General features: G+C 37.7%; 1 protein-coding gene across 1 annotated transcript; it reads left to right on the top strand.

Annotated features, from left to right (window-relative positions):
• The first annotated feature begins 34,773 nt into the window (after positions 1-34,773).
• HHIP (hedgehog interacting protein) lies at positions 34,774-122,411 on the top strand. Its single transcript, XM_028102318.2, has 13 exons — positions 34,774-35,052; positions 40,774-40,966; positions 46,865-47,021; positions 47,709-47,910; positions 90,703-90,854; positions 91,230-91,403; positions 92,242-92,385; positions 95,822-95,943; positions 98,463-98,586; positions 99,557-99,687; positions 103,582-103,663; positions 118,888-119,036; positions 122,218-122,411. The coding sequence occupies exons 1-13, from the start codon at positions 34,774-34,776 to the stop codon at positions 122,409-122,411; spliced, it is 2,103 nt and encodes a 700-aa protein (XP_027958119.1).
• Positions 122,412-144,179: the final 21,768 nt, after the last annotated feature.

Raw genomic sequence — 144,179 nt, 5'->3', positions numbered from 1 at the left:
AGTAGTTGGTCTAAAAAAGGAAGTGCCTACCTTCATTAGGTAGATATTTTTACCTTCTTTCAAAAACACAACAAATGAAGCACATGTCTGATGCTTCTGAAATGAATTAAGGTTTATATTGTAATTTTCATGGAAAATCAATGTCAAGAAGTTTGAAGGCTGAGATTTTGCCCTACTTGCAAGTTAACAGGATGTCCTGCCATGGTTGTTAGCAGAGACATGACACTCCTGGGTCAGAAACAAAGAAGAGTTTGTTACTCACATCAATACCAGTAGCTGCAATACCAGCATTTTATTTATTTATTTATTTTTCAGATTCCCCAAGCCCCAGGTCCCACAGAGTAAATTGACCCTGACACATACACTGGATGTGTTACAGAAGACAAAGGAACAGAAATCTTTTATAATGGATAGTAAGCCTGCCTGAACTTTGCCCCAAAAAGAGATACCATCTTTATTTTACAGATAGTAAACAAATTCACCCTTTGCTGCAGAGAGAGATACTATATCTTCCAAGCCTGTTCACTACAAACATCCTTGACAAGATACTCTGAAATAAAGGTACTCAGTGTCTCTGCTCTCAAAACCTATAGTAATATAAGAGACCCATGGAGAGCAATGGCTCAATAATCAGTAGAGCAAGAAGCATTAGATATTTATTGGGCAGGTACCTTTTGTCTGCTATGAAGAATTTTATATTTCCCTTTTTAAACTTTTATAGTAAAGCAGGGGATTGTTGATATAACATTTTTAAGACTGATTATTTAGGAATACAGTTCATATGACTGTGACCACTTTTATTTCCAGAGAACAAATAGGATATTATCCTTCAAGGACATACCACTCCTGTAACAGATATACTGGTAATAAAGGATGGAATTAAAAAAAAAAAAAAGAGTCCATCTCAGCTAGATATTGAAAAGAGACCAATCTTATTATGTAAGGGATTCACAAAAAGACATCAAAACTGATAGTGCCAAGATAGTACATTTCAAGATGATTTATAAGCCCAAATAAGCTTCTAATTGTTGAAACTGGGGGAAAATTTTTTCTAAGGTAGAGGCATAGGGTGGGTAAAGATGGGAGGGAGGATTTCCATTGTTCTGTGTCACAATCTTCCTTTCAATCTGGCCTTCTCTCTCTGTTTGCATCACCAGAATATTAGAAAAAAAAAATGTTTAAAGCAGAAAAAGCAGAGCTGTCAGGCTTTGCAATGACTTCTACATTTAACTCAAAGTATAACCAAAAAGCCTTACAATGGCCTTCAGAGAGCTTCATGATCCACACCTACTCAACCCCTAGCTCTCTGACTTCATTCTAGTCCAGCACCCCCCACGTCTTTGTTTTTCCTTGAACACACAAGGCACATTCTTGCCTTGAAGACTTGGCACTGTTTTTACTTGTGCCTGAATTGCTGTTTCCCCAGACACCTACATGGGCAACTCCCACTTCTCTAAATCTTTGAGCAAATGTTACTTTCTTGTTGAAACATACTCTGACAACCCAATTTAAGAATGGCCACTCACAGGGGTGCCTGGGTGGCTCAGTCGGTTAAGCATCTGCCTTCGGCTCAGGTCATGATCCCAGGGTCCTGGGATCGAGCCCTGCATTGGGCTCCCTGGTCAGTGGGGAACCTACTTCTCCCTCTCCCTTGCCTGCCACTCCCCCTGCTTGTGCTTTCTCTCTGTCAAATAAATAAATAAAATCTTTAAAAATAATAATAATAATGGTTGCTCACATTCCTACCACCTTCACTCTCTCGATCCTCTTTACTTACTATGGTTTGTTTTTTTTTTTTCTTTTTCCATAGCACTTCTCACCTTCTAATATGCCTTATAATTTATAATATATCTATTGTTTGTTTTATGTCTACTCTCATTAAAATATAAGCTACATAAGGACAGAGATCTTTTTTGTCTTGTTCATTAATGTATTCAAGTATCAACTATAAACTATGTCTACTACATCATGGGCACTCAAATTTGCTGAATGATGAAAAGATGAATACAGTATCATTCACTTAGCTTTAACAATTTGTGTCTCTTAACACAGACAAACCATGGAAACTCACACAAGTTGATTAACCTTTCTGAATAAAATAGGGATAGTTGCATCTGATTCACTGGATAGTTCCATGAATTAAATGAGACTATGTATTGAAGGCATTTAGCCCACAGCCTGGCATAGAATTAGAATGAACTATTAGCTTCTAACATAAAAAAAAAAAATAAGCAAATTTGAACCCCAACTTAGAAGAGTGCCAAATTCCACTGAAGACCAAATATTTCTAGATCTCTTTCCTGAGTTGTAACTGAGAGCTCAGAGCCTCAGAATGGAAAAAGATGTCTTTTCTCAGATGTATTACCATGCTGACTTACAGACCTGAAGTTTGCAATGTTCCAACTTGTATACTTCTTGTCTAGAACAATTTTGTTTCATCTAAAAACGTGGAGGTCTCCTCATTTAATTTTATTCCACATTATTAAAAGAAAAAAAATTAAATAATCCCAACACTAATTCATGGGATCTGATTATTTGCACTTATCCTTACAAAAAATAATCATTTAACACTTCTTCTAGTTCAGTTCACGGATAGACAAACAGGATTTAATCCTGCCAAGGACTGACCCTGACTATGGACTTTCTTGGGAAAAGAGCGGGTTTGGGACAAGATTCTAAACTCATCTCTGCTTCAGGATTCTCATAAGCCTGAGTTTCTAACAGATAACAGGAGACCTCAAAGTAGCAGCAGCAGTAGACTCCAGCCCCCTGGGGTAGTTAATGAGCTTGTAATGAACTTTAAGAACTTGAACAGTGTACTAGTCACACAACGCTCTAGAAAATACCAGGGTAACCGAAAGTGGTTTGAAAAGTTATGGATACAATAAACGCAAAACGGCAGTCCGTGAATTGACTATATGAATGCCAAATTAATGTAGAATAAAGAATTGAAAGAAAACAAAAACTAGGGTGGCTCAGTCACTTGAGCGCGCAATTCTTGGTTTCACTTGGGTCACGATCTCCTGGGTTGTGGGATCGAGCTCTGTGTCTGGCTCTGCTCAGCAGGGAGTCTTCTTGGAGATTCTCTCCCTCTGCCCCCCCCCCCGACTTGTGCGTGTGTGTGCACGCGCGTGTGCCCACAGGCACGCTTTCTCTCTCTCTGTCTTAAAGGAACAAATAAATCTTAAAAAGAAAAAGGAAACAAAAACTATAAGGAAGGATCAAGTTGCAGTCGTTCAGTTCTGAGAGGTTCTGTAGGGATCTGAATGCTTCTTAGTCAAAACACCAGCTAAAAATAGCATAAGCCAAAAGAGACAATTTACTGAAATGAGAGACCTATCTTATGGAACCCAAGGGTAATTGGGCTTCTTAAAGGGCTGAAACTGGGAAATGGAAAATATTCAGAATCCAAGAAAGTATTTGTTCTCTCAGGCTCTCAACTCTCTTCACAAACTCATTAATTTTTCCCTCCATGCCTACATGCTGTCTCTGCTTCTCAATATGCAGAAGATGGCTGTCCCAGAGCTCCCTAGTGTACATCACCCCTCTTCCAGCCCCTGCAGAGACTAACATTGCTGCCTCTGAATCCACATGCCAGACTCCTGTGATAGAGAAATGAATTGGTCCAGCTTGGGTTAGATATATTCCTGTTCCTTTCCTTCCCCTCACCTGCCTCCTCCAATTAACTGTAGCCCAATCAAACATGGCTGACTTGAAGGAGCATGACAGCCTACTTCTGTGAGTGTGTGATCATGCTGAATTCTAAGGCAATAGGGTTATTGTAATCTGTGCAAGTATTCAAGAACTTTTTACTCCTCCATCCTCACCCCATACCTGTGAAACTCTGTGGTCCTTTGAACTCTTTCCCTACGAACTCTCTGAGTGCCTAACCATGGGGTGGAGGGACAATAGCTTTCAAGTCCTGAGTTAGGATTTCCACAGCTCCTTCTTCTGAATTCTTTCCTACAGTCTGCCCATATTATAGCAGGATCTTGATCAAACCCTGAACCTCCTGCCTCAAGTTCAGGCATTGAAGGGAGTTGGTATTTTCCTTCCCTCTAGCTTGTTACAGAGGGTTCAGATGAAAAGTGACAGAAACTCTACCAGCCACTGCTTATGTAAGAAGAATAAAATATGATCACTCCCCTTCATTAGTAGAGGAATGACAAAAAAATGAAAAATTGCAAAACACTGTTAGAAACACAATCATGTAGGAAAAGTGACAGCACAGAGGAGAAAATCACCAACTCGTGTTAATACCCCTTTTTTAAAAAAAAAAAAAGCCATTATCCTTAGAAAACAGCAAAGGGAAAGCAGCAGTTGTTGGTATTTTGTGGGTAAATATTAAAAAGTTCAAGCAAGCAAAATTAAACAATTAAATAACATGGCTTCTCTAGAATATTACTTGTGACTGCAAGACTGAATTTTCTCTTTGTATAATAAAGAACCCTATGGAAAAGAAAACAATTAAGATTTAGCCTTGGTAAAGCACATGAGTGTTAGTATTCTTTCCAAGTTTAAATTAATAGATGATTTTTGGTACATTTAGTTAAAAAATTAACAACATGTCTTTTGAATGAGTTATGTGTAAATTAACCAGAAATACGCTTGGCAATAATTTCGTTCATAAAGTAATTTAGTTTTGTCAGGGTGTTGCTAATTTAAACAAGATGACCTACCCCAAACATGACATTCTTGCATTAGGAGGAGATTCTTGGCTAATAGCATCATAATTTCCAACGGATATTCCAGAAGACACACACAGAGCAGTGACGTTATCATAACAGGCCCCATGGCCATCACTCACCCAAACTATCCTGGTACCTCCACCTTTTCATTCAGAAAACAGCTTCTGTAAGGAAAACAATATGAGTAACCAGGCTGAGGGAGTACTTGAAATCAATTGTGAAAGAGTGAACATCTATGTTTCTCAGAATCGTCACTTTTCCTTGGTAGTTTTAGCAGAAGTCTCAGTTTATTCTATTATCTTTGCTTTTATGTTGCCTTGAGTGAAACTCATTTCCATCTCTCCCTTTGAGTCATGTGGAGTGGCTGCTAATGGGAATGATGACAGCACAGGATTGAGTCATATAGTCAAGAAGGAAAGAAAAGCTGCTAAGGCAGATTATCATTTCTCCAGATGCCCCAGCACAGTTCAAATAGCAGTGGTTACAAATTATAAGTGCAGGTCCTTTCCTAATAGCAATGGCAAAGTTAATCAGAGAAAGCAATTGGACAACTATGTGCCAAATATTTATTGTGTGTGGCACAAAGTGCAGGGTCAAAAAATATCTGTCTTCAACAAACCCGCAAACCAGTTCCAAAGACAAGCCATAGACATATAAAAATTTGCAAAACAAAACCTTGGTTCAGTTTTCCAGCAATAGTAAGGAAAGCATTTATTTACAAGATGATAGAGATTTATATAAGCACAATATATCAGCCTGGCATAGTCTCATTTAATCTTGATTATCAATCTGAGAAATTGGTGTTGTCTCTCTTTTATAGATGAGGATCCAATGGCTCAGCAATTTCAAATATCACTTTCTCACAGCCCCAGTAATGAGGCAGTTTTCCTGATATTTTCGTTCTTACGGTCATTGGGTTATGCTGTGTTTAGATAGAGCTAAGTTACTGAAGACCAGAGAAGACCATGGACTGCTGTGATCTCCCTTGATGGGCATGGGCATTGCTAGAGTTGAACAACTGGGAAAGAAGCAGGTCCCCAAACAAGAACCCAAAACTTTGACTTTCAGCCTGCAAAAGATGGAACTTTTATTTCTTTGGGCCTCTTGATTCTATTCTTCAAAGAAGGTGGAGACTCCTGATAATTGGTATAGAACATGCCCACCACAAAGTGGCTGGTCAGGAGCTCAGAGAAGACAGGACTGACCAGCACTGGAGGACAAAAAACATTTTGTAACACTTACTGTTTCAATTCGTGGTATTCCCTGGGTATGTTTGTTTATTTTCCCTTTTGTCTTCACTCAACCCCAACCTTCAACATCTTAGCTAAATATGTTGTTCTTCCTCAGTGCTGAGTTGCAAAGAGCAAAGAGAATCATGTGTAAACCTCTGTACTCCTGAGACATTTGTGGCGGTAAAGGTGGTGGTTCTTTAAGTAAAAGTGAGTCTTAGGTCTACCTACTATTCTCAAAGTGAGAATTTTTCTATTAATAACTATGGAGTGGTTGAGGTAATTTTACCGTAGGGAAGGCAGCAGTTTCCTGTTTGTCAGACAGGTTAGCAAGTCAAGTGGGAGTATTGATCTTCAGTCCTCTGTCCTTAACATCACTGCTCTTCCTATTGCCACGCCCACCTGACACAGAAGAGGAACAACACGGAACAGTGCTTTTCATGAGGTGAAATGACTAATTAGTTAACACTCTTCAGGAAAACTGGTAGAGGATTCTTGATCCATGGAATAAAATCTATTTGTGTGTAGTTAGAGAAATAAGAAAAGAATTTGAATGTAATGATCCCACAAACACCCAAGAAGGTAACTTTCAGGATGGCAGTCATCAGAAGTTTGAAATGCTGAATTTACTCAAGACTTCTTTTTTCAAAGTCCTCTTTTTTTTTTTTTTAAAGATTTTATTTATTTATTTGAGAGAGAGAGCACGCGCACGAGTAGGAGGAGAGGGAGAAGCCTGACCTGGGGCTCTATCCAGAACCCGGGGGTCATGACCTGAGCCATAGGCAGCCGCTTAACCAACTGAGGCACCCAGATGACCCTTTTCAAAGTGCTCTTAAGCCTCTTTTGTATCTCCCAGCTCTTTCTCTTCCATTAAAAGGTAACTTTGGAGTTTAAAACTCCCCACTACCCAACCACCATATCCATTGGTCAGTTAGTACATAGTGTGATTATAGACAGCTTCTACAATTCACCCATACATAACAAGTCTTTTTACCTCATAGCCACAGCTATATGCCATCATGGTTGTTAATTAAGACATGCTAATGCAGTCTCCTGTGTCCTCAGTCTTTTCCGGAAGTCTTGCAACCTCTCTATTTGAAATGACTAAGCTCTAAAGGAGTTTGAGTTTGCTTCCATCGGTATATCACTGAAAACCAAATTTTAAATTTGTCAGTGTTGTGACTGCTGAACTGCTTTTTAGCAAATGTAACAGGAACAGATACGTTGCACAGTTTGAAACTAGTGACTAATATGAAATCTTGGAGTATTTATGTAAGATGTCACTTCACATTAGCCAAAACTTTTGAGGCTGAACCTACCTTAAATACACATAAAAACTGTAATAATTTACTCAAAGACATTTGTTTCCCCCAAATGATCTACAAGTAACTCTGCTTTGCTTCTCCAGATAAAGACAACCTGAAAAATAAAACAAACAAAAAAAGAAAAAGAACAGCTTTTAAAGAAGCACTTAGCTTATAAAGTTACAAGATGATTTTGTCTTATGGTTCATAAATTGGTTCTGAAGGCAACTCTGAGAACGTGATGTTAAAATGCCAGAGCTAAGGAACCATCAGTAGATTTAAGTGTCTAGATCACAAGGTGAGAGTTTTCAAGGGTACAATGCTGCCTTCTCTTTACCTTGCTTTCTCTTTTTGAGGCATCTGTTGAAAAAAGTTGATCTTGCTATTTAACGGTTTTATATATATATATATATCCATCATTCAGATAAAATATACTCACATTTTTCCATAATAATATGTGCTAACTTTATTAGCTTTAAAGCAATACAATTTTTAAAAAATATACCAAAATATATCAGTTTTTATCTCAGGCTAGGGGATAGAGTGCGATTATTATGATTTTTGTTTCCTTTGTGGTTTTCTGTATTTTCCACATTTTCTACATTGAGAATATATTTCTTTTATAATCAGAAAAAAATTAAGAATTATTTATAAAGTAAACATTCACAGTACCATTATTCTTTCTGAGAAAAACCAAAATTTCCTTTCATAAGAAAAAAATAAGGTTTATATAAGAATTATATAACCAGACTCTGGCTGGCACCCTATTGAAAGAATTTTCTTTGAGTGGGTTTTATGACCCAAAATATTAATTCAGCACATTTCAATGTTTTCTGCTCTGGGTGGCACATTAATTTCCCCTCATTGACTTCCAAGGAGTTCTGTGTATGAACAAGCTATCTGGGGAATGGAACTGAAACCTGGCTCAGCATGCACTCAGCATCTTCTGTCATGGTTCTCTTCATTGTTTGCATAGCACAGAATTCTTTTGGACCAGGAAAGCATTTGTTTATTAAATTTTCCTTAAAATGCCAGTAGGTTTAAATTAAGGAGGACTTCATTTAGAGAAAAAGATGCAGGGGGTTTTATTAACACAAAGCATTTGAGAAAATAGAAAGGTTTTACCCGTTCATTCGCTCTTTTCATTTAGAGTCATGTTACTTGCCCAACTTGGACATGGGCAAGCCTCTTCTTTTTTTGTAAGGTTCTTTTTAAATTAAAAATTATTCTGTGGTGTAATTAAAATCCCAACTTTTTAATTGCCTTAAGGACTTTCCTCTTTATTTCTATTGACATTGACTCAGCTGGTTCAGGTAATAATATAAAACCTGATTTAACTGTCATATATTAATGAATGAAAGTTAAAAGTTAGATTCTTCTGGTTTCTATAGCTTTCTCCCAATTCCATAAGGAACTGTTATTAGGAAATCAATGAGCCCTATTCCTCTAAAGATAGACCTTATATTTTGCCCTCTGATATATATTGTTATTCCCAGCATGACACTAGACTAGATATGATAATCTGATTTTGCCAGTGGATACTAATTCAGTAATAAAGCAAAAGTAAAACAAAATTTTCCCTGTGGTTTTGGGTTAGACAATAGCTACTGAGCTTTACTTGACTGTATGTTTTGAGAACTCAAGTCCATTTTATTTTCTTTATGTACATGGACATCAACCTCCATCTAAACAGCAAGTGTGAAATGGTATCAGTTAAGAACATATTAGCAGCCAGGGGCATCTTTTATTATGCAAAAAAATTTAAGCTCATCTTACTTCCCTAGATTTCTATTCATCGATATTGTTACCTCAATGTAAATATCCCTATGCAAAATATGAAGAGAAGGTAAATTATAGCCACTGGGGTACCATTTCTTCATGAAAGAGTTGATGCAAGTTAAGAAGACACAATTCCTAGAAATCGTTCCTTTGGTTTAGTTGGAGTCCTCAAGGTTCTGATGGGTTTTTTGTTGTTGTTAATTCATAGCATGACTGATTTTAGAAACAAGTCCCTAGTCACCAAGAGAAAAAGGATCCAAAAGACTTACATAAGCCATTAGAAGCCTCATGCTTCTCTGGGTGAGCTACACACACTGACAGCAGACTGCCTTGTGGTAGGAGTCTATGAGAAGGGTCTTGTCTTGTCCTCCAGGCCAACACAGAAACATAGAAAATGCTCCACTTGGCCCTGAAGAGGCTGTCCAGTTCCTACTAAGTTCAGGCCAATCTGTTTATAAAGGGATTACCAGAAAGCATGTTAACATTCTAAGGGTTTGTAACTTACCTCCCACACCCCAATCTACCTCTCTGCCTTAAGGGAAGTCTTGTCCCTGGAGTTACAGGGGACTTCTTCCAGGCAGATGACATTACCCATAAACATATTGGAGCTAATTTAACAGCAAGTTATCAGGGAATATGAAACTGTTGCCATTTCACAACATATATTAAAAACAGTATTTTTATGTTCACTTTCCTCTGGATCTTTATCAGGGGATCCCAAATATTTCTTTCTTTCCCTTCATATATATATTTTTTAAAGATTTTATTTATTTATTTGAGAGAGAGAGAATGAGAGATAGAGAGCACGAGAGGGAAGAGGGTCAGAGGGAGAAGCAGACTCCCTGCCTAGCAGGGAGCCCGATGTGGGACTCGATCTCGGGACTCCAGGATCATGACCTGAGCCGAAGGCAGTCGCTTAACGAACTGAGCCACCCAGGCGCCCAATAATTTATCATTATTATAGTACTACTTTGAAGGAATAACAGAAGAAAGGAATGTATATAGAGTTACAAGTCTCTTTGTTCCTCAAATAAAAGTACGTTTTTTAAAAAAGGAAAGAAAACTTCCAAAGCATTTTAAATTTAAATTCCAGTGTAGTTAACATACAGTGTAATATTAGTTTCAGGTGTACAATATAGTGATTCACCACTTCCATACAACACCCAGCGCTCATCACAAGTGGACTCCTTAATCCCCATCACTTATTTCACCCATCCCCCACCCACCTCCCCTCTGGTAACCATCGGTTTGTGCCCTATAGTTAAGACTCTGTTTTCTGCTCTGTCTCTCTTTTTTTCCTTTGTTCATTTCTTTGGTTTCTTAAATTCCACATATGAGTGAAATCATAGGGTATTTGTCTTTCTCTGTCTTATTTCACTTAGCATTATACTCTCTAGATCCATCCATGTTGTTCCAAATGGCAATATTTCATTCTTTTTTATGGCTGAATAATATCCCACTGTGTGTGTGTGTGTGTGTGTGTGTGTGTGTGTGTGTGTGTGTGTGTGTGTGTATAACCTCTTCTTTATCCATTCATCTATCAATGAACACTTGGGCTGCTTGCATAGTGTGACTATTGTAAATAATGCTGCTGCAATAAACATAAGGGTGCATATATCCCTTTGAATTACTGTTTTTGTATTTTTGGAGTAAATACCCAATAATACAATTACTGGATGATAGGGTAGTTTTAAATTTTTTGAGGAACCTCCATACTGTCTTCCATAGTGGCTGCACCAGTTTGCATTCCCACCAACAATGCACAAGGGTTCCTTTTTCTCCATATCCTCACCAGCACTTACTGTTTCTTGAGTTTTTTATTTTAACCATCTGACAGGTGTCAGGTGATACCTCATTGTGGTTTTGATTTGCATTTCCCTGATGATGAGTGATGTTGAATATCTTCTCATGTGTCTATTGGCCATCTGTATGTCTGCTTTGGAGACATGTCTGCTCATGTCTTCTATCCACTTTTTAACTGGATTGTTTTTTTTCACGTTGACTTATATAAGTTCTCTATATATTTTATATATTAACCCCCATCTGATATACCATTTGCAAATATCCTCTCCCATTCAGTAGGTTGCCTTTTTGTTTTGTTAACAAAAGTGTTGTTGCTATACAAACACTTTTTATTTTGGTGTAGCCCCAACAGTTTATTTTTGTTTTTGTTTCTCTTGCCTGAGGAGACATATCCAGAAAAATGTCACTAAGGCCAATGTCCAAGAGATTATTGACTATGTTATCTTTCAGGAGTTTTGTGGTTTCAGATCTCACATTTAGGTCTTTAATCCATTTTGAGTTTATTTTTGCATATGATGCAAAAAGTGGTCCAGTTTTATTCTTTTGCATGTATTTTTCCAGTTTTCCCAACACCATTTGTTAAAGAGACTGTCTTTGCCCCATTGTATATTCTTGCCTCCTTTGTCATAGATTAATTGACCATGTAAGTGTGGGTTTATTTCTGGGCTCTCTATCCTAGTTTATTAACCTAGGTGCCTATTTTTTGTGCCAATAGCCTTCTATTTTGATTACAACAGCTTTGTAATATAATGTGAAGTCTGTAATTGTGATACCTCCAGTTTTAGTTTTCTTTCTTTTTTTTATTTCTTTATTTTTCTTTATTTCTTCAAGATAGCTTTGTCTATCTGAGGTCTTCAGTGGGTCCATACAAATTTTGGGATTATTTGTTCTAGTTCTGCGAAATTGCTGTTGGCATTTTGATAGGGAATGCATTAAATCTGAAGATTGCTTTGGGTAATACAGACATTTTAACAATATTTGTTCTTCCAGTCCAAGAGCATGCAAGGTCTTTCCATTTCTGTGTTATCTTCAATTTTCATCAATGTTTTACAGTTTTCAGAGTGCAGGTCTTTCACTTCTTTGGTTAAGTTTATGCTCAGGTATTTTATTATTTTTGGTGCAATTGTAAATGGGATTGTTTTCTTAATTTCTCTTTCTGCTACTTCATTATTAGTGTATAGAAATGCAATGGATTTCTGTACATTGATTTTGTATCCTGTGACTTTACTGCATTCATTTATCAGTTCTAGTAGATTTTTGGTGGAGTCTTTAGGGTTTTCTATATAGAATATAATGTCATCTGCAAATACTGAAAGTTTTATTTCTTCCTTACCAATTTGGATGCATTTTATTTCTTTTTGTTGTCTGATTGCTGTGGCTAGGGACTTCCAGTACCATGTTGAATAAAAGTGATGAGAGTGGACATCCTTGTCTTATTCCTGACCTTACGAGAAAAGCTTTCAGTTTTTCCCCATTGAGTATAATGTTCACTGTGGGTTTTTCATATAAGGCTTTTACTATGTTGGGGTATGTTCCTTCTAAACCTACTTCATTGGTGGTTTTATCATGAATGGATGCTGTACTTTGTTAAATGCTTTTTCTGCATCGACTGAAATGATCATATGGTTTTTATCCTTTCTCTTATTGATGTGATGTGTCACATTGATTGATTTGTAAATATTGAACCATCCTTTCATCCCAGGAATAAACCCCACTTGATCATAGCGAATGATTATTTTAATGTATTGTTGGATTCAGTTTGTTAATATTTTGTTGAGGATTTTTGCATCTATATTCATCAGAGGTATTGGCCTGTCGTTTTCTTTTTTTCTGGTGTCCTCATCTGGTTTTGGTATTAGGGTAATGCTGGCCTCATAAAATGAATTTGGAAGTTTTCCTTCCTCTTCCATTTTTTGGAAAAGTTTGAGAGCAACAGTTATTAACTCTTCTTTAAATGTTTGATAGAATTCCCCTGTGAAGCCATCTGGTCCTAGACTTTTGTTTGTTGGGAGTTTTTTGATTACTGATTCCATTTCATTGCTGGTAATTGGTCTGTTCAAATTTTCTATTTCTTCCTGCTTCAGTTTTGGTAGTTTATATGTATGTTTCAGCATTATTTTTTTGAGAGGGAGAGACAGAGGGGGAGTGGGCAGAGGGAAAGGGAGAGAGAGAATCTTAAGCAGGCTCCATGCCCAGTGCAGAGCCCAATGCAGAGCTCAGTCTCACAACTCTGAGATCATGACCTAATCTGAAATCAAGAGTCCAAATGCTTAACCAACTGAGCCACCCAGGTGCCTCGTTTCAGCATTTTAAAATATTGTAGAAATTTACAGTTGAATGAGTGGTATAATAATCATTTTATTGAGAATATCTACAATGTTAAGAATTTGCTTTTAATTTTATGGATAAAAATACCTATTACATTATGAAATTGCTTCCAAAAGATGTAGGAATTGGATTTGTACAGACTTACTCTGCAGCTTAGAGGTTATCTCTACTTCATACATTTTATGAAAATTGTTTGAAAATGGGTTGTTTTTTGGGGGGATAGTGTGTACTTGCCAGTGGGGGGTGGAGGGTGGGGAGGAGGGGCAGAGGGAGAGGGAGAGAGAGAATCCTAAGCAGACTCCATGCCCAACATGGAGCCCGATACAGGGCTCCATCTCACAAACCTGAGATCATGACCTGAGCCAAAATCAAGAGTCAGAGCTGTATGCTTAACTGACTGAGCCACTCAGGCGCACCCTACAAGAATTGCTTTTAATTATACCTAATCAGGGTGGTGTACCAATTACTTGCAACAACTTCTTACTTGCTGTTAACCAAATCTTGATTTTCAGTTCATGTTTTAATGTTATTTTTGGTTCATTTAAATTTTAGAAAATTAAGGTGGACAATAAAATTATAAAAGCAACCAGCTTTCCTTTCTCCTAGAACTGTCTGTAATTGGTTTGGCCCTGGCCACAATTATTCTACAACCAACATCCATCAATTGCCTACAATGTGCCAAACACTATGCTTAGTATTAAGTAAATAATGGTATGAGTAAGAAGAATATTATCTCTAATCTGCCTATGATCTAACAGGAATAACTGCTACTCAACCAATAATAACCACCACTACCAACAACAAAAACAACAACAACAACAACAAAAACGCAAACAAAGCAGATTCTATGAAGAAGTGCAAAATACTATGAAATCCCATAAATGAGAATTAATATTGACTAGGGTTTTAGAAAAGTTTCTCTGGAGGAAATTATATTTAAGCTGAGACCTAATGGTAGTTGTCTCCCAATATTTGTTTTTTCCTTACTCCACTGTAATAGGGCTTTACCTGGATACATATAGATTCGGAATAAAGACTCCTTACTTTCTTTGCAGCTAAATGAGTCAAATGACTAATTTCTGGCAAAGGAAATATGAATAGAAACAACGTATGGAACTTTTGTTTTCTACCCTCAGAGGGAAAGTATATGATCTTACTTCTCTTTTCCTCATTTTCTACTGTCTGGAATATGAGAATGGGGACAAGGCATTCTGGAGAATGTGAGTAAGGGTAATTCTATGGGGTTAGTAAAATAATAAGAAAAGAGTATGGGCCTCTAATGACATTCAGAGTATAGCAGCCATACCAACTTAGAAATAAACTTCAGTTTTATTTAAACCACTGTTATTTTTGTTCTCTGTTATACACAGTTGGACATAATATGTTAATACTGTCTTGAAGGAACAGGCTAAGTAAACCAGAAGAAGACAGCATTCTAGACAAATGGATAATTATGCAGAACCCATTCAAGAAACTAAACTTATGTTCAATATGTCTGATATAGAAATAGAAAGGGGTAGACTTATCAAGATGAAGCTGCAAAAGTGCTACAGCAGATTGTTGTTGAAATAACCACCAATTTGTTCATGCCTCCAGGTATTCATCTAAGCCTGACCATGTGATTTGCCTTGGATAACTGGACAGCACTAAAGAATGTTAACAAAGCCTTGAAAAGTGCTTAGGCATGAAGTTTTCTCTCTCACATAGCTCTTTTGAACCCTGAGACCACCACGTGTGAACAAGCCTGGGCTAACCTGTTAGAAGATGAGAGGTCATGTGGAGCAGAAATGTACGGCTCAGCTGAGCCCCCTTAAATGAACCAACCTGTAATGGTGAGACATATAAGTGAGGTCGTATCTAACCTCCAGCAAAGCTGCAAAATGACCTCAGGGATCTGCCAAAATAGCTCAGATGAGAAATGCCTAGCTGACCTACAAAAGTATAAGCAAAAAAATTGTTTTAAGCTGCTATGTTTGGAGATGGTTTGTTACACAGCAAAGCTAACTGATATAAGTAGAGCACAGAATATATGGGCTCTTATGGTTATTATTCATTTATCCCATATTTATTAAGCACTAACTATGTATAAGGCACTGTGCTAAGTAGGCACTGGAGTTGTACCAGCATACAAGACGCAAAGTCTCTGCCCTCATGGAGCTTATGTTCTTATTGGCCATACCGAGGAATCTGATTTGTCAAAAGGAAAATTAAAAAAAAAAACAAAACTATTACACGTCTTTAAAGCAAGGGCTAATTAATTCAATTTGCATTTTTAAAAGATTGTTCTAGTTACAATGTGGAGAATGGACTGGAAAGGGTAAGTATATACACTGAAAGATGAGTTAGGAGGCTAACACAATAGTCCAGGTGAGGGATAATTGTGACTTAGACTAAGATGATACCAGTAGACATAAAGAAGATAGGTTAGTTAAGATATAGAAAGGACTGGATTTGGTAACTGATTAAAACTATGGAATGAGGAAAAAGGATGATCTAGGATAATTCACAGGTTTCTAGCTGTTCATCAGTAAATAATAGTGCCATTCACTGGAGTAAAGAACATGAAAAGTAGGGAAGGTCTATATAATAAAGATTGTGAATTTGGATTTGAAATTCTCATGAAATATTAAAGTAGAATATCAAAAAGGCAGATATGTAATCCTGGAGCTACATGGGACACCTGATCTACATATATAAATTTGGAATTATTTGGCATAGTAATGGAAATTAACCCACGGGAGTAGTTGAGATTGCTCAAAGAGTGGACAGTGAAAAGGAGGAGAATGGAAGACTTTGGACAAAATTTGGAGGAATGACAACATTTAATGATTTAACAGAGAAGGAGAATCTAGCTAAAAAAATTGAGAAGAAATAGCCAGAATGGGAACCTGGGCTGTGTCTTCATGTGGGGGGAAAAAAAAAGGGAAAAGAATATTTTAAGAAAAAAATGGTCAACTCTATTGAGTGTTGTTGAGTGGCTAAATTAACTGAGGACTGAAATATCTTATTTGGATATAGTAACTGGGAGGCCATGGATGAAATTAGCAGAAATCACTACAGAGAAGGACTGATGTTGGAAACTGGAATGGAATGGAGTGGAAAATAAGGTAAAAGAGACAGTGTACACAACACTGTCAAGAAGTCAGGCTGTGAAGGGGCGCCTGGGTGGCTCAGTCGGTTAAGCTTCTGACTCTTGATTTCAGCTCAGGTCACGATCTCAGGGTCATGGGATCGAGTCCGGCAACTGGCTCTACACTCAGTGTGAAGCCTGCTTCAGATTCTCTCCCTCTCCCTCTGCCCCTCCCTTTGCTCACACTCTTTCTCTCTAAATAAATAAAATCTTAAAAAAACAAAAAGATGTCAGGCTGTGAAGAGAAGAAAGATGAGAATGTGGCTGCATAGGGAAACATGGGTTTCAAGGAATGGCTTAAATATTTACCTATTTAAATATTTATGAGAAGAAGCCAGTAAAGATGAAGAAGTTGAAGCTATATGTTAAAGTAGGAATGAGATTCAGGTGGAGGATATGACTTTTTACAGGAAACAGAGCAGTCTATCCAGTGAGAGTGGGGATAAAGGAAGAGATAGCAGCAGATGCAGGAAGATTTATAAATTTGGTGGCAGGAAGTCAAGGGAAATCCCATATGATGGTTTCTCTTTTTATGTGCATAATACAGGAGGTAACTTGTCATGCTGATAATAAGGAGGTGGAGGGAGTGGGGCTTGGAGATTTGAAGAGTGTGAAGAAAGTTTGGAATAGTTGTGGCAAGTGGGAAAGCAAACTGAGTTGGGAGACCTGGTAAAATTGCTGAGCACAGTTGTGAGCTGAGTTGAATTTGTGAGCATGAATTTATAGTAGTGCCATCTGAGTTTAGACTCAGAGGAGAGGGATTATTGGGATCACCTAGAGTTAAAGGCTTTTCAGGTGGATGTGGCCAACAGGCAAACGGTCAAGGGAGTCATTAGCAAGAAACAGTAGTTGAACTATTACAGGAGCAAGGAATCTAATCTAAGGAGGATAATGAGAGGTAAAAATAGGAGGAAACTCTTTCTCTTCATAAAGATAAAGAAGAGAGATCAATGGCCTAGAGCACCAAATGAGGTAGAACAAAGAGGGCAGAAATAGCTAAGCAGGAAGCCTTGAAGACAGGGGGACAGGCAGACATTAGGTGACCCCCAGGATGTCCACCTCCCAGTGCTCACACTTTTGTGTGATTCTCTTCCCTTGAGAGTGAGCAGGACCTATGCCTTGCTTCTAACCAACAGAACACAGCAAAGGTGACAAGATGTACATGATTACATTACACAAGATTTTAATGGCCATCTTAAGAGGACACCCTCTCTTCTTTGCTAGCATTGAAGAAGCAAGCTGCCATGTTGTGAGCTGAACCACATACCCACGTCAAGAGCCCTGTGATAAGTGAAAATGTCCTCTGGCCCACAGTCAACAAGAAACTAAGGCTTTCAGTCCAACAGCCTGTAAGAAACTGAAATCTGCCAACAACCACATGAACTTGAAAACAGATCCTTCCCCAGTCTTGCCTCAGTTGAGTCTGGAGCCCCAGTCAACACCTTTATAGCAGCACAGAGAGGCCCTAAAGCTGAGCCTGTACTCCTAACACATAGAAACTATGAGATAATAAGCATCTTTTGGGGGTTTTTTTGTTTTTTTTTTTAAAGATTTTATTTATTTATTTGAAAGAGAGAGAGAGAATGAGAGAGAGCACATGAGAGGGGGGAGGGTCAGAGGGAGAAGCAGACTCCCTGCCGAGCAGGGAGCCCGATGCGGGACTCGATCCCAGGACTCCAGGATCATGACCTGAGCCGGAGGCAGTCGCTTAACCGACTGAGCCACCCAGGTGCCCGCATCTTTTGTTTTAAGCTGCCAAGTTTATAATGATATTGTTACAAAGCATATACAATTAATAGGGAGAATGTAGTCAAATGGAGAAATATCAAACCAGAGGTGATGACAAAGCACAGAGTGTTATCTCCAGAGGAGGTAGAGGAGATGAAGTGAAGGAAAGGGTCAGTGGAAATAAGGAGAATTAGAGAAAGAGGTAGTGTTATTTGTTTCACAACAACCAAGAACTTATATATGCAATGAGCTTCAGACTTTAGAAACACATGATGAAAGCAAGTACCAAGAACTCTCAGCAGTACATATACAGAAAGATGTGATCTCACATTAATAATGAGAAGATAAGCACGATACTGGGACATCTGTGTTTAGTATAAAATGATAACCACAGGGGCCAGCTCTTTTGGAAGCACCATAGTGAACTGATTGAATATGGTCTTTTCCTCAGCTCCCTGCGTTGTGTTTCTTTTATGCAAAATGTATTTCAGTGTAGAGTTGCTACAATGTTTAAATGAGGTGATAGATGCCAAACACTTACTGCTGCGCCTAGCATAAATACCACTCAACAATAGCTCTTCCATTCAAGAAATATTCATTTCACAAGAGTAATTGATCAAATGGATTCAAAGACTAGACAGCAATGTCACCTGGGTGGTTAAAGAGAGAAAGCTCTTAGAAGAACCAATATGAAAAAAATAGCCACTCATCTGTATAAATAGAATAGCACAAAAAGAATGGAGAAATTCATTAAGTCCCACCAGAGATGAAAAAAGAGAAAATCCTAGTTTTGAGATATGCCTGGATTAAATGATTAAATTAAATGAGATAAGCCTGGATTAAAAATGTACAGAAGGCAACACTGCTTCAGAAATATGATCTAAGTTTTTCCTAAGGAGACACCAAATCAATATCCGTACTTCACAAGATCAACACACCTTTAAAATGTTCTTTTCCTGTGAGTGAAGACTTCATTTTAGGACTATCTCCATGTCTAGTGCTGGGCTTTGGGTTGGTTTCACATGCAGAGCTTCTCACTTTTTCAGGATGAAAATAAAATTATTCTTCCTCAGGTGCATATCAATCCTGTTAAGCTATTCTTTAAAAGCAATAAACAATGTACATTTGGTAATTAAAATAGAATTATTTTTCAAAGGAAAATAAGGGCTAGCTCAGTATGTTTTAAACTCATGCTCCCAAGAATAAACCCACAATTCTCCATTCCTTTTCCAAAAAAGGGAAAAAAAATCATCTGTTTTAAATGATATGAAATCCTGACATTTGGGTTAATTTACACTTAAACTATCCAAACATATTTCAAAAACTAGTTGATATTTGAGAATATATATTTCAGACATTTTAAATACAAAAATCACATTTTATGTAAGGTAAACAAACCAAAACACCAAAAGATTGAATCTTGCGGAACCTATGGTCTTATGAAATACAAATAGATTTTAAAGCTAGAAAGCTTTCTTTCTTACCCAACATTTATTCTAAATTTGTGCATGTAAAAATATCTGTAATGTCTACAAAATGCCCAGGTGTTTATAATTATTAATAAATGAAAATGTTTGCAGAACTTCATGCCCTTGGCCAGGACGTAAAATTTAGACACATTTCCAACAAAAAACTGAAGAATTTCTTTGATGAGTAAACCACTCATTTTGAAAATAAAAGGATATGTGCAATTCATGAATTTTAGAATAAGGTCAAATTTGTGGTCTCAAACCACCTCACACAAATAATTTTTTAACTATATCACATTCTATCAAATTTTGATATATTGTTGCCTTAGATGTAATGATTTCTTTGGCCCTAAAATAGCAGGTTTTTTTTAGTCAGAACATTCTTTTACAGATGTATCTGTCCCCATCCAGACCAATAACCACAACACTACTGCAAATCCACATTTTAAACTACACGATAAAGGTTTCTAGAACATAAATTTTCTCCAGGACAATTATTTATAAGATAAATAATGTTTTAAATGTTTATTTGAAAATGTTTAAATGATCATATATTTACATTTGATTTAATTAGATTCATATTGGACCTTTCATATTTCCAAAGAAATGTTTTGCCAGATTGTCAAATTGACAAAATTGTATACAGCTTGGTATCTTTGAAGATTAGTTCATCATCTTGATTGAGGTAGCCTGTTTTGAATAAATAAGTCTTAGTATTTTTATATTACTCTTGAATTAAACACATCTAGAAATAGAGCATGTTTTCATTCAATCATTAGTAAATGTTCATTTGCATATGTTGTTTTGGTGGCTTAGTTGCCAAACATTTAGCTAAATGATAAATAGATACTCATTGAGGAATTAAATTTTGCTACAGGGTGGTCTTGATATGAGTCAAAGACAGAAAATTAATGCTCAGTTTCCAAAACACCTAGTACACACAAAAATAATTAATTCCATAGCTGTGTGGGCTTTCAATTCTGTGAATTTATAATGTCTTCCATATTTTATTAATTGTCTACATAGTTAAGGTATTATACTCTCTCACATCATTTACGTAGGGCTGAGATACAAATGAGTTAATTTACTTGATGTAATCATTAATTACTGAATCATCTCAGTTGTAATCATTCTGTTTATGAGTAATTTCATGATGTAGACTATTTTCCAAATATTTTATAGTAAAGTACCATTTCTGAACATCGTCTGGTCCCATTAGCTCATCCTTCCAATTCCACTGAAGTAAAATATATTAGCAAATTATACCACTGCAGCTGATTCAGGTATTATAAGAAATTGACATTTACTAAAAGAAAAAAAAAAAAACCCTAGCATATACTATAAAAATAACAGTTTAAGTCACTACCATTAAATTAAGCTACTTTTTAAAAATAAGTTTGAATCAATAACACTCAATTCCAAGAGACACAACTGCTAGCCATCATGACAAATCCACACGAGAAACTCCTGTTGCAGGCACCCCAGGATCTCCACTCTAATTTAGTCTCTCTCACTGAGACCTACTCCAGTCAATGAGCAGAGAGCAAATCAGTGAATCAAGGGTTTTCAAAGGCACATCAGCAAAGTCTTTGGAGACTCAAAAGCACATATTAGATGTGGAGCTGGCTATATAAAAGAGACTAGGTGATAATGGCAGGTCACAGTCCCTGCAGCTGTGGCCAAATGCAGTGAATGCTGCAGATAGAATCCATCTGATTCACACATGATTCCATCATTCCATCAGTGATTCAGACATGATTAAGGACCAATTGTACATATTTAGTAAAGGTCAGCTATCTGTAAAGAAACTCACGTAAATGCCATCTGCTAATTGGTGTTTCTGCTCTTAGGGAATTTATATATAGCAATAAAATTTTATTCAGTTGAATAAGCAAATATAATATGTAATGTATAAAGAATAAGACCTAATTAATATGTGGTTTTTAAAAGTTGTTTTATAATGAATTATATGTTACAAAATAACTATTATGAATAAATTAAATATAAATGGAATATAAATGGAGCAGGGACCAGAGGTAAAGGCTTTTGTATATCTTACTACAGATTTTAGATTCTAATCTGAATTGGCTAAAAATCTACTGAAGAATTTTATCGAGGGGAATCATATGAAATTATTTGTAGTATACAAAAGTCCGTTTAAGGCAGTGGATATAATGAGGTCAAGTTAGGGAAAGAAATTATAGGTGTGGAAACCTTAAGAAATTGTTGCAGTAAATCTGGTAAGAAATGATAGGCTTCTAATAAAAAATGGACCTAGGCAATACTCAATAGTTTTAAAACCACTAGATGAAAGGTTATAGGGATTTTTTTTAATGGATGGGTTAGTATGATAACATACTAAGCCACTGAAAATTTCTATATTATATGCCCCTGAAATGATGAAATAGGAACCATCTATAGAGCATTCTTATAAAAATTCTAATCAAGCTTCTAGATCTAAATATGAGTTTATAGAAAACACAGAGACAGAGAAAAAGCTTTAAAGATACCATGAAGATAAAACCAGAAAAATCCACAATGTGGGAAATTCCATAGGATAAATGACCTGTTTCATTCAGCAAACTAATGGAAAGTAAAAACAAAAAGGAGGAAGAACCTCTAAACTAAATGAGGCTCAATAAAGAAATATCAACCAAATACAATGTGTGGTTCTTGCTTAGTTCCAGATTTGAACCAATTTACTGTAAAAACAAGAAATTATGAGACAACCAAGGAAATATAAACACTTACTGGATATATAAATATGTTATTAAGGTATTGTTATTATTTTATGATAGTAGAGTTGTTGTGCCCATGTCTTAAAAAGTCTTTTCCTTTTAGAAATGAACACTGGAGTTTTTACTGATGAATGATATAACACCTGGAACTTGTTTTAACATAATCCAGTGAAAGGACAAAATAAGAAGGGAATAGAGATGAAACAAGATTAGCCAAATATTGGTAATTGTTGAAAATGAGTGATAGGTACGTTTTACTATGCTTAAATTTTCCTGTAATAAAAACTTAAGAATAATAGAAATAAAAGAAGCTGAGAGGACAGAAAGAAGCAAATACTTCAGAGATGTTACAGGCAGGACATGACAGCCAGTTATATCTGAAAGGGGGAGGACAGATGGCTTCTAAATTTCTGGCTTGGTGATTAGAGGTATGGAAGTACTGTTCATCAAAGCAGGAGATATAGGTGAGGAGCAGATTTAGAAGTGAAATTGACAAAGTCTGGTTTGGGGTGTGCTGAGTTTGAAATACCAGGCAGGTATCAAAGTGCAAGTGTTCAATAGGTATACTGCAGAGAAGAAGGTCAAGAATATAAGTCTAGGGTATAAAAACATGTAAAGAGATGTAGAAAGAAAGTGAAGACTAAGCAGCAGTATCCAGATAAATAAGAGGAAAATCAGTTGAGATTGGAGTTACTAAAATAAGGAAAGACACAGCTTTGGGGAAAGGAATTGGTCAGTAGTGTGAATTAAAGAATTAAATGTAAGTTACAGAAATTAATTCTTAGCTTTAGTAACTAAATAGCAATCCATCCCAGTTCAAGATTACAAACTGAGCATATGAATCAATTTCCCCTCATTCCTCAGACCCCATTAAAATAAGAATATATCGGTTTAAAAGGGAAGGGGTAAACAGAGCAGGGAGAAGGACATGAGGCAGTTTATCAATGGGTGAACTATTTCAACACAGTTCTGTGAGGTGAAGCAGGCTAAGAAAAGACACAGCCCAGAATAAATATGAAGAGGCTGCAGCCAAGGACTGAGGCATTCTGCCTTTCAGAACTTGGGAGGGGTTATTGACTCAAGGACTCCAGGTGTGATGGGCAGCAGAGTACAACAGAGGGCTGAAAACAGAAGCATGTATTGAAAATCTGCTGCTAGTTCCCCATCCTTATATTCAGAATACCCAGCAGCCAGGTGTTACCCTCTAGGCAAAAAAAAAAAAAGTAGAAGAAAGTTTTTTTGTGTGTTTTCTAAATAAATTTAACACACTGTTTAACATAAACAAAATAAGTAACTGTTACTGTTGGAGCATGAGGGAAAAACATTCTGAGAGTCAGGTTTCCCCAGGGTAATAGCAGAGTCAGGAAGAAGGTCTGACATGGGTCTGAAAACAAAAGGTGGTAGACAGAGATAAAAGGACATGATAGAAGGCGCCTGGGTGGCTCAGTTGGTTAAGCGACTGCCTTCGGCTCAGGTCATGATCCTGGAGTCCCGGGATGGAGTCCCACGTCGGGCTCCCTGCTCGGCAGGGAGTCTGCTTCTCCCTCTGACCCTCTTCCCTCTCGTGCTCTCTATCTCTCATTCTCTCTCAAATAAATAAATAAAATCTTTAAAAAAAAAAAAGGACATGATAGAAGAAGGGGAAATGTAGTTAGGATCATTACCTATAATGAAGAGCCAAAATGGAAAAAGACTGAAATAAACTCTTGCCAACTACTTCATGAGGGTACAGATTATGTGAAGCTATAGGTCTAAGGAGGCAGGAAGACATGAACATAGGCTGGCAATAAGAAACTGGAATGAATCCCCCATTGACTTGGTTACCATTATTTCCTAAATCCTTTTTTTTTTTAAGATTTTATTTATTTATTTGACAGAGAGACAGCGAGCGAGGGAACACAAGCAGGGAGAGTGGGGGAGGGAGAAGCAGGCTTCCTGCTGAGCAGGGAGCCCGATGCGGGGCTCGATCCCAGGACCCTGAGATCATGACCTGAGCCGAAGGCAGACGCTTAACGACTGAGCCACCCAGGTACCCCTATTTCCTAAATCCTTAAAGAAATTGACTTTGTCATCGAAAACTTTCTCACCAAAAAAAAAAAAAAAAAGGTACTGTGGGATGCCTGCTTCTAGCCAAGATGGAGTAACAGGGACCAGATTCACCACACCACCTGAAACAACTGAACAGTTAATATTATAATGTTATAACCATGAAAACAAAACACTGGACAAGATATTCAGGCATTGTATATCAGCTAAGTAAGCAGAGAATGTTGATCCCGAGAGAGGGAAAACAAGCAAGGTAAGCCCTATGACTGTCCCAGCATACTGCCCAGACAGATTTTCCAGGCTGTGGTGCAGGGAGGGGAATCCAAACAGAACCAGGCAGTAACCTTGAGTTGAGAGAAGAGACACATGGAGTCCAGAGAGGCCGAGAGGAGGAGTTCAAAAAGCCAAGTCCCAGAGAGGAGACAGCTGCACAGAAAAGGAGCTGTGGAGATCCGCAGAGGATACCCCTCAAGTTTTCAGCTGAGTTTTTAGTAGCATATGACTATGGAGAACATGCCTGAGGAAAGGGAAAGAACCCTTGAAAGGAGCAGATACATAGAACTCAGGTTCAAGAATAGTTCATGTTCCAAAGAGTCACAGAGGAAAACCTCAAAATGAAAAGAAAGTCAGGAAGAGCATTTACAATGATATTACTTCAGTAGTGGAGAAAATTAGCCTTAGATTAAAGGTAATTCTGGTTTTACCTAACAATGTTTAAAAGCAAATAAAAGATCAGACGATTACCAAGTCATTTAACTGTACTTCAGAACAAGGCTCAAGAATATTTATAGGAATATTAAGCATCTAACAAGGTAAAAATCACAATGTTTGGAATTAAATAAAACATTATCAGGCATGCAAAGAAGTTGGGTAATATAAACCATAATAAAGACAAAAATCAGTAAATAAACACAGTCCCAGAACTGGCACAGATGATAGAACTGTCAAACAAGGACATCAAAACAGTTACTACAACTATATCCCATATGCTCAAGAATGTAGAGGAAGGATTGAACAGGTAAAATACAAACTTGAAAGATTTTAAAAAGGCCCAAATCAAACTTTTGGAGATGAAAAATATAATGCTTGAAATAAAAAAAAATTACCTGAGATGGGATAAACAGCAATTTAGACATTGCAGAATTAAAGACTAGGACACTTAACTATATAGAATCTATCTAAAGTACAGAGAAAATAAAGACTATAAAATAAAATGAAGAGAGCTTCAGTAAACTGTAGAACACAACTGGCATAATATACATGTAATTAGGATCCTCAAAGAGGGGGTTGGATATTGGAAGACATAATGGACAAAAATTTTTCCAAATTTGAGGAGATCTATAGACCCACAAATCCAAGAATCTCAACAAACCCCAAACACAAGAACCCTGAGGAAAACTACACCAAGGTATATTAGAATTAAAGGGCTTAAACCCACTAAAGAAGGGAAAATGTGACAAGTAACCAGAGAAAAAAGACACATAAATGACAACAAAAACAAAAACGAAATAAGAATGAGAACAAGTTCTTGTTGGGAAAATATAATTAAGACAGTAGAGCAACATCTTTAAAGTACTGGCAGTGGGAGGTAAAACTGTCCACCTAAAATTCTATATCCAGCAAAAATATCTCTCAAAAACCAAGGCACAAGAAAGAGTTTTCCAGACATCCCAAAACTAAAAATAAAATCACAATCAGACCCTTACTACAAAAACTGTTAACACATGTTCTTCAGGCACAAGGAAAATCATACCAGATAAAAATCTGGATCTATGCTAAGGAAAGAAGAGCATCAGAAATGGTATGTGTATGGAAATAAAAAACTCTTATTCTTATTTTCAAATCTCCCTAAAAAAATAGGTATCTGTCTAAACAAAAATAATAATATATACTGTAATTGATAACATATATACAGTATATATACAAAGACTGAGAAGAGGAAATTAACGTATACTGTTAAGGTTTTTATACTATACATAAAGTGGTATAATATTTTTTTAAATATTTTATTTATTTATTTGACAGAGAGAGAGAGCGAGAGAGGGAACACAAGCAGGGGGAGTGGGAGAGGGAGAGAGAGAAACAGACTCCCCGCCGAGCAGGGAGCCCGATGCGGGACTCGATCCCAGGACCCTGGGATCATGACCTGAGCCGAAGGCAGATGCTTAACGACTGAGCCACCCAGGCGTCCCCTAAAGTGGTATAATATTAACTGAAAACACACTATGATAAACTAAAGATATTCCAAACACTATAGTAAACACACACAAAAAAGAAAGTTATAGCTAATCAGCCATTAACAGAGATAAAATTGAATAAAAATATTCAATCTAAAAAAAGGAGAAAAAGAATAACAAGCAAATAAAGAATAGAAAAAAACAAATAAAAAGCAAATAGTAAGGTAAAGGATTTTAAACCAAACTGGATCAGTACTTACACCAAATGTAAAGGGACTAAATACTTCAGTTAAAAGTAACAGCTTGTCATAGTGGCAAAAATAAATAAAACCCAACTAACTATATGCTGCCTACAATAAATGCACTTCAAATACAGAGACAGAAATAAATTAAAAATAGCATGGAAAAAAAATCTGTTAACACTAATCAAAAGGAAAAAAGAGTAGTTGTATTAGTAACAAAGTAGATTTTAGAGCAAAGATCATACCCAAGGATAAAGAAGGACATTTACTTTTTTTCAAAGATTTTATTTATTTATTTGACACAGAGAGAGAGAGACAGTGAGAGAGGGAACACAAGCAGGGGGAGTGGGAGAGGGAGAAGCAGGCTTCCCGCTGAATAGTGAGTCCGATGTGGGGCTCGATCCCAGGACCCTGGGATCATGACCTGACGCTTAACAACTGAGCCACCCAGGCGCCCCAAAGAAGGACATTTCATAATGACAGAGGAGACAATTTATCAGGAAGACATAACAATCCCAAATGTTTACACAGCCAATTAACAGAAGTTGAAAATACATGAAACAAAGACCAATAGGACTGTAAGAAGAAACAAAAATCCTCCCCATAGTCAAAGATGTCATTATTTCTGTCTCTCAATAACTGACAGAACAAGTAGACAGAAAATTAGTAAGGAGACAGAAGACTGAACAATACTATCTACCAAATGAACCTGATCAACATTTATGGACCACCCCACCCAAAATATACATTGTTTCAATTTTACACAGAATGTTTACCAAGATGGACCATTTCCTACCTATAAAAAGTCTCAAAAATTTTTTTTAAAAATCAGTTCATGCACATTATACTCTCTGACTGTAATGTAATTGAATTAGAATCAACAACAGAAAGGCCTCAAAAATATCCCCAAGTATTTGAAAACTAAATAGAACACTTTAAATAACCTCTGAGTCAAAGAACTCAAAGGAAAAATTAGAAAGTATTTTGAACTGATTGAAACTGAAAATACAGCATTTCAAAATTTCTAGCATGTGGCTCAAGTACAAAAGGGAAAATGTACAGGGCTAAGTGTCTACATTAGAGAAAGGGTAGCAAAATCAGAGCAAATGAAACCCAAAGTAAGCAAAACAGAGTAAACAATAAAGATCAAAGGGGAAGTCAATTAAATAAAAAACAAAAACAATAGAGAAAATCAATGAAACCAAAATCTGGTTCTTTGAGAAAATCAGTAAAATTGATAAACTTTCAGCCACATTGATCAGGAAGCAGGACAGAAGACACAAAATATCAGTATCAGAAATGAGAGAGGTGACATTACTACAGATTCTATAGAATAAAAGGGTAACAAGGCAATGCAGTCAACCATTGAACAACATGGGTTGAAACTGTGCAGGTCCACTTACATGCAGATTTTCTTCAATAAAAATAGTACAGCATTGTATTTTTTCTTGCTTATGATTTTCTTAATAACATTTTCCTTTCTCTAGCTTAATTTACCATAGGAATACAGCATATAATACATACGACACAAAATATGTGCTAACTGAATGTTTATGTTATAGGTAAGGCTTCCAGTCAACAATAGGCTATATTAGTAAAGTTTGGGGGCAGCCAGAAGTTACACACTGCTATTCGAATGCATGTGAGGATGGAAGGCAAAAGGATGGCAGAAGAGAATTCTTCCTTCTTTTTATCTTTCTGTTCCTGTCTGCATAACCCGGGCAATGATTCCTTATCTTGTGTTATGCATTAAATTGTGTCCCACCAAAAGATTATTAAAGTCCTAATCCCCAGTACCTATGAATGTGACCTTATCTGAAAATAAAGTCTTTGCAGACGATCAAGATGAGATGGACCTTAATCCAAGGATTGGTGTCTTTATATAAAGGCAAAATATGGACACGTAGACAGATCAGGACATAGGGATATGATATGAAGACATAAAGGGAAGTCCATCTACAAACCAAAAGAACCCCTGAGCCTACCAGAACTAGGAGACACACAGAACAGATCCTTCCTCATATCTCTCAGAAGGAATCAACCCTGCTGACACTTTGATTTCAGACTCACAGCCTCCAGAGTTGTGAGGGAATACATTTCTGTTGTTTTTTTTTTATTAATTAATTTATTTATTTATTTATTTAATTTAAAGATTTTATTTATCAGAGAGAGAGAGAGAGAGAGGACAAGCAGAGAGAGTGGCAGGCAGAGGGAGAAGTAGGCTTCCTGCTGAACAGGGAGCCCGATGCGGGGCTCGATCCCAGGACGCTGGGATCATGACCCAAGCCGAAGGCAGCTGCTTAACCGACTGAGCCACCCAGGCATCACCATTTCTGTTGTTTTAAACTGCCTCGTTTGCGGTACTTTGTAATGGCAGCCTTAGAAAACAAACACATCCTGTCAGTGGCACGTGGTTCCAGTCTCCAGCTTTCTTCTAACACTCCCATAATCAACTACACTTCACCATCTTGGAGAATCCCCACCTGGGCTCCTATCTCCGAGGTGCCCTCCGGGCTCTCAGTCAGCTTCTAGGTTCTGGTAATACCAATTCCTCTTTTGTTCCTCAGTCCCTAAGGATGGGAGCTGCTCCCGTTTTTCTTCAGTGTTCCCTTTTTGCTTTTTTCAGTTTCCTGACACCCATTTAACCAATGCCTTATATTTAATTCACTCTGTGGATATGGGAAATGAGTAGTTTCTTTACTTCTGATAAGAACCCCCAGCGATAATCATTCATTCAGAGTGAAAGCCAAAATCTGAAACCTAGCTTACAAAATCCTAGGCAATCTTTGCCCTGCCCCTGGCTACTTCTCTGGCTACATTTCTCGTCATTTCCTCTGTCACCCACTCTGTTCCAGCCACACTGGTCTCTTCGCTAATCCTTAGACATACCAAGCATGCTGGCTTCGTGGCCTTTGACCTGCTGTTCCCTATGCCTGTAGACATCTGCATGCATGTGGCTCACTACTTCAAGTCTCTGCCCATACCTCTGGAGACATCTTTCCTGACAATGTATACAAATGTATTATTTCTCATAACTCCTGCCTTCTCGATCCGCATAATCCCTTTCCTCTATAGCACACATCACCTCCTGGAGTACTTTATATCCATTTGTTATCTACTGCCTTCTCCAGTAGCATGCAAGCTCCGTGAGAGAATCATTGTGCACTGCTGTGCCAACTTTTGAAAGGAAGACTGAGTAACTGTAGAAAAACCCTTACCAGCAGCCCTACCACTGCGTCAGTGTGCTTGAACTATAATGAATCTTTAATTTTAAAAAAGATGTGTGATTCTTCTTTGGCTTTGTTGGCTGCCTTTCCTCCATGGAGCCACACTTTGTAGCAGCATGTCCTGAAATTCCTTCATGATGGTGCACTTTAAGTTGTGTGTTCCCTTCTGTTTAACAATTTAGATTTTTTTATAAGGCAAATATTTCCTCCATTTTAAACCTTTAAAGGTATTTAGTTGAGCAAGACTGGTCAGTCAGCAGAATTTATGAAGGGAATGGTCATTGCATGATGAGACTGGTGTATGACACTGTATGAGAGGGATGAGGAGTATGAAATGTATGACAGTATTATTAAGACTCCTTGCTGGGGGAGCCAAACGAGAAGGAAATGTAATTCCTACCCTCACAGAGTTTAAAATCTTATGAATATTTAACTCCCACGAATGAAAAAGTCTCAACAGTTACCAACAATGCACAAATGAAAACAAAAACATAACACCTAAGTGCTGGTTAGGTAAGACACTATGGCCATTACCATGTCCATTCAAACTACAACAATCCTTAGAAGTTGAGTAAAAACCCAGGATTTAAAGAGACAAAGATCAATGAGGATTAGGTACTTGCAAAAGGAAACGACAAATACATGAATATAACTTCATTAGTTACCTAGAGTTTATAAACTACACTATGAATTTAACCTCTCTCCTTTCTTATTTACCTCTTTATTCTGTGCTTTCCCTTAAATGTTTCATATTCTATTCTGAATTCAAATGCTTCTGTACTTTAAACGTCAGGGTGGAGTTACACCATAAACTCGTTACAACTCACCTCAGGTCTCAAACTGAAGTGTCATTTTCACAGACTTTTTCCAGTCACTTAATCTGAAATAAGTGTGCCTTGTTATTCTCCATCCTGTCATGTCTCTCACAGGCCTTAGCACAACTGATAAAATCATAAATTATTCTGTGACCTTATGATTTGTCCTCCTTGCTAGATAATAAACTACCCAGAAGCAGGGTGTATTATTTTTCATTACTGTATACACGTTGCTCAGCACAGTGCCTGGCACTTAATATATTCTTTGTTGAAAGGTAATAAATAGTATGTATTTCTGTGAAGACCAGAAATTCATATATAAAACTGATTCCAATGCCCAAAATAGTTTTATTTTCAACATTTACTAAGCTTAGGTTGTGCTAATTTCTGATACATAGAAATGTGTATCCACGTAACTATATATACATATAAATACATACAAACATAATTCACATCCATAGTAATATTTTGAGCTTTATCTATGAAATTAATTTCAGTTTGGGTCAAATATTTCATCTTTTACAACAAACCTAATCTGCTCATGAGAATCGTCATTCCATCTGAGGTCAGGAATCCTGGGTAGAACCGGGATATGGTACTGGGATGGTCAGAACTGCCCCTTGCCCATACAGGGTGCCTTGGTACAACTTAGAAAAGCCACATAGTCTGAGTAGACACAACCACACACCCATAAACCTGGCTTGGTGAGTGGAGCCTGGCAGGATTTCAGCTCTCACTGGCTGTCCCAGCCAGGTGCCCTTGTACAAGGCACAACCTGCATGTAGGTGGCCATCCTAGAGGGGGCTGCTCTGTGGTGATGCAAGCCAAAAGGGGTGATCAGGCCACTCTTGTACAGCTTTACTCCTTGCTCAAAAAGACTGATTTAATTTGTCTGGCTGAGTTTGGTCAGATAGGGGGTCTCTTCTTCTTGGAACCACTTCCGTTGATTTAGCTGAAGAGAGAGATCTCCTTAAGTGAAGATCATTTTCATGTTCAAGTGTGCACATGGTGTGCCATGTCGAAGTGGACTTTCAAGACTTAATCTTAAGAAATAACCCAATATTGATTCTTGATTTCTTGATTCTTAAAGATTATGCTGTCAAGCTGGCTCTAGGTGAACTATGCAATTTCCCTCTGCAAAAAGAAAGAAAGACAGAAAGAATCAGAAGTTGGTTCACTTCTACAGCACTGCTTAGTGACTTTTTGGAAACTATATCAGTGGCACTGAGAAGAAGCTCAGCTATCTCATCAGCGATCTGATTACTGACTGTCATGACTAACAACATATGGGATCAATTCTAGCTCCCGTGTATCAAGAAAAAACATGTTTGTCTCATTTCAGTAATCTTTTATAAATTCTAATTCTTAAAACGTAGGGCCACAGGTTTTAAGAGCCACATAAGTTTTTAAAACCAAAATTTATTTACCTTTTCAATGTCCTTAGTCTCGAAGTACAAACCATAAGGAAGGCCTGTTCCAAAACTACTAAGATGAATTCATCACTTGGAGTGAGAGTTCAAACCACTGAAATATAATTTTAAAAGGATTTTTATTTTGGAAATTCAACATAAAACTGGTTATTTGGGAATAAAGGATTGGATAGTGGAAAACAACCTAGATTGGATCCCTGAGTCCTGGTTTTTAGGCTACCTAATTACATGAGATTGTGCAAGTGACTTAATCTTGATGGAATGTCTGTCTTCTCCTGTTTATTAAATGAGAGTTTAAAGTCTTAAGTCCTTATAGCTCTAAGATTTATTTTATATTAAAAGTTCTCAATGCAGGAAGAATGTCAGATAAAGCAGTCTGTGGGATCAGAAGTTGCATTTGTGATCACACACATAAAGAAGTCATGTGTACACAACAGTCCCTGAGAGAAATGGTAAATTTGCCATCTCGGACCTACACTGAGCTCAGTACTGGACCAAATATTGCAGCAGATTTTTTTTCAGTTATTCTAATCGGTCACCTCTTCAGGGAAAATCCTCGCTCCACTAGTAAATCAGGGTCCAGAAATCGAAAGGGGCAGAAGTCTTATCTAGCCACTGCGGCCACTTTAACAGTAATTCGTTTAATCCGCGGTCCACCTCCACCATCACCAACTTTCACGTTAGCTTGGCGAAGTTTATGTCTGAGAAGTGAAGCAAATCCAAATATGGGGAACATTCTTCCATTGCCAAAATGGGAAATCTGCCTTATCTCCTCTTCAAAATCCTATCTACCAGAAAATCTGCTCCCCTGGTAAAAATACTCAAATGGGAAGAAAGCACATTTTGTGTGCAATCCCGTGTAGGTTCATCCTCATGCCAACTTGCGGGGATCCCGTAAACGTCAAGTCACCACTCCTGATAACGTACAGATCTTTTTAGAAACACTTTCACACAGACTTTGTCTGGCTGGGGGAAAGGTTAGTATCTAGGTACATGGGATGCGTTGGGCCCGCAAACCTGCTACTAATTCTCCCTCCAGAACCAACGCCTCCGTAGCCTCTGTATTTACACCCCCCGGGGAAATCGCCCCAGGATACCCCCCCCCCCGCCCCATTTAAAATGGAACGCTGATTTCACGGCCAGTTTCTTCTCTCCTCCATCTGACAGGGAGGAACCTGCGCTCCTGCGTTCCGGGGAGCTGCGGGCCGGGCCCAGATGAGTTCCAGGGCACAGGTGGGTCCCTAGGAAGGGGCGTCCGGGGCCAGCCTGCCAGGCTGGGGGCCCCGACACCCCAGCCCACGCATGCACACGCGATTGTGCCACTTCAGGAGCGCGTACCACCTTAAGCAAGGATGGGTACTTCTTCTCAGTCTTCAAACCGTCTTAACCTACTCAGCGGCTCTCAGCATTTGGGTTGTCCCCCCGCCTCTAAATCAGACCCCAAGGAAGAGCTTTACCGACTCGAGCTTCACGTTGAAAATCACCGGGGAACAGGGGGAGTCCGTGCGGCCAGGAGACGGGAAAGGGACCGAAAACCTCCCTCCCGCCAACTCCAGCCCACTCGGTGCATCCTCCCCCCGCCCAGGGCGAGGGGCGGGCCGGGGGTGGGGGGGAGGCCCTGCAAGGGGCCCCTCCCTTCTCACCTCCCGCGGCCCACTTTTACTCACTTGCTCTCCGAGGCTCGGCTTGGCCGCCTTTACCCAGAGGTAGTGCGGAGGGGCTGAGGGGAGGAGAGAGGAGCCAGCGAGCAATCTCCGCGCCGCGCCCTCGCCCCGGGCCCGCGGGCCGAAGGACCAGGGCCTTGGACGCCCCCGAGCCGCGCGCCTCGAGGAGGCAAGCGCGCTCGGTTCCGCGCCCTCGACGCTGGCTCCGAGGGCTCCACCGGGCCCTCCCCCTCCGTCCGCCGCCGCGGCCCGCGGCTCCTCCCCGCCGCAGCCGCGAGGCCGTCCGGCCAGGGGGACGCGCTCGCGCCGGGGCCGCCCCCTCCCCTCCCCTCCCCCCCACCTCGGCCCGGCCCGGGCGGGGGCGCGCGAGGAGCGGTGACGTCAAGGGGCGCGCGGTGGCAGCACCTCCCCGCGCGCTAGTTAAAAAGAAGAAGAAAAGAGGGAGCGAAACATGAGAGGCTGTGTGAGAAGCTGCAGCCGCCGGCAGAGGAGACCTCAGCATCATCTAGAGCCCAGCGCTGGCCCTGCCTGCGCCTGCCCCGCCGCCGCCGCCGCCGCCGTTTCTGTTCCTGCTACTGTCTCACCTAAACAACTCCCGTTACACGGACAAGTGAACCTCTGTGGCCGTCTTCTCCTCCTCTTCTTCCTCCTCCTTTTCCAACTCCTTCTCCTCCTCCCACTTCCCAGCCGCAGCAGGAAGCCCCTAACCCAACTGACACTGGCACAACTGCAAACGGTGTCATCCGCACAACTTTATCTTGCTCCTCGGACTCCCCTAAGGCATTGGACCCATCGCCTTGTCTTTTATTTTTTGCAAAGTTGCATCGCTCTACATAGTTTCCCCCCCCGCCACCACTCTCTGCCTCTCGAGTGTCCCCCGCAGCCTCCTCCTGGAGCTGCGCCCTAGTGCCCCTGCTGGGCAGTGGCGTTCCCCCCCCATCCTCCCGCGCCGAGCCCCTGCCGCTCGGGGCAGACGATGCTGAAGATGCTCTCCTTTAAGCTGCTGCTGCTGGCCGTGGCTCTGGGCTTCTTTGAAGGAGATGCTAAGTTTGGGGAAAGAAGCGAAGGGAGCGGAGCGAGGAGGAGAAGGTGCCTAAATGGGAATCCCCCGAAGCGTCTGAAAAGGAGAGATAGGCGGATGATGTCCCAGCTGGAGCTGCTGAGTGGGGGAGAGATGCTGTGCGGTGGCTTCTACCCTCGGCTGTCCTGCTGCCTGCGGAGTGACAGCCCAGGGTTGGGGCGCCTGGATAACAAGGTAAGCACGCACCCGCCTCACGGATGCGAGATTGACGTACTGGCGAGGTGGGGGTTCCCTGTGGCTCCAGAAATGCTGGTGGCTGTGAGAAGGTGCGAAACTTGTTTGGAGAGTTCTTTTTGATAACTTTCCTGAATTGCTAGTGTGATTCGGTTGTGGTGTTTCTCTGGGGTGCGCAGATAGCTCTCCCGCCCCCAAGAGTCCGCGGTCGGGATGCTGTGCAAAACTGCCTGTCTCAGAAAAGAGAAGCTTCTGTGGTACCCGCATTCTGGGCTGGGTAAATATTTTAAAAGAATCGCGATTAACAGTGTGTTTTGGATCGAATCGGGCATTGGCTGCGGTGAAACTGTAAATTAAGGTGGCTGTGGTTTCCGGTTTATTTTTCTAGGGTAACAAGATTTGTGCAGTTTTCTCCACGTGCTCGGTTAGGGAGAGGATTGAATCGTAAAGGATGTTGAAGCATGGTTGGTTTAGGAGCCCCAGCCCCGTCAGAGGGGGTTGTCTCGCATTACAATAGTTAAACTGCGACAAGGAACTCCTGGTACTCCAATTGAGAACCCGAAGGACGGGCGAAAGATTTTGCTGGGGCATATTTGTCACATAAAACTGAGACTCTTCTCTCCGCCTCAGTTTGCAGTGTTTTGAAACATTATAAATTCGGGCTTTCAATGGCAGTTAGTTGTCTAGGAAGAGCCTCTCCTGAAATTGGTTTGAGGAGTAATGGCATTTACACTTTCCTTGTGTTCTTAAGTTTTAAACAAATATGAAATAGTGTTGGTTGAGTGTAAAAGCAAGCTTATTTTTGAGTTTGCGACATCTTTCTTGTCATGGGATGCAGCAACGTGTGCTCTCTACTGTACTGCAAGGAAGCCTGGGGAGCACGTCATTAACAATCCCTGCACGTGAAATAAACAATCAGGTGTCTTTGCTCCCCCCTCCCCTTCCCCATTTTAGGTTTAATTAAGAATTCCTCTGTTACAACACTGCAGTTGTCAAGGTCTGAGAGACTCTTGGAAAACTTGTGCTTCAGTCTTGCTGGCCCAGGCATTAAAAAAAAAAAAAAAAATACCCAGGCTGAATCTAATTTTTATGCTCAGTTCACGGTAGATTTCACTCTATTCTCATGTAAACAGCTCCTACGAATCAACATATGTGTCTGGGTGGTATCTCTCACTTTGTTTTGTAACAAAAAGCCATATTGCATCATTTAATTTGCTCAAGTCATGCAAATAGGAAAAAATCAATAGGACAAAAAGGGGTCGACTTATCCTCCTCCCCACTAAACTGCTGCCCACACACAGAGTCCTGTTGCTTATGGCAAAAGAATAACAACAACACCATTGTGTTTGTTAGTTGGTTCACTAATGGGTGAAACTAGAGAACATCATTCTCTTTCAGTCCCCAGCTCTGTCCAAATGTTCATGCCTTTTGAGGGAGCATTTGTCCAACTCTCTCTATTCCCAGATGAGTGAGAACTGTCTTGCTGCAGGTTTTCAGCTGCAACTCTCTCTTTATTCTTACCATATGCAGCAGTAGTCTGAGATTCAGGGAACAGATATTCCAGCATTTTATTCAAAACAATGTCATTAAGCTCCTGTATGGTAATTGAATTAAATTACCAAAAAAAAAAAAAAGCTACATTCACATCATCAGCAGGGTTTTACCAGGAGCCCAAAAGAACCAGGAAGTTCATAGAAGTGTTTAGAAATATTTGCCATTAAGTCTCCCTGTGTGCAGTGTGCACTAGGAATATACCCATGATCTGCAGACCCCTGCAATACTGAACTCTTCCAGGAACATGAGGAATGAAAACTTTGTCAACTAAATATAGTGGGGAGTTGGAGGGGTTGGGGGAGGAACTGAGGGGAGTTATAACCCTTAAGAGGAGTTATATAATTTTTTTTTAAGAAATCATTCTTTAGGAAGAAATCTGCCACGTTAGCTATCCACATTCCATTCCGTTTTACGTGCTTCCAATCTCCAACAAACCCCTACTCATTTGGAAAATGTGTCTGAATTAAATTTGGTACACTGGACTTTGCTGGTTCCATTACAAGTGCTTTATAAAAAACCAACAATACTCAAATTGTTCAAAACAGAGTAGTGATATAGCTATGCATGTGTATGCTTGACCTATGTTAGTTCTCACGTTTTAATAGTTTTTAAAACATGTTATTTTATAATAAACTTCAGTGTTTCCCTGTTTTCCCCTAAGCCTTTCTGGCTTATAATATATGTTAGGGTCTTATTTCATAATGTGGGTACAGGAGAGATAATGGCTATTTGAAAGGACCCGTTTTTGTTTATGAAAAGAAAAAAAAAATCCCAAGAAACATTTCTGCAACTTTTCAAGAAACTACAGGCATAGCTTTCTCCTACAGGAAGAAACTTCATAGATAGTAGCACACTAGGTAGGAATATTGAGCATGCTCAACTGCGCAATTAAATCCAGTTTCCAAGCAAACACATTTTCTTTAATGTAAGGAGCTAGCATTGAGTTCAATCCTTTGGCTATGGTATCATGCTTTTATATTTTAATTTTTTGGTATATTTTAGTAATTTTATGTATTGTAACGAGATTATTAACTACTGTTATAAATAAATGCTGCCAAAATTTAGGAAGTTATATTGTCTTGGCAATATTTTTGCAGCTCCTAAATACAACATGCTGAAAGGATCTAATTCCCATTAGCCAAATTGAATCCGCAGCCAACTGAAATACCCCCATTTCTAAAACTTAACTTGTAGCCAGAGAGGCATAGAAGCTCTCTCTACCTTGGGTGGTTTCACAGCCAAAGCTGTCAAGGAATGGGTGAAAAGTAATTGTTTTCAAGTGTGCCCTTTTACAATCATTTGTTTGCTCTGGCTCTTTCAGGGACAAAGGCTATTGTTGAACACATCCAACTAAACAAATAACTCATCCTGGGGTCCCTTTAACAGCTGCCTTAGTACAATGATCTATTTACATATTAGCCTAAAATTGAAACTGAACTCTTTAATGACATAATCCAGCACTATAGTCCAGAGACGCATGTGTTCTAGCCAACAGCTGAACAACCTTGTAGGCATATGATTTTTAGAAATAACTTTTTGTGGACCAAGTGATCTTAAGGCGACATCTTAATATACTGTCACGTATTTTCTCCTTTTGTCTGCTCATTGAACCCATGTGGGTGCCTTTTTATCCTCTTTGTTCAGTTACTTGATAAATAAAGAGAAATACAGAAGGTCTCTGTCACCCATTTTACTATTTGTTGATAAGCTATAGTTGTAGGCCACGCTTCACTGTGTATTCCAGTATTTACCTTACCGTTCTTCTATGGATTTTACTTTCTTGTGGTTTAAGATTAAAGGATGACCTGCCAGATGTTATAAATTAGTCAGCAACAGCCACAATCATTACTAGGCATGCTGTAATAATGTTTCGAAATTTTACATGACTTTCAAAGTATATTTAGTTTAAACCACTATAATTTGATGGTTTCATATATGGCTTTTAAAAATCGAAACAGGAAATTAGCTTAAATTTCTTCTTAAGATTGATGACATTGTCAGACATAAAGTTAAGGACCTTTATCGACACAAGCACATAGGCAAAAAAAGAAGAAAAACTACACTACACACATCAGGACTCATCTGTCTAAAACAGTGTTGCAGCTTGGGCTGAGTCAGTTTAATTGACTTCAGTAAGACTATTGGTTCATTGAAACCAAAGCCAGAATGATGGCTCTATCTATCTTCAAATAGGTATTTACACTGCAGACCTCACACAGAGCAAAATGTTACCATCCTGCTGGGCCGGAACAGCATGAAACTTTACAAAGAATAATATTATACTCGATTTCAGATAATTTATTGAATCCTATTTCTGAAACTTTTGATGAGAGATCTTGTGGCCAGGACACATTCCAAAAATTGTAAAAGACAAAATTCTTTAGGCACTAAAATCAAGCTCTTCCTGGACAGCAGCTGGGAGAGTATATGGGGATCATTTTGTATCCGCTATAAAAAATGGAAGCATGTATATTCTCCATAAAACTAAAGGTAATTACATTCTAGTTTCTCAGCCAGCAAAAAAGGTGGCTTCAGCATCCTGCAGTTGTTTTGTTCTTAGTGGACGGCTCTACGATAAGCAAACAAAACAAAGTTGAACAGTATTAATATTGAATAGATCCGGCGAGGTCTGCCAGAGTATGGACAATAAAAGACATTTAAAACATTCTTGGAATGCAAATTCTGAGTGTCTGGCATATGTTTCCTTTTAGAAAACTTTAACCATTTAAGCAATTGTCATTTAAATAAATTGATAAAAATCAAAATGTAAGTATAATTGTGATTAATAATAACTTTTCTGAATGTTGTAGATAGTTACAATACATAGCGCATATTTATTTATTTATTTATTTATTTATTTATTTATTTTGAAATAGGGTAACTTCTATGGAACTTTTACTTACTGCATGCCAAAATTTTAGCATGCTTGTATTCAATGATACTTTTTAGTTGCTTTGTTCTTTCAGATCCAAATTTTGTGATCACCTAGAATATCTTTATCCTAAAAAATAGAAGCCAGACCATTTACTCAAATTAGAACCTCCTTGTGAATGAAGTATTTGCTTTAAAACAATGATCTGAAGTTTCAGATGTTAATTGCAGTTCATAGTTTCAAAGAAATAACTAAGTATAAATGTAGTTATATAAACAGAAAAGGTATGAAATCCACTCCCATTATGGTGTTTTTTATTATGAAAAATCAATGCTTAATTTAGACAGCACTACGTTTCATGTCTCAAATATTGTGCTGGTATTGTCTTCCATATTTATTAGAGGAGCTCCTGAAGTCAGTTTTTTTAAAGTTAGTACTAGACACCAAGACCTATTTTATCGACAAATTACTAACCTCAGTGAATCAGTAACTCCCGAATTGGTCTTACTGAAATAAAAGGCATAATACTGTATAAATAAAGATAAAAGTATTCCTTTTTTTACTAAAACTCACTAAATCCTATACAAAAGCACTTTTGTTAAACTCCTGTGTTTATTCATGCATATAACATACCTGAAGAGCTAGTTAGAAAGTTTTTCCTGGCTAAGATAAAATGAATAATAAAAATTGGTCTTAAACCAGTTCAGCTTCAGATATTATTTTTATACAACATGAAAAGGAGGTATTTCCCCCACTTTAGGAAACTTTCCCTATGCAATCCGTAGATTGAAAATTAACTGAAATTAGAGAAATGTAATTCCAGTAATATCCCTGAGAATATCGTATTAAGGAATATCAGGAGTGAACTACATTTTTACTTAAGACACAAATAACCATGTCTTAAAAAATTCTGCTTTACATACAGTTGGATAAAGGTATTTGGAGTTTTAAAGTTAAATATCAGTCACTATACACTTTGATACAGAGTAAAATGATAAAGGATTAAAGGGTCTCAATATAATCGTCATTTAATTTTTCATACCCAAAAGATAAACAGACTTTGATTTGCAAGAGTAAGAAGCACTTTTGTGCATCCTTACTCTCTAGTCCCCCAGCCCAGCCCAAGAGACTCTACTTACATCCTAATTAAAAGCATTCTGTATTTGTGACATGGTAATTCTTTTCAGACAACTGCATTGGCTAAATTACACAATTCTACGTATAGTAGTACAAAAAACATAACTAAACCTAACTTCACATGACTAAAAAGTTTGTGTTTGATTTATGGCTTTCAGATATTTTCTGTTACCAACAACACAGAATGTGGGAAGTTACTAGAGGAAATCAAATGTGCGCTTTGCTCTCCACATTCCCAGAGCCTGTTCCACTCACCTGAAAGAGAAGCCTTGGAAAGAGACCTTGTACTTCCCCTGCTCTGCAAAGACTATTGCAAAGAATTCTTTTATACTTGCCGAGGCCATGTTCCAGGTAAAAAAAAAAAAAAAAAAAAATGGGTAAATTAAATAAACTACTGTAGAATATCCTTACAAGATACCTGTTCTTAAATGTTCGCTTCTGAGAGGGTAAAGTTTATCTCACCTTCCCAAATACCTATTTTTACCTCACAGTTAACCTTTACAAATTTGTAACCTTTCAAAATTGCTGCTAAAAGGCTTACTGTCATTTCAGTCTACAAACAGTATGTTGGTTTTGTTGAGATGTTTTACATTTGCTAAATCGATAATACAGCTGGTAGTCTTTACACACATTGGATTATCAGTACAGGTTTCTTGTTGGTGTCTTCTTCATCCATCAGCATCAATATCAAGACAGCCTCCTTTTCTACCTAGCAGATACCAAAGTGCTGATTGCCCACGGACTCTTAAGGTCTTATTTCCTTAAATAAAGAATCATTAGAAATCCAAAAAAGTAACACCTTACAGAGCACCTTTACATGTAATGACTAATCTGCTCCTCAAAAACTCTGTGCTGCAGGAAGGAAAAGTGGAATCATCCCCATTTGACCAATGAGGATAACCAAGCCTCTGGAGAAGTTAAATACCTCAACCGAAGTTGTGTGGCGAGGAAGTGATAGGACAGATATAGAAGTTCATAGGCTGACAGTGTCACAAATATACCTGCTCACTACCATATTTTGGACCCTAATAAACACATAGATTCTTGGACCTTGATTACTTTTACCATCAAAAATTTGTAAACTTTGGTTGTTGTTGCTTTAGTTGGAAGAATCAACATAGAGATACAAAAGAATTTAACAAGACAGATTGTTTAGTTAGGCAGAGTCACACACAAACAAATCTACTGAAGCTAACAGTTTATAAAACTAAATGACATTGAAGGAAAAGACAAGTTTTAAGAACTGTAGGATGCGCTTGGAAAATTTTTTTAACTGCTATACATATTTTACATTTTTCTCTGACCCAGAAAAGTGTACATTTCTTATTTTTTTAATAGAGCTCTCTTAATAACCTAAGAAAACATTTTGACTAGGATTGCTTGCTTCCTTTGGTGTGCCATAACATGTATCTAAACCCATTCATGTGAAAATATTATTATTGTCTTTATAAACTACCGCCATGTTTGTAAGGCTTTTCTTGAACCAGCTGTTTGTTCCTCTTTATCACATTCCCCAAAGCAGAGTAGAATAGGTCACGGTTGCCTAGATATCCTCCCAAGAAGCAATAACAGATTAGGTACCATAAAGGTTTGCTGCAAATTTCAAGTCTTGAAGGGTTGCCTTTACCAATATAAATTGAAAGTAATATGGGCACTTACCATTTTTGTCCATCTTTGCCTACCTGAGAGAAATACAACTGTGCTGGATTTAAGGACTCACCCCTAAGGTCTCCATAGATGTGAAGTTATTTTAGCTTCCAAAACAAACAACAGAAAGAGTATCCAGCAAAAGAGAGAGAGTGCAGCAAATAGCTCAGGAGCCAGAACTGCAAGCACCTCGCTCCCCAGATCAACATATGTGGTGACGAATGACAAATTTATTTTTCTACAAAGTTTGTATATATGTAAAACTGCTGAAGAGCATCAAGATGTCAAGTGCTTTTGGTGACCACCCAGGCTGCCTTGAAAGATAACCAGATGAAAGCTCCACTCCAGTGGTGGATAGAGCAGCAAGGGTGCTTTCCGGGGACAGCCTACAGGCTCTAGCAACAAGCAGAGGGGACTTCCTCTGCATCCGTCAAATGCTAATAATCATTCTAAAGACTTGTTCCAAAAGTGAGTTGTAATAACACACTCTTTGTGTTAATTTATGTTAATCAGTTTGTTTCCAGACTGATCCTTGGCACACAGTTGACCATTTTCTAAAGTATGATAGATAAGATGGTAATCCTGCCCCTTAGCCCTTGTCCCAACACAGAAGGCTCTTTACAATTCTGGAACACTTCTTTTTCAGATCGCCCTCGAAGCAAATTTTTAATATTTTCACCTTCTTAAATCTATGGCATGACATGGCTTACTTTCCTCTAGAGTTCAGAATTGCGGAAAACAGATACTTTGTGATTCTTTCTTATAAGAAGTCAATATATTTGACAATCCTCATTAATAGCCTCATCTTTCTGCACATCAAAAACTTGAAAATCCACTGCTAGGGCAAATGCTGAAAGGGGTTGAGAGAGGAAAAAAAAAGATCTCAGAGGCATCTTCATTTTCCCCCCATTGCCCAGTAGGTCAAGAAATAAACATATAAATGCTCTATCCCTTTGCTTCACCTTCATGACTTTAAAGAAAGCACCAGTTACTTGGGAATCCATGCACATCTGGAAGATAACTGCATTTTAGAATCTTTTATTCAGAAATATTCATGGTCTGCCTCTTTTCAAAACCTAAGAAAAGTTAAAAATCAGTAGTGAGGGTACACTGGTGTTTTATTAATCATAATATTCTCCAGTTGTGAACTGACTTAAGGAAGTAAATTCTTAAAACTTCTAAGAATAGCAAAATTGCATTTGGAAAAAAAAAAAAAAAAACACACATGCAAAGAGGAGCTCCTTGCTCCCACCAGCGGCCCTTTTTTCTGCCTGCAGTACAATGAGCAGAGTAGATGTTTTGTTGTGGAAAGGGTAGAAATGGACATGTATTGGCCTTGCTTCTTCCTTTACACTTGTTACCACGAGTATCATGATATACTTTTTCTCACTCTTAGACCGTCCTCTCTTCAGCTATAGGTTATTTAGTGCCAAATGTCTGTATACAATTAGTTCAATTGGTTTAATCCTGTTGCTAATGAGGCCAAGGTCAAGGGTTTGATTCCACCGAGGCTCTCTAGTCCATAGCCACTCCTGACCCCAGTCAGATATCTTACACATGGGGTTTATTAGTCCCCAGGAGAGCAAACCAGACGGAATGGGTGGATACATCAAAATCCACTACCTCTATTAGAAAATGCTGTCAAGTGCAGGCCCTACTGACAGTGAGTTTTGTTTTGTTTTGGTTTTTCCTTATCATGATAAACAGCATGTATAATGAGGAAAAGTAACTTTTCTCTAGCATACATGGCCAAGAGAAAAGCTAGAGCTTAGAATATTCCACAGAGAATATTTATTTACATCAGTATGTTAGGGAGTGCTTTGTGATATAGTAGGACTGGATTCACCAGGATCCAGGAGAATAGTTAGAGGTCCAGGATATTTAATAAATTATAAGGAATTTTAAAAAATGCAGCTGCTGGAATAATCCATGTATTCCCATCATCAGTAGACTTGATCATACTGTGGTGATCCAGGGTGAACTAAACACCCACCTTCATTCAGTAAAATGCTCCTCAGGGTATTGTTCCAAATAGTAGAAGCGTACCATTTGGTAAATTATGTCTTCCCTGGCAATAAATGTAAGACCAGTGTCCTGAAACCAGGTCCCTTTTAGCTCTTCACAGCAAAAACTATCTTATTCATCACTGTCCACAAAATCAGATCATTTAAGGTAAAGTATTAATGAAAGTATTACATGTTGCAATGGAGATGTTGTAATATGTGATTATAATATGTGACAAATATTGTAATTATGAGAAAAATGCCCATATTTTTATGTAAAAGTCTTCTGAGTTGGCTCCCTCCTTCACACTTACTCAGTTTGCCTACATTCTGTAAAAAGCTAGGAGTAATTCATTGTTAATTCCATTTTTGTTTTTGTTTTAATTTGGTAAGAGAACACCTCTGGAGCCATAGAGCTTATAAATCTGTACTCTTTAATCTTTAGATGTTCCATTTGAAAATGATTTGTCACTTCCACATTTGTCCCCAGCCAATAACTCCTTGTAAAATGGAATCAGCCATCAGCATTGTTTGTTAATTTTCTCTTAAGATGGTATTGGTTTTGTAGACTGTAATCCTGGAATGCAGATATTTTTTAAAAAGCAAACTTGAAATTTCTTCTCAATTGCACTTTGAAAATTTTTTGTGATCCTGCAGGCAAAAATCATGTTAAAACAAAATTTCTCATTTACACATTCAGTTATAAATATATCTGTAGTATGACAGTATTCCTGCATGCATAATATTGGCATGGAGATCTTGCTGCCTGCTGGGAACTGTGTGTGTGTGTGTCTGTGTGTGTGTGTGTGTGTGTGTGTCTCCAAAAAAAGGTCTAACCCAAAACTGCAAAAAGTTTGATTTAGCAACGCAGTTTTCCTTTTCTTCTTTTTACATCAAACAGACTTGTTCAACAATACTGGGCAGTTTTCATCTATATGCTTAGCCAGGAAAGAATGGAGGAGAAAAGTTATCTTTTGTAGACAGTGAATCGCTGAAGAAGAGTAAATGCTGCTGCAGGCTTCATTCCTCTCCCCAATTTCTAATCCCTGAATTTTTTCAAAGAAAGATAACCTCCTTCCAGCTGCCTTACCCCTCCCATGGAGCACCCCTCCCAGCTGCCATGCCTCCTTTCAGTCTCACCCCTACCCCCACCCCTACACACACACACTCCCAAGGACATCTGCTCTCACTTGCCTGATTTCCAAGGAGAAGATGTTTCCCAAGAGCCTAGTCACATACTGGCCTTGAAGAGTCTGTCTCAGAAATTTAGGGGTGATACATTTTATCCAAAAGTTAGGTCAAATTGTACATCAAGACCCTCAGAATTCTAAGATTGGTTCTAGGTTTGAAGGGACCTAAGTCAAGCTCATAGAAAACAGACTTTTAGTCTTTCATATTCCACAGATAAGTCTCACTGAGTCATCCCCAATTCTTGTTCTTAGAAATCCTTGCAAACCTGAATCCATTATACAACTTCTAAACATCAAACAAGTTATGAGGTGTCTTTAACACAAAGCTGTTATGTGTACAGTAATCTAATTTGTTAGGTAAAAATCAAAACAGTGTGCATAGTCAAAGATATGAGACCTGCAGCAGGAAGTCAGGACATCATATAAGGTTGACTCTGATAGCAGTATCCGATTTTGAGAGCAGAAATAATCAGAATATGGAAGCAGTCTTAGGAATATGCCTCCCCCCCCAAAAAAATACCTTATTAACTCAAATTGTGAAAATAAAGTCAAAATTCTTTTTTTGTCATAAGGTCCTCCTCTCTTTCAGTAAATATAGCTGTTTTTATTTGATAAAAATTCTCAGTAGGTAAAAAAAGAGAAAACCTCTTCCAGATCTCTTTAAGTAAATCTGTTTTGCATTTTTGTTTTGACTTATTTTTTTTTTCAGTGAGGGTGGCATACCAGCTTTCTGATTGAGCAGACTGAAGGGATATTTTAAATATAGTTCCTGTATTACAAAATAATCATTATTTTCTGTAAGTGAGGTGTAGGAAAAAGGTTCATATGTATTTGAAAATGGAGGCTCTGTTCTTAGCACCATTGCAGTAAGTCAGTCATTTATTACAGTATATAAGAACCTTGTGATATTCATTAGATTTATTATTTAATCACATGTGAGTGACAATAGAAAAAGAATTGTAAAATGACCCAAATAAGTACCTGATGGCCCATCTCTTGCTTGATTCTAGTGTGTTCTTCTTAGGAAGTTATTTATTACGGTGAGGGGGGGGGGAAGTGCTGAATTAGTGATGGGATAAACTACAAGTACAACATATGGTAAATGAGGAAGCTTGCAAAACAGAGTCAGGGCAATAACAAGATTAATGCTGGAAGTGTATTATGTGTATTTCTTATGAGTCTTTTAAAATATCCAATGCAATATTATTTCACTTTAACTGAAATTCTTAAATTTTGATTAAAGCAATGGAAATCCCAAGCCAAAAAAAGTGGCTTTCTTTCTTTTTATTATTTTCCTAGAATATTCATATACTTTCTAAAAAATTTTTTCCTATATTTTATCTTCCAAATAGGGTGTTTTTACTGTGATGCTAAATATTTCTAATGAGTCTTTTTGCATTTCTTTAAAGGTTTCCTTCAAACTACTGCTGAAGAGTTTTGTTTTTACTATGCAAGAAAAGATGGTGGGTTGTGCTTTCCAGATTTTCCAAGAAAACAAATCAGAGGACCAGCATCTAACTACTTGGACCAGATGGAAGAATATGACAAAGTGGAAGAGATCAGCAGGTTCATAAAGATAAATGCTCTTTAATCTTAAAAAACAAAAACAAAAACAAAAAACCAACTGACAGATCTTGTGGTTTTGATAGTGAATCAACTGTCTGTGCTGGATTCCAGCAGCTATATCCTCCAGATGTTTTTTTTATTTTTTTTATTTTTGGTAGTTTGCTTCTCTAATATTATTTTTGCTTAAATGCTTTTAATGCTTAGGCTACTAATCTTTTATTATGAGTTTGGCTTCTCTGTGATTCATGTGAATTTCATGATTATAGTTTTAAACTTGACCTTTATGAAGCTAGCATATGGAAATATTCAGCACAATTATTATTAGCAAGTCAGAATTTTATAAATAGATCTTAGAACTTTCTCTCTGAGGGCCTTTCTGTAAGGCTTAATTATTGTGAGTAGAGCTAATTTTAATTATAGTCACTGAAAGATAAGATGATGAGCTTATGAAATTTTAAAATATGTGAAATTCTTATTTTGATTCTCTCTTTGACTTTTTGGTAGAAGGCTATTTGTTCCACTGAAAAGAATTTAAAAGAATCATATTGTGACTTTGGGGTTAACGGCACGTCATGGTTCTCAAAACCATTGATTCCTAGAGGAAATATATTTTGAAAAGGATGCTAAGTGCATCCTTTACCTCCTTCACCTCAAGAAAAGCTTACTGGTTTTCTTTAATTTGTTTAGAAAGCACAAACACAACTGCTTCTGTATTCAGGAGGTTGTGAGTGGGCTGCGCCAGCCTGTCGGCGCCCTGCATAGTGGGGATGGCTCGCACCGTCTCTTCATTCTGGAAAAAGAAGGTTACGTGAAGATACTTACCCCTGAAGGAGAAATTTTCAAGGAGCCTTATTTGGACATTCACAAACTTGTTCAAAGTGGAATAAAGGTTGGCTTTTTAAATTTTATTTATCTTTGCTCTGGCTATGTTAATTTTATTTTAGGGTTATCACTCTCACTGAAAGTATTTGTAATAAAAGAAAGAATGTTTAAGGAGAACATAAGGAGACAACCTAAGGGGACAATAATTATGGCAACTGAATTGGGACAGTGACATTACATTTTTAATGTTATTTGGTGACTCTGAAGCAGTGCAATCAGGTTGCTACCTTGACATGCTTTCCTTATGTAATTTACATATTTAAAATAATTCTTGGTTTTATAAAGTATGTGTTTAAATGTTGTTTAACAGGCATCATACTTAGAATTGTGTGTCAGCACTTGCTAGTAGAAACAAAGAGGTCTTTTGGTTATTTCGGCAATAGCAAAGCATTCTTTTACTGCATCCATTTTTGAGTTGGGCATGAAAAATGCTACTTTTACTGGTCCTTCCTTGTACAATGTTTTTACAGGTAAGTCAAATGTTCTCATCTATGATTGCTCATTTTTATAGTACATATGCATAGATTGCCTTCTTTTTCACTTCTCCAACTGGAATTCTCACGTTAAATAATCTAGTAGTATGTAAATAAAATTACTGCCAAGTTTGTCTGACGAGAGCATAACATGCAATACTATTAGCAGTACGAAGCTGTAGAGCGAACTGTGACATTTTAAAATTGAGACACATTCAACAGCTCATGACTAATTTAGAATGAAACAAAGTAACAGTATGATTTGAGAAGAACTGGTTGTCTTTTATATTTCTTACATGGGGAAAAAAGTCAAAGGAGGATTTCTACTCTTCTCATATAAAAACGAACTCCTCCTTGCTTTGTTGAGCTCTCTTCAAAGGTAAGAACATCAAAACCAGAAGAAACAAGTCAGGAAAAAATAGAGGTGTAGTCCTGATATTGATTCATCACCTACCATGCAAAATAATTAGAATGATTCAGTTAGAATACAGGGATTCTATATTCCATATTGTTGGTACCACTCAAATTCAGTTGTGTGTTGTGACTGTGTCACCAAGACATCCTGCATAAGATAAGTACTTTATGGTATGTATGGTCCTTTATGGAAAAGGACTTCAGCACCAACACATAGATCATTTGGAAAATCTGTTTAACTCAGTAGTTTCAACTTTCTCCCAATAAAAGTTTTCATTAGAATTCACAGCAAATCACCAAAAGTCTCTTAAGATGAAGCATTAGTGTTTTGCACATAAGACTTTAATAAGTACATTTTGAAATGTGTTCTGATAATTCACTGCCAGTGGTACCTAAAGAGCAAAGAATTAAGATAGAGCATTAAGTACATTACTCACTAGCAGTGTGTTTTTCTTACTGTGAAAGTTAAACGTACTCTCTATGAAAGAAAAAATTGGGGAATGTATTTTAAAAATCATCACCTATAATCTCATCAGTTAAAGAATACCACTACTAACATTTTGATATACTTCCAGCTTTTATATTAAAATTAGATGAATTTATCCTGACTGCAAAGGTAATACAGGTCCATATTAATAAATGTGGAAACATACAAGAACATGTTTTCTTCTTGCTTTTCTCCTAAGCAGCTTTAAAATAAAATTGAAATCAAACCATATATACATCTTTTTAGCCTTCTTTTTTTGGACATAACCATATGTCATAAGTATGTTACCAGATTTGAAAACTTTTCTCAAAAACTTAGCTTTTATCTCTTCTGGGTATTCCATTTCCTAATTATGAGACATTTAAAGTGACTCCAGTATTTTCTTTTTATCAGTGTAAATAATGTGATTTATCATTCTCTTGTGTATTATTTAACCTGCTCACGAATGACTTCCTTCATGTCCCTTCATAGAGCATTACGGAGATGAAGGACATAAACCATGATATACATTGCCAATGGCTTTAGAATATATTTTCAAGTATTTGAAAGAATAACATAGCTTTTAAATATTATTTGAATAAAAATATTGGTATTAAAAAGATAATGCATGATAAAATGTAGGTGTAAGAAATGGGCTCAATTTTGTTGTAAGAAGTAAAGAACTGATGTTCTCGTTTCTACTTCAGTTTACCTGCCTAAAGAATGACAGCCTTTTCATCAGGGTTCCTTCAGAGTGCCTCTGTTTCAACTTATGCCCATTCATTGTAATAGTGAATGAAAGTTTATCTTCTCCGACCATGAGACATTTCATCAGGCAATAAAATTGAACAAGCAGATTATGACAGTGCCGTGATTCTGTAGTAGGTATGTTCCGCAGGCCTCTGGAAATTCTGTAGAACCCCCTTTGTGCCTTGTTTCCTAGGACAGTTCTAGGCCTTTTAGGGCTTGACATAAACTTCAAAATCCATGATTCTACATTTGTAGAATACATAATATAATGTATTTTTTTAAAAGTGCGATATTTGAATTCTCTTGGAGTTTGGGACTAGTGATGTCAATAAGATAGGAACCTACCATGGCATAGTTGAGTGTGTACTGTATAGTGAGTAATGAGACCACAGCCTTATTACCTCAGGTGGGTGATGCCACAGCCGTCCTTTATCTTGGGCTCCATGAAGCTTCCCTCACAAGTCACGAATCGGAACTATTAGAAGAGGTTACTGTTGGTGTTGTGATGGGGCAGATGCCAACACATTCATGAGCTGATCATACCATTGATTTTTGTGATATGCCCCTCAGAGACTTCTGAAGTAAAAAAAAATTTCACACCTATGTCACAGTAATTTTTTCAGGCTTCTTGATATATGAATAGTTAGTGTGTTCATGGCAGTATTCTGTGTTTGTCAATAATCATTTTACATAAATAATACAAATAGCATTTTCATAATTATTATGTATATCACTTCTCTGCTTTCAGTTTTAAAATTCTAAGAGGGGGCATAAAGCTTTTTTAACTGACTAAAGTATTGATGGCAATACTCAGATTACAGAAATTAATAAGATATACTAAACCTAACCTTCCTGTGTTTGAAATGAAAACAAGACAAACCACTATGAAGATGCCCCCATGATATTAGCTACTGATCAGTTTGAATATATTAAATCAAACATAAAGAGGAATTCCTGATTACAAGAGTTTCTAAAAGCTAGTGCTTGCTATAAGGGAATCTGGAATTCCATTTCTGCTAATTATTAATTAAGAATCAACAGGAATTTCTGTCACCTGGTAAGGGATTGGCCTTTTTGTGGCAAGAAGCTGGACTTGGTTGGTATCCTCAAAACTTTACCAGCCCTGATTCTTAAAGCTACTTCAGAGAAGTGTCATCAACATAGCCAATCATCCAAGGAAGTTAGACAACTCTTCCCTACATGGTCCTGTCTGAAGCTAAAAATATGATGTCTGATTTTTAAACACCCATAGTGTGCTGCCTATATTGTAGGAGATTTCAGTACACATAATTGTCTATGTCTCACCAAACCAAAGTTATATGCAAAAATGCAAAACACAAGCTAAAGAATTGACTTTTCTTTGCTATAGGAAATAAATTGTTGAGTTGGATTAATGGAATAAATTCTTATGCCATATGAATTTAAACTGCCATTCATTTGGGAAGAGATGATCCCATTCACAATAGCTCAAATCCTAGAAGACTGAGCTTTGTGAAATTGCCAAGTGAAGAGTGAGTCAGAAAAATGTTTTAAAAGTATGTAGTGATTTGGTAGATTTTTGATTACAGTGCCCCGTATAAGCTAACCACTAATACACTGAAGAACGATCCAAGTGTTCAGTTGGTGAGCAGTCTTTAAAATCTTCATTTGTGGGTGTGTATGTGTATGTATATGTGTGCACATGCATTGTTTGTTGTGGTTGTTTTATCCCAAAGGGAGAAATTTTAAAAATCATACTATTTATCTCCCTGGGTAAAAACTTCTTTAACATACTGGTAGTTTGAAATTTTTAAATTGAGCTTATATCTGAATTCTGAATCAGACCTTCTGGCAAGTCCTAGAACCAGCTTCTTCTGTCTGAAGTCCTTGGGAATGACAAGCCAGTGGTTCTCAGGAATGGCTGCACAGTATAATTGCCTGAAAGCTTTCAAAAATTCTGCTGCCCAAATTAAATTACACTGTCTGGGATTGGAACCTGGGCATTGGTATGATTTTAAAGCTTTCCCAAGCAATTTCAACGTGTAGCCAATTTGAGAGGCACTGATCTAGACTGAACCAAACCCCTGGGTCAGTTACACATTGAATGAGGCACATTTTCTCTGCCCAGACTATGCCCAAGTGCTATTACTGAAATGTCCATGGGGAGCAAATGGTTGAATACAAGTTGTCATTTGCCCTGTACCTTTTGTCACTTACTTGGCCTATACATATTACTTGTCCACTTTGAGGGAGAAGATGAGTTCATTCTTGCACCATATAAGATCCTTGATATAAATTTTTGAAAACTAGTATTGAAAATCTCAACAATTCTAACTGGACAATTGCTTTGCCTATAAATTTTTCCTGTTTTTGTTCCTTTTGGAACCTGGTATTCAGCTAGTTGGCAAAAGAGCGTTCCTGTTCCTGAAATATGTAGTTTGCGTTTATATCTGTAAACCCTTGTAAAAGTGACAAGGACACCAAACGTTATTCTAGTGTAATTTTACCAAACTTCTGACTACCAAGGATCTGAAAGTCAGCCTTAGCTTTGTGTGTGTGCAGGAAGGACAAGCCTGCACCTGTTACCTGCAGGGTGGCCTCTCAAGAAAACCAACACGCAGCTTCCTCTGCCACTTAGTTCTCATGAGCGGCCAGAAGACGGAGAGGCTCACACCCACAGCAGCCCTTTTGGCTAGCAGCATGCAGCAGACAAAGCCGAAAGACTTGTCTATCATTGGAACAAGTGTGACTGGACTCCTGTCCCTCTCTATCTACTTGGATCCTCATTTCAAAAGATGCTTTTCGAAACAATCCTTTTACCAGGGGAGGAGAGGACATAAGGCTGAAAGCTGCTGATTGTCCGGGTGACTGAGTCCATTGAGGTGGGACTCTTGAGAGACAGTGGCCCGGGCGCCCGAGCCACGGGAGCATGTGGAGGAGGGCGCAGGGTGTGCCGGGGCAAGCCCCAGTGGGGCAGCCTCTGATTTCACATGCTTGTAAATCACACGCATAATCATGAGCATCGAAAGTTTAATGAAATCCAAGTGCTCATCAACCCGTTGGGGCTGATGTCCTGCTTCTCTGAAGTTTGTCAGAGACCTAACCTTTCATGTTTTCCTCTGCCTTCAACTTGCTGTCTTATGGTAGCCCGTGAAATGTTAGTGTATTTTTGCTCGAGTGAAATAAGTCAGAGCAGAAGAAAAAGCAATCTGCTCATCAAAAGTAGTAGTGGGTATGTAGCATGCACACAAATGCGTATGTCAATGATTGGACCATGGGTCAAATACCTTCTCAGAAAATCATTAGAGGCCTGCTCGTAAGCATACTTAGGTTGGAAGAAGCATGTATTTCCTTGGAAGAAAGCTTGCAAAATATATTTGGTAAATATTGCACTAGAAGAATCGCCATCCTAAAATGTTTTTGTATATATGGCATTTTTGAAGTTTTTGGCCAATCAGATTACTGCATTAGGAGAGACTTGCTATAGAGGTGGAAATAACTGTTAGATAACTTCATTCTAAAAGTGGTTAGAAAGTTAATGAAATAGTCTGCCCCCAAATAAAAACTTTTTAATGCCTTCCCTTTCTTTGTAATTTAACATTCTGGCTCCAAACCATTAAGTTAAAATGTAAGCAAAATGTAGATTAACAAGTAAAATTTGGGGCCACAGTTATTTTTTTATATCAAGGTAGTAATGACATGGCATTAAGCCCAACTATTTTTTTTTATTGAGTGTCCCTGACACTTTACATCAGAATGCCCTATACTCTGTGAAAAATGCTGTTTTTAATTTTTAAATAAGTTGAATCTCATTTCAGATCTACTAGGAATGTCCACGGAGCAATTATTTTATGTAAAGCAAAAAGTCCCTTGGTGATGTGAAATAACGTCAGTGTCATTTTTTGTTTGGTTTAATTAAGTTAGTTTTCATTTCTCATGTTCTTATTTCTTTATTTTGGCCTTTGCAATCCTATTGATAAAACATTTTAATAAATATAAATGTGCATATATATGGTGCATGCCAGTATAAATCAGTTTAATCTATAAATTATTTTTCCATCATGCATCATGTTTTTTACTGAAGCAGAAACTGAAGTGGCCGATGTAATGTACCTCCAGTTGAGTAGAGAAAGGCCTGCCTTCTCCTACATTTTAGGTCCCATAAGTCACAGCTGAGGTGAGGAAAGTTTTTACATTAATGTCTTTATATTTATCTAAGACTTGAAGGGCAGAGGAAATAGAGCCAATAAATCTCAGAAGTCTGTGGTAATCATTAAAACAAGTGAAAAACTAAGAAATCTGGACCCTAGGGAAAGACTCTGCCACTTGTAAAAAGCATCTGTCTGAACGTGGCTGCCACCACCTCACAATATCTGACTAGAAGGAGGAGAAAGAAGAGCTATTGTTGATACCACCTGTCATTGCTTTCCAGGAGCCATATTATCTAACGAAAAGAAAATAGCAGGCATCACAAAACTACCTATAAATGGGAGAAAGTAGCATAGCGCTCCCTTTTAGAAACATTCAAAAACTTTTCTTTCTCAAAACTATAGTCCTCAAGCAAGCTGTGTTGTTAGCAAGTATCCTTCAGTCTTCATTCTTTTTTTTTAAAGATTTTATTTATTAGAGAGAGAGAATGAGAGATAGAAAGCACGAGAGGGAAGGGGGTCAGAGGGAGAAGCAGACTCCCCGCTGAGCAGGGAGCCTGATGCGGGACTCGATCCCGGGACTCCAGGATCATGACCTGAGCCGAAGGCAGTCGCTTAACCAACTGAGCCACCCAGGCGCCCTTCAGTCTTCATTCTTACTAATCATAGCCATCATTTTTTTTAAGCACTTACTTTTGTTAAGCCATGACAGAGATGACCCCTGTAATTCTGACAGTAACCCTGTGAGGCACGTATTACTATCCCATTTCACAGAGGAAGAGACTGAGACCCAGAAGTTAGGCAAACTGCCCAGGCTAACACAGCTAGCAAGCACCAGAGCCATATTTCCAAGGCAGTTATCTGATGTCATGCTCTGAACCCCAGTGCTCCCCTACTCTCTGCCTTTAGTCAGCTGACTGTTCAGGAGGAAAGACTGAGAAGTATGTTCAAGAAGCAGAGATTGGTGACGGGCCATGTTAGTACTCTCCGTAGCGCTAGACCTGGCTGGCAGGACAGTGAGGAGCCTGACGGCCTAGATCTAGGGTCAAGCATACAAACTTGGGTTCCAGTCACTGCATTGACACCGTGTGCCGGTTGTTTGGCCTTAGGCAAGTGATTTAATCTCTCTAGTCTTAGTTTCTTCATCTGCAGAACAGAGTTAATAAAAGGTTGCACCTGACACTTTATATGTACAATCTCACATGAATCTGAAATGCTTTGTAAGTATTAGCTCTTATCATCTATCATACTAACATGAAAAGGAGGGGGAAGGAGGGAAAACAAGACCAGCCCCCAGAATGACCCACAAGCTCCAGGGACCACCATTAACTATATGCCCTGGTATGTAACAGCCCCCTTAATATGGGATTGAATGATAACTTATGGAAATTCTGTGATAGTGTTAACATTTGCACCAAAATTTTATGGCAGACCCATGGAAACAAAGTTAAATTGATGTATGTGTGTGTTTTCTTTAATTCAAAAAGAAAAACCTAGAACATATTTTTATTTTAGTGTGTAACTAGAGAAAGACAAAACCTTCACTTTTACAGCATCACCTCTTGATAGTAGGTGGATGGCATTGTTACCTGCCTCGTGATGCAAAAATGCCCAGTCCTGGGGTTTCTCAGAGCACATGCCGAAGGATGATTAAGCACAGAGCGGCGACCCCTGAGCACGGCAGCAGCCTTTCACTAGAATTTCCATGCTTCCATAGTAGTTTTTCTCAACCTGGATATTATAGTAATGAAGGTCTTTTTGTGTGTTTATTTTGGAACATGGTTTGTGTCAATCTGCCACAGAGTTAATAAATTGTAGGATTTGCAAAGGAAATATACTGGGACTGAAAACTAAGACGGCACATATTTTTGCCCACTAGCTCAAAGCACAGATGTAGAATCTTGGGATTTGGGAGGGAGGCAGTCAGGCAGAGTTGCTACGAAGTTAACATGTAATATCATGACATAGCGTATTACTCCACAGAATATTTTTTTTTTAAAAGCAGGTCAGTAAAATGTACCATGAAGTCAGGGAAGAGAGAACTTCAAAGGAAAACTTCAAAGTTAAACAAGAGCAACCACAAATATCATTGAAATGCATTGGAGATCAAATGCAAGAATATATAAATGGAATGATCTCAACTATCTCCCTCTTGTTTATGTAGCATTTTGCTCTTAACAGATTTCTTTAATTTTTACATTTATATAGTAAATATATAGATAGATTTATTTATATAATATATAATCATATACAATAAATACATTATCAATTACAACACATTTTAGTTTATTTCTTGGTAGTATTCATCAACTGACTTTTAGTTATTTTTAAGTCTGTAAAGTCTGTGATTATGTTAAACTATCATAATGCCAAGGAGACGAGAATGGAGGACATATATAAAGTGTTTTATTATTATTTATTTATTTTATTGGTTTTTTGGGGGGGGTGGAGTGGAGGGACAGAGGAAGAGGGAGAGAGAGAATCTTAAGCAGTCTATGCGCAGCACAGAGCCCAGTGCGGGGCTCAATCCCACGACCCTGACATCATGACCTGAGCCGTAATCAAGAGTTGGAAGCACAACCGACTGAGCCACCCAGGTGCCCCTATAAAGTGTTTTTAAAAATTGGATCACTGCCTAGATTATTAAATTAGCTCTGGACTTTGCAGTCAAGATATGTGTTGAGGGGCGCCTGGGTGGCTCAGTCGGTTAAGCGTCTGCCTTCAGCTCAGGTCATGATCCCAGGGTCCTGGGATTGAGCCCCGCATCGGGCTCCCTGCTCAAAGGGGAGCCTGCTTCTCCCTCTCCCTCTGCCACTCCCTCTGCTTGTGCTCTGTCTCTCTCTGACAAATAAATAAATAAACTCTTTAAAAAAAAGGATATGTTTTGAAAAATAAAGTTCTGTTTGTTGAGGCCATTCTATAATGTATTATAATGAGAAAAACTTGAGAAAATCTTTTTCTAAACCATCTAATTATCTCTCTCAGCATGACTTTGTGATACCAGGTGACCACACATGTGGTCACAATGGCTCTCAGGAATTACCATCAAAAGGGAAGTAAAATTGGAATCCTTTAGTCAATGAAATTCCATTTTACTCTATCTGGACATGACGTGTACAATTTAATTTTAAGTTCATCTATTCACTTATTTTTAAAATAATGTGTAATTCCACACACCTAAATTTCAAATCACAGAAAATCTGTAAAAAATAGTTATTTAAGATAAAACATGTGCTGATTACTCTATCACACACATTGTAGTAGGACAAGAAGAGAACATCAGTGAATTTAATTAATTCCATTATTGCTAGCAATTAAAATTATTTAATCTGATTATGAACTGAACCTAATAAACTGAAGCTAATATAAAAAATAAAACATGACAAATGGATCTTAAAAATTTACATATTGTTAAAAAATTCTTGAGAAAATAATATTCTTTTCAAATATCCAAATATCAAATTTTCTGGCTCTCTCTTCAAGAGTAGCTAAATTCTTGACTTTTTAAAAAAAATTTAATAAACTATTTCTAAACCAGCCTCCTATCCTAAAGCACCTTTGATCCAAATGGATCACAAACTTAAATAAAATTACATCTGACCTCAGGCTATTTCTAGATAGGGAAAACACATCTGTTCTGACAACCCTTAGCCAACAATTTGAAACTGTTCAAAAAAATTCCTAAAAGAAAGAAAAAAACACAGTGTACACAGTGACATGGAAGACTCTTGAGGTTAGAAAAAATTAGGAAAGCATTACTCTAAAAAGGATAAAAAGATAACTAAATTTAATTCCCATTAAGATCTTGGGCTTTCTCTGAAAGAATTGGTGATAAGGCTCTCACAGTTCAAACATCTTTGTTGGATGGATGTGAACACACCTATTCAGAAAAGGTGAAACAAAACTTGAACTGACTTCCCTCCGCACACAGGTCACCAAACATCTGTCATAAGTTATCAATTCCTAACCTTAGACTGGACTCAAGCCTATGACCTGAAGTTGAAAAAGCCACATAGCTTGTTCTCTCTTACCAATTGCTGGGTTTTTTTTCCCCCTTTTAGCCACCATTAAAACTTCTGTTCAAATCTCCAGGGGTTTGGAAGATCAGATTAACCCCATGACATTAATAATGTATTTACACTCAGGGTCTCTGTGTGTGTCACCTGGGGCTGATCTTAGGATTTTGTGACTCACAGTAATGTGGCTAGCTCCAAAAAGATTTACCCAATAGCTGACATAGCTCCTTAATTGCAACCTAAAAACAATGTCTCCTTGTCCAAGGAAGCTTGTGTATGAGTGTATGTGTGTGCGCGCGCGCGCACACGCACGCGCGTGTGTATGTGGGTGGGTGGGTGTAGGTGTGTGGGTGGGTGTCTATTTTAAGATTTTGGCTTTGATTAAATGTCAATACATATAAAACTTTTGCGTAGAAACAAAGACAAAACACAACTTTTGGACATGAGCAACTAGGTGAGCTTCTTCCTTTGTAAATAATTATTACCAGCACTACTAAGGAAAACCTGTGGTGACAGCATCAGTTTTCAACACCTTTGATCCCTAATGTGTTGCATTCCTGTCATATCCCACCTCACTGCGTGGCCATAGCACTCATCCACTGCCAAGATGAGGGTACCCATTTTGCCAGTGGTTACGAGCCTTGGAGCAGTCTGCTTAACCTGGGATCTCTGCGTTCTCATCTTTGAAGTCAGAGGACTAGGCTAAATGATACCTTTGGTCCTTTCTAGCTCCAAATTCTGTGAAATGGAAAGCAGTGCAAGTCTCCAATGTTTCCAGGGGAATTATGGGAAAGAGAAGCAATCAGTGTGACTCAGGCACTAGAGGCTTCATGCTTGCCCAGACTCGGAGAGTGTGGGGTTTACTTTGCTTTATTCTGATTTTTTTTCTTCTCCTTTGTCCTGATGCAGAAACCCCGTCAGCGTCTGCTAGTGCAGAGCTTACTGGGCATCCTACCACAATGGCCAATAAGTGCCCTCACCTTTCTGTGTGGTCATCATTACTCCAGTTAATTTTTTTTTTTTTTTTTAGTGGTAGAATCTTTTATTTGAAAAAATTCTATCATTCATCTAGTCAAGTAAAATACATATGTGTGGTCATCATTACTCCAGTTAAACTTTTAAAAGCTATGTAACTCCGCATGAAGTGAGACTTCAGGTTTCAGTTAATAATGGCAGGGTAATGTCTTTAGTTTGTAGGGATAACAGGGTGGTAAGTTTTCAAACCTACAAGTCTGAAGGTGAAGATAGATTAAGACCTTAAAGTGGGCTGAGGAGGAGACCAGTCTGGAGCTGAGTAAAGGAAGAGAAAAGTAGTCCTAGGAGGTGAGGTCACAGAGCTGTGTATCTGTGTGTTGGTGGGGATGGGAAGCATGCTTTGTTTAATATAGGGCCTTAACATGTTCTAAGGTCTTTGGCTTTTACTTCAAGTGAAATGGGGAATCACTGGAGGATTTTGAACTGAAGAGTAAGGTGATCTGACAAACTATTTAAACAAGATCAGTAGCAGCCTTGTTGAAAGTAGACTTGGAGGGACAAGAGAGGAAGCAGGGATATAGAATACTGACTTCTAGCACCAGCTCCGCTGCGAATGTGCTTTGTGCTCATGGGCCAGTCATTGACCACTCAAGCTTTAATTTTTCACCTGTAAATGAGAGAATCAGTGATAGGTGAGGTTCCTTTCAGTTCCAACTTTTGGTGGGTCAATACTTGGAGGAATATTTAGAAATTTACCCTATTAGGGCACCTGGATGGCTCAGTTGGTTAACCCTCCGACTCTTGATTTCAGCTCAGATCATGACCTCAAGGTCGTTAGATTGAGCCCTATTGTCAGGCTCCATGCTGGGTGTGGAACCTATTTAAGATTCTCTCTCTCCCTCTCCCGCCACCCACCACTCATGCTCTCTCTCTCTCTCTCTCTCTAAAAAAATGAATAAATAAATAAATCTTTAAAAAAAAGAAAAAAACTTATTAAGTGTAAACATTTTTACATATACTGTTTACTGAATTTATACCTCCTTTGCCATAGTTAAAGTGCAGATTTTCCAACTTGGTACATTAACAACATAGGACATTTAATGGGTTCCAGTGAAAGGTTGTAAATGACAGGAAAATATTAATCGTGGTAAAATAAAGAAGAGGAGTCACTCTACACCAGTTGTAAATGATAATTCCTAAAAATAGTAACCACAACCAAATACTGTACGGGTGCACACATACACACACACATACCTCCTTGGGAAATGCAAATTTAAGTGGAGGAAAGGGGTCAGAGGACTATTTTTTTAAAGTATAATTATACTCTGATTTAGCATACAAGAGACCAAATCCAGGTATCTTGAAGTCGAGAGGATTAAAGTGATGACAGAATACAAAACTGTGGACCTCTAATAAGAAGGATATGCAAATGTTGCAGGGAATTTTTAAGTATTTAAATTATAAAATAATGACCTTATTTACAAAGTACCCATAATTTACTCTCAAAAGTAGAGTATTCCCAGATAGACTCAGTGAGTTTCTTCTTTGTTGTTGGCAACTGAACTTCATTTAACTAAGCAGTCCTTCAGGCTATAAATTCAGCGGGCAAAAAATGATCTCCTTTTCTACCTGCCCATGAAACTACAGAAGTTAATTTCGTTGTGGATAGAATAAACTAGATGTGAACAATTGAAAAGGGAAAGAGAGTAATGCTTGATCATTTTACTTGCACTTGTAAGGATTTCAGTGCTCTGTGTTTCTTTGAGAGAAATCCCTTGGTGCCAATTAACGTAACTTATTCCAAAACAATTCTTTGTTTGGAAAGAATAATTTTCATTGTGGGTGTTCCTTGAAATTGTATGCCTCATCCCCTGTTATTACTGAGATGTGTGCTGTGCAGCTGAAAGGACCAGCTCGCTTCCACGCACTGTAGAGATTAGAGCTGTATCCCACACACAGTGTCAGATAATCTGCTTTAATTTTGTCCAATGCTAACCTTTAGTAATTTTTTTGAATGTGGAAAAGCCATCTCAACCTAATATTAAACCAAATATTTCACGTCAACACCATCAAAAACACAAAAAGCTGGAGATTTGTTTTAATCAGGAAATCGATTTTCTTGCACAAATTTTAAAGTAAGTCAACTTTCTTGGCTCGGTTTAAATGACATTTTCATTTTTCTTTGAAATAATGTGAATGCTTTTTTTCCTCCACCATAAGACAAAACTGGACTAGAAAAGATTGAAAAGGATTTAACTAACTTGGTAAATCCATTCTCCACTTTATTAGGCTGTGTTGTCTATTTGGATTTCTGGAGTATTTTTTTAAAACCTAATAAATCAATTAACCAATATTCATTCTAAGATTTAATTTGGTGAATAGAATATATGTGCTTTTCATCAGGCCACACATCTTTTTTTAAGTCTGAAACCACCACACACAAAGAATTTAATTCTGACAGACATTTGTTCTCAGCATAAATACTTTAGGGCCAATAGTTGTCCCCACTTAATCATCCTTCTTAAAAGTGAATTCCAGAAGACTTGAGGCCCCCAGTGACCCCTGGTAAGGTGAGTTGTCAGTAAATTACTTTTATGATGTGCCCTAGGGAAGCAGGTCTGCTAGAAACTTGGTAGGGAGCTGGCCCCCTCTTGCCTGTAGGGGGATGACCTTTAACTCTATCTAACCTTTGCATTTCTAATTCTAAATTTCTGGGAGGCACTTAGTCACATTGTTGGATATCATATGAAAAGTGAGAGCTTTCCTGTACCCGAGAGTTAGTCTTAGCCACACATTTGTTGTTAAACTTCCAGATGAAGCATGCCAGTAAGCTTTTTATTTCGACAATTTAATTTTTTCCCTTTCTGTAATTCATTACAATTTAATTTTAAATACCAAACATTTGATGGGTTGAAATATAAATGAGTTCAAAACAGATTCATAGTTAAATTACGACTGCCTTGGGTGACATTTGGAAAACACTGTAGAAAATTTAATCCCATAATTTTGCTAATTTGAATTTATTGTGGCACTTGAAAACTTTAAGTTGCTAAAGATGAATGATGATATTGCATCAGAATACATTTAATTTTTCACAAAATATTTAGTAATTGAAAACAAGTCTTGTCAATTTCTTTGTTGTCTCCATCATGAGAAAGTTTTTATTGTGCTTCTTGGGATAACATTGACATTATCAAACAGAGGATTTAGATTCAGTTTGGGATGAAGAAATATACCCTTATTTGGCTATATTAGGCTGAAAACATTGGGAAATAATGCCTTTTTACAAGATACAAAATACAAAGTGATCATTAATTTCTCATTAATGATCAGGGCATAACTTGGTTGACCCAGATGTTTGTGTTTTAGTTGCATGAATGTCTAATTTCTCTTCTTTTCCCATTAGTTTTGGATGACATTTAATGGGCCAGTATTTTTAATTCTTCCCTCAAGAAAAGTATTTCACTGCTCAGTTTTATTGTCTGTAAGTGTACTACATGGTTTAAAAATATGTAATACTTACATATTTTATATATACATACTTATATGCACGCGTATGTATAACATGCGCATACGCATGCGTATGCGTATGTTCTGTTATACAGAACAGCAATATTTCATGTGTGGCTGCATGAAATATTGCTAAAGATAAGCTTTTCCCCCAAATGAGACACCTAATTTTTAATCAGATAGTATTTAGGCATATAAGTGTAAATGCATAGGCTAAATGTAGAATATTTCTATAATCTTTTTGACTTTTATTTCAGATTACAGCACAAGCAAAGCCAAGCTACCTAAGCTTTGCATTTGGTGTCAACCCTTTGAGGAGATCAACAATAACAGTCGTAGACGCAGTTACTGTAACGTCAGTAATTTTTTTGTGGGGAAGGAAAGAGATCAGCAAATTCCTTCCTGTAAATCAAAGGTTCTGGCTCAAGAGCATATATAAACAAGATGTAAGTTTTAAATATAGCTTAAATGCCACCCAGGAGAGAAACTCAATGGTAAAAGTGTTGTCAACAGATGGAAAGGAATCTTTAAATGATGGAGACAATATTAAATTGGTGACTATAATGTTAGGACTACAGGAGCATGTGCTTCCAAAAATTTCAGCACAGAATGTCCTCTTCCCTGCACCCACCCCCAATTGTTTATCTTTGGATCTGGGAAACATACTGGTAGTAAATTAGAATGTCTATGTAACTTGCTGATAACCCTAAGATTTTACTTGAGAAAATGGCAAACTCACAATTTTGAACCACATTTGGCAACAAGAGTTAGAACAAAATAGATGATATGTGTGAGGACACTAATATTCAGACTGTCTTGGGTTGTTTGCCTATGTTAATCCTACCAAAAGCATTTGTTTGTCATCATGTCTGCACCTGCTGAGATATGGCTAGGTGGTCTTTATTTGTTTGTATGTTTGTTTTTGTTTCGCTTCATCAGAAATTTTATGTTGAAGTATCTTGATGATTTTCACCAGTACAGCCTGCTCCACACTGTCACTGTCTGGGAACTTACTGTTCAGTCAACATGGACCGGGAGACAATTCATAGTATGTGTTGGGTACTGAACAGGATCCGTCTCTGGAACCCAACCCAGAACACAGGACCTGGAGTGTGGAAGGTAGTTCCCCACAGGAAAATCAGAGTGCTGTGACCACAAGGAATGGATGGTGGGCAGGAAAAGCAATAGGGATATGAGAAAAATCTAATGAGGGAGAGGAAACAATAAATTACCTGGTATACAGGGAACGACTCTTAAAGGGTATTGGCAGAAAAGAGGCAAGAGCCTTTTATGCAGGAAAGATTGTGGGGATTGAGATGAAGCTAGACATGTAAACTGGGGCAAGGGACAGTACTCATAAAGGGTCTTATGTACTCATCAAAAGATTCAGAGTTTCTTTCTATGGTAGACAACAAGGACAATTATGGCCAGCCCCCAGCGATGTGGTAGGCTTCTCTGGAACCAGTTGGCTTCTTCAGGTGCTGTGACTGCTCTATTTCCCCTTGTAGGGTATTTGGGAGCTTCTCCTCATCCAGAGGGCAAGGCAACTTAAGAACTGAATCTGGAAATAATTGAAAAATGCATGCAAGATCCTAGGAAAAACAAACTCCGTTCAAATGAGCTTAATCCCAAAACAAAACAAAACAACTGTTGGCTTTGCTTTCCCCCGTTTTGATTTGGGGCTTTCCCTTGTGCTAGCTTCATTCTTGGGCAGACTATCTTTTGTGGCACAGACCGTAGCATCCCCAGGCTCACCAGCTTAGCCAATCCAGAGGAGTAGGAGCTGCCTCTTCCTAAGAGTTCCAACATAAGTCTTGTAACTGAGGCCACTCATGAATTTCAGAACATGTGCTGCTATGATTGTCCAGGCGTGGGTCACATGCCCTTCTCCGGAGCTAGGGGCAGAGATCAGCTTAGTCCAAAGCACTGAACCCCAAACATGGAAGGGGTAGTGCCCCAGAGGAAAGCTGAAGTGTTCTTCCTCGAGGAAGAAGGCGTGGATGCTGGGCTATCCATGCAGATAGCAGACATTCACTGCTCATGGGGCAACTAAGCCTGCTCTGAATCAAGAGTCCAGGCTCTTAATATTTAATTCTGTCTGCCCTCCTCCCCATGCTGTTTATTACTGAGGTTTCATCTGTGTCACATGGATAGTAGGGACATTCAAGAGTTGCAAAGCAACCCAACTAAAGCTTTCTGTAGGTACAATATACCTAATTAGGTGGTGCTTTGTCAATGTTCACTTAATACTAGTTCTTATGTCCACTTTCATTTTTAAGACATATAGACCAAGATACCTAGATTTGAAGGACCAGTAAAATATGCATCAGGAAACATTGCTGAATCGCCAGAAATAATGACATCCAAGAGACTGACTTAATAACTTCTAAGCTGCAAAATATGACTCTACTCCAAAAAAGGGTCACTGAGGCCCTGTAGGAAACACAGCTACACAACCCACAGTCCTCTCCTTATTTTGAAAGTCTTCTGTAAAACTGCTATTTCAATTTCATCCATTAATCATATTTATTAGTGAGTCACTATAGAGTTTGCATCCAAATCTACAAGGATACCAGATGTATGTAGGGAACTGCCTCCAACATGCTCAGAGAATATGAAATATTTAATAAGGTTTTGCATTTTTATAAAATATAGTTTTGGAATATTTTGCACCCTATGGCTGTAAAATTCACATTTTCTTTCCATTGATGTTGAGCTCCATTGTGTGCAATTTAACTTTGGTAAACAAGTATGACATGTTTTAATTTGTCTTTAGTCATAATAGTATGATTAATGTGCTGCAGACTACTTAAAGAGTAATATTGGCACCTTTTTTATACTTTGAATATTTACATGAGTCTGTTGGGGTGCCTTTGCTCTAGGTATTTAATATACATATTAAAATCTGTTCTTCTTTATTCACTTAAATGAAAGCAAGAGAAAGTTCGAAAAGCACAGATCCTGATTCTACCCAAGGATGTGTATACTTTTATCTCTTAACAGGAAAATCTTTAAAGTAGTTCTTTGTTTTCTCATTGAAAGCCTTTGTCACATTTAAGCATGTTCTTCATATTAATGCTAACTACATGCAATAAGCATTCAAAAATAAAAAGTTAATTTCTTTTTAATGGAAAAAAACTAGTTTCTATCTTATATGTCTGAGTTTTAAATAGGAGTAGTATTACATAAGTGTATGACAGACTTTCCCTTCTGTTCTCTCTGCCTAAAATCATGCCTAAGGACTCACTAGCCTTCACTTAAAAAGTTTACTTGTTTTCCGTAACACGTATTTTACCATTCTCAGTCATATTTGTTCCTTCTAAAAGCGTCTTTAATTCACTCATGTAGAAAGTTGAAATGCTTGCTCCTTCTGCTTTATTTCACTACCCTGACCCCTTGTCAGACTCTTCATTCTGCCGCTTGGTTATGTCATATGATGGGAAAATATTTTTCTTTGAAACTGGCCTTTCACTCTTAGAAGGTCCAGATGAGATCCAGCCAGAGGATTATTAACCAGAAGATAGATGGTAATAAAGCTACTTTTGGTTTGTTCGAAAAGCGGGGCTGTGGAATTCAGCTCAGAGGAATAACCTGTTTTCCGAAGGGTTTCTGTGTAGGAACTTACTGAATGTCTCCCCTGTGCTTTGTAGATCTGCAAAAGTAATATGGCTCAGCTCCACATGGGGGAGATGGCTTTAGGTGTGTCGTTCATTCATGGATGGATTCATTCATCAAGCTAATGTTTATTGCACCTCTTCGGATTGAACCAGAGGAACTGGGAAAAGTCCAGAAATGCTCTTTTTGTATGTTGAAGGATTACGATGAATTAATTGTAAACATTCCAATAGAGGTTGGTAGTATTAGAAAGAGAGAAAGATGGAGGGAATGAAGGCTTTTGGATTTGTGTGCCCGGGTTACTTTCTAAGCAGGTTCAAATATCTCCCCATTAATTTGTTCATTTATTTGGTATGAGGCTGTCTGATTGTTCCCAACATTGACCTGCAAAATATTAAAATGCATAACATTTCCATTTAGCCATAACAAGGAATGGAGACTTCTTATTAGCTGATTATTTTGATTAGCTAATAATTTAAAAGATGCATGGTGAGAATTATCAAAGAATATACTTGAAAGTGTCATGAAAAGCATGAAAATTATACCAAGCATCATTTATTCTTAGTTGCAAGATTGAAACATTGTAGTATTAAGGTCATCCTTAGAAACATACTGGGTTTGCCGTCCCTCACCATCCTTTACATGACACCCTTGAGACAAGATAAGTTTTCAGAATTGTAGGATTTTCCGATTTATACGAAATCAATATGGTTCACTTATTACATATTACCTGACAACCGTGGTGGGGTCCAGGATAGCACCTTGTCATAAATGTACAGAAAAACATCTGAATATGCATACTGAGTGGAATCAATAAAGACTATAAAATGCTTCACAGCAGTTCAGGTCTAGTTTTGCTGGCAAATAAATTTACACTAAACTTAAAAGAAAGCTTTTGCTTTTCAAACTTTTTGGATTGCCAAAATGCCTAGAAGAGATTGTGGACCTCTCAGATCACGGTACAGTACTTTAGCATCTCATTTGTCTGGCAGTCAGTTCAATATCAACTTTTAGGGACAGAGCCGGGAAAGCAAAAATGGCTTCTGAGCTTCAAAGAAAAATAGCTGTCACTAAGCACCATGTGCTTTAGTCATAAAATCATAAAACTTTTAGAAGTCGAAGGGACCTTTGGAATCATTTAACCTAGCTCTTTCATCCTACAGTTGAGGAAACTGGAGCCTGGAGAAAAGAAATAATTTGTTTGAGGTTGGTTAGCCACACAGAGTCATACTGACATTGAATTATATGTAAAATTAATCTTCATTATTTAACAGTCTGATGTTTTGCTGTTAGTTTTCCCAGAATGTTCCTGTTTCTGAGTGACAGTGAAATAATGGAGAACATAGAGGGCACTCTAGGGGTTGACTTCCCAAGAAGTGGAAACTGATAGCAGGATAGGAAACAGCAGATTTGCAAGGTAGAAAGAACATACCATAACATACCCTGAAGTCAAGACAGCACGACTGACAGATTCATGTCAGGATGACAATACCTGTTGGTTGTTCAGGTGCTCTTCATAAATGAAAATGGTGTTTCTCCATGAACACAAAGTGAAGGGCTACATGGCACTACTTGCCAACTTATTCACCGTGGGTTAGATTTCTTTCTTTCAAAACATCCTCAAATGTTGGGACACCTGGGTGGCTCAATCCGTTAAGTGTCTGCCTTCAGCTCAGGTCATGATCTCAGGGCCCTGGGATCGAGTCCTGCACTGGGCTCCCTGCTCAGCGGGGAGCCTGCTTCTCCCCCTCACTCTGCCACTCCCCCTGCTTGTACTCTCTCTCTCTGACAAATAAATAAATAAAAATCTCTAAAAAAAGAAAAAGAAAAAACACCCTCAAATGCCAAAATAGAAAAAGAGAATTGCATTCACTTTTCAACGATATTTCAATTAAATGGAATTTCTTAAGGGAATAGAGACATGAAACAGCACTATTAATGCTATTGATGATTAGAGTTATTTTCAAGAAAACAATCTCCATGTGTGCAAAAATACAGATGAGACTGTTCTTTTAAAGGATGCCACTAAGACATTAAAATTGTATTTACAAAAGCAAGGATGTATGAAATATATTTTTTAAAGTTCAACAGAAAAATTTTTATTAGTCTGATCTCTTAGAATGCAAATGTCCCCAAGAAAACTGACTCTTAACCTTACCAATCTTTTTAGTTTAGTGAGATTTCAGCTCTTTTCTCAAATGCAGATTTTGATGGTAAGAAAGTTTGAGAATCTTTAGGTTCAAAGAGGAAGAAATAGAAAGAAATGTGAAACCTGAGAAGGTTTGGGCACTGGAAATAAATCTCTAGTTTTGTAATCTAGCCCACATTAAAGTAGTAACTTCCAGAATTAAGCTCCATTGTTCAGATCTCAGGATTTTATGTTCTTCTTTTGTTGTTGTTCTTTTCTTTCTTTCTTTCTTTCTTTTAGATTTCATTTTCATTTATTTATTTGAGAGAAAGAGAGAGAGCACGGGGTGGGGGGGGAGTGGCAGAAGGAGAGGGAGAAGCAGACTCCCCACTGAGCCGGGAGCCCCACATGGGGCTTGATCCCAGGATCCTGAGTTCATGATCTAAGCCGAAGGCAGCCACTTAACTGACTGAGCCACCCAGACACCCCCTGAATGTGTCTTTAGATAGACCCTTTTGGTGGGGGAGCTGGGGGATTTTACATTCTTGTCCAAGAATTTTGAAACCTTATTAATTTGCTTAGACTATTCATATGCAATATGATGTTCCTCAGTTTCTTTTTAAAATAAAGAACCTTGGATCAGATTGAACAGAGATAAAATATTTTTCAATCTCGATCCTTACTTAGAATAAATGTCCAAAGCAAATACTTTTTCTTTATTCTTCATTTTTATAGAAGAAAAAAAGAATAAGTATGATATATTTATGACTTTCTGAATATAAAAGTGACCCATTGTTAAAAAACTGGAGCTAATTACATCATTTCTTTTTGTTTTAGTAATGTTAAAATACTAACAAAAGATCACTGTGGTTGCAATGGTTGGTTCTTGGAAAATAAATTTAAGATTATAGTTAAATAATTGAATTTAAAGCATGTAATAAATTATACCAACTACTTCAACATATGTGGATATTATATAGCTTGTAGGCCAGAGTAAAGTATACTTCAGACATACTATGTGGTAATCACTTAGATTAGGGGTTGGCAAACTACAGACCAAATCTGGCCCGCTGCCTGTTTTTATAAATAAAGTTTTATTGGAACACAGCCATACCATTTGTTTACACATTTTCTGTGGCTCCTTTTGTGCTACAACAGTGGAATTGAGTAGTGGTCAGAGAGAGCCTATATGACCCACAGAACCTTAAATATTTGCTATTTGGCCCATTAAGAAAAAGTTGGCTGACCCCAAATTTAGATGATCAATTAGTTATTCTCAGTATACTCCTCTCTGAGAAGTTATGTTGCTTTAAGTCTTTAAAGACCACTAGAATGTCATTTGTACAATATTTTAACAAAATTAGGGGTATCTTTAAAAAGTTAATGTATTTGTCTAAATGCACAATTTAGTCCTATTTAAAAAACTAATTTTTTTATGGTTTTTATTCTTAGAGTTTTGCATTTTTTAGGACAACATTACCAAGAACTGTTTCTGAGACTTCTATGTATGGGACTAGTAGCAAGAAAATATAGGTGCTTTTGATTGTGTTCGGCAACTTCCTACTCTAAATGATTTATATTAGATTTACATCAGTCATTGGCACACCTGGGCTTTTATACATATCTCAAATCCCAACTGCATTGTTTTGACCCCCTGGGTATACTGCTGCTTTCTACCATTAACAGTGCAACACTGTCTATATATAACTCCACCCTTCTGCTCTTTACAAAATAGCCTAAGAACATTCTTTATGAATTATATCCTTTATTGTAAGATGAACCACCTTACACTGCCATTATCTCTCCATGTAGACCATAAATTCTGAGAAGACAGGGACCATACTGATGTCATCTTCCTATATACCAACCTTTAGAATCATTTACTAAACAAAACATATTTTTGTCTAAAAGTGTACTTTTAAAATTTTCCTCCTTTGCCCATGCTTAGCAGGTGAAATATGTATTATAGTAATGGTGACAATTTAATTTGTCATCCAAACTGGTATACTTTGAGAGTGAAAAGAGGGTCTCTTGATTTTATTAGAATATAGACCAGAACTTATCCAAGCAAACTAGGACAAATGGTCACCCTAAAATTTTATAATTTTAAAGTTGCAAAATGTCCTTAACTGTACCACACCTGATCACTAACTCTTTTATCATAAAATAGGCATAAAAATGACCTTGATGATGGCAACAAAATGACTAAAAACGAAAACGTTTTAAAAATTGAGAGAATGTTAGTTAACTTTAACTTAGTATATTTTGTGCCTGATAGAAGCAACACAATGACCGAGCCTCCTGCTTTTGCTCTCCTACTTCCCTAGTATCTTCTCCTTTCAGTCATCAAGAAAAGCAGGAAAAGCAGGTGACTGTCACTACAGACAACTGCCAATTAAAAAAAAAAAATGGAGTAAGAAGGGTCTGATCTAGACTTGTGTCAGGATTAGGAAGGAATATCTTGCACAAGCCATCTTGCTTCATTTTTTTTTTTAAATCACCATTTCTTAAAGAAAAAACATCAACAAGCATGCATCAATCTTGCAATAAGCTTCACTTATACAGTAAAACTTGAGCACATGTTAAATTATGCAGTTCACTATATTCAGCCAGGACTTTCCAGTCCACCCAAAGTTTCCAGTAAAGTTCTGTTTGACCTTTGTATAAAAGACCACCTTTACTAGGTGACTTATTTTTGCTGCCCTCTTGGGTGGTCGAATGAGGCAGATTTCCGTGTTGAACAACATACAACCTTCTTTTTGCCAACCGAACATTACACTGGGATGTGGCTTGGAGGAACAGTTTCTCAATACTATAAACAACGGCTTTCTTGGAACAGCTTGTTGCTGAAGCATAAAGAGAGGTTACTCTTGGTTTAGCCTTGAGTAGCATATGAATTGGTTAAGGAAGTAAGTGTGGCTGACCCACCAAATTACAGTGGCCATAATATAATTAAGTTCAGTATCCTCCCTGGAGGCTCTGAGAAGTATTATTATGACACCAAACTTAAAGAAAAGGGATTTTTTTAAGAGCCAGGAAATTAGTGAGAAGCAGTCTTTGGGGAAATGTTGCAAGGTTTAAAAAAAATCAGTAGAAAACAGCATAAAAGTTGTTCAAGGAAAAAAACTGGTTAAAATGCAATATTTTGTTATCTATGATTCTGAGTGCATTAACTGTATCTTTTCCAGAGTAGGATGTCTTGGGATTAAAGATGCTACTGGAGTTAGATTGGGGGCGGGGGGGAAATGGCGGATTAAAGATGTTCTCAAATATTGAAAACAAAGTAAAAATAGGACATGTTCTTAAATTATTGGGAAGACATTTGCTCTCTGCATATCCAAATTAAATTGCACTTAAAAATAAAATTTCTGATAACAACTTAGACCAGTAAGTTATAGACTTCATATAGACTATTAAAAGGTTATTAAAGATGTAAACGACTCTGAGTGGAAAGAAGGGGACAAAGGAATGAGACTGTAGAGCTATTTACTGGCTTGTCATAAGGCCACAGCATTCTCGGCAAAGCAGCTCCCAATAGACTTTATTCTGGTCTCAACAGTCACAGGGACAAAAACTTTCTCACAATATGTATGAAAGCATAAACACTGAAAAGAAAGATGCTTAGCCTGGATTTCCTTCCAAATCATTGTCTTTCAAGGCATTACTCTTTATTTCTCAGGCTCCATGACTTCTTGGCTTAAAATAAACGATCAAGTCTTCAGGGCAAAGGTGATTTATTCTTTGGTAATATACCGTGACTTTGTCATTCTATGTGATTGTGATATTTAGCCAGTCCCCGTATCATTCACTGGTTACAAACGAATACTATAGCAGGTCATTCTACTTATGTCTCCTTCAATATCCTAATAATATTCTCTTCATGTGTCCCGCCTTGTGACATTGCAATAAACATTGCTTTCATAAAGGTAGAGTGCTTTGGGGTAGAGGAGGACAGCTACCCAGTGTAAAAGATGACCCTTCAGATGACGCTGGCCGAACAGAAAGGGGCTAAAGAGAGTCTCTGGCAAATTCATCTTCTATACAGCCAGTCTTCTACATACCTTTGGTTTAGAGAAGGCGATGCACCTTTGTGAAGTCCACTACATTTCGGAGATGTTGCAAAATATGCTTCCATTTAATCCTTGCAATAATCCTGGCATTATTATCCTATTTTATAGATAAGAAAACTCATTTTTAGAAAAGTTAAGTAATCTTCTGAAAGATATATATATCTTGTAACTGGCAGAACTAGGATTCAAATTCATGCTGTCTGACTTGAGTACTTGTGCAAAATTCATCCAATAACTATCTAAAATCCAGTCTATGAACATTTGAAAAAAAATTTGTTTCCAGAATCAGCACTGATGCCCAATGGGGCTGTCTTCTATGAGCGTTACATAATAAACTAATAGAAAGTTACACTCATCAAGTTCCTTATCCAGGCAGCCTGTTTTTAAGTAGGAGTCAACCTTGGACTAACTTGTTGAAGCAGAAAAGGTAGCTACATTTGATTTGGCCTTGAGCAATATAAATGGTAAAGGAAGCTAAGTGTGGCTTGCTAGAAGAGCCCCAGTTTGATGCTGGTTGACAGAGGGCCCTTCTGTAGTGTTAATGATAGATTCTTTTTGAAGTTGTAAGCAGCCAACAGGTGAAAATGTTCATGCAGGTCTTAGGGAAAAGTTTCACCTGTGGTGAGATAAGCCTTCCCCTATCCTGGGTAAGTGGGAAGTTTGATTTTTCTGCCAAAATAAATTGAGAGTCTAAATATTAGAACTTGCGGGGAAGGGTTATGCCCTTCTAATGTATTTGAAAAAACATGAGGTTCTTTTGTTCTTTTTTTTTCTAAGTCCATTTTATACTCCAAAAGGCACATGTCACGGGGAGGGTGTTAAATGTCAAAGAGACTATGTAAAGTGGTAGAAATTCATTAACTCTGCCTGATGAAACACCTGTAGAATGGGAAGTGAGGAAATGCATCATCCAAGAAGTTATATGCAAGAATGGAAGGGCTGAGAATTCATTCTCAGACACACAAAACTTCTCAACTCTCCTGTGTCTCCCATTCTGTGCAAGATGTAATTACTCGGAAATTGAATGTGGGTAAAGGGCATAGACGTTTTATGGGTTTAAAGTGGGGGAGCATCAAAAATTCTAACTGAAAATGTCGTTGGAGCACTCATTTCTTCGAACAGTTTGGTGTGTTATTAATGTCATCTAGGGCCCATGCCATACCAGTAGGCAGATAACATTTAGGAGCTGGTTTTAGATACTGAAATCATTTCAGTGATAGAAAAATACCTTCCAAAGAGTTTAGGTTGCAAAAATGAAAATATCTTTTCCTAATATGCCAGATCAGGTCATACAGTTGTCTTGGGCCGTAGTGTTTAAGCTACACCGGCACATATGCAATTTGAAAAGATAGTTTGACTTCAGAACGCTTTTATTAATGTATTTTATTTCACCCAGAAGGTGTTCTTTATAACAAACAGGAAACCTCACTAAATATAACCCAAAGTTTAAGCAATGGAAAGGCACATAGATGATGTCGTACATTATAAATATTTTTTGTACTTGCTAGTTTATTTCTAAGGAAATTATGAGCATGACATCATAATAATGACTGACTTTTATTAGTGTTTGTGCTCTGAAGCTCTAGACAAGTAGTTATAAGGAAAAACAAATTGTCTAGTGTTACTCCCTAATACTTTCTTTGCCTTATGTTTTCTAGTGACAGTAATCCTAGGAAGTGATTCTAGGACTACTATATTATCATTAGTTGTCTTTTACCCATTTATCCCAAAAAACAACATGGTAGTAAAGCACAAATTTTTTAAAACTTGTAATGGGAAATAATTACTTTTATTTTTGTCTGAACCACTGCTCCACTTAGTCTACAACTGGAAAAACAATTTTAGACCAGTATTTTATAGCCTATTACTTGTCGCTATCAGAGAAAGGTTTTTCACAACTATTGTATATGTTAGCAATATGCTCCTTTTTTCTACTAATACCAAGTGGAAGTCATACCTTTTCTAGAGAAGAAGATTAGGGCTGTCTTGTTATGGGTCTTGTGTTCCCTGTTAAATACTTTGGACTAATTCTTTAGGTGGTGAGAGTCAGAAGGCTTTGTTACTGTTTTAAGGAGGCAAAGTAAAATGATCGGATTTATTTTTCACAAACCTGTGTGAAAGAAGTGGGGGAAGGCTGTTCTAATCATCTGACACAGACGATAGAAACAAAAAATTTCCATAGCCAAAGAAAAAAAAAATGAGCCGTCCTTTACCTGTCTGTGCTTTTCTTAACTCCAGTTTGATTTTTATCAGAAAATAACTTGGTTCAAAGGAAACTTAGCTTTAACCAGCACAATGGACAGATGCCAAGGTTACTCCAGCATTGATAAGGGCAGTTCTGGCTCAGGCCATTTCCTGCTTCTAGACTGTTCTGAAATGACGTGTGGTGTTATAAAAAAGAATATTCATTGACATTTGAGAGTTCTCTAGACAATCTCACGTGTATCTGTGGTAGTCTGCTGTTTATCACACGATGGAAAGATTGCCAGTTTTCCAATAAAAGAGATAACTTACCTTATCATTATAGTGATAAAAAAAATGTGGGCTTCCGGATACCTGGATTTCTAATATTCACATCAACATGGCCTTACGTTTTGGTTATAAGAAAAAAGTCCTTAAGAAGTTTTATATCATGCATATTAATTTTGATAAGTAATTTCACATTTCAAGTCACTGACTCCCACAATCCAGGCTTATAGGTGGAGCATAAAAGACAATATATTTTGTGTCTGGAAATATTTTAAAAAGAGAAGAACAAAATAGTTTGTTAATATTGCCAATATTTGTGTCCATAATTTGGCTGATGAACTGCTGTTTCTAGAATTTTACTTTTTTTAACTGTATGATGATTCTTGAAGTATCTATTTAGTTTTTGTTAATGTGTTTATGTTTATATTTTCTTTTTAAATATTCAAACATCATGTATTAATACAAACATAAGTATCTTTATTGACTTAACTGAATGAGCCTGTGTAAATTTAGATTTCATATATAAGAAGGCCTTTATAAACTGGTTCCCTTATTTGATTTCAAATGATTACAAATATGCAGTAAGACAAGCAGCTTTACTGCAAATGCCACACATGAGAAAAATCAAGTGTTATCATCAGAGCCCTTTCGAGGCCCTCACCCCTAAAGTCACTTGTCACACACACCATCCAATGAGGGAAAAAAAGTCAAACATTTTATCTCACTGCAGCTTTCCATCGAAATGGAAAAAACTAGTTTTCCCTATTGAAATGAAAAAAATTATAAGTGCTTAGGAGGAATAATTGAATTATCCTTTTTAGTTTTTAAAGATTTTATTTATGTATGTGAGAGAGAGAGAGCAGTGGGAAGAGCAGAGGGAGAGGGACAAGCAGACTCCACGCCGAGCACCCAGCCTGACGTGGGGCTCGATTCCAGGACCCTGAGATCAGGACCCGAGTTGAAACCAAGAGTCGGACGCTTAACTGATTGAGCCACCCAGGCGCCCTGTCCTTTCTTTTGAAGGGGACCTTTTACTTTTCAAGAGTGGCATCTTAGTTTGGGTTTAGAGCTCTGGCAGAATAATCGGTGAATGAATGAATGATGATTCGTCCCTGGTAATAATCTCAAACTCTCAATCCTCCCTTCCATTTAAGGATAGTATTCCTGTTGCCTTCTGTCAGGTACCTGAACTACAAGCCCACCTCTCTGCCGTCTAGTGCAAGGAGGAAAGGGAGCTATTACCGCACATCTAATACACACCAGCTGAGTTCTAGTAATGGTGAACTTTTATTTTGTGTATTTGTCATTAAAAAAGAAGTCTTGTGGAGGAGAAGCTATAATTCATTTACAGTAGAAAAACCCCTGAAGCTCAAGGGTGTTCTATTACTTTCCCAGAGTCAAACAGCCTGTAAGTGACAAGGCAAGGACTCAAGCCCAGCTCTCATAGTGAAGAACCCACATTTGTCCCGCTCCATTCATGTGTGCCCTCAGATACCTAACCCTCTCACGGTCAGGAGCAAATACGGGAGAGTCTCTCCACTCTTGTGCTCTTCCCTCACATTTCTCTTTTCCCAAAGAATTATACTCAATAAAAGTTTCTCTCTGGGAGATGCTATTTTTCTTTCCTCGGACTTTTCTCTCATCTCCTCCTCTGCCCCCCTGAAGTCTCGGCTTGAATGTACATCTTCACAGAGGTCTTCCCTGACCCCCCTCATCTAAATTAGGTTCCCTGGATATGCTCTCCCCTGACACCCTATTCTTTTAGAGCCCTTTTCCCCAACATTTAATTATGTATTTATTTGAGGGCTTACTTGTTGAAAGTCTCTTTCGCCAACTAGAATACAATAGCCATGGTCATGGCATAGTAACAGTGGCTCACTTTTACTGAGTACCAACAGCGTGGGGGGCCCAATCTACCCTCTCTCCCTTAATTACCTCCAGACAACCCAGGAGACAGGAAATGTGCCTGTTTTGAAGGTGATTAAACTGAGACACAGAGGGGCTAAGTCAAGAAGCTAACAAGTGAAGGAGCCAAGTTCCAAACCCAGGCAATCTGAACCCCTGAGCCCATGCTCTTCAACACAAATGAATAGGAGTTCGGTGCAACCATGCCACAGAAGCAAGTGGCTTACCCTATTTACCCCTGATGACTGAGCGGAGTGCTGGGAATCTGAGAGCAAGGGCTGTGCCATCAGGTCAGCGAGGATAAATGGTTAATGACATTACAAGTGTTACAGAGAGTGGGTGCTGCCTGTCAGGAAAGTGGAACCTTTATAAACACTTCATTTGATTTAGAACCAGGAACTCTTCTCTGCATGGTGATTCTGTGCATTAAAATGGGAAGCATTCGCATGTCATCAGTTTTGTCCAAATGGTTGCATAGACCTTATGGTTGAATTATAGACCTTAGAAAACTCTAGTCTGTCTTTCTCTTCGGCTCTTCCCTCAGTCAACTAAGAACACAGTCTCACGCAATTTGAGTATCAGAAGTTTCCCCAGATTCTGGCTTTTGGCCCCAAATTACATTATCCCTAGATATTTAAAGAAAATGTGTCATTAAGAATTGTAGGGAATAGAGCTTCCTGTGCATTGAAAATTGTCCTACTGTGACACTTCCATGGAAAAGGTGAACAGCCAGACATTGTCCTCTTTAAAATTAATCCTCATGTACTTGAGGCAAGGTATGTGTTCTCAGATTTGTTTTCTTTTTTGAACTTAAGAAATCCAAGTCTTCCTTTAGTCTTCCTTCGTGATTTTATAATTAGTTTCCTGTCTTTAATGTGGACTTCAGATTTTTCAGATACCTGAAAAACCACATAATATGTGGTTCCCATACGTATTCTGGAACAGATACTATGGAATAGTATCATACTTTCCTGATTACACGAAACTGCAAAAATCTATGTTTTAAAATGTTACCTAATTTAACATCAAGGATACATTTTTCAGAAATATGTATCAATTGTTTTTATTCAGAATTAGTATAAATATGTGATATGTCAAATACCAAAAAGAGTTGCTGAATTTGGATATCTGACACATAGCGAAAGTTTGTTTTCTCAATGTTGATTTGTAGCTATTGATATTTTGGAATAGGAGTGGTTTTTCAATGTAAAAATGTTTTAATTGATCATTTTTAGTCTTGTAGTGTTGCCAAAATCCTGCGTTTTATCATTTTGCAAGATAGTGATTAATGAAAGTATCAAAGATTCAAAGAATTTGATTTTACTGTTTTGATAAATTGCAAGTTTAAATGACATGTAAATCACGTAAATACAAACCCTACTCAGAAAATAATTTTTAAAGTACCATAATTTTTATATGACCTTGAAGTTGCGGTAATCTATTGCATAACTTTTCAAGAGAAGTCACATAGAGGAAACCTCATATTTTCTTAAATTTATTAGTGCTTCTTGGTGGTCTAAATTTTGGGGGGGTTTCAAGGTTTCTTTAAAGCAATAATCTTAATTGTTTAATGTTTGTTCTCATATAAGCCAATTTGAGTTCTTAGAGTAACAATAGGAAATATTTAATGGCAAAAGCAATGAAACATGGCTAAGAAACTCAAGTATCCTAGTGTTATATTTCGATATAATGATGTGAAGACAATGCTTTTAGCTGCATGACCACCATATTAGCCACACATCATAAACGACAAATTTGATAAAAGGATGAGGTCAAATTCATTAAAAACAATTTTGTACCCTTTGCTGTAGTTAAGCATTTATTTTTAATATTGTGATTTTCTTTCATTAAAAGGACCCTGAATCTTCTATTTTCTGAGGACAAAAAAGATTTCCCAAGCCACAGAGGTATAGACCAGATGAAACTATCAAGGGACCATGCTTTATGTTTTTATGTTTTAATGTTTTTTTATAGTTCTAGGTTTAATGTTTATTTATTTTTTATTTATTTTTTAATTTTATTTATTTATTTGACAGAGAGAGACACAGCAAGAGAGGGAACACAGCAGGGGGAGTGGGAGAGGGAGAAGCAGACTTCCCACAGAGCAGGGAGCCCGACTCGGGACTCGATCCCTGGACCCTGGGATCACGACCTGAGCCGAAGGCAGACGCTTAATGACTGAGCCACACAGGTGCCCCTAGGTTTAATGTTTAAAACAAAATGGTCAGACTTTATGCCTCAAAGGTGTTAGCTTTAAGGATGGTAAAAAAATTATATTAGTCCATTTTATTTCATTTGTTTTCCAGTTAAAGATTTAATATTCCTAATAATTCCATAAAAATTTACTTATTCCATAAGAATAAAAATAATTCATATAAGCATAAGAACCATTAACTTTCTTAAGACCTTTATTAATAAACTATGAAAAAATATTTTTCTTTATTATACACCAAGTCATTCTAAGAGACATATTTCCAAGCTGCAAGACAATAGAAGGATATCTTCTTTTTCCTACTCATTAAGTAAAATTAATTGGGGGGCTTTGTGGAAATTACTAACAAGTTTTGCCCAACATTCATCAATTTAACAATTTCTTAAAACTAATATACTTTAAGAATGATCCTATGAAGGAAATCCTTGAGAGAGTATAAGATGGAAAAAATGGAACTCCCCAAACATAAATATTTCCTTTATTCTTTGGGTATATGTATATTTTTGAATGGATGTGCATTGTCTCATACACTTTTTGAATAATCTTAAATTCTTCCTTAGTTTATAATTGGATATCCAAATTTAAATCTAAATTCAGTATCTTTTATTCATATAAATGTGTTATACTACTCAATGTTGCTCTGAGGTCATTGTCACAGCTGTTTGTCAATATCAAGAAGGCATATGTTTTTATCATAAATCTTGGAAGTGTGTTTTCAGATAGAGTTTGTTTTTGGTGCGGGGGGAAGATCATTGTGATCTGCATCAGCATCATTAGAGAACACTCAAACGTTGGGGTTGATTTCTAAAAAAATTATTTTGTGTTTAACCTTAGAGTATATGAACCCTGTATGTATTTGTTTAACTAAAAAAAAAGATAATATTCCTGCAGTGGTGAAGAATGTATGTTTTGATTCAAAGATAAAATCTGATTACCTCCAGTCTTTCAAATCATTTATTAATAAGCCATTGGTAATAGATACCATCTAAATCTTCTGAAGAGATGTGGAATGATCTTTATCAAAGCTATGTGGTGAGCTTGGTGCTAAATATAAGTATAAATATGCCTTTCCATGCCTGTAATTTTCTGAAGTCTAAAAGTTCTTTGAATGATAGGCAGCGAGATAATACTTGCTGTACATCATTTAAATGTATTTCTCATCTGATTAAAATGTAGGACTACACATTCTGTATTTCAGAATAACATTCCCTTCCAAAATCTTACTATTTGACAGGTCAGTTGAATTTGAGGATGGCTCTTACCTCTCTATCCATTATAATAGTTATCTTTTATTCAAATAGCATGTTGCAATTTACAAAGTGATTTTACATTCTTTGATTATCTAAACAAGCTTATGAGAGGGAGGAAAGATACTGAGAAGTTTTCACTTGCCCCATTAAATAACCAAGTAAACCCCTCAAAAGGATTCCTGAGTGTTCTGCCCTATTCTTGGGTGGCATATTAGTTTTTATGTATGTTTCACTTAAAAATCCAGTAAGAAAAATATAATAATAATAATAATAATAAATTATTATTTATTCTGTAAGAAATACCTGTAAGAAATACCTCCTCCCTCATGTTTAAATAATGACTTATTTAATGATTTTAAACCCCTGCTTAACTCACAAAAATATTTGGGTGTTTCACATTGAAAGGGACAGGTAAACCAAAATTTTAAAGCAGGAGAAGAAAGGAAGGAGCACAATAATAAGGGAGGGAAAGAATAAAAGAGGTTTGAAGGAGAATAGAAGTATTCTACAGTGGTGGTCATGGGCTTGCAAGAGCTAATTGTGTTGTCTCTTCAGATACCAGTCAGTGACATCAACTTGCTGGTTTGAAATTGGCCACAGTGAGAGTACTTACACCATGGAAATATACACAATTCAGGATTTTTTTTTTACAGATAGTGTATCAGCATATTGCCCTAAAACTAACTTAACCTTTGTGTTAAAATAACTTGAGCTATAACCTTCATTTTATTCCCTCATAAAGTTTTGGAAATTTAAGTAAGACTGTTTCAGTAATGTCTCAAGCTATCAACAATGGATACTGATGAGGAAATACAATCTATCCATTGTTTGTTCATTTCTTCATTTAGGAGCTAGTTGGTGGGGCAGTATCACATAATTGTTTACATTATTTGTACTCCAATCACAGACAATATCACATAATTGTTTACATTATTTGTCCTCCAATCACAGACAATCTCTGTTTTGCCACTTCTCGTTGTGCATTTTGGGCAAGTTACTCAAATCCTCTATGTCTCTGTGTCCTTATCCAGAACATAAAGACAATGACAAAATCGTATTAAACTCTAGAGTTGTTATAAAATTTAAGCAAGATAATGCTTGTAAATTACTTAGAAAGGTCTCTGGCCCATAGGAAGAATTCATTATGTTACCTTTTATAACAAGGCTTCCAATGTGGATAAGATCTTTCCTAAGACACCAAAAGACCAAAGATCCCTGCCTTCAAGAAGCTTGCAGTCTAGTGGAAAATTGGTCTAGTTCCTATTTTACACATCTGACATTTTGCTGTGTCTAACAAGGTAGCTGCCCAATATTTTATCCATTTACAGTTCAGTCTAGAAATGTGTACTTTTTCAGATCTAAGGTCCAATAAGTATTAAACCGCTAGGTTGTAATAGCAAAGTTTAGTGGAGCTACAAAACTTTTTTGCTTATCATTTTTATTCATTTTTAATTCCCATGAATATTCTTGTAGATTTTGTCAAACTCTTGTTAATTTATTTTCATGTAGCATAAACACACAGCATCAAAGCTTTGCTTTCTCTAAATGCTTCTCTATAAATTTAAAAAATATAAAAAAAAATCTCTATAAACTTTCCTTCTTCAAAAAAGTATTTAGGGCCAGGATTTTGCTTTTGAGAATTGATATTTTTGTAGTTTTATTATTTTGTTATTTCAAATAGATGTCTCACACAGTTTAATTCTATTGAGGCTTTTTTTCTTTCTTTTCTTTTAGAGAAGATGTCTTGGAGAACTGAACTTTGGAATACCACAGATATTATTACCCTTTGACACATATTGAGACAAATAGTCCCTAGTATTCAAGCCATTCCCTGGTATCATACTGGATTCCTTGGGCAGATCTATTACAGGTTCTATGGCAACTCTGCCTGGACAAGATAAAAGGTCCAAGTCAATCCACTATCTAATATGCCATACTGTGTTGATATCACAGTTCAAATGGGTAAAAAGCTTAGGGGAAAAGAGAAAGATGAAATTTCATTCCACCTGTTAAACATAAAGTTTATATAAAATAAATGATATAATACACACATAAAATATTCTGGCCATAATACTTTTTAAGTACATAATTGAGTATGTTCATACGTTTTTTCCCCCCATAGGTGTGAGATATCAAAAGAACATTAGTATTTGGAATAAGAAGCAACTGGGAAGCTGGATTTCTAGAAAAGAACCACTTTTAGTATCTTTCTTCTGTGTAGGTTTTAACTTAAACGCAGCATGACTGACTTATTTAGTTTATGTTTGAAAAGAGTGGGGGAGAGAATTGTTGAGGAAAGCTGGTGGTCTAACGGTTTCTATCCAGAATAGCTCCCATTTGTTCTTTTTAAGTCTGTTTTCGCATTCACTTCAGAAGATAAAATGTACAGTCCTAAACACAGATTTGACACGAACCAGTTGCTACATAACAGAAATCATAGACTTCATGAGAAACTTCCGAAAAACTGAATTGCTGGGTGTCCTCCAGCAGCTCTCCAACCTCATTTGAAGCAGGTCAGATTTCTTTGTCAGGGGAGTGTGGTAGAGGTGAGCTTGGGTCCTGCAAGCATTTGAAAATTGTATTTACTTCTTGGAGAACTAGAACAGTGGGTGAATACAATGAAGCCAAAATGAGACCTTGAAGAGACAAGACAGTACCTTGAAGGGCTTTCAGTTATCAGGAAACCAAAAGAATAATTGGAGTAAGTTAAAAACATATCTAAAAGAAAAGCCAAATCTGGACAAATAGGGGACATTTTATTTTTTTTTAAAGATTTTGTTTATTTGACAGAGAGACACTGCGAGAGAGGGAACACAAGCAGGGGGAGTGGGAGAGGGAGAAGCAGGCTTCCCGCTGAGCAGGGAGCCTGATGCGGGGCTCGATCCCAGGACCCTGGGATCATGACCTGAGCCGAAGGCAGACATTTAACAACTGAGCCACCCAGGCGCCCCGATAGGAGACATCTTAAAGAAAAGAAGAAAACTATTGCTATTATAATAGGTCCTGAGTATATTGTGGCTGGTTTCATTCTCAGAGAATAAAGGTTAAAAAAGCCAAAGAATGAATAATAAAATGACACAAGATATTTTATAAAAATGTTAATCTCCAAGTAAGATTTATATGACAGGAAGACTACCAAGTTTTTCCCAAGTACTCTTTAACTTCAACTTCTTCAACAGAGTTGATTATGATCTCCTTCTCTCCGGCAAGGAGGATGGGCTAATGAACCTCTCAGATTTTCTCTGGAGTGTTTTCTGACACCAAATGAGAGCTTTTTTTCCCCACACCAACCAATTCGTCACCAACTGGGTGTCCAACAATTTCAGTTCTGAGGCTTACTATCCAGTTAGCCCAGACACCACCGATTAAGGGCTCAGTCCCACAAGACTGCCTTCAATTCCAGGACCAGTTGCAAATAGGGTGCCTAGGCTGTCCACATTTCTGCCCAGCTGACTACAAATTCAGGGATTCCCATAAGCCTCCCCTCAGGCTTACTAACTCACAGAACTCAGGAAATTGCTTTACTTACTATTACTGGTTTATTATGAAGTCTACAACTCAGGAACAGCCCAATGGAATTGATGCATCGGGCAAGGTATAGCGCTTCATGCCACCCTCCCAGCACCTCATTATGTTAACCAACCCGGAGGCTATCTAAACCCTGTTGCTTAGGGCTTTTATGGAGGCCTTATTATGTATGACTGATTAAATCATTAGATGTGATTGGTTAAATCATGTGTGCTGGTGATTGAACTCAACTTTCAGTCTCTCTTCACTCCCTGGAGGTTGTCAGGGTGGGGACTGAAAGTTCCAATCTGCTAATCACATTTTTGGTTCCTCTGGCTACCAACCCTCATACTGAAGCTATCCAGGGGCTCACCAAGAGTCACTTCATTAGCATAGACTCAGGTAAGGTTGACAGGGGTTTATTGTGAATAACAAAAACACACCTGCCACTCAGGAAATTCCAATGGTTTTAGGAGCTCTGGGCCAGGAACCCAGGACCAAGACCAAATATATTTTTCATTATACCATAGAACCAAATCATGCAGCCCTTCCTATAAGCTAACTCAGGATCCTCAGGGAACTGACTCCTTCTGAGTCCAAGTTACACTTTTGGAACTACCGAAAGCATTGTTTCTCATCTTTTCCAGGAGTTATGAAGAAATTAATACTCTACAGCATGTTTCAAAACTTATGAACAAAACAAAACAATACAGTTCTAGTGAGCTTGAAATCCTCTAGTTTGTAGAAATGGTTTGTCTACATTTAATTTTTACGTTCTTTGCATCCTGTGATAAACACAGCAGTTTTGCTTGTGATTGAGTTCATATGTGTCCACATGCTACGTGATGGTCTTCTCCCTCTCCTCTTCCTCCTCAATTCTGAAAGGTGTTCTTACTTCATTTTAGAGGGTGGTGGCTGTTCTTTCATTACTGACAGCTAAGAGAGGGTGCTTGCTGTGACAAAGCTTCCGTTAAGTATCTCTGTGAATTTACAGATGAACTTAACTTGTCTCTTTCAGGATGCTCCCAGTAGGGCATGGCCAAGATGGCTCAGGTCATAAGTACTTTGGATCCTTTTGAAAAACAGATTAAAATATCCATGTAGTAGGCAGAATAATGCCCCTCTCCAAAAGATGTCTTCATCCTAATCCCTGGAATGTGTTACTTTACATGGCAAAGGGAATTAAGGTTGCAATGGAATTGAATTGCTAGATCGCACATAGGGAGATTATTCTGGTTTATCTGGGTGGGCTCAGCGGCATCACAAATTCTTAAAAGTGGAGGAGGGAGCAGAGGAGACCTGAGTGCTGCCGTAGGAGGAGGATTCATCCCTGTTTCAGGCTTTGAAGTTGGAGGGAAGAGAACAAAACCAAGAAATGCCACATGGTTTCTAGAAGCTGGAAAGGAAGAGGAAATGGATTACCCCCTAGAGCCTCCAGAAAGAAACACAGCCCTGCCAGCACATTTATTTTTAGCCCAGGGAGACCCATGTTGGATGCTAACCTACAGATTTTAAGATAATAGATTTGTGTTGTTTCAAGACACTAAGTGGTAATTTTTTTACAGCAGCAATGGAAAATGAATACATCTGGTATTGTCTCTGAACTAACAATTGTCAAACAAACCCAGTTCTCATTTTGGAATAACAAAAGTTTGCAGTCTGAGAGAAGCAAAGGTTTTTGCATGAGGAGGAGCCTACGTTGGTTTCCAAGTTCTCTTGTTCCTTTCCTGGGGTGTAGGAACAGAAAATGTAGATATGCGAGTTAACAGTTAATAAGGAAGACCTGCCTCTTAATAAAAGTATCTATTTTATAGAGAATTTTAAAAATACCACCACTCTATTCTTATGTTAATTCTCAGAAACTCCTTAATTATTAAGAGAACACCAATTCTACTAGAGGTCCTCATTCATACCTGTGTCATATGCATAAAATAAATTGGAAGATGGTCTTATTGTTTGTAGAAACTCTACTTAATATTCTTCACGTAATTTAGATTTCACAAAACGAAGCTTTTTTCTTTTCCTCACCAAGTTTTAGAGTGGAGAGACCTTGGGTGCTAATATACTAATTAGCCTGTCCAAAGTTACCCAGAATATGTATTTACTCCCTTTAATACTTGTTTCTTGGGCCATGCACATTTCTAATAGTGTAGCAATGTTTAACTCTCCCCCTCCCCTGCACCCAAAACTCAGCATCACGAAGTATGGTGAGAATGAAACAACTAAAAACTTACTTTGTTATCTGACTTTGTATGTATACTATTAGCTTCTGAAGGACAGAGACTGGTTCTTATTAATTGTCTTGTCTTATCCCTGGTGCCAAGTACAATGCCTAACACATAGTAGGTATTTGATAAATATTTGTTGAATGAATGTCAAATACAAGCTTTTTTTACAAAGACTATATATAACAAGGTATATATTGAACTTAGCACTGCTTTATTTAGTTTAATTTACATTTCATTGCTTTCTCGATACCATAAGGCCATTCTGTAGACTACCAAACTTGGAGCTAGTCATTTGCCAAAGGGTCACTAAGAAAAACTATGCAGAAATGAGAAATGGTGCTTCTAGTTCAGTGCTGCCCAGTCTTGTTTCCTAAAATATTTAAGTCAGCATTCCCTGAAAAAGAGTAAGGCAAATTTTAAAGATAGAAATCAGAAAAAATTGACTTTAACCACATTGAAAGTATGAAGGGAATGATTTCCTTACAAATCATAATGAAAGACCATGCCCACAATTTCTCTTAAAAAAAATCATTATATATATATTTATTTATGTTATATATTATATATTATATAATCATTTTATCATTACCTCTCTTTTTCTTTTTTTTAAGATTTTTAAATTTATTTATTTGTCAGAGAGAGAGAGAGAACACGACAGGCAGAGGGAGAAGCAGGCTTCCCTCTGAGCAAGGAGCCCAATGAGCCCAATGTGGGACTCGATCCCAGGACCCTGGGATCTTGACCTGGGCCGAAGGCAGACGCTCAACCGACTGAGCCACCCAGGTGTCCCTACTTCTCTTTTTCTAATAGATACTTCCATTTTCTTCAAAGAAGAGGAATATTCTTGGTCAATTGGTTAGAACTTTGATATGTTCATTAGGGAAGAGTTTGTCCCAAAACTATAGGACTGGATCTGATCTTGTACTCACATTAAAATCATCAATACTCTCTCTTTGGGGTATTTATCTCTTTTCTGTTGACCCTGTGAAATTGCTCCTGAAAGCTGAATGATAACTAGAATGGCGGTTAGTTACTTATTTAAAGTCTCTAGGAGGGTTTTATGATTTACTCTGAAACATGGTCAATTTAAAGTATACAGGGACATTATTTTCAAATCATTCAACTGCCTGATTTTGAAAAATCAGTTGTGCTTGGTGTGACGCTGCCCAGAAGTTGATGCAGGTGGAGAAAACTGAGCAAAGGGGAAGGAAGGGTCCTATGGTAGGTAGCCTATGATGCTTGGATGAGGTTTCAGTCAGTGAACTTTAAAAAAAAAAAGTATTAGCCCCAAACTGAGAGAACCCAAAGTGTTATTTGTAAATTACTTGCCCATTTCTAGCACTGATGTACGTTCCCAGAAGCACAATCTGCACATCAAGCATTCAGTATTAATAAGTACAATTACATCAATATATAATCAATTATAACTATACAATTATATCAATATATCAATAATAATGAAGGAACAATGAATCATAGAACACTACGTCAAAAACTAATGATGTAATGTATGGTGATTAACATAACATAATAAAAAAATAAGTGTTTAAAAAAATAATGAAGTACAGACTATAATAAGAATGTTTTGATAAATCGCTGCTTTTCACATGAGTCAGGATAAGCATTTTGGACACTGGGTAATGTTTCCGAAAGTATAATGTTAGAAGTCAATGTCTTTTTGAAAGGAATGGCTCCCTGGACCATGACTCTTCCATTCGCCATTCTATCGTCTTTCTCCCTTTTCAGCCAGCTTGACTGAACTCATCACTAGAGGTTCATTCTCCCCAGATGCTCACTAGAAACAATTTGATAATTTGACATTTCTGGAAGGAGTGCGTGATTTTCATCCCATAAAGCTACACATAATTGAGGGGAAAGGATGGGGAGGAAGAAGAAGAGTCAGTAACATTAGCACAAGGACTTTCCTCTGAGCCACGAGAGCTGGTCTGCTCGCCTGCCCTGCCTCCTGGCACAAATGTCAGGGTCTCAGACTGGACAGTTTCCTGGTGGAGACTGTAGTTGAAGCAACCAGAGAACCTGATGGTGTTTCTGGCATAGTAGCCTCTAGCAGACCCCGCTCCAAAATTTAAACCTTTAATGGCCAACCAACCTATTTCTCCATATAGATCTTGAAAAATGGACCATACCTCAAACATAGGTTTGCATTTGAGAGGTAAATCACGGCTTGTCAGTCACATACTTTAAATAGACAACGTAACTCTGAAGGCCAATTCAAGCTAAATGTGAGCCTATACAGATGCTTTAATCTCCTGACAGTTTAGGTATAGTCCCCCTTCACAGTCTCTGAACATTTAGGAGTCATGTTACACTACATAGTTTACAAAGCTAATTTTGAGAGACACTCTAGCATATTTACATAATACATGAAATTTTACATCAATATAGTTATGAAAGTATTTCTCTGAAATAACTTAAGAGTCATGAGTCATGTTTCTAAGCCAACCAAATCACTACTTTGGAAATCCTACAATCCTACAACCTACAACGTCTCATTCTGTTTCCGTATTTGGCACTTCAACAAATGCAGTGATGCCCCCAAATTCATTCATGCAATAGGTGAATCTCTGAAGTAACAATTGTCTTCTGTCACTTATGGATTTGTTTAAATCTCTTTCCCCATCTTTCCACGGTGCATGAATTCTACATTCCTAATTCCTGAAAAGCAGTTAGCACGGTTTTAAGCCATGCTGCTCTCCAACTCAAATTGTATTTCAGATGATTTGATTAAAAACTACAAAAGAACTACTTTCAGCAAAAGCTTCTTATAGTGGAACACAAATATTTGTGAAGTGGGCATAAAGTGCTTACCCTGCACTCACAGCTTTAAAGTGAAATACACTCGGAAGAGGAATTAATCACAAACTAAATCCCACCCCTCGGCTTTTTTATCCATCCGTCAAAGCGGTTTAAATGTGCTTTTCTACAACCAGTCCTTAGTTATGCATCCCAGCTTTCAATGTATCCTAAGAAGAGATATTTGTTTAATGAAAATACTAAAAAACAGCAACATCCAATCAATATTAAAATCATTATAAGATAAACTGAAAAAGAGACTCATTTTCATTAATCATAGTCATTAGATCCTAGATCCATACCCTTCAAGAAGATTGTTCTCATTGAAATTCATACTAAGCATATTGTGACATGTAGATGAAGAGGTTGACTTTTTTGACACTTGAATAATGTTTTGGTAGTGCTGGGATATTTACATCCACTTTAGTATTTACACGCTCTTAAAGTTTGGATGTCTCCACTTTGGATGGCATATATCTGAAGCAGTTTTTCTCTAGTCCAAGAGCTAAATCAAGCAAAGTTGACTTTAAGTGAGCTTTTATGCCTAAAATGTTAAACTCTTCAATCCATGTAGAATCCAAACCACACACAGCTCTTTGCTTTGGTAGTAACACAAGCTCTTCTGGGGGAGAAGAACATGAGGGTGCTTCCATTACTGAGCGTGACCTTGTGAAGAAGTCGCAGTGTTGGAGATCATTTCCCTCCTGTAAGACTCCTAAGGGGTCGCTTCCAGCTGTTCGCCACAGGAGACGTGGTGTGTGATGCAATCACGTGGGTAAAGGTGATGTACTAGCAGGAGTTGCTTCATACAGTTTCCATGTCACATTTTTCACCAGTTTGGATAACTCCTCAGACTACAGAGAAAGCGCTCACTAGCTTACTAGACTTTGAACTTTAAAACTCTGATCTAGATAATTTCAGATACTTTAATTTCATTATAGAAATCCCTAGACTACTTGTGGGATAAAACAAATGTTCAGACCATATTGAGTTTCATCAAGCTGAATTAGCAGAAAATAAAGATAAAATGCCTTTCTATTTAAGAACATGATGATGTTTTAATTGTTACAGCATTTGGCATGCCTAACATATACAATTCTTGACATTCATATAATAACAAAGAAAGTTGTTTAGGATCTTTCTTTTATTTCCTAGTGTTCCCTTTCCTCTCTAGTATTTCTCCCACCCCCATGCCAGCCCTAGTTTTTAGCTCTGCTCCCATTTCTCCATCCATCTATAAAGAAAAGCTCTATGCTGTGAAAGATACATGTAAAAATACCTCATTCCTATGTAGATAGGCCAAGGCTGCTTATTACCTAGTTATGATGAACAGACCACCATCGTTGTGACAACTGATGTAGATGCCTCCAGGGTAAAACAAAGGTTTACATATTACACAAGCAATTTAACTGTTTTCTAAACATATTGCCAAGACAGTGGGAGTTGGCAGCCCACACTGTGTTTTAGGTTTGGGAGACTTGGATTAGAAGTGACTGCTGATTATGAACCTTTTTATTTGTCTTCTATGAACTACAAGCAACCTAGTAACCCGGCAAAGAATTCTTCGTAGCGCTTAAACTTGTCTTCCTAGCTTCCCGAGATTGCATACACAAATCACTTGACAAAAGTGGTGTAAGGGTCTTGTGCATAGATAACCACACAAGACAATTGTCTTGTTCTAACTCTTAAAGAGTTCTGTAAAGTGAAATGTTTTATAATCCTTTTTTGTGCAGTAGTCAAGGAAGAAAAGAAAAGAGTTTGGGCAAAGATTATCCAGAAGAAAGAGAGAGACTCTTTTGGGGTTCCCGTTGAAACACAATAAAGAACATAATTAACTTCACAATTCTTTGTGTTTTTCATTTGACTGCAGGGAGGAGATGAAAGAGGTCTGCTAAGCCTTGCATTCCATCCCAATTACAAGAAAAATGGAAAGCTCTATGTGTCTTATACCACCAACCAAGAACGGTGGGCTATCGGGCCTCATGACCACATTCTTCGAGTTGTGGAATACACAGTATCCAGGTATCACTAAAATGCCCTGAAGCATAAATATTTTTCAGTCTTATTTTCTCATTATCTCTTCCTAATTATTTTAGAAGTTAAGGTGACAGTAATTAAACCACAATCTCCATCTTGCTGAAAACCACATATGTGTCCTTAAGGAGAACTGAGAGAAATGGTAGCTTTGGCACTTTTCCTCAGTTCTCTTTCAGCTTACATGCCTCTTCTGAAACATAGAAAATAATGTCATCTATCGGGAATTTTTATTAGATCCATTTTAAGCATATGTTTCCTTATTTACACGCTGTCTCTCCCCTATTTGTGTACGGTTTACTTTCTGGTGGGTTCACCTTACATCTTTAACAATTATAATATTGCTTCCTCCCCACGATGTAGAAAAAATCCCCATCAAGTTGATTTGAGAACAGCCAGAGTATTTCTTGAAGTCGCAGAACTCCACAGAAAGCATCTAGGAGGGCAACTGCTCTTTGGTCCCGAGGGCTTTTTATACGTCATTCTTGGTGATGGGATGATCACACTGGATGATATGGAAGAAATGGATGGTTTAAGGTAAAAAAGAAAGAAAGAAGGAAGGAAGGAAGGAAGGAAGGAAGGAAGAGAAAAAAAGAAAGAGAGAGAGAAAGAAAGAAAGAAAGAAAGAAAGAAAGAAAGAAAGAAAGAAAGAAAGAAAGAAAGAAAGAAAGAAAGAAAGAAAGAAAGAAAGAAAGAAAGAAAGAAAGAAAAAGAAAGAAAGAAAGAAAAAGAAAAAGCTCCCATTGATGTTAAAATGTTTTAAGTGACAGCCAGCCGCGGGGGTGGGGGTGGGGGTGTGTCAGAGCCGATGAGTTAAGAATTGTCTTTGGAAAAAAAAAAAACTGTCTTTGAATTATGTCGCCTTGGTTAAATATTTAACTTTTATAAGATGAAGAGGAATTTAGCCATACGATGATGGTATTTTTGGAAGTCGCTGTACCCAGATGTTCTAAAGTGCATTAGTGCCGTGTGGGTTGCGGGATACACAGGCTGGGAAAGGCACAGCTCCCTCCGCACGCTCCAGCGCGTGCGTCCGAACGCGGCCACACTGCAGGCCGGACTCAGAGTGCTGCAGCGCTTCTGCGGGGGCATAAAGTGCATGGATTGGCAAAACATAAAGAGCAGTTGCAAAATGTGGCACGCCCTTGATGCTGCCGTCCTCGGCCACTATCGAGCTGCATCGCGGTGCTGCCGCTTGTCTGAAGCCAACCTACCCCTGGTTGCATTTCCCACGATTCGGAATTTGTAACTTTAAATAATTTTGTCTCAAATGAGGGAATGATTCTTTGGACTGTAGGGCAACCTCCTTATATTTGGTTTAGGTGAAATACATAACAAAAGCAGAAACACTGAACCTTGTCCTCCAATATCTCAGTGATTTCACAGGTTCGGTGCTCCGGCTGGACGTGGACACGGATATGTGCAACGTGCCTTATTCCATACCACGGAGCAACCCGCACTTCAACAGCACCAACCAGCCCCCGGAAGTGTTTGCCCACGGCCTGCATGATCCAGGCAGGTGAGAACATGATCTGTCCTCTTGCCTCTGCTGTAAAGCCAGGCCGGGATTGGGGACCTGGGAAAAGAAAGAGGGGTCCAGGCACAGAGGTCGTGCCAAGGTTGCGCCCCCAGAATCACACCAGCTCATTATCTGAGCACTCTTTCTTCTATTAATGTGTGAAGCAGATTGAGAAGGCAGGGTAGACATATGGAAAAGGACAGATTCATGGAGAAAAATTGCCTTAAGGTTCTGGAGTGTTATTAGATAAATGCTGTTGGGCAGGTGTAATGATTAAGACTTCAGTTGTTCAAATTTAGAGAGATAATAAACCTTCTAGATTTTCTCCTTAAGCCCTCCAAAATGAAATTTTCCATACACATTTATTTTTTTATTTTCATTTTTTTAAAGATTTATTTATTTGAGAGAGAGAAGAGAGGAGGGGCTGAGGGTGAGGGAGAGTCTTAAGCAGATTTTGCACTGAGCACCCAGCCCCACAAGGGGCTCCATCTCACCACCCTGAGATCACCGCACTGAGATCATGACCTGAGCCGGAACCAAGAGGTGCCCCATTTCCATACACATTAAATCGGGGTGGTAATAGCTACCTTGCAAAGAGGCTATAATGATTTACTACAAATCTAGATTGAAGTACAAAGTAGAGTGCCTGAAATACATGGTAGGTTTTAAATAAATTATAGTTCTCATCATAGCTTTACTTAACGTATGATGATGCAGTATCAGTTCGTAAGGAGTTGAGCTCAATGTTAACATTTTTTCACTTGAAAAAAATTTATAGATACTAAAGGAATTCATATTGATGGTTTACTATAATAACTATAAAGAAAGGAGTACTAAGATGTACGTACAGTGAGAAATTTGGAGTACACTTAAAAAAATGCTATGAAGTATAATATAGCAATTCCATGATGAAAGCTTCATCCAATCTGTGGTCTCTTGTTCATACTACGGGATATTTGGCCACATTCATTCATTTACTAGCTAAGTTATTATTGCTATTTAATGTTTATTGAGTGTTCACTATGTGCAAGGTGAGTATTTCTCAAACTTTTTATTTTTATAATCCCTCATGCCCTTCATCTCCCCTCCATCAAAGTCCAAGTCTACAGTTCATTTCCTTTTTGGCATCTCAGCAGATCTTAAAATCTTTGCGACAGGGAATACTTAAGGTGGGTTCAGGATGTGGAGGAAACTGTCACATTCCATTCCTATAGCTCAGAACTCACAGATACCACCGCAAAGAGCACTTTGAAGTTGAGCAGCCTGAGTCACCACAGTCTCACTGGAGCTTTCGTGCAACCTTCCCGGGGGTCCTGGACCCTCAGTGCAAAAACACAGGGTGAGGCCCTTTTCAGACCTTGCATATGGCAGGATGCCTGTGCCATGGTGTCTTACCTCCTCTGGCAGCAGCGGGCTAAAGGGAAGTCATGCCTCCCTCCAAGAGCATTTCAAGCAGAGAAAGATTTAATAAAGCAGAAAGGAAACGAAAACAATTATTGGCTAGAAGTAAAGCTGGATTGTATTAAGCACCTAGGTGCAGAGTACTGAGCTAAGTATCTAACGCACATTATCTTATTTATGCCTCTCAGCAGTACTCAGTGGTAGCTGGAATTGAGCAGAAGGCATAGATATTTCCCATAAACCCCCTGACCCCCATACAGGCATAGCCTCCCCATTAGCAATATCCCCCAGCAGAGTGGGACATTGTTACAATGGATGAACCAATACTGACACATCATTATCACCCAAAGTCCAGAGTTTCCATTAGGGTTCACTAGGGGTTGTACATTCTGTGGATTTGGACAGATATATAATGACATGGACCCACCATAGGGTATCATACAGAGAAGTTTCACTGTCCCACCTCTTTTTTTCCATAAGAAACTAAAGGTTAGAGGGGTCAAGTGGCTCTCAGTGGCCACGGTATTCAGCCAGAGCTAGGCCTGATGGCATCTCCACCTTTGGGAGACCTGGGCTTTCCTTCCAGATTTGCTCTTTTCCTGATAGAAAGAGATCAAACCTTCTTTTGTCATAGTTTCTCCATCTTTAAAAGGAAGACAATATGGGAAAAATTTCTCCTCCTGTATGGATTTAGTTCCACCTTAAGTCACATCACGTCTGTGTCCTGTTCCCTGCCAGGCATTGTACTCTGTGAATCATTGAATTAAAGAGGACAATAAAGGGACTGTTGCCACAGAACAACTAACTCATCTTTGACAGGTCAGGCTTATAGTTTCCCTATTATGAATGGGATCATTTGGATGCAACAATTTTTGTTTTGTAGTTGTTGTTACTGTTGAGATGATTGCTACATATGACTCCTAACGTCTCTTAAGACCCAGAACTTACTCTCAGGTTGTTTTGTTTTCTAGTTTATTTAATAGTCCCAATGGTTTGGTTCGGTTGTCAAGTCATTAATGTATTTTGTTGACCTAAAACAGTGATTGCCAATGGGATGATTTTGCCTCCAGCAAACATTTGACAATGTCTAGGAACATTTTTGGAGGGGTTCCTGCTACTGACATCTAGTGGCTGGAGGCCAGAGATGCTGCTAAACATCCTACATGCTCAGTACAGAACCTTCCCTCTCCTCCACCTTCCAGTCCCCTGCTCAAAGAATTATCTGGCTCAAAATGTCAATAATATCAAAGTTGAGAAACCTGAAAACAATGCAACACTGTTTTCCACATTTGTGAGATCTTCAAAAATTGTATTATACAGCTTCATTCTTATCCCAACCCAAACTCCACATGCCCAGTCCCTCATGGACTTAAACATTCAACAAATATTGAGCCCCTTTTATATCCCTGGGTTTGAATTAGGTAACAAGAATACAGTGATAAAGAAGCTGGAAGTGGTCCCTGTGCTCGTAGAATTTACAGTCAATGGCTTAAGTCATGGAAATATTCTAGTTCCAGACTGAGGGTGACATGAAGACATAGTTAATATAAAAGACTTCAGTGGTTGTGGGACCAGCTTTATTTTATTCCCTAAATTTTAGCATACACTTTCTTTCCTTTGTTAGAGCAACTTGAGCTTTAGAATATAGCAATCCCATGTAAAAAACACAAAAGTAATACCAAAACTAATTCTATTTTGTGTGTTGCAGATGTGAGTTGATGGTAGCGCAGGCTCTCATACCTTACCAGTGTATTATATATGTGGCAGTCCTTAATAACACACTAACAAATGTTTTAAGTCACTGTGCACATTCATACTAGAGAGAGATACCAAGAGAAATTAGGAAATATTCTCCAGAGGTCATTTAGCTTCAGCAGAGTTAACAAACAAATCTGAATGTTTTTGTTGAGGATCCAAACGAAATAGACCACAGGGTCCTTGCCAGCTCACAAACGGTTCCTATGTCAGAAATCTCCAGTCTGAGTTTAGAAAAGACCCAGTAAGAATTCATGGATGTCCTCCTTTTGTTACGCAGATGTGCTGTGGACCGACATCCCACTGATATAAACATCAATTTAACAATACTTTGTTCAGACTCCAATGGAAAGAACAGATCATCAGCCAGAATCCTACAGATAATAAAAGGGAAAGATTATGGTAAGTAGAGCATAATTTGTTGATTTGGCTTTAGTTTGGGCCTTGTTTTATTTTAATACATTAATTGAAGAGAAAAGGATTTCTACAAAATGAGCATTTGGGAAAGCATAAAAATACTGACCTAACAGTGGTAAGGGAGTAAACTGCACGAGTTTTTAAAGGTCCAGTGACGCTTAAAAGCCCTAGGAATTCCATTTGGGTAATTACCTTTCTATGGATTGAAGTGTACTCTGTAGGTCCCAAAATTTAATGGACCTTCAAAAATTAGCTGTTTATATTTTGCTCATCTGAGAGTCAAAATGAATAACTTCTATTTATTTAATATATAAAGGAGGACTTGTCTTAACATCTTATAGACAGCAGAAAAAACAGGTTAAAGGTAAGAAATTGCTGAAACTAGCACACCCAATATGCTAGTCTCAGCAATTAGAAAAATAATGTTTCAAATAAGAATGTAATTTTATTAAAGTGCTTATTTTAGAGAAAACATAATAGACTTGTAAAAACATGTTATTTACCCAAGTCATGAAAATGGGATGTTTAGACATTATTTTTAATAACATGATTACTAGAGTGTTATAGAGATGCATATACAAAATAAAGTTGGATAATAATGAAGTCCAAAAACTTAATATTTTTTAGTGTTTTAGTATTTACTACTTTTGGAGGAAGCAATATATCAAAATTATTATGATCCAGGGAACACAGTAGATTAAGATTATTAAATTGATTGCTCCTTCTATTTACTCATTCTATACAGATATTTATTTACCACCAGGAATAAAGCAGCTGTGTTAGTTCATGTGGTATTCAGTTATTTTACTTTATTTTTTTTTCCAGGTATTCCTGTGTTGTGTGTGTGTGTGTGTGTGCGCACGTATCTTATAAAAACTAAACCAAAGAATGATATGGTTTGAAAAAAAAATCTTATGAGATACTGGTTTGATGGAATTTGGCTATATTTATGCAGATTAAACTAAATTCTCCAATCACATTAATTGGGGTTCTGCTGAAACTGGCTACAATATTGGTAGCCTTGCATTTATGTTTTGAAAACCCATCCACAGAGTCCTCTAACAGCATATACGTATATCAAATCACCACGATGTACACCTTAAATAGTTTACAACTTTGTCATTTTTACTTCAATAAAGAAGAAAACAAAAATAAAAACCAAATAACCACATCCACAGTACTTACTACATGCCCACCCCTGTAGTAACTTTATAAACTTGACTCCTTTCATTGGAGGAACAACTCTGTGTGATAGGCACCATTATTGGCCACATTGTACTGATGAGGAAACTGAGACACAGAAAGGTTAATTATCATACAACATAAAGTGGCAAGGTCTGGACTTGAACCCAGGTTGACTGATTCCAGAGTTCATGACCTTAATCATTCAGTTATGCTGCCTCTCAGTGAAGTAGTTAAAACTTAATCTTTTCTTCTTTTTATAATACAGTCACCATAACCACATGGGAAGGGAGAATTACTTTAAAATTACCATCTTCCCACAAAAGCTTTTGCTTAAAATACTGCCTGTTGATAATGACTTGTTTGACATTAAGCACATAATAAGTAATTTTCAGATTAATTTGCAACTGGCTTTAGATTTTTTCCATTGCAATTAGCGTATGCATAGTCAAGTATATAATGACATGCATGGAAAGACTGAGATATGTAACTATACACATGTAATTAAAAAGAACAGTGGCAATAGACATCGTTAACCATACAATTCTATAAACAAAACTATTAAAATAGTTTAAATGAAGATATCACTTGAGTGACAATGTTTTTAAATATACAAGTGTGGTTTTAAAGACCTTTTATGTACTATACTTTTCTTTTTTTTTTTAAGATTTTATTTATTTATTTGACAGAGAAAGAGATAGCCAGAGCAGGAACACAAGCAGGGGGAGTGAAGAGGGAGAAGCAGGCTTCCCGCGGAGCAGGGAGCCCAATGTGGGGCTCGATGCCAGGACCCTGGGATCATGACCTGAGCCGAAGGCAGACGCTTAACGACTGAGCCACCCAGGCGCCCTATACTTTTATTTTCATTAAAATATGAATTTTCAAACATTTTATATAACTTGACAGAGGTCTGGCTTAATTTACTGAGTATATGAAGAAGCATTTCTACAAAAAAAAAATCAATTTTAAAACAATTATTATTTTTTAAAGTCTTTTGGTTCTTAAGTAAATAACCATGATTTCCAAAATATCCAGATTCTAATTTCATTGAAAATTTAGTATGGGTGGCAATTATAACAGCAAACATTTGTAGAGCGTTCCCATTTCAGTAAGCTGCACATGGAAGCTCTTTATATTTTATACTATTTAAGCAAAGAAACTTAACTATTTTTACTAAATATCTAGAACAGGATTCATCTTGTGTACTATGGAACACATTTCAAATTTAGCCTAAATTATCATAATAATATTACTTGACCTCCATTACTTTTATTTCATAAAAATGTTTCATTTGATCTAATGTTATGTTTATTTCTTTCCAGAAAGTGAGCCATCACTTTTAGAATTCAAGCCATTCAGTAATGGTCCTTTGGTTGGTGGATTTGTTTACCGAGGCTGCCAGTCTGAAAGACTGTATGGAAGCTATGTGTTTGGAGACCGTAATGGGTAGGTTTCCTGATACCACAATTTGATGTATCAAATGACATATCCATTGATTAGTGGGCAAACTGTCATAAAATACTCAAATGATTGTTTCTCTTTGGGGGTCAGGTCTGGGACACACATAAACATTATTATTTCCTTTTTGTTTCATTATGTATCCTGGTTTAATTAAAGAACTTCCTAAGAGATGCTTTTTAAACAAATTTGATTAAGTTCATAAAGTAATTTTTAAGAGCAGAGAAGTCTTCAGATGGACTTTTCATATTATGTAGGCTTTTCCCTTCATCCTAACATAAATTTACCGTGACAATGAGTAATTTGAAAACTATTGTTATACATGACTTGTGTAAATATTTTCCAAATTATTTGGAAATTGGAAGGCTAAGGATTTTTGTTTTTGCCAGACTTTCAGAACTTTTAGCAACAGAACTTAATTAGTCTCTATCAGTAAGAATACTACACAATTAAATTTTAGCCTCCTTTTTAGAGGTCACTGTGTGGATAATTCTCAGGAACCCTTAGTGATGAAACCCAAATTATGAATCTTGTTTCCCAAGTCACTGGCATTCAGGCATATGGCAGCACTGCTATGCTTGGTCGCTAAAAGGAACTCGAAAAGTTTACTGACCCCATGATCTTCCCCCTGTCCCTCTCTCTGATTAATAGCACAGCATGGAGTCTAGTCCTGGAGAGGAAGTATCATTCTCTGGATGAAGGGGAGGGCTTTTCTCATACTCAGGTACTTTTAGTGCCCCCCTCCAAACAAAATACTATCTTTAAGTACTTTCTCCCCACATGAGAATTTCACAGTATTCGCACACATTATGGGCTATATTATTTTTCCTTTTAGAAGCCAGGTTTATGGCACAACTATTCATTGTGACCTTAATTCTAAGCATTTTATTGTGTTGTTGTTTTTTTTTTAAGCAAAAGCATATTTTCACTGTAAGTTTACGGTATCTTTTTGTTGTAGAAATTTCTTAACCCTCCAGCAAAGTCCTGTGAGCAAGCAATGGCAAGAAAAACCACTCTGTCTCGGCAACAGTGGTTCCTGTAGAGGTTACTTTTCAGGTCACATACTGGGATTTGGAGAAGATGAATTAGGTACTGTACAAACTATTTCTATGAAGTTCCATTCTCACTCCCTAGCCCAAGAGGTTTTTTTTGCTCTGAAGAATAAGTGTAACAATCTTGCCCTCCATTTGCTGGCAATGTAACCCGCAGCAAGGGTGACCTACTCTGGAGATTAGAGATGGCCCAGCTATGTATTCTCTCCCAATGACCTTCCTCTGGGGGTTTTCACATCTTATTTCCACTCCAAAAATATAAAAGTAACAAAGCAGGAAAATGGAAGGCAAGAACAAAAGAGAATTTTTGAGTCCTAAAGAGAAGAAAATCATAAATGCCTACTGATATTTTAGATAAATCTGAGTCATTTGTTTCTATTCTCTATCTGAAAGCCTTTCCACTTATCTGTGTCTCTTTAAATAAAGAAAAATCTTGGCCTCACCTTATCCTCTATTTCTGAATTTTTAATTTTATTTTATTTTGTGCATTGGGGCATGCAGTTTGTACATGATAAGCTGAATTTGTAGATCTGCTTTTGCACAGAACAAAAATTATCTTCTGGATGATGATCTATGGGATAACATACAATATATTTGTTGGTATGTTATCAAAATGTGCACAGCTTACAAGCAAAGAGAAGTTGAAATTAGAATGCCATCAAAGAGTGAAAATGCTCCGAATTTTAAATTATAGAGATAAATGTAGCTTTCATAATGACTCTATTTAAAGAACAGCATCCAAACAAACCATGGCCATTATGCTCCTTTAGCCTCGGAGATGAATTTTGGGTCTTAAGAAAGAAGAGTTGTGTTTCCCATCTAAATCAGAATATTTTCTTTCTTTTTTTAATTTTATTTATTTATCTGTCAGAGAGAGCACAAGCAGGGGGAGCGGCAGGCAGAGGAGAAGCAAGCTCCCTGCCAACACAGGGCTCCATCCCAGGACCCTATGATCATGACCTGAGCCGAAGGCAGACACTTCGCCAACTGAGCCACTTAGGTGTCCCAAAATCAGAATATTTTCCCTAGAAGTCCAGCTTTGGTTTTATTATATCAGATGCAGAATTCACCAGGAATAGTTCCATGCCATTCACTTAGGTTAACAGGGACTTGACATGCATTTCAGAACTACAGGAATATAATGATTTAAAGAAGAGACCTCCAATCCCTTCTTTTCTTATTCCAAAATTGAAAACATTTACAATTAATTTACCCTCGATATCTCCTAGCTCACTCAAAAGAACCAAAGAGATAACTCTTTCTCATTGAAATCCTGTTATGTAATTTAAATTTCATTGGCAAACTCTCGTTTTAAAATATAAATGAGGATTAAATTGTTTGTGGCAGAGTTAGAGATGAATATTTAGATGTTGTGACTGAATCATTCTGATTTCCCCAGACCTTACTGCAAATGACTCACCATCAATCATCCTGTTAGTATCACCACCATTGGTTAAAATACCCAAACATCTATCTGCACTTAATACTATGTTGGGAGCAGAACTAACAAACGAAGCATATACAATCCGTAGTGTCCAAAAGCTATAACATCGTGTATACTTTATAATAACATTAAACATGCCTTGGGGCGCCTGGGTGGCTCAGTCATTAGGCCTCTGCCTTAGGCTCGGGTCATGATCCCAGGGCCCTGGGATCGAGCCCCGCATCCGGGTCCCTGCTCCGCAGGAAGCCTGCTTCTCCCTCTCCCACTCCCCCTGCTTGTGTTCCCTCTCTGGCTGTGTCTCTCTGTCAAATACATAAATAAAATCTTAAAAAAAAAAATTAAACATGTCTTCACTGAATTATGCTTTAATGTGAAACTCTGGCTTTAATTAAGAGCCACATGGGGGTACTTGGCTGGCTTGGTTGATAGAGCATCCAACTTTTGATCTCGGGGTTGTGAGTTTGAGCCCTATGTGGGGTATAGGGATTACTTTTTTAAAAAAGCGGGTGCCTGGCTGGCTCAGTGGGGGGAGTGTGCTACTCTTGATCTTGGGGTTGTGGGTTCAAGCCCCATGTTGGGTGTAGAGATTGCTTAAATAGATAAAACTTTAAATTTTTTTAAGAAGATTAAAAAAAACTAAGAGCCATAAAGAAAATGAGTAGGTTTTTGCATTTTTTGAAACAAAAAGTATCGAGAGTCTGTTTTTTCTATGTGTGTGTTTTTTTGTTGTTTTTGTTTTTTTGGTTTTTTTAGCTATAAACCAGGAGGTTTGTTGTAAGGATTAAGTGAAATAAATAGTATAAAGTACTTGACAAAATAAATATTAATTTTTCTTTGCTTACATTCCTTTGCTTCCTAACTTCATTTTTATTTTTTCTGTTGTGTCTGCATTCTTAGTATAAACCCATAACATCCTTTCCAGAAGTAAGAAAGTAGTAGAATGTGCTAAAAAAAAAAAAACAAAAAACCATAATAGAGTGGAATAGAGAAATAGAGACTAAATCAAGGACTACTTCATGAATGAGAACCAAATATGAATTTTAAAGCCTTATAAGCATATCATCATAAATACAGCTTATAAGTCCCTATTCATGCGATCCATGCTATGCAGTGAATTCTATGGAAGTGGTGGTACTAAACAAGAGTGGTTCTCTCCTCTGTTGTGTTTCATCATCGATAACACAGCCCAACACCAAGAATTAAAGAGGTAGAGTTGGGATGAACATCAGGGTCTCTCTTTTCCCAAATAATTTACTTTAATATATTTGTTTTAAAAAGCTTAAATTAAAAGGATTCCATCTGGCCTCCAATTATCAATTAATAATAACAACGTAGTAACCAAACCTTTTGATCTTGGGCAGAATAAATCAAGATAAAACTTGCCTCTCAATGCTCATGCTACAAATATTTATTGAGCACCTATTCTGTGCAAAGCTTTTAGGGATACAGCAGCAGATAAGGAGACATAAATTTTATATTTTAAAGGAGAAGGACAATAACAAGTAAATGGAGCTAGATATATATACATATAGTGTCAATTAGTAATAAGTGCTTTGGAGAAAAATCCCCTTGTGAAGAGGGTTAGAGATTGCTACCTCTAGGGTTGGGAGAAGTGCAATTTTAGATAGTGCAGTCAGGAAAGATGATATTGTGATATTTAAGTACAGCCTTGAAGGAAGGGGGAAAGTCAACCTAAGGGAGAGCTAGCGAAGGACAGAAGCCTGGGACAACTTGGGACAGATGCTGAGATAGGTAGAGCCTGGAACAGCAGCTGAGATAGGAACTGAGTCAGGAGCCTGGGACAGGAAGAGCCTGAAACAGCGGGGACCTTACACAGGAGCCTGCGACAGGTGCCTCCTGTGTACAAAGTCAAGAGGCTAGCGAGACTAGGGAGGAGGGAACAAGAGGGTGACATTGCAGATAAAGGCAGACAGAGCAATAAAGGGGGGCGTCACAGGCCACTGTCGGGACTTAATTTTGCTGTAAGAGAGATTAGAAGCTATTGGAGGTATTGAAGCAAAGGAGCGTGAACCAATTAAATGATCTGACTTGCTTTAAAAGAATTTCTGGGGTTGGTATGTTGAAATTAAACATAGAAGAACAAGAGTAGAAGCAGGGAGATCAGTTAGAAGGCTACTGCCCTAATCCAGGGGAAACTGGTATCTGCTTGCTCTGGAACAGTGGTAGGATGTAGAGAGAAGTGATTGGATTCTGGATGCACTGTGAAAGTACACTTGTGAAACTCATCATCTTTAGGCAAGTGACCTTCCTGGAGGATATACGGAGATAATACAGATAGATAAAGATACACACACACACACAAATACTCAGATACCCACACATACATATATACATAGATCTACAAACAGATATAAAAAATAAATCTAAAATATCCACCTATTGATTTATATAAAATATCTGCCTAGGCAATAGGCAGTAAGGCCTTGTGATACTGTAAATTAACTTACTGTAATTCTCTCTTCACAGGTGAAGTTTATATTCTATCAAGTAGTAAAAGTATGACCCAGACTCACAATGGAAAACTCTACAAAATTGTAGATCCCAAAAGGTGAGATCTCTTCATATTCCTTTAAGTCAAAGTAATGTTTCTCCAAGTTGTTTTACTGTGTTCAAATTGGTGATGACGAATTCCAATTAGCAGTCAACAAAGATGAACACTTTGGCCATGTGCATATGCTAAGTGCTGTCCTGGGAGGACCCTCAGCTCCAGTCTATGAGGTCTAGACTTGACTCTGCTGGACTTTAAAGCCTTACTGTGTCCACAGATTCATGTCATTCTTGTTGCCATCAGAGAGCAGCATTCTATTTGTGGAATCAGCGTCCTCAGTTACATGCTGGAGAAGGACCCTATGTAGGGCTGTGGCTTTAGCTTTCATGGTGGAAGCAACAAACCCTCAGGTTCTTTCTAGAAAACTTGAACCATACTGGCAGACATTACAGCTGTTCAGTATGATTTTTTCATCAGGTAATCAAGATAAGCTATTTGGCGGTTCAACATCTGAGCCTCATTTCAAAACTATCTGACAGCTCACAGCTCTCATGCAGGCCTCTGTGACAAAACAAATGGAAACTGAAGAAATGTTGTCATTTACCCCAGCAAGAGGAACACTTGAACGTTGAATTTTTTAAAAAATATATTTATCCCCCCTGCTCCTTTCCACCCACCCATCACAACAGCATTATCTTGAATCATAGTTAGTCAGTTGTTAATTTAATGGATAAAGGCAGAACTATCAGCAGCTGCTAAAATTATATATTATCAAAAAGATATTAGTCATCAGCTTAGAAATAACTGTTAACAGAACCTAGGGTGTCCTCAGATACCACTACTGTTGAACACATGGTTGTCAGACTGTCGCTACACCATGCTATGAATTTCAAATTCTCTCTGTACTAACTTATCTTCATGAGCCCATTTGCATATTTAAATTCCCATATTTCAAGTCTCTTTTAGAAGAATACATTCTAATAACCTAAAAAGTTTGCTAAAAGCATGAATTTAGTTACACTTCAAACATATTATTTGTAAGTTATGATGTAGGTTTTTCCTGAAAAATCACAGACTAACAAAATAGAGATTTTCATCCTTTTCCCATACCACAAAACACTGTCTTTCTTGAGAAAAGTGTAAGTTGACGTTGGTACTAGAGAACAAAAAGAGGAGTAATCAATTCTAAATCGTCTGTCGGCATATCACATATATTCATCTGTCACGCCCTGGTCGTGTTCCTCCTGTATGTAACAATACACATTTTCTTCCACAGTAAGAGAAGCACCCATCTATGCATTGTAGGAGATTTTTTTCTCCTTGGGTGTGAAACGAATGCCCTCTTTGTGAAAAGAAAAATAATGAACGAAAAAAAATATCAGATTCTCTGGTGATGGTTGAAGTCGGCAATATTAAGAACAAAACTCAAAGTAGCAGCATTCTCCTGATTCCTAATGATGTCTAGGGATTTCACTCAGATCTAATGCCCTTCATTTCCTAATAGTCATTATTCCATCATGCTTGTCAAAGTTGATACGCTTTCACAAGCTTCCAGGTAGTCTTATCATGAATTCTTCCTCCTTCTCACAAAATCTTTCTCTCTTCATCTGGATTGTTTAGTCTGCTGGTGGTGAGCTGAGGTGAATTTTACACCTTCCATCCATTATTAGTGTCTAATTACCAGGGTTTCCATAAGGGACCTTGGCTTTGTGATCTTGGGGCCTCCTCTAGTAGGGTGGTCTCAGAGTGACATACCTGAAAGGCCTGACTTCTCATTATGGTGCCTGTTTCTGGTGAGTCCTGTCACGTGTGGGGCCAGGGTTAAGATGTGTGTTTGGTTTTCAGAAGGTGGGGGGAGTTACAGAGTCCCAAACACACTGTCCTTGTACACAGACATAGACATAGATTTCAAAATGAAGCTGACTGTAAGAAAACAAATGTTTTCATAAACATTTGTTGGGAGCCTCATGCTGTTTCAATTTGGATGCCAACGTTTATTATTATAGTGTTTCTCCCTAGATGAGTTGAAGTTCTATATAAGCAGACACTTTAGTGTATGTGACCGAGATTATTTTAGAAACACAAGCTAATTACTAGCGTAGCAGTGTTCAGAATGTCTGCTTCAGAGCCAAATTGTTTCTCCAAAACTTTGGAGGGAGAATTTGAAGAAAGGGCCTCATCAACTGAAAAAAACATTTCTTGTTACAGACATTTCTTGTTATATCAAAAATCTAACTCAAATTAAAATCTTAGGTTAATTATATTATTGTGGAGGAGTCCCCAGACTTGTTAGAATAATGTTTTCAGAATCACTACTTTCAAACAGCCCTTGACTCATGGTTCTGGAAGAGAGTAACAATGAATTACAAAATTTTTATGTTTGGGGTGCCTGGGTGGCTTAGTTGTTTAAGTAGCAAATTCTTGGTCTCAGCTCAGGTCTTGATCTCGGAGTTGTGAGTTCAAGCCCCACATTGAGCTCCATGTTGGGCTTTTTTTTTTTTTTTAATTTATGTTCTGTATTACATGTCATAGAGGTTACATTCTTACTCACCATAGGACTTATGTTTTCTGTTTTTCCCTACACACACGCACACACACACTCACCTATAAAGAAGACAAAGGAGTTTAAAAACCATCTACAATATTCTGAAGTCATTTTGGCAAAAGCAGATGAGGTTCCAGCATTACCACCTCAGTCTGTAAGGACAATTTGGTCTAAGGCTATATGTTACATAATCATTTACATAAGTTTAAAATCATTTTACAGTGGGCATCCATCTCAAAAAGGATGGCAAGATAACCTGTTACAAAAATCAAGTATCATTATTTATAATTTAAAAAAAATGAAAATCCAATAAGACTACAACCCGGTTTTCCTTAAGGAGAACTCAGGAGTCATTTAAAAAAAAAAGTAGAGAAGGAGTGAATTTTCCTCCACGTGAGAACATTGAACACACTTCAGGAATGTTTTCAGAGGTGAAACAGTTGCATCTCATCAGAGAGTGGAGTTAGGATCAAGTCAATACCAATCACCCAGCTTGCTGAGTCATCTCACTGGGTCCCGAAAAGTCTCTAGTACAGGGTCCTGCCGGCCCTGGTCAAGGGAGCTCCTTTGGCCAGTAGTTCCAGAAAACAGACTGAATACACTGAGCACAAAAGAGGGAGGCAATAATTTTAGTTTCACTCAGTCGTGCTGCCTAAGACTAATCAAGACTAGGAACAAGTCCGTCCTGGCAGGACAGGGAGGCAACTGGTCTTGTCTCCGAATCTTCCTTACTGGGGGAGCCTGCATCAAGTTACTTCACCCTACTCTGCCCCTTTGCCCATCAGTGGAGTGCACATGATCACTCTGCCCCTTTCCCATTTCTGCAGAGTGCTTTTGAAGATGATTAAATCATACACTTAAAATAAAGTAGATTCTTTAATATTGTTGGTATTCATTCTATGCATTCAAGAATTATTTTCAGGTGATCGCTTAACTTTTAAGGTTGTCTTTCCAACATTGGGGTAAAGGTGTCTGTGGAGCTTTCAAGAGCTCTTGATACACAGTTTCCAAACGTCCAAATCATGCCCTGGATGCTTGCTCTTAATTCAGTCTTTTCAGAATCAAATGTGCCTGCGGGGTGGAAATTAAAGAATTCTAACAGTTACGAACCTTCTAAGCTTTATTTTTGTAGAACACAATTTTTTTCACAGCTCTGCCAAAGATTCTTTAATTTTTGCGTCAGATGAGACCAAATGACTTTTTTTTATTATTATTATTATTTTGAAACGTTTCCAGGGTTATTTCTCCAGGAATTTGTAAAACAAAATTATTCTTAATCATTTTGATTTAATTACTATGTACCCAGTCTTACTATATTTTAACATATTGCTGATCTGTTATCCAGCCAAGTCACACAGACCCTTCCCTTAAGAGGTCTATAAATTAACAAAACAAATTCCAGGCTTGGGAGGTCATTTCACAGAAATGTTGTATCCCCAAACCCCTGTGTGACCAGTATCAAACACTGCTCCCCCTCCACCTCCTCCCCACGCCTCCCCTCGATGGCCCTACTTACTGCCTTTTGTTTATTTTTTTCTTAATATCTTCATCCTACTCTTAATTATACCAGAGGCTGAAGAGTGGTTTGTTTTTTGGGTTGTTCCCCCCCCCAAAAAACTCACTTCATAAGAGGAAATCGGTTCTGTTTATCCTTCACATATGTCTCAGGGAGCCGGCAGGCAGCTCTGCCATCCTAAAGAAAGTCACACATAATAGAGAGGCTTTAGCCCAATAAGCCAGTCTAGTCCCAATTCATCAGTCAAAGTTTTATGCAAGTGGGCCCCCTAGGTTGAGAAATCCCCACAGTGCCTGTTGACCCAGCTGCCAAGTCCTCTTGCTGCACAGCCACCCTGACAGAAATACAAACTGTTTAGCAACTTCATTGACCTTTCAGCTATTAACAGGGACACAGGCTCCACCAGGGACTAGTTTTCAAACACGACAGAATTTCTTAACACTAGAGGTCATGAACAAGTATATGCCCTATAAAAATCCATTCAGCATGGTGGATTTGAGGTCTAAAAGACAAGGAAGCATGTTCCACGTTTTTGCTATTATTATTTTTTTTGCATATCCGATAACTGAAAATGGAGATATTCTTATCTGCCAGCTTATATTTTATTCTTAATGCACTGTGTTGTACATTGTGATGCATAATACATTTGTGGCTAACAGATCCTTTCTAAGCTGCCCTATAGCATTTGAAATTTTGAAGGTATATTACCAAAGAATGGGATAAGATCAAAGTAGAAACTTCTAATGAATGAATGAGCATGCATACATAATGTGTGGTAATGACCTAAGTATAACTGGAATTTTAGTCCTACTTTATCAGGATTTGCATATGTATATATATGCACACACATTTAAACATACTCAAGTCAGGCACACCCCGCTGTGTAGAGCCATCACCCATTTCGAAATAAATAGAAATTTATGAAAAAAAATTTTCATTTTTTTAGCAATTTATGAAAAAAATTTTATCTAAGTGACCATGTCATTTAAGATGTTCATATAAAACTATATATATATATATATATGTGGTATATGACCACAACACTCAAAGGAATGTTCTGCTTTATGCTAATTATAGTCGCTCTTAAACTATCAATTTTGAATGTTGGAATATCAATTCCTAGAGTAATTGTGCAGATTGCAATGAAGACTTGGATGAATTGCCACTTTCAGACGGCATTTGTTAAAAAGATATAAAATGAAAAATACGAATAATGAAGAATATATTCTTCAAAATGAAACTCATGTGTTAAGAGTTGAAAACTCGTAAAAGCATTTCTTTTTAATTGCCATGTTTCTCCCCTGCCTGGGACAGTGGTGAAAGTCAGATATTAGTAGATCTTCTGAATTTTTTGTACTTTCGTTATAAGGCAACTTATCATCAGATATTGCAGTACTTGAGATAAAGGCAGGTTTAACCTTGAATAAAACAGCCACATAAATTTGTAATAAGATGTTTTCTAGAGGAAGGTGTACTTTTTATTTTTTTTATTATTTTTTAAGATTTTATTTTTAAGTAATCTCTACACCCAACAAAGGCCTCAAACTTACAACGCTGAGATCAAGGGTCACATGCTCTACCAGTGGAGTCAGCCAGGTACCCTGAGCAAGGTGTATTTTTTTTTTTTAAAGATTTTATTTATTTATTTGACAGAGAGATAGAGAGAGAGTGCACAAGTAGGCAGAGCAGCAGGCAGAGGGACAGGAGAAGCAGGCTCCCCGCCGAGCAGGGAGCCCGATGTGGGACTCGATCCCGGGACCCTGGGATCATGACCTGAGCCGAAGGCAGTCACTTAACCAACTGAGCCACCCAGGTGCCCAAGGTGTATTTTTTTAAAGGAAAACTGCTTCTTAGCATCTGTTTTTTTTTTAACTGATTCATTGTAGTTGAGTTAAAAGCTCACATGACTTGTTTTTGTCAACATTGACAAATGAATCAAAAAGTGTAACATCAAAATTTGGGCATTTGTCACCCTAATAATCTGGAAAGAGAATTTAACCAACATTCTTGTGTTTTTTTTAAAGGACAGAAACTTGTGTCCAGTTTTTGCTTCCCATTTAAAGCATTTAGTGATATTTAAAATTTCTGCCTTCCTCTGATATAACATTTGAAACACTGGTACTTCTACAGCTTTAAGTGAGAAAAGATTTAATATTATTATTATTATCATTATCATTATTATTTAGTGATTTCTAAAAAAAGTATTCTAGGCTTTTAAGTCTTTTTTTTTTAAAGATTTTATTTATTTATTTGAGAGAGAAAGAATGAGACAGAGAGAGCATGAGAGGGGGGAGGGTCAGAGGGAGAAGCAGACTCCCCGCCGAGTGGGGAGCCCAATGCGGGACTCGATCCCAGGATTCCAGGATCATGACCTGAGCTGAAGGCAGTCGCTTAACCAACTGTGCCACCCAGGCGCCCGGCTTTTATGTCTTTTGAATTATAATGTAGTCAATGTGTTTTTTTAAATGCTTATTTTCCCAATTACAAATGTTTCTTATTTTGTGTCTAACATTTTTTATCAATTATGGTTTGTGAATTAAGTTTTTAAGTTCAAACTTGCTTTTGGACATAAAATTCTGAACAGAATATATTTCCTTCTTTATGTTAGGAAGCAGTGGCATTGACTTTTTATTGTGCCCTAATTTTTCAGTTATTATTTTTATCATATGAGAGTAAGTACAGTTATACTCCCAAGATTAAAACAGGAGATTTAATTAGTCTGCAAGGATCTTGTACCTGTCCCTGTGTTCAAGATCATGTATTAGGTGCCACAGAGGGAGACTATAAGTGAGAACTTAGTCCCATCCTCTAAGGAGCTTATTTTTACTTTAAATTGGGAGATCACACACATTATCAAAAATGTAAATATTATTTGAGATAAATAACACTTTGGGACAAAAAAAAAGTATGCAAGAACATTATACCCTATAAATCGCCGAATTAATGGCCCAGAAAGCTATGGATACTGAGCCAGGTAAAATTCACCATGATTTGGCTCCCTGGCCTGGTCCATACTGCTCCGCTGTGCTTTTCTTTAACACTAATTAGCTCACATATAAAAGAGAATGATGACTACATAACACAGAAATTATATAGCTTTCCAAGCAAGTGTGGCCAGAATTATAAGAAAAAGAACAAACCCTCAGCCAGGCTGTTGCAAAGGCAGAGGAGGTTTCTCAGCTGAGAGGTAAAATGAAAAATGGGTGTCTGTACTAGGTTCTCCTCCACGATGAGGCTTTCCTTCAGCCTGGGCTCTCTGCAGGTGGCACGTCCCCCAGGAGTTCATGGCCCACCTCCACAGCCATTTTGGTTTTGGGTATTCCTGAACTTGGCTGAGACAGCCTCCAGCTCCCGTCCGCGTTCACAGGGCTACCCAAACTCTCGCCCTAGGTACCAAGTTTTGCTGTTTTAGTGCTTTGCTTTGCTTTACTTTACAAAGTTGCACCGATCTTCAGCGGTCTGCCCCAAACCTATTTTTCCCATAAGCCCTATTATTTTTAGTATGCAATTTTATACCATACAAGATTTTTCAGGGATGTGTACATTGAATTAAAGTGGAAAGGCCTGTTTTTCTATATTCACCACGAATATTGGGATAGACCAGTTTCTGAATTTAGGACATTGAAAACATAATGCAACAGGCACTGAAGGCAATTTAGTAAAATTGGACTTCTTTTGGTTTGTAAAAGCAGATGATGTTATCATCTAGTCTCCTTGATTATTTCTCCTAGGTTTTCCCTCTAAGGAAATACATAACTTTTCATTTCCTAATTTTCCCATGGAGATATATATACATTGAGTTAACCTGAAAAGTTGAATGAAGGAGATCCACACACCCTTTTAGATACTTGTGTATTGTGGTGGTGGTGTTTGGATAGTGAGATTAGCAGGGCCTGAAATATGGGTGCCTTGCTCCCTTTTTCCTAAAGTAAGAGGGCCAGTTGAGTGGAAAGAACACTGGGCTAGGAGATAGTTCCAGACTATGTGTAACTAGCTGTGTGAGAGCCATTTAATATCTTCATACATGTTCTTCTCCTTTAAATTTGGGAATAACAGGACCAGCCCTGCCTCATGAGGATAAGTTGAATATGAAATTATTAAAAAGTATATGTGGCGTCATCATTTGCTTTTATTATGGTTTCATCTTTAGACATAGAACAAAATTTAGCGATATTTGTGAAAGTTCTGATAATCTTGTCAGCACTAGGCAGCCAAACCCGTGGCTCCCTTCATCAGATCATCAGTGCCCCTGCCCCCTTTGAGTTTAGTACTCACTCAGTCCCAAACTGCTCGGGTATTAGAGCCAATCGACCCTATTTCTAAATGAATATATGCTCAGCATTTAAATTGCAGACCTCAGAATGAAGACAACATTGGTGTCAAAAACGGCTGAGGCCCAGGCCCATTTTTTTCCAGCACGTTGTAGAATAGAGAAATGTAGTAGTTCAAAATGATGTCTGGAAATAAGACCAGACATGGGCTTTATGCATCCTAAATTGGAATTCTAGAAATACATAGTATACAAATAAAAAATTTTAAGATGATACATAATGTATATAAGTTCAGAGCTATTCTTGAATTTGAATTATGTTTCCTTTTACTCCAATATCAAGGTTGCTTGAGACATTTATAAAAAGATACTTCTGGGGCACCTGACTCTTGGTTTCAGCTCAGGTCATGATCTCATGGGTTGTGAGATCAAGCCCTTCATGGGGCTCCATGCACAGCAGGGAGTCTGCTTGAAAATTTTCTTCCTCTGCCCATCCCCCCACTTGCTCGCATGCTCTCTCTCTCTCTCAAGTAAATAAATAAATATTTTTTTAAAAAGATATTTCTGCAACCTATATGTGATACAATGTCAAGGACAGTATTCCTTAAGAATACTTCAAATAGGGGGTGCCTGGCTGGCACAGTCCAAAGAGTAGGCAACTCTTGATCTCAGGTTTGTGAGTTCAGGCCCCACGTTGGGTGTAGAGATTACTTAAATAAATAAATAATTAAAAAAAAATACCTCAAATGGTCCTTGAAAAATACTGTTAGGAAATGAGTATTGCCATCAATACTGCCACGAAGTCCCAGTGAAAGCAATATTGCATGGTTATGCAGAAAGAGACGCCATTTTCTCTGTTCTTTTACCTGGAATATGATTGTAGTATGAATGTGTAAGAGTCCTTCCAGCCAAATGGAATTTGTATCATGTATTATTTCACTAGCTGCCACAAAATGGTTATGTGTGGTCCCAAAACAGGCTGGAAATCCAGTGGAATCCCAGCTTCTACTCCTGGTGGGTAAACTAACCCTGAAAAGAGAAATGTCAACGTGAACAAGAATTTAGTGAACATTCAGACTAAAGAAAAAAATCAATTTATGTATTGACCTTGGAGAAAGGCATTGAAAAGAGTGTGGGAGAGATGACCATGCAATTCTTCTAAACTAGGGCTATGCCTACACCCCGAGCTAGACAGGTGGGAAACAGGAACATCTATCCCATCAGGGAAACAGCAAAATCTATCCCTTACCCTTTTCTAGGTAAAAGTGCTGAGTACTGGTTTTAGAAATGATGAGTGGTTACGGATTATCATTGCATATCAAAATGCTCACAGTGAGGAAACCCGTTAAACCAGAGAATCTGTGGTGGCTTCCAAAGCCTGCCTTCCTGTGCAGAGGTTAAGTCTTCATCCAAGCATACAATTTCAAAGCATTCTCTACCTGGAAGCCCCTGGCCACACCAATTCATAGCCACATTAATTGCTACTGGCTGGGAAGTGGCCTTCACTTAGAACAGTGCCTCTCAACCTTGAATATGCATGTGAATCACCTGACAAACTGGCGAGAGTATAAATTCAGTTAAGTCTGCGGAGGGTCCTGAGCTTCTACATGTCTAACAAACTCCTGTGTGATGCTGGTTCTTCTGGTCAGGTACCATGCTATGGGTAGTAAGGACTTAGACTTATCACTTTTTCCTTTCTCATGAGAATAGGAAAAAGCATGGAAGAAAACTAGTTTTGCAAAAGTTGCAGTAACAAAGGAACACTTTCTAGATTTTTTATTTATTCATCTGAGAGGGAGAAGAAGAGAGAGAGCATGAGCCGGGAGGGAGGGTCAGAGGGAGAGGGAGAAGCAGACTCCCCGTTGAGCAGGGTGCCTAACACGGGGCTCGATCCCAGGACCCCGGGATCATGGCCTGAGCCGAAGGAAGATGCTTAACTGACTGAGCCACGCAGGTGTCCCAAGAATAAGATAGTTCTTACATCACCTTCCCCCCTTAAACAGATCATTGACTAAGAGAAGCTATAGAATTATTACTTCTTCTGAAACCTCTTATAAGTCAGCATTTTATAAATGAGTATTACTTATGATTTATGTACCTTGTTTGACAGTAATGTGAATTTAAAATCTGAGCCCCTAACAAAAACTTCAAAATGAGTCCCTTACTTTTTATAAAAAACACAATAGACAGATTTCTAACACACTCAATCTGAAGAGCAGGCTTACTCAGACAGGCTTTATCCCTCTGCTTCCATCCAGATACACAGAGGACTTCCCATTTATTGATTTATTTAATCATTTATTAAACTAAATATCCTAAAATTAAAGCCATCTATAATCTCACTACCTGGAGACATTCACTGTAGGCTTTAGCTAGTCACAAAAAGTCATCATGTAGGATATGTTATAAATCACTTATGCCCTCTCAACTTCTTTCTTTATTTCAAGAAAATATCTCAACCCTTATGCTACAACTCAAAACCAGAAAAAGTGGGTTTCTAAGAAAACATCTTACATTTCCAGAAACAATGCTTTATGCATTAAAGAATGTTGGACAATTTTTTGGCACTAGTCCTTATTTTTTCATTGTCAAGTATAAAGATGATAAAGTGTGTTTTTCTGATTTAAATTAAGTTTGAGGACTATAGAGATAACTATCGACAAATGGGTTTGATATATTCCTTATTACAAACCTAAATATCCTTTGGGGAAGTTTCCTACTTTGAAAGCTATCTTGGACTTCATTCAGTAGAGATAAGAATCCAAAAGTTAAGAAAGTAATTGTTTAAAAGAAGAACAAAACTATTTAAGCAATTCTTGGTACACCTACATTAAAACACCCCATTTTCCAGTCCAATAAAAATAAGAATGAAAAATGAGGTAACCTATCACTATATATATATATAATATACACACATAATCTAGATTTTTGATGCCATGTAGTTGTGTATATGTAATTATTATGTGCGCATATGATGTGCTATTTCAAGGTGACACTATAAAAGTTCACTTGTTTTGTCCCCTTTTCTCTTCTCATTGCATGTAAAGAAACCCTGTTCTTGTCAATGGCAGGAAGAAATGTCCCTAGAACAGAGAGTGAGTAGAGGAGGGTGGCTGGGATTAACCAAAACTCCTTGTTAGACTTTTACCAAATATATAACCAGCAGAATGACTTTTAATACATTGGCTTAATTCCCAGCTGGAGGAGAAAACAATCCTATCTTTGTGTCATGCTTACTTCTTAGTCTGTTGTTTATTTACTATGACTATGATTAATGTAAAAATGTTTCATTGAACATGAATTTAACCATGCCTTAGAAGAATTTTGTAAGCCTCAAGTTAATTTAGGCAACAGGAATATAACAAGTGTTTTTAGTTTTAAGCTTATGATATAAAAGTATAACAACTAGATTTTAATGATATCCCTCTCCTAAATAGTCTGTATATTCCTGATATCTTTATTTAGTAGCACAGAAAAGAAACAAACACTCTCTTAAAATTCCATATTCTTATTCATTCATTCAACAGACTTTTAAATATCTTCCACATGTTACACATTTTCCTAGGTCCTGGAGGGACGCAAGAGAAGAAAGGGAAACATAGTCCAGAAAAAGCATTTGAGAACGTTTCTACTATATGCATTCAATAAACATTTATTGAATGCTTCTGTAGTGTTTTCCTAGCTCCTCTGAATATAAGGAGTTGAAGGAGATAAAATACTTTGGTCGTTTAAATGTCATCTTCTAAAACATCCTTCAGTCCTAAACTAATTGCTTCCTTGTCTGTATTCTTGTGTTACTTCATATGCACCTATATCATAACAAAGGTTACACTGTGTTATAATTTTGTGTTCAAATGTCTGTCTGCCCCATGGTGTCTCCATGAGGATTGGAACCCTGTTTTATTTGTGTCTTACCCCATGAAGAGCACAGTATTTGCCTGAGTGAGTGACTGACTGGTCTTGAGGAGGATTGAATATGTCACTTTTGCCTTCAGAAAGCTTTCATTTCAAAGGGGATGGGAAAGGAGATAGGGGAATTCATTCATTAAAAGAAGCAAAGTTCTATAAGAGATGGGTTATCCGTGGGGCGCCTGTCTGGCTTAGTCAGTAAAGCATGGGCCTCTTGATCTCAGGGTCATGAGTTCAAACCCCACGTTAAAAATAAAAACCTACTTAAAGAAAAAAATGGGCTGTCCTCCATGAAAATTTTCAATTAATGGATCCTCAGTAGAATAACAGTTTAAAGAGAGGGAGAGGATTTATTTGAGATGCTAAGTGAGGAATGTTAGTTGGCCACTTCACTAAAGAGAAAAAGGATTATTTTCTGGGTATTTAAATAAAAACTTAAGGGAATCCTGTTCATATATGATAATCACATAGGTTTATAAACCAAAGTAAACAAGCCCAAGTATGAAATAGTTACATCCACAGATAGATAAGCATTTACTAAATCTTAGGCAAAAAACAACTTAGTACCCCCCCCATCTGAGTTTCCACATATTTGAATGTTTGGGGAAAAATAGTCAAAGCATCAAACTGGAGGGTCAGCAGGGAAAGAAGAGGCAGATGCCTCCCCTGAAGAACTGTACTTCACTATTGGGTCCTTATTTGTCACATCCTCATTCCTTTTCCCAGTGCACACGAATCAGTGTCCCTACACTTTGCCCCAGGCGGGCGACATCTTCTGGTGGTGGTTGTTTAACGGGTAATTTACATTCTTGATCTAAATCGTGTCCTCTCCTCTTCAAATTCATCTACTCAGGCATAAACCATATTGTCAAGTAGTGTATGAGCTACATGCCTGCATATTTTGCATCATATATAGCATGATATATGTCATATATCATATATAAATGCATATTTATATATATATATAAAATATATATATTTTAAACATTTATTTTGGAGAGGGAGAGAGCAAGCGTGTGGGTGTGTGTAGAGGGAGAGGGAATCTCCAGCAGATTCCCTAGTGATCGTGGAGCCCTGATGCGGGGCTCGATGCAGGGCTCAATGCGAGGCTCGATTCCATGACCCCAAGATCATGACCTGAGCCGAAACCAGGAGTTGGTTTAACCAACTGAGCCATCCAGGCACCCCAACATGTAATATACATGTAATATATTTTTGACAAACTCTACTTTAGAATCTCTTCTTGAATGAGTCAGAAAGAGAGTGAATGAGGGAGTAATCAGTAGAATTTCAGTTATGAGTAAAATACCTGTTTACTGAATGCCATGGCCTATGACTCAGAGGAACTTCATGGCTATTGAAAAAACAGCTCTTCTAGTGATCAAAAATGCCACTGTGGTTTCACAAAGTAAGAATTTTATTGAGGAAGAACTAGAGCCAACTTGGGTTATTCAACAACAAAACAGGAAGGCAAAGTTAATACGCCCACTTTCCTTGGCATACCCACTTCAATTTTTCTCCACCTCAACCCCCCCCCCCCCCCCCCGCTTATATCCCCAGAAAGACTCCCTTGGGGAACACATGGAAATTATTCATTAATGTTATCTGAGTGAAAATATGCTCAGTCCATAGAATGCCTTGAGGACCTTTCACATAAATTGACTGCTTCTGGATTTAAAAAAAGAGGTTGAATGGATTTAAGGGAATTTTCTGAATTGTCACGTTAGTTGCAAAACACAGTACTTTCAACACAAAGTGAGCCTTTTATTGGGGAGAGGAGCTTAAGAAGTCACTATATATCTTGAATACGGTTTTGAGTCATTGTAGAAATAGCCTGAAGTCAGGCTCCAGGGTATTACCACTTCCTATTGCCAGAAGGACATAACAAGATAACCTATCTCAAGAAAACTGGAGTCTACAGGGCCAAATTATTTACTTATCTCCGAAAGCTATATCATTTACTTCTTTTAGTAGCTTTGACCTATAATTATCACCTTCTTTGTTACGATGCTTAAGGAGTCCTACTGCCTTGGCCATCTTAAGGGTGACGATTTGAGCGGTGATGACCGTTTGTTTACATTCCTGAACTGAAAAGAGCCTTCTCACTACACTGTGGCACAGGCAACAGTGACTGATGGAGGAGTACCACTGTGCGTTGTTTCCCTGAGATTAGCTAATGAGCAGTTGTGACCATGCTTCCAGCCTCACCCAGCCTGAAACACAACCTCTTATGTCAAAAACAGTTAAGAACCATAAAAATCTTCTGAAGGCATCTCTAAATGATGGCAGTGGTAGAGCAATTTAAGTCTATGACATTTTACTTAGCAGATATGATGTTTATCTCTGTTTGCTAATAGCATTCTTTTTCTTCATAGCATTACAAAATAAAAAATCTGAAAATGTTTATATATATGGATTATTTTTTGCATAAAGGGTTGAAATTTTGAGTCAATAGTATACACACACACACACACACACACACACACACAGATAACCCTTCAAGAAAAATCAGTCTGAGACAGGTATTTCAAGAAAAATGTGAAATGAAACAAAAATTGATTCCCAAGCTTTTTTAGGCTGCAAGTGCTTATTTAGAGGAATGACTTCAGCTCTGTGATATTACCAAATATGCCAACAACAAGCAAAAACTATCTCAGATACTATTCCTAAAAATTTTTGTAGATCTGGGAAAAAACATTTTAAAATATTGATATGTCTTTATTTTAAGAAATGTAATTGCTGGAAATGTTTAGCTACTGAATGGAAAATGTCAGTATAATTACAGTTTTAATGAATGAATTTTGATTGTGATAAAGTTTCTTATAATGTTTAGTATGTTCTCTGGTTCAAAATTGGTTAGTTAGATTTTGCCTCCCTGGTGTGGATTTTCTACTCAGAAAGCTGTCAGTCTTTCTGAGGTGCTTAAAAGAAAGGTGTCCTTAGAAAGCAAAGGAAATGCTTTGCAAGTGACAAAAATCACTGGGTTTCATCCTAATCCTGATTTTCAACCAACATATACTTGGAATCGTTGTCTTCTGATGCAGACCTCTAATGCCTGAGGAATGCAGAGCCACGGTACAACCTGCGCAGACGTTGACTTCGGAGTGTTCCCGGCTCTGTCGGAATGGCTACTGTACCCCCACGGGCAAGTGCTGCTGCACCCTGGGATGGGAAGGGGACTTCTGCAGAATCGGTGAGTGTTTCTGTTGTCCCCAGGAAAGACTGGGCATGGGACAGTCCTTGTCAGTCCTTGTCAGCTCTTTCTTCTAGAATGATCTATGGTTCAAAATTTAGCCATTTATCATATTAACGCCCAATCTGTTTCTAAACTTGTAAATGCAGTCTTTCCCATGTTCCTGTTGTAAACAATGCACTTCTAAAGGTTAATCATAAACATAAAAGACTTTTAAATAACTGAGTCCTTTCAAAAAGTACAGAATGAACACAGCACAACGCGATCATCTGTACAGGCTCTCAGTCCCAGGTTTGAGATTTCACACCAGCCAATGACCTCGTGTTTGCAAAGCCCCTCTCCAAGTGCCAGCATTTTCCAGACACCCCATAAATGCCCTCCCTAACTTTACTGCTTGCTTTCTTGTGACAGTGCCTGAAAAGCAGGGTTTTTCAGTGGGTGTTATTAAATAAAAGGGGAAAGCGCAATTATCTGGAGGCACATTATGAGGTTTTTAATTCTTTTTGCCACTCCTTTGTGACCCATCAGCTAGGTGTGCAGCTACTCAGAGACAGCAAAAGAGATTTATTCCAGGGTTACTCTATCCTTTAACCAGGGATTTCCTCAATTACATGCAACGATGTTTACATTCTGCTCGATGTGAAGAAAATTAGTTAAATCCAGATACCTAGTTTAAGATGGTATGTGTTGAAAAATGCATTTTCAGGAGAAATTTTCTTTTCCTTTATATATGAGGTGATGGGTGTTTGCTAAATCTGTTTGTGGGAATCATTTCAGAATATACGCAAACCGAACTTTCATGCTTATACCTGAAACTTACACAGCGATGCATGCCATTTATTTCTCAGTAAAACTGGGAAAGATTTCCATAAGGATAAACGCATTTTTAATGCATTTTCAACAACCAGCGTATGCATATTCTTACAAAAGAACTTGATCTCTGCTATCTCAGATATTAAAGTATCTCTTGCCAATGAAAATGTGTTCCAAATTCATATTTAATATTATCTTTAATGCCTAAATGTTATCTTTCCTTTATTCTAAACATATGTTATTTGTTCCAAAAATGATAACCATAACTTGTCTATATATCATCTAACAAAATGTAGCCAACACTTAAAGTCACATACACAATTATACATTTTAAGCTTAAATTGCTTCAGCAGGAATAACACTACCTGGTTGATTATTACTAGGGTTATATATCTAGGAGAGAGCTATCATAATTAAAACTCTACCAAAATTAGGTAATTACATCAGTTAAAACAAATACTTACCTTTATTGACCCATTCTGTCTTCTTTTTCAATAGTTGACCAAAAAATGAGAATCAGTGTTCAAATGCACAAATATTCTAATTCTTGATAATATATCTTTCTTCTGCTCCCTTTAATAATACCTATTCTCTCTGCTTCTTTTATAATAGTGTCCATTCTGTTGTACTTCTTACTTTGTATTTTGCCTAACCTTGTAAGTCACCTCAGGTTATCAGATAACAAAAATTTACTGAGTGCCTTCTGGTAATAGTATGTTAAAACTGAGGGTAACCAAGTTATTTTGTTTTGCTTTTTTTTAATTTTATTTATTCATTTGAGACACAGAGATACAGAGAGAGAGAGAGCATGAGCAGGGGGAGAAGCAGAGGAAGAGGGAGAAGTAGACTCCCTGCTGAGCAGGGAGCCCAATGTGGGACTTGATCCCAGGACCCTGGGATCATGACCTGAGCTGAAGGCAGACACTTAACCCACTGAGCCACCCAGGCATCCCATAACCAAATTATTCTGAATATAGGTGGCATTATACATTACATTATAGATATTAATAATAATAATGTGATATAAATGAAAATAGACATTCTTTGAGATAACATGAAGTTTTATTTCAATAAAATACTTTAATCTTTCTACTAGTCACTTTAAATAGTCTGAATATATAAGATAAAGCAGAACCATTTTATAAAGGTAATCTATTCATGATGTTTTTGACCCAAGCAAGAACTTTATTCATATACTAACATAGTTCATTGCCCACAAATTTTAAAAAATCGTCTAATTATTCTCTAGTTTTTTCTTTTCCATTTGTCAGCGACAGACCCCTGGGTTTTGATTAATGCATTTGAAAAGGTTAAAATAACCCTGTCCCCCAAAAGTGTAAAGAAACATGTTCAAGGAATTTGATTCTGTCTACAGTGACTGCACATCCCAGATTTATCCCATCAGTAAAATGCAATTAACTTATAGAAACCAATTTTATCTCTATATTTCATTTTAGCAGTACATCTTTTTTTTTTATAGAATTAATTAATTTATTTATTTTTTAGAGAGAGTGTGCCAGCAGTGGGGTAGGGGCAGAGGGAGAATCTCCAGCAGACTCCACACCCAGCGTGGAGCCATGACCCTGAGATCATGACCCGAGCCAAAAACAAGAGCCAGACACTTAACTCACTGAGTTACTCAGGTGCCCCAGCAGTAAATCTTTACATTTCCCACCTATATTGTAGTGGCAAAAATCCTTATATGAATAGATCCTGTGTGTAACCCTGAAAAGGATTGCTAAGAATATCCTTTCCTGGCCAACTGCACTGCCCCAATAAGGGCTACAAAGTGTAATCAGAGATGAAGCAATGTAATGCACTCCCCAGGAGTAAAGGAGAAGAGGAATCCAAGGGAGTCCCCATGAGAGACATACCATCGAACCTAACTGGAGAACTGAACGTGCCTTTATACAGCACTGGAGAGGCCGACGAAGCCGCTAGGCCTCCCTCTCAGGCCAGGCCCTTCCCACATTTTAAGGTCCTACCCTGGAAGAATGGGAACCTAGAGTTACTTGGAAGGCCCTCTGTTGGAAATGCCCTAGTGGCACAGAGGTTTGAAAGAGCCGGAATCCTCATTGGAAATAGAGTCAGTTCCGGAAGGGATTGGAATTGTCTCCCATGATCTCTGTTTCCCTAGAAATGTCTCCCATTCTCTACTGAGCTCTAGCCCCCACATAACCGTGGCTCTGGAAATCTTCTTTCCTTCTTGTATTTATCATCTTTTGGATCATTTTGTGACTGGCTACTTCCTCCTCCCCCTCCCTTCCCTTACTCATCAAATATTTGTTGGCCTCATACTCGGTACTGTTTCTGACATACAGAATGAGAGTGTGGTTTTATTGCCTTTTTTTTTTTTTTCCCCTCCCAGCAAAATGTGAGCCGGCATGTCGTCATGGAGGTGTCTGTGTTAGACCGAACAAGTGCCTCTGTAAAAAAGGATATCTCGGTCCTCAGTGTGAACAAGTGGACAGAAACATTCGCCGAGTGACCAGGGCAGGTATTCTTGATCAGATCATTGACATGACATCTTATTTGCTGGATCTAACAAGTTACATTGTATAGTTACTGGGACTGTTTGAATATTCCTTTCTAATGGGCATTTATTTTTTATCCTGTCATTAAAAAGAAAGACTGTTATCCTGCTACACACTTCCTGTGATTTCATTTTCTTTTATTAATTTAAAAATAATTTACAGAAATGTGCAGATTCTGTGTGTGTATGTTGGCACGTTTGTTCACAAAGGCACGTACACACACACTAACGACCCCTGTACGCGTGTTTGCATAACAGATGGGTTTTAAAAATATATATTTCCTTGTGTGGAGTAATTTACACAGAAATTCCATTGTAAATTGATAACGGAATGTTTATGTCACCAGAAGAGATTATTTGACTTCCCAGGAATTTTCTGTCTGTAATAACCAAAGTCAACTTTAATGGAGTTTTGAAACATTACTGTGCAATCTGATGGATCTCATAAAAAAAGGCAATATTTTTATATTAAAGGATTATAATGTGAGAGAATGTTTCAGAACTCCCTGATGAATTTCTAAATGGGCGACTTGATATAAAATTGTAATCTTCATTTGTATCAATGTATCCAATTACAGAATGTTACCCACTTACTTTTTATTGGCAGAGAAATCTGGTTACTCTAGTTTAATCTCAAGATTGTTTTCAAGTGTTTTATAATTAAATCATAACAGCATATTCTAAAATCAATCTTCCTAAAAGGTCTGCTTTTATTATATATTGTATCTAACAATAGGCACTGGGTTTGTGTTACCTATTTATATTTTTTATTTTATTTTTATAATATAGACATCACCTAGATGAAACACCTTTGCCCTGTCCTGTAAAATACTAAAGTTTACATTTTTCACCAACTTAATTGGAAAGAAGGGGAGTGAGAAAGCAAACAGTCTTTAATGTGCTGTGGATCTAATCTAGCAATGTATCCTTGTGCCAACATGTAATCATTAACGACGGATGAAAAAGCAAGAAAACAGCCAATCCTTATAAAATTCCAGCATTAAACATATGTAAAGTGCATAGCAAGACTGTCAGTGTATATGTGATTAGAATGTTGCAGATTTCACACTGAACGAACCTCACTGGAGAAGCGCTCACTCGTTTTGAACAAATCTTGGCTATGTAAGCTGTCACTTGTACAAATTTTTTAAATAATAATTCTTGCCAAATATGGTTTTTAATGTATATGTTCCTTTAGAACTCAATGAAAATCCTCTTTGGTTAATGTATGAATAAATTTCTGTAAATGTTCTGTTCAGGTTTTTAAAGAAATTGCCATGTTTTAATTTAAAGCAGCAAAAAGTCTGATGGACATTTTTCTTAATGGTTTTTGAGGCCAGCTCTCCACATTCGGATCATAACAAAATTATAAGGCCTCTTTGCACTACGGAGAAAACATCTATTGTGATGTGCACACCCACTCTAGGTTGTCCTATAAACATCTGTTCTTCCAGAATCTAAACTGGAGACTAGTGTAGATTATGCAGCATAGGCTGACTTTCCAAACCTGCTCCTTACCTATAGGAATATGAACCTCAATTAAAAAGAATAAAATCGTGTAGCTAGTATTTCTCTATTGTTTTAAGGCGAGAGATTTTCAATTAAAGCACAGTGAGCATTTATGTAGAAAGGTTGTTTAAGTACACTGCTCTTGTCTTCCATATATGATTACTTAAGTTTCAAGTGACCTCATGCCAAATGGAAATGGGTTGAGAAACCTTGGTTCAGTGCTTAGTGAACAATAGCCTGCATTAAAAAGTGCATGCATAATTTTGCACAATTTAGATTCAATTGACAGTCTATTCAAAGAAGTCTCAGGATTAAATGAGCATGGAGACCAAATTGCCCTCTTACCCCAGAAAAGGGGTGGTCCCTTCCAGTCACACTAACACTTCATTGGCCCAAGAGTGTGACAAATCTTGCCATGAACCTGCAGTAGCCTGCATCTGGAGGTTAATAGCAGTCTTTTGTCTCCGTTGCTTTCTCTTCGTAGCCCTTTTACTGAATTCCATCACAGAAAGTTTTACAATTAAAAAAAAAAAAAAATGTCCTGACAACCATTTTTGTAAATGGACCTTACCATCTAATCGTCCCTTATTCAATGTGGGTGACATTAACAAAATGTGAACTTCTGGTGAGGGAGCCAGCTGTCTAAATCTGTCAAATTGTGCAGTTTTATTACACACTCTCCTGTTCATAGTTTCACTGAAAACAATAAGGACACTGCTATAGATTCAGCAAAATCTGAAAAATCCGAGGTTTCTTCTTACACAATCCTTCCATCTCTTCCAAAAGAATCTCTCCAAAAGGAAAGGTGTTATATTGCCATTTGTCCTCCTATTTAAAAATATCTATATTAAATTGACCAGGCCCAGACTTTTTACACAGTCCTTTCCCAAGTGAAAGAGTTTCAGATGTCTTAGAAAAACATATGTACCCCAGGTGTCACTGCCTTTTCTATTGTGAGTCATTAGAATAAAAGAGCAAAACCTTCTAAAAGAGAAGATAGCAAGATCCGTGGATATTAAGTCCGAGCAAAGAAAGTCAAGTCGTTGGGAGTCATTTCTTTCTCTTCTCGGGAGAGACGTAAAGAGCAGTGGCTAATTGATGGCTACAAATTTTAAACTCTGTGATCATTTCAAAAACAATCTTTTGACCTTTTTGTTTTCAATCAAATTTTTAAACTATGTGACTGGAGAATTATCTTAAATGCTCCATGAAAGGCAGGTAGGAATTGGTTCCAAGTATGAGCCAGGGAGCAGTGATTGTTTTGTCATGCGAATGGCAACATCTACTTGGTTCTTAACGCACACAATCAGAATGGAGAAAAATGTCCTTGGCATGAATGCAGATTTGTGAGATAAAGATAAAATAAAGAGATAGAAAAATGTACGGTTATCCCTTTGTCCATTCTGGAGCTTAAGCTTTGGGTGTCAATTTAATGTGAAGGGCTGTTAGGGTAGTTATAAAAGGTTGGAGAAAAACTCTCTACCGCCGCTTTTGCCAAACTCTTGTCCTGGTTAATAGAACCTGTTTTCCTTGCCAGTTAGTTAAGGTAATGAGAAAAAAACTGAATTGGCACATCATTAAACTGAAAAGAAGGAAAGACTTAAAAAAAAAAACAAAAAAAACTTTGTGTGATGATAAAAAGTTCCATCCATACCTTTTCTTCTTGGAATTTTTTTTCAGTGTGGCTATTGTAAAATATTTTATCACAAAGAATACTCAGAAGTCTTCTCAGATTAATGGACTATATCATAAGGAACAGAAAAACCTACACATACCAAATACACACTCAACCTAAATAGAAAACCATTCCCTTTTTCATTTATATACTTCAGAGCAGGCACCTCTTCTCTACTGATTTCTTCGAAAACGATTACATACCAATTTATTAACAACTTTAATATGTTTCTTTTGATATTGCTTTTATCTCTGTATCATAAACTGTATAACAAGCCTACCAGGCGTAAGACACGAGGTTAGATGTTGCATCTAGGGTCTTTCAAAGTACACATTAACTTAAACTTAATTATTAGTCTAACATTCTTAACTTTGAGACAGAAAACAGAAGCCAAACCCAACTTTTTAAGTGGAAAAATAAGGTATACCATAGGCAGATGTAGTCGGCTGATCAATAAATTAGTTTCTTACGACTCTATAGAATGTTACCTATAGTATTTATCTCTACCCCCACCTCTGTCTCTATCTCTCTCTCTTCTCCCACCCACCCCCAATGTATCCTTCTTCCATTTAACCTCTTCCTTCTCTTCCATTTCTATTGGTTTTGACTAAACAGATAGGTCCTCGGTACACCCATAATGAAGATGTACTGTGGCAGGTTGTGATTGATTTTGCTCATTATGGCCTTTTCTTTATTTTCCTAAAGATACCCTCTCCCAACATCACATTTGCTCAGACGCTATATCATGAAGAACGGTAGACAAGTATGAATATACTAGATTGATCTGTTACAATTACTGAAAGAAAAAACCAAAAGCATAAATGACCATGAGCCTGGATGCTCCAGTTCGGCTTGTGTGCCATCATTCATAAACAGGAAAACATAAAGAATATCCCAGACAAGAGCTTGAGCTAACAGCAGGAAAAGTTAGTAACCATTTCCTATTCCGGCATGACCATCTCTATGGAGTCTATTTTGAAGAGGATTATTCCAAATCTCTTCTTTGCCCACCTCTGGGATGAGACTTGAACTTGCAGAGAAATCAGACCAAAGTTCCATGCCCAGAAAATGTACATATTTCTGTGTCTGCCGTAGGAAGTTAGTGGGCCCATTATTGTGAATGCTGGTATACTTTTAGGAAGTTCCTCTAGAATAGCCTAAAGAAACATGTTTACTATCTTACATTCTTTCTCTTCATCACGCTAACCCAAATTAGTCATGCCTCCAGTAATTAATGATGTCAAAGAAGGTGGAAACCTAAGAACAGAAGCATTTCGATATTAAAAATACTAAAAACACGACCATAAGACCTGCCAAACACTAATCCTAGCGAACTTCAGCACTTCTTTCTCTTAAATGTCTTCTCATAAGTTTTGGAAATTGTTCTAAAATCGCTGTTTAGAAGAACAAGCTGTATCCAAGAGAGCATGAGTGCTGTCGTGCCATGTTCTTCTCAAGCAGAGCGGTACCTTCCCCAGCTGCTATGAAGAGGTGTATTCCTCTATCGGAGCAGCACTTTCCTTAAAATCTCCAATTACATATGAGCCCAAGAGACACCCATCACTTACCTTGCATTCTTTTGTAAAGGTCATATATAAGTGGGTTGAAAAAATAAAATATAAATAATGGATTCCTCGTATCAACATAAAGCCTTAGGCCTAAAACTTGTTATTGCTTTTTTTTTCTTGCCAGACTACACATTGACTTACCAAAAAAAAAAAAAAAAGGTATCAATTCAACATGAATTCTAAAGTTGTACCTCATTGTATATCACAAAGTCAGACATCAAGTTTCAGTCAGGGTATTTTTTTGCATCTATTATATATTACTTAAAATCAAAACACATGTATAAACATGCATGCAAATTAACAAATGTTTGGGGAGTTATCTCAATTGACTATAACATTTGAAGTTAAAATACACATTTTAGCACATAGGATAGAAAAAACAACATTAACACTGATGGGAAATTCATAAAGGATAAATTTAAAATAAGCTTTGTCTTCACAGAAGCTAATTCCTGTACATTTCCTTTTGCACTAAAAAACTACTAGCCAATACTTTCCATTCACATGAAAAATTTGTTGTCAGGTTTGACATAGCCTCTGCCCAAAATGTATGTTGGATATTTCTTTACCTCATTCTTAAAATCTGAGACATGCTTTTCCTAGAATAAATGAAGATTTCATGCATAGTAGAATCTAATACTATTAATACATCAATATATTCTATTCATTATACTATTGAGAAATTGAATTGACAACGTATGGAAAGTCAAGTATTTTCCATCTCTCATATTCACAGGACATTTTTGGAGCAAGAACCACGTAGTAGCAAGGTAAATGATACAAAGGTACTATGGAATTTGGGGGTGGGGGGCTTGATTCCCTAGGCCATGTTAAAGAAGACTATTAATTTGAAAGAAACCCATCTAATTCAAATGAAAGAATTATCAAATCATTATCATCGATAAGCATAAAAGGTATCTGAAAAGAAACTCCTGTGTCTTTCCTGGCTTTATCTGTGATTAACTTTGTCCACTTTTAAAGAATAGTTAACGTTATCATTCTTTCAACATGTGTTAGTTTTCCTAGCTGTTCATTTTCCTCTGAGTTGTGGACAAATGGGACAATTTGTCCATAACCTTATTCACAAAAGATTCCAGAACAAATCCTTGCTTGAACTTCTGTCAAGAGGTGGAAAGCTGTGGGAGCAAGTAGCGAAAGCAGGTACATGTTGGAGGAGCAGGTACTAGTTGGGATTCCTATAAATGTGCTTCTGAAGAGTAACATGCAAAGCCATTGGCTCAGATAATCCCTCTAAATTTGACTTAACCTGATTTATTTAACCCAGTTGTTATAACATGCAGTTCTCTTTGATCAAGCCTCTATTATTCAGCTATCCTTCCATCCATTAATTCCACAAATATTTATTGAAGTGCCTAGCATAATTATGTGCTATAGAAAAGGCAAGGATGTTTACTATGGGGGATTGTGAGCCCAGTGGGTATGATGAACATGTTTGAAGCAAAAGACAATAATCACACCCAACCAGCTCCAATTCAGCTCAACTTTAGAATCCAACCAATAATAGTACAGATGGCCTAAAGTACATCTGTGTGTATCTGTATGTGTGCACACACCCATGTATATATATTTATCTATCTGTACAAACACTACATATGTATACACACTATCTATGTAATATATAATATATGTATAATGCATATAAATTCTAACAAGTGTATTTGTGTTATCTTTAAAATAGAACGATTGTATCTTGAAGTGGTAAATGCAGAGAATTGGTTTTTATTGTTGATCTGTGGATTTAATGATTTTTAGGTGAAAAGGATGTTTAAGTGTACAATTTCTTTTCTTAATTTAATATATTTATGTAAATGCATGCCTGAAATTTGGTTAGATTGGCTGTGTTTTGTGTCCTTTAACATGATCAAATGTATTAAACTTTATCTTATGACCTGATGTACATGTGCTATTCTAAAATTCTTTTTTATTTTAGTATATAAAAGTTTTTCCTAAATATTCATACTGATGATATAAACGCTTATCTTTAAATATTCTCTACCCAAACTACTTCTTCAAAATATTCTTGCCTTTTGCCATTTTTCATGTTCTAATTTTAAAACTTTATTCCCCAAAGTATATGTCAATGTTAAGGATCAGTTATTGCATATATATATATATATATATATATATATACACACACACACACATATACATATATGCATATATTGGAAAGCCATAGGATGTTATGCTGATTTAAATGTATTCTACGTTGTAAATGACTTAAATCTGATCCTTTTAAGCCAGTTAGAATCACTAAGGGAAAATATACAAGAGCAGTTGAGAGTGTTGAGTGCCCACATTGAAGCAAAGAAGCACACAGAAGGGACGAGACATGAGAAAAGGTGATTGCAGATACCCCCCAAACTTTGTTGACCTGGCCATGTTGCTTTCAGTGGACCCCAGCAAGATTTATATATGGTCAAATATGCTATTTTAAACATAAATTTTAAATCTGCCAATATTCTTTAGAAGAGCAAAATGATTTCATCTGGGTCTTCTTTCTTCCTGAATAAATACATCTCTTTGACTCACTGAGGGGAAAAGCTGCTTCTCCCTAAGACATGATTATTTCTAAGAGAATAAAAAGTGTTATAAGGTGCTTATTCATAAACAGTCCCTGAGATCAGATTAGTCTCTCAAAGTGTTAAGTTAGGCAAAAATCACCCAATGAAAAGTATCCTTTAGTTCATTCCACAGTGGCCTGGGAGAACCCAGAGTTCTGGCTTCCTCACGCACTGCCCTTCTGGTTCATAGCATGTGTCCCCACAGCTTAGCTCCTAATCACCCTGTGTTTCCTGTGCATGGCTGGTCTTCCCCACCAGATTATAAATCTCCTGAGGGTATCTTCTACTTTTATAATCCCTGACAGACCTAGAGCAGCTCCTGCATAATTGCCATAAGGAAAATAATCATACGTAGGTAACAGCCCAGAGACTCGAGTGTTTCTTGCAATCTCTCTGGGTTCCCTCCCTCTCCCTTGATTGGCTTCTGAACTCTGCCATCATCAGTGTAATCAATTCCCCCGCATTAAATGCCCTTTGTTATGGACACTTGAAATGGTTTCTGTTTTCCTTTTTTAGAACCTGATAACATGTATTCACAAGAGCGCTTCAGACACAGATGAGAGATAACATAGTGGAATTACACAGGGGCATGATGAGATCTCCTGGAGGAGAACACACTCGGAAATCACTGCCTTGAATCCCAACGTGATCACAGGAAGATGTAATCAGAGACATCCTACCTCCAAACCTGATACAAACCCTTAAATTATTTAGGCAGCTACCAATGGAAAATGCCATTATTCTCACAGTTGTCATTAAGAATTTTCATACCTCCCATATGTACTATGAGCTTCTTTAAAAAAAAAAAAAACAGGCAAGACAAAACAAAACAAAAAACTATCAGCTTCGAGTTTTGTCTCGGAGTCTGATAGCTAATGTAAGAGATAGTTCTCTGAACTTGCTTCTTTGCACTCTTTTTCTCAGATTTTTTTTAGACGAATGTACTAGTTCCAAAGGAAGTGCAACTTAAAATAGCAGCTACACTTAGTATCTCGTTAGAAAAAAATTCAGTTTTGCATATTTGGAGTCCCAAACAGGTCCCTCTGGAGATTAAATCCTACCATCGTTCAAAGAAATGAGAAGATAAAAGGAAGAAAACAACTTGGATAAAATATTTCTTCTGCATTTCCATCATTTGATTTATGTTTGATTTCTATACAATATTTTCGATGCTTAAAACAAACAGAATTTAAAAGAGGAAAAAAGGGGGCAGGAAGAGGGAAGGAGAAGCCTGGGTAGCTCCTGACTATGAAACTCATTCTTCTTGGGAACATGCCCACATCAGAAACTACTCGACCTCACTCTTGTAATTTAATAAGATGTTGTCAGATCCTTTTGACATATTTATAGCCTTATAATTAAAACTACTTGAGGCAAAATCCATGTGCTTGATGTAAAGCAATTTATATTATCATAGACACTGTTCTATGATCTACAGCTACTAAAATCCATGCATGCCAGGTGGATTGGCAGCAACCCTGAGCTAGGGCTGTGAGATGTGGATCTGGGCTTGTGTCTCTAATTAACCAGGTGACACATAAGTCTCTGGCTGCACCGGGACTCAGTTTCTTTATATATAAAATGAGAGACTTAGGTTCCATCCGGCTTTAACAGGTATTGCTACTAGATATTACTAATCCCAGGATTCATGTGGATTGCAGATCTGAAATTGGCAAATCTTAGAAGTCTGTTAACTACCCCATTTCATTAATTTGTGGTGGTTAAATAATTAGAAAAGACGCTCTTAGTCATTTTTCTCTAGTCTCCCAGCCTCTTCTCCTACCTTCTGTGGTTCTTTGTTGTTTTCTCTGATGTGTTCTTGGAATCAATGTTCTTGGTTCATTTTTGAGTCCTTCCATGTTTCCTACAGCTCTCACTCTAAATTTCTAAACACGCTATCTAATCTCTGGCCATCATTTACTTTGTGCTCAAGAAGTACACTGTTACAGGGAGGCTACCATTCCCTCTGGGATCCTTAATGTCTAGTTTTGATGTCAGAATCTGTCAGAAACAGTATTCTCTCTTCTGTGAACTGGATTCCCAAAAAGACTGCTGTAGGCACCCTACCTGCCAGATAGATACCATATTCTAAGCAGATGCAGGGCATAAATGCCTAATAGACATCATCTAAAAAGTGGACAATTCATGATACAGAAAGGTCAGCCTTAAAAATAAAATAGCCAGTTACTTAACCAGCAAAAACGAGTTTGAGAACAGCAGAGGAATTACAATTTGGGAGAGGCAAAATATGGTGAACCATAGACAAGTCCAAAGACCAAAGGAGAAGGGCTTGCTTTTATAGGAGAAAGGGCGTAGGGAGGGATTGTTTTGAACAAAAGTTATGTGATAGTTCTAAGCCGTGACTGTAAAACCTGAAAGTAGCCAGCCGAACAAACCAAAGAATCATGGAGAGCTGGGTGAAATCTACTGTAATCAGTGCACTTGTTCCCTGATCTTGTACAATTGAGTTTCTACCTCTACTGGCATTTATTCAGATACAACAGGTGGTATTAGCTATTGCACAAATACCTCTTTCTTCAGCAAGTAGGTAACCAAGGGCTATGAGATTGTCCAAAACCACCTTAGCCAGTGAGTCAAGCGATTGTTGTTGGACTGCTATTGCTTAGGTTGTGAAATCGACTGGCCCTCTTAATGTTGGGGAGAGACTTCTAATCATATACGTTCACTGGCACTTACTCTGACCCAAGGGAGAAAGGCTGTCCCAACTGAGGCAAACCCAGGGTCATGTGTGACTCCTGGACGTTCCTGTTTAAGATGGCCATGGAGGCTTAATGGGGTGGACCAATGGGAGGCTTCTGAGTTGTTATGGATATTAACAGGGACTGTTAATTGTCCTAATAAACATTGACCTCCAGTTCACCAGCTATCTAAACATTCATATGCCCATGAAAATGGCATCCACCACAGACAAAAATGAGGCCAGGTGGAGCACAGAGGATCCAGCTAAGGTCTGGTCATTGAAAGATCCATTAGCTGAAATGTCCTGATTGACCTTTGAAGCCAGGGGCCAGAGGAATTGGGACGGCATTCTGTGAGGTACCATCCACTCCTAAAGAGGCCTTTTTAAAAGGCCTTGCAAAGAGGAGTTAGCCCTTTGCATTTCCCTTGGTGTGGTGGGACAGATCATATTTAAATAAGGAAAAGAACATGGGGAACGAAATATCATACAATTTTCAAAAGTGGAGGTGTTCAGTTGAGCTAGTATAGTAATGGCTGGGGAAAGGTTGAAACAAGGTATGGGAACACCTCGCTGTAATGTCCTAAGCCAATAGTTAACATTCATAGTCTTGCAGGTATAATTGACAGTGGCAAGGGGGATTAAAGAGAGATTGTTACACGTAAGGCCAAGAGGACTCTGACATCATGCCCAGATTGGAGTCTCTGGTGACAGATCCAGCAGTCAGAAAGTAGCCCTCTCCCCTTCTTTTCTTCTTCTCTCTCTCTTTTTTTAAGCAGGCTCCATACCCAGCATGGAGCCCAATGTGGGGCTTGAACTCACAACCCTGAGCTCAAGACCTGAGCTGAGATCAAGAGTTAGACACCCAATTGACTGAGCCACCCAGGTGACCCAAGGTTTTCCCCTTTTGCAGTAGATTGGGAAAGGTGAATAAAAGCATTGGCTTAAAGAGGGAGAAAATAAGGTAAGAAGCAATGGCAAGGAAAATGCATACAGGTCTGAAGAAAAAAAAAAAAAAGCTAAGTTAAAAAAAAATGGTATACAAGTCCGATCCAGTCACCTTGGGAAAGCTGTCTGCCTCAGCTGTCATCTGCTTTAATTCCTGGTAAGGTCCCTTTCAGCGAGGTTGGAGGGAGTCTTTCTGAAGGTGTCTTTTCCAGTGATGAAATCTTCAGGCTGTAGGTTATGACGTCTGATGGTTTTGTCTCTTGGGAGTGCACTTTGGAAAAATTGCTCTACTGAAATATGTTTTCTTTTTTTTTAATTTTTTTAAAGATTTTATTTATTTATTTGACAGAGAAAGACAGCAAGAGAGGGAACACAAGCAGGGGGAGTGGGAGAGGGAGAAGCAGACTCCCCCCTGAGTGGGGAGTCCGATGCGGGGCTCGATTCCAGGACCCTGGGATCATGACCTGAGCCGAAGGCAGACGCTTAATGACTGAGCCACCCAGGCGCCCCAAATATGGTTATTTTCAACAGAAGCAATTGACCTTTACAATACGGAAATTATTCCCTTTTATCAGCTGTGGATTAAAGTAAGCAGGGTCCATTGAGCATCGGGTGATTATCTCAAAAGAAGAGAGTATAGGGGTTCCCAAAGAAGTAGATCTGAGACTCAGGAGAATCAATGGTGGTGCTTTCGCCAGGGTATTTGAAGAGTTTCTACCAATTTGTTAATGATGTCTTAATCATGCCATTAGTGCATTCCATTAGTCCTGAAGGTTGAGGGTGGTAAGCGCAGTGAAAATGCTGTACAACTGGCCAAACAGCACAAACTTGCCAAAGTACCTGACTTGTAAAGTGGGATCCCCAGTCACTGTGAAGTTCAAAAGCTGGGGGGTGGTTCTCCACGTGGGAATGATCCTTTCTAATAGAATTTTAGCCTAGGAGAAGGCAGTGGCCTGTCTACAAGAACAGGTTCTTACATCAAGCTTATGCAAATAGCTATATTACCATAAAAATAAGAGTACTCATTGAGTTTCTGAATTCTTGGGGTATCAGACAGGGAGAAAAAGTCATTGTTTCATATAGGCTCACAAAGATATATTTTACCGAATTGCTGTAAATCACAGATAGTTTGAGAAAATTTCCTTAAATTCAATTCAGTGGTGTGAAGTTACCAGAGACCTGCATTCTAAAGAACTTGTCAGAGTCCTTTCTATGAATTTCTCTGAAGTTGAAACACATTTGTTTTTTTGTTTGTTTGTTTTTTAAAGATGTATTTTATTTTAGAGAGTGTGTGAGGGGAGGGGCAGAAGGAGAGAATCCTTAAGCAGACTCCCCACTGAGCTCAGAGCTGGACCTGGGGCTCAATCCCACAACCCATGAGCTCATGGCCTGACTGGAAACCAAGAATCGGACACTCAACCAACTGAGCCACCCAGATACCCGAAGATGAAACACATTTGTAAAAGCATCAAGCAAAACAATAACTGCCTATAAATAGCAAAAGACTTACTTTTTCTTATTTTTGTGATGTACATTTTTAAAATTATGACTGATAACATTATTTCAGGACATGTCAAGAATTTTAAAAATTATATATAATTTGGGGGACACTTACATTAACACATACCTAAAGAAATATAAAGTAAAGAAGGTTTAGTATTACTTCTTATTTGACAATGTTTCCCATATAATTTAACATAGCAAATAAGCCTAATTAGTTTAACATCTCCCTTTTCATAAGGAAAGGGAGTGAATCCTTTGAGATTCCAGGGACCCTCTGAAAAAAACCTAAGTTAGTTCACAGTCTAAAAGGCTTGGAATTTGGTTTTAGGCAGTTTGTGAAAAATATCAAAATGTTTTCCACAGTTGGCCAAATAGGATCACAGAAAATTATAAAACATTATTTAATGATTCATTTAACCGAAGTGATCAAAAAACTTCAAAGACAAATATAGAAGGTGACATGACTGCAAAAAGCCTTAGTTCTTTTTTTAATTGAAGTATAATTAACATACAGTGCTATAGTAGTTTCAGGTGTACAATATAGTGATTCAACAATTCCGTGCATTACTCAGTGCTCATCATGATAAGTGTACTCTTAATTCCCCTCACCTGTTTCACCCATCTCCCCACTCCCCCTTCCTCTTTGGCAACCACCAGTTTTTTTCTGTATTTAAGAATCTGGGTGGGTTTTTATTTGTTTGCTCTTTTAATAGAGAAAACTCAGCTTTTCTAAGTAATCAATGACCTGCTTTAAAAAAAAAAGCACAGAATCTCTGTTTGCTAGACAAATTACATTAAAGGTAAACAAACTTTGTTTACAATTTCTTATTAAGAGTGGGCCAAAAATCCAGAAAATGTTGTCCTTTTAACAGAGAGAAATTCTAATTTTGCATGAGTGTATTTTGATATTGAAACTGATTTTTAAATAAATTCATTTTAATCTTAGCCAGCTTGACCACACAATAAAATTCTTTTTCAAAGATTTCTTTTCCACAAACTTTCTACAACTTAGTGTTCTCTTACCGACAATGCACACCGTTCTTCCCTTGCCTCCTCCTCATATACAGTCAATTTTTCCCTTCTTATTGTTCCTACTAGTTGATTTTTACATATATTAATTAGAATTCTTAACCCTTAGAATCTTTAATTCCTAGTGAAAACTAAGAAGTAAGCAATTGTGTACCGACAAGATTTATAAATACATTTTATGATATCTAGAAGCATATGCCCCTTTGAATAGTACAATCTTTCAATGTGGCACAAGACATGGTTACTCACAGTCCTGAATTTATCTTTTTTTCTCTGAAATAGGAAGCCAAAAGTAGATAAACCTCTGTTGAGTGATTAGTGTTTTAGTGTTTTATCTTCCTTGGAAAATGATCCAGATATCTAATGAAATTCCCATGTTTAACTTAGCAAAACCTGACAGTTTCAAGTTACCAAAAAGATTTGTGGAAGCTACTTTTTTAAGTACACATACCATAAAACATAATTATGGCATCTAAAAACTCTTATCCCGTTTTTATCTATCTTAATCATTTGTTTCCAACAATTATGTCTACATTACTCACAAAAACTTTATGAGACATTAAGCAAAGTTAGTCATCATCTCAAGTGGATTTTTTTGCTAACAAGTTTTGTAACAGAGAGAACATGAATTTATTTCACTAATAAACCCAGGTGGAATCAGTTATTTATCAGCATTGTATTTAATGCTGATACCTCTGAAGGCATGCCTATTTTTATTAAACTGACAACTTAAGGAACTTTTACTTATCAAAGATTATCTCAGATCATGGGACCTTGAAAAATATTTGGATCTGTTTACTTCATTTACATAAGCACTTATTTTTCTTAAAGCCAATTAAATAGAGCTCTTTACAAATTAATTTTGCCAATATGATCCACAGGTAGAACAATATCACATACCTGTAACATACATAACATACAAATAGGCACAGAGATCTTATACCTTTTGTTTAAAAAAATTTTAGCCATGTCTCAGGTATACTGGATTTGGGCTCACCTTAAATGGCCTCATTTTCACTTGACTACCTCTGTAAAGACCTTATCTCCAGACAAGGACACATTCTGAGGTACTGAGGGTTAGAACGCCAACAGATGAATTTTGTGAGGGAGACACAATTCAACCCATAACACCATGCTCCAGAAATGGCATCACACTTCCTGAGGTCTCATTTTCATTGTCTTAAAGCGGTGCTTCTCAAACTTTGGTGTGCCTCCAATCACTTGGGGACTTCGCTACAGTACAGATTCTGATTCAGTAGGTCTAGGGTGGGGCCCGAGATTCTAGATCTCTAATAAATTCCCAGGTAATGCTAATGCTGCCAATACACGGGCCACACTTTGAAGGGCAAGGATCTAAAGCATGGTTTATTGGCTGTTTTAACTATAAGGACAGAATGGTATTACCCGTCCTCGATGGAAACATGGTTCTGCCTCCAAAAGGGAAAGAAGCAAATGTCCTATATCTTAATTCCAGGTTTGTGCTTAATCGAGTAGAATGTACACAAGAGCACAGAGTAAATATTTGCACATGGCAGTCAGTCTTCCTCAAGAAGCGAAGCTGGGGCTGCCGCTGTTGTTACCACAGCTGTTGTTTTCATTTTCAGCAATAGTATCATAATCACACAAAAGAGTACAATATTTTCACATACACTGGAATTCATCTATCTGTTCCAAATCAACTTAAACTGGCTTGCTAAGGCTATGTGTTCCATAAATAAAATATATGTTAGTTTTAAGCTATGGAAATTGTGCCAAGATAGTATGTAATAACAGAAAACTGTGAAGGACTCCTGTCAAGAGAAAGCACTTTAAAAAGGAAAATATCACTATCTATAAATATATTTAAATGTAGATATAGACTTGAAAAGAAATAGAAAATCACTTCTGTGTCGTATTGAGTTTTCAGAAATAAAATTTTATACCTTTCTCTTACCACCAAGATATAATCATGTTACTTGGAGTCCTAAACATATCTAGAATGATGTCAAAATGCAGTGGAAGCAACTTTCAATGCTGTTCACTAAAAGAATAATACTTACTATCTGATTCAAATATTTATGCACTTTTTAGAACCAGAGTTGCCCACTAGAACTTTCTGTGATGATAGAAATGTATTACACCTGCACTGTCTGATACAGTAGCCACTAGCCAGTCACATGGGGCCATCGAGGCCTTGAAATGTGGCTGGTGCAACTGAGGAACTGAATATTTAATTTTATTTAATTTTAATTAAATGTAAATTTAAGTTACCAAAATGAAATAGAGTGTCTTTTTATACTGGCTACTTCAAAAACCAGAACTAAAGGCAATTCAGACAGTTCAGTTTAAATGTTTTGGTGAGATATTTGTTTGATAATCCCTTATATATAATTCACACTGAAATGCTTCACATTCTCTGTAACTTTGTTCTGTTTTGATCCTGTAGCTTATTCCAAATAGTGTACTGTACCATTGCCATACTAAAGAGTACCGTATACTCTGCTCTGAAATTTTTCACATTGGCTTTTGACCAAAACCAATAAAATTTTTAACTCTGGGTATAGTTTTAGAGTACAGTGAAAATCCGTTATGCACGTGTGGAAACATGCACTGTAATCATGTGTACGCACATCTCTGAGTATACACAAGTGAAGAAGTAGCACCATACACACAGAATGTTGGGGGACGGACGTCATGGTGGCTATCTCTTGTCATATGCCAAACTTCCCAAAGTACAGGCAGAGGAACCAGGGGCATGAGAGTGCCACTCTGTGTTTTTGTTTTTAGTTGTATAAAATTCGTGAGGAGGAGAAGAATTTGAGAGCGGTAACCAACAACATTCAGAGAGAGAAAAATCAAATCCATTAGGCTGTCTATAAGATTCAGTTCTGACAATTTTACCACAGGCAACCTGAAGTAACTCTGAAGCATGAGCAATGAGGTAAACCAAGCAGACTGTCAGGGGCCCAAAGAAATAGTGAAGAAAAGAGCTTTCCCTAAATGAAAGTAGACACAAAAGGCATAAGAGAGTAGCAATTCATTGAAACCACGTGTAAATAAGTGGGGGGGGGGATAAAAGTAGTAATATCTAATCCTTACATAGTGCCATATGCCAGGCACCTATTCAAAGTACCATAAAAAACTATGAAGGGTCTGAGAATTTCATTCTACCTAGAAGCTAACAAATTAGCCTGCCACAATTTCATGAATGCTGGCAGAAGACATGACACTCCTGGTTCAGAGACAAAGGATAGTTTATTACTCAAAACAATAGCCATAACCAGCATCTAGTTTTCTGAGCCCCAAATTTCATAAAGTAACACAGAAAGGGCCAGATGGGTACTTGCACAAGCAGTGGGTTGAGTTGCAGAAAAGGAACTTTGAGTGTAGGAGCACCAACTCTTTTATAATGGACGCTATGCAAACCTATCTGATCTTTGCATTAGAGGGAGAAGCTACCTCTGTTTTCCTTGAAAAAAAGAGTTCAGAACAAAGGCATTCAGTGTTTCTGCTTTACAAGATGTGCAGAAACACAAAAGACCCATGAAGAACTGTCATGCAGTGAGCACTTTACAAATATGAACTCACTTAGCCTTCTCAACAATCATGCGAGGTAGGTATTCTTATGCCATTTCACAAATGAGGACATGGAGGGACACAGCATTCCCATAACTATTAAGGAGTACAGTGAGAATTTGAGCCCACCAATCGGACTCTGGGAGTGGCATTGTCCAACAGGAATATGATGTGAGCCCTGTGTGTCACTTAACATTTTCTAGTAGCCACGATAAGAAAGTCAAATAGGAAACAGGTGAAACTATTTTTAGTAATATATTTTCCATAACTCCATGTACCCAGAGTATGATTTCAACATGTAATCGATATATAAATTATTAAGGAAATATTTTGTATTCTTTTTTATCCTCAGTCTGAAAACCAGTGTGTATTCTACACTTACAGTACATTTTAATTCAGACATGAAATTTTTTATCAAAACGAATTGACAGTTGAAAAAGTAGATTCACATATCCAAGTTGTTCCAAGCACACTTAAAAGCTTCCGATAACCGAATCAAGTCTCGGTTTTTAATGGTAAACTAATCAGTATTAAGCACATTAAACATTCATTTCTTCAGTCACAGTAGCCACATTTCGAGTGCTCATCAGTCGGGCGTGGCTATTGAACAATACAGTGGACCCCGTAGAAGAACTTTACAGCCTGTAGACATAACCTCCATGCCCTCCTGCCTCACAAAGAAAGCGCATTAAAAATGTAGCGAATTTTAACTTAATTCTCTGTTCTTCTATTTTAATTATTTAGCAGAGTCGCAGTTGTTTATTTCATTATGCTTGCCGCGCAGGGCTGCTGGGAGAAGCAAAGAGACGGTAGCGCAGCATGGAGGATCAGAGCCCAGGCTCACAGTCCGACAGACTCAGTCTGACCCAGCGCTTCTCAGCACTTCTCAGCTGTGTGACCGTGAACATATTTCCTGACCCCTGAAGCCCCAATTTATCTTTAAGGTGGGGCAATAATAGCACCTTGGAGGATTAAATGAAGCCGTTCACATAAAGGGCCTGGCCCAGTGCTTGGCACATAGTTCATGCTAAATAAATGTCAGTCATCATTTGGTAACTAGAGAAAATTTAACATGCGACCAAAAATGTTTAATAGTACCTCATTTTAAGATGCCCATTTGCTTCCTGGAGAGAGGGCTTGCTGCCTCAGCTGTGCAGCCCAATGTCACCCTCTAGTGCCAAAACCCTCAGAACACCAAACCTCAGAAAGTATGTGCTCCTTTCTTCAACTTCAGATCCCCAGCCCCCCGCCCTGCTCATTAGTACGCAGTCTTTAAGACCAGTGCTTCTCAAACTTTACTGTCCTTTCTCACCACTTACCTGGGAGTCTTGTGAAAAGCAGTTTATTCACTAAGTGTGAAGTGGAACCCGAGAGTCTACAGTTCTAAGCAGACTCGGATTCCAATGTTGCTGCCCCGTAGACTCCTCTTTGAGTAGCAACGTTTCAGGAAATTCCGTTTAACATTCCAACTCTTTCAAAAGTAACCTCCAAATTGTCAGAATAAAAAACCCCACAGGACTAAACTCCATGTTGTCTTCTTTCTCCCGTAGACATGGGCAAGAGGAAAAGCCTTCCATGAGTACTGAAGCTGAAATACACCTGAATTTTAAGGATGGCTAAGAGACCACTAGTGCTCTTCTGGGGAGAGTGTCTCAGCAAGAGAATGTGGGACTGGATGGGCCCCGATGGCAACTCTTATTATATTCCTTTGACTTCAGAATGTAATTCAGGATCATGTGCTAGTTAACTGGAAATCTCTGAATTAACGATGACCATATAGATTAATCTGTGTCCCTAGTTTAAGGCCCAGGGGAACGTGGAGTAGATTATGACGTGGTGGTGGGATCATGGGACCGGCAGTGGAAATTAGGTCAGAAGTCACTGATCAGTGGTCTTTCTGATGTCTTATTCAAGAGATACTGGAAGGCTGACATTTGGAAGACATCATGATCTTATACCTATTTTACATTTGATAAAATAGATGTAAGGATAACTGCTACATTTCTGCAAACATGAAACAAGATAACATTGTGAAAGTGCTTCAAAAATAGTGTTCTACACATATAAATACAATTCATTTGAAGTGTGATGGACAAAACTGGCCTGGTATCTCTTTGGCATAATAGACAATACTGTTTTGTTTTTCTTTCTGGTAAGGAGAAAAGGGGGAGGGGCATTGGAGTTTACTTACATTTGTCTACCCATTTAAAAAAATAAAACTTATTAAGATTACAATGACTTAATTACTATAAATTTCTAGGTATTTGTGTTGCCTCCCACAATGTGACTGCCAGATTCATGATAATATTTATTCTCATCTTGTTTTCAAACATTTATTTCTGATGATGAGTTTAATACACTACAATGCAGTCATACTTTGTTTGTAAGTTTGCTCATTATCTAGCCAGACTCACTATGTTACCAACTTTGGTAAAAACAAAGTCCACAGGATTTTTCAAAGGCATGCCGAGTATCAAACACGGCAATCACTTGGGGGGTCTATAGCATTTATCTCACAAAACGTTGTGATATCATTCTGGACATGAACTCACATTTTTTACCTACTCTCAACCCCCGCTCCCACCACAGATATGTGCAGACTGGCCTCCATACTTCCTTGTTTCATTGTAAGAATGATTTGATCTGTTTCTGTGGGATTCTTAGAAGCTTGTTTTAAAGTATTTCGCTTCCACTTGTTTTGACTTAGGATCTCCTATTAATATGCTTCCCCTGATTGATCCCCTCTACAATACTAGATATCAAAAAAAAAATTCGTATCAATGTATTATACTTATTACAGTGTAAAAGGAGAAAGGGAAGTTGATTACCAAAGTTTTAGAAAAACAAAAACAATATAAAGTCTCACATTTCTATAATGAGAGAAAATCACAGAAAGAATGTAGGAGAGAGGAAGGAAAAGAAGAGGGAGAAAAAGAAAGGAAGGAGAGAGAGGAAGAAATTTGGAGGTTTCTTTGCTATACACTTTCTCTTGCATTTAAATGATACAACCTGATATTAGGGCCAGGAAACACTGATTTAATCACAGGATGGTGCTAAGAACATTTACAACAAGGCACCAATTGATAGTTACCGAAGACTAGTCCAGGCCCTGTTGGTAAGGCAAAGGTGTAGAGGGCAAGTTCTTCTTTCTCAAAATGCTGAGAATGTGGGAGGAAAGACAATATCCAGACATAAAGATAACATCATTTGTGTCTTAAAGTACTTACCTGGCATAGCAAATTTTTTGGCTTAAATCCAACCCACTTTGGTTATTTACCTAAGGCCTGTGTTTGGAGCTTGGGTCAAGAAAGAAGGGCAAGATCTTGTGCCACAACTGAAATCCCAGATGAGATTTTCACTTAGTCCATTAACGAACCCATCACCATTTGTCACCCTGGGCATTGTTAAGATTCCCTGCTATTCCCATTTCCCATATCCAGACTGACTGGACTCCTGGGCTAGCCAAACAATCTTCCCACCACCACCCTAAGTGTCATAAGCTCCTGTTTTCGGCCTCTTTGATGGGCCTGTCTATTCAACTCCAACTCAAGATGGATACTCTTCCTTTCATTATTGTGTTTAACGAGTGACCTCACGAGAAGCAGAGACAGCCACAACAAAATACCACCCAGATTCAAGAAAGTTTATTTGCAGGGAGGTAGCCTGGGCCAATAAGAGTGCGGCTTTGTTATACTGCTCCAAACATAATATATTTAGTTAATGTTTTAGGAACTTACATTTCCTAACAAAAAGATACAACCTGAATATCTCCATAGAAGTGAAACCAGATTATGGAACTTCTTGGGATTAGAACTTCATACAGCCAGTCTTACTTCCTTATCTAATTTGCTTCTCTCCTCTTTAGGAAGGAAAATGAGCAATGCTAATATTTGCAAGGAATCCTCATCTGAAAACCACCATGTGAAGATACATCATTACTCTTCCTTTGGAGACAAAGTGCATTTCGTGTATGAAGAAAGCAGCTTATGAGATCCCCCCCAAAAAAGTCTACTCAGAACACTTTGATTGGACCTATTCAACCTCAATTCTACTTGTCCCCAAATTCCTTTCCAAGCAATTTAACAAAATACTTGCAGCATATGTAGTGAGAGTTGAGCTAATTAAGGGGAAAAGCTTAAAGGGAGCCCCAAAATGCTCAGCAAATAGTTCTTTACACAGATATACAACATTATATGGAAAGCCAGCCAATGGGTGGCCAAACATCTACCTGGCTAGGTAAAATGTGATCCAATGATCAGTCAGTGAAGTATGCGTGGTAGAGAATTCCCTTGACGTACCCACTGCCCTGCCTCAGAAGACTTGGAATGCTACTGGAAAGACTAGATAGGGCAGAAGACTAGAGGGAAGGAAGGTACTTGATAGCAGAGTCTGCATCTCCAGGACGTGGGGCTGGGTCATGGGCTTCTGGGACATGAAGGCCAAGGAACACAGGGGAGCTTCAGAATGTCTGTGTCTTCCAAATGGGAACTAAACTGCATTGGAGAAATGTCAACTTAAGAGGAAGAAGGGGTAGGGGAGGCTTCTCACCGCCGCTGAGTAGTTATTGCTGCATCCTTTAGAAACCGGGTGGGTCAAGGGGAAAGACATGGCACAAATAATGTGTTTTGGTTTCATGAAAAAAATTGAGTCAAAGCATCAGTTTATCCTGGCATTTGGGCATTCATTCAAAATTCAGCTAAACAACAACTGCAGCAAGCCCACTTTGGGCG

The sequence above is a fragment of the Eumetopias jubatus genome, unplaced genomic scaffold (genome assembly GCF_037043125.1).
Source record: "Eumetopias jubatus isolate StellerSeaLion01/CBP00866 unplaced genomic scaffold, mEumJub1_p1.0 scaffold_2, whole genome shotgun sequence".
Taxonomy (NCBI): Eukaryota; Metazoa; Chordata; class Mammalia; order Carnivora; family Otariidae; genus Eumetopias; species Eumetopias jubatus.
The sequence above is the reverse complement of the archived record's forward strand: the minus strand, read 5'-3'. Positions and strand labels throughout refer to the sequence as shown.

Excerpts from the sequence above, each read along its gene's own strand:
- HHIP (XM_028102318.2), top strand. The coding sequence starts at position 34,774 with ATGCTGAAGATGCTCTCCTTTAAGCTGCTGCTGCTGGCCGTGGCTCTG. Across the intron at positions 35,053-40,773 it reads TGGGGCGCCTGGATAACAAG|ATATTTTCTGTTACCAACAA; the intron begins GTAAGCACGCAC and ends TATGGCTTTCAG. Across the intron at positions 99,688-103,581 it reads ATTTGGAGAAGATGAATTAG|GTGAAGTTTATATTCTATCA; the intron begins GTACTGTACAAA and ends CTCTCTTCACAG.